Below are 143,604 nucleotides of genomic sequence, written 5' to 3' on the forward strand. Positions count from 1 at the left end.
CATAAAAACCATGCTCCAAGGTATTTGAGAAAAGTTAGGATTTTGCTTGTTACAGTAGAGGCTGTAGATTCTGATAAGATTCCATCTACAGTGGTACTTTGGTTCTCAAACTTAATCCATTCCAGAAGTCTGTTCCAAAACCAAAGTGTTCCAAAACCAAGGCCCGCTTTCCCATAGAAAGTAATGCAAAATGGATTAATCCATTCCAGACTTTTAAAAACAACCCCTAAAACAGCAATTTAACATGAATTTTACTATCTAAGGAGACCATTGATCCATAAAATGAAAGCAATAAACAATTTACTGCAGTCACACAATCAATCAATCAGTAGCTGAACTGGGTTCCACACAGTCACACAAAAAAAGAGCCGCAAAAACAAAAACGCAAAATAAATAGCAAAATCAGACAGACCTCAGTGTACCACTCAAAACAGAAGTGTGGCACTCAAATCGGAAGTGTAACACTCAAAACGGAGCACGTTCAGCTTCTGAAAAATGTTCACAAACTGGAACACTTTCGGGTTTGCAGTGTTTGAGTTCCAAGTTGTTTGAGTACCAAGACATTTGAGAACCAAGGTACCACTGTATAGAATAAGCCTAGTATTCAACCCTTTTTATTCCTCTTACCCACAAATATATGTGTGCAACTTAAAAGTTTTTGCATTGGTCATTTCCAATTGCACTCACCGTTTTTCTCCCTTATTTGGCAAATCCCCCATCAGGCGTAAAATGTTACGTGCAAAAGCTGCCAGCCAAGAAACCTCTGTGGTTGGAGAGTGATGGTACCATGTGACTGAGGTGTGAAAGTTGCTGTTTCTGAAATTGCACAGAGCGAGTCACTCATTTTTATTTTTATTTTTTCCAGACATCTTTATTGAAAGTTTAAAAGTACATAATTATATGTCCACTAAACACGGTGAGACGTAAAGAAAAGACAGAAAAAGAAAAAGGGAAACAGCACCCACATAGAAGGGAAAGTAAAGGGGGGAGGGGAAAAAAACCCAAAACCATACTAATCAAAGTTGTTACAGTGGTACCTCGGGTTAAGAACTTAATTCATTCTGGACGTCCATTCTTAACCTGAAACTGTTCTTAACCTGAAGCACCACTTTAGCTAATGGGACCTGCCGCTGCCGCCACGTGATTTCTGTTCTCATCCTGAAGCAAAGTTCTTAACCCAAGGTACTATTTCTGGGTTAGCTGAGTCTGTAACCTGAAGCGTGTGTAGCCCAAGGTACCACTGTAATGTACTTCACCAGATCTTAAACCTGTTACAGTATTTGTAAGAATGGATTCCAAATATCACTGAATTTGTCCATGGTGAGTCTGTGTTTATATGCATGTTGTTCATATGTTGCGAGTTTGTATAAGTCTTCAATCCAATCGTAGAAGAGAGCCACATTTTTATTTTTCCAATTAATCAGTAAGTATCAGTCTTTTTGCTGTGGTAAGGGCATGGAGAGTCCACTCATATTGTCCTTTTGTAAGATTTCATATGCTGGGTATATAATTCAAAAGGATATTTTGCTCTGTAAATGTAAACTTTGTTCCGTACAGTTCTGTTGATCGTTTCAGTTACCTTCTGCCAAAAATATTTCAATATAGAATAATAAAAAACATACTTTTTAAGAGAGGCACTACCCCTATTGCATCTCCAACAGTTAGATACCTTAAAGGTAAAGGGACCCCTGACCATCAGGTCCAGTCGCGGACAACTCTGGGGTTGCGGCGCTCATCTCGCTTTATTGGCCGAGGGAGCCGGCGTACAGCTTCCGGGTCATGTGGCCAGCATGACTAAGCCGCTTCTGGCAAACCAGAGCAGCACACGGAAACGCTGTTTACCTTCCTGCTGGAGTGGTACCTATTTATCTACTTGTACTTTGACATGCTTTCGAACTGCTAGGTTGGCAGGAGCAGGGACCGAGCAATGGGAGCTCATCCCGTCGCGGGGATTCAAACCGCCGACCTTCTGATCGGCAAGTCCTAGTCTCTGTGGTTTAACCCACAGCGCCACCCTTTTTTAAACAAACATAGTGGGGTCTAGTATATTCTAAATATTATTTTTTGTTGTATGAGCTTCAATTTAAGGTCCAGAAACACCATTGTTATGGCAGTTTCCCACTGTGTGGTCGAAACTGAGATATCTAATTCTTTATTCTATTCCTCTCTCATTACCTGTATATCAAATAGATTTGCTAGTAACATAAGTGTATATATATTGATGGCCAGTCTTTTTTGTTGTGTAAGAATTAATCAACTGCTTCAGTATCTCTGGGGCCTCTGAGGTTGTAAAAGCTGCTGATCTGTAGATGGTGGTTAGCAAGTATTTTATCTGGAGTCACCCATTTTTAAGCTTCTCGTGGAAATTCCCCACCAAATATTTACTCACTGGAAGCATATAGCAGCTTTCCCAAAATGGCAGCTACTTGTCTGTGGCTTCAGCCAATACCTTCTCAAGGCATTCAAATTAGTCACTAATGATTATTTGAACAGATGGCAGATGGGGACTCTATTGATTGCATGAAGAACCAAGTTGGACTATTAAATACAGTACAGTAAACTCACAGTGGATGCTATTCAAAATCGTGCCTTTAGATGGTGCTGTATGTTAAGAAGAATGTTTGATTTATATCATAGGACCACATAGGACCAGAAGGATCATCTAGTTCAGTGTTTCCCCAACTTGGGTCTCCAGCTGTTTTTGGACTACAATTCCCATCAGCTGTTGCTAGCAGGACCTGTATCATGGGATCATGGGAACTGTAGTGTGAGACAATAGATGAAAAGTTGTGTTGGTTATAATGTGTTTTGGGGTGGAATGGGAGAATCAAATTTGCCAAATCACAATGCATGCTTGGGTTTTGCTCGCCTTTTGCTGGATATAGCTGAACATTAACTGCAATGGAAAGAGAGGCAATCTGTGTGAAGCTCTGGCTTATACTACCGTTCCATATCCCAAAATGGTTCACACTGATATCTAATAATAGACGCCTAGCTCTTCCTCTGGCACAAAGCAGGCCTTCCCATTGTGTATTGTTCCACGCTGGGGAAACATTTGCTAGATAACATTTGCTCCAGAGGCTTTTTAATCCGCCTGCAGGAATTAATGCTTATTGTTTCTGTTCTTTGTGCTGCTTGTGGAAATGAAGCAGCAGAAGCAAATTCTGCATGAGAGAAAAGCAAAAGCAGAGTGCGACCCTGGGGTTCACCAGCAGCACATGAGAGATTTTAATCCAAATGTGAACTTTGCCTCTCATTTCCTCTAGAATGGTGCTTTTAAATATAGCTTGATTCACATCATAGAAAACCATCCTCTCCCCCCTTGTGTTTTCCAGTACACTCTGCTATACATAATACTGGTGGGGGGTTTTTTTTGGGGGGGGGTTGCAATAGCCATGAATCTCATTCGCTAACTAGCAGTTAATCATTCCCGTCTACTGAGTGGGAACAGCTTTTGTAGGACTGAGCTGCCTTGCAGTGGTAAATGGGTGGTTTCTTAATCATTTCCGAAAGCAGGGTCCTGTTAGCCTCCAAAAATCACAACACCAGATCACCATAGATTGTGAGTGTGTGTGTGTGTGTGTGTGTGTGTGCACGTGTTTGTATTTTTTCCAATTCCGGTTGATTCTCATAAAATCTTATACTTTTCTGAAATTTTACTCCTACCTCCCCCCTGGCTGTAGTTACTGCTACAGGTTGTTAACACGCACTTGGAAGAAATTCTGTTTGCACTTGAGGAATTAATACAAACAGGAAGCGATAATACAGAAACAAAAGACATCGTGCTGCTGAGAAGTCAAACTATTTTTCACAAGCTATCTCAGGTGTACAGACGATGGCTTGGATCCAGACTTCTTCCTGCGTGTGGTGGTAAGAGCTCCTTCCAACCACAGAAAAGTAAAGTATCTGATTGAGCAGGGGACTCTGTAGGTGGAAGGGAATTTTCAGAGATTTCACCCTGCAACATCACCTGCTGTTGGGTGATGTACATTTGCAGGGTGCTGCAATGGAGGGGGAAAATAGTAAATATAATCAGCCGTCTCAACAGCAGAGGCACTGCGTATGTGCCCTTCAGCTCACAAGATATCTGGACCCAAGTTTATGGTGATAAAACCAGGAAGCCCAAATCTTTTGAAACATTTGACGGGGAAGTTCAACACGCTTAGGAAGTTGTCCAGGTACATCATAAATACACGCTATTCTTAAGAGAACATCTGGTTTTGCTAGGATAACTCAGGCTGATGGGTCAAGGTAAAGGTAAAGGGACCCCTGACCGTTAGGTCCAGTCGCGGATTACTGGGGTTGCGGCTTTCATCTCGCTTTACTGGCCGAGGGAGCCGACGTACAACTTCTGGGTTATGTAGCCAGCATGACTAAGCCGCTTCTGGTGAACCAGAGCAGTGCATGGAAACACCATTTACCTTCCCACCAGAGCAGTACCTATTTATCTACTTGCACTTTGACATGCTTTTGAACTGCTATGTCGGCAGGAGCAGGGACCGAGCCACGGGAGCTCACCCCGTTGCGGGGATTCGAACTACTGACCTTCTGATCGGCAAGCCCTTGGCTCTGTGGTTTTACCCACAGCGCCGCCCACATCCCAATGGATCAATGTAGCCATTACCTTTTCATCACAGATGAAAAGATCTAGGATTCCATGTGGTTGTGTATATAAGGTCTGGAAATTGCCAGTGCTTGGCTAGTTACGTATGGCTTGGCAGGAACACAGTAATAAATAAATGCATTGAAACAGGTGACCTTTTATGGTAGGCTTTTGAAGGCAGCGTAAGTGGTATAAGAAGATTAGTGAAAATAAACAAGTTGATCCTCTGAAGTATGTCTATATCTGTTATAAAGGTACCATCAAGACCATTGGCAGTTTAATAAGGGACATTTAGATGTAGCATGAAAACATCTGATGCCTACTCTTCGAAGTAGGGAAAGATTGTTGTTTATTCATGCAAATATCACTTGCATTTAGCACAATCCTGGAGTTGTCGAGAGGGCCATCTCAATGGCAGTGTGATAATTACCATTCCCTATAAAGAAGCCTTGAGTTGGGAGAGAGTGAAAGATTCATTGCATTAGGCTGGAGGTCATGACATCATGCTGAAAAAGCTTTGGGATTTATACACTCTATTAACCAAAGGCGTAGGAAGCTATAAATACAACTCACAGCTACTGTGATTCATAGAGGCTACAAAGCCGGATGGGCTATTATGTAGTCTGGCTAATTTCCTGCTGAGCCACTGCTCAATATTTTCCTCCAAATGTAGGTTTTTCAAGAGCTTTTTCACAAATACAGCTTGTTTTAAGGAAGTGTTTAAATGAACTTGTAGTACCATCCAACATCATAAGTACTCTAGGTACATATTTTCAGTTTTCCCTTTGCACTTTATATAATAGATGAGCACTGCATTCCACAAGTGTGTTTTAACAAATATAAAAACAGAAACCAATATTGTTATGGACTAGTAAAAGGTAAAGGGGCCCCTGACCATTAGGTTCAGTCGTGGACGACTCTGGGGTTGCGGCGCTCATCTCGCTTTACTGGCCGAGGGACCCGGCTTTTGGTCAGCAGACATCTTCTGGGTCATGTGGCCAGCATGACTAAGCCGCTTCTGGCAAACCAGAGCAGCGCACGGGAACGCCATTTACCTTCCCGCTGGAGCAGTACCTATATATCTTCTTGCACTTTGACATGCTTTCGAACTGCTAGGTTGACAGGAGCAGGGACCCAACAACGGGAGCTCACCCGTCACAGGGATTCGAACCGCCGACCTTCTGATCGGCAAGCCCTAGGCTCTGTGGTTTAGTCCACAGCGCCACCCACGTCCTATGGACTAGTATCTCCAGGCAAATGTTCTGTGTTGGAAACCCAAGAAAATCAAATAATTGAGAATTTGCTTTGTTCTTTTTCTGGTATCTACTAGACGTTCTTACTAGTTTTGCTGCAGTCGATTAATGCAGCTACCCTCTAGAATCGGTGAGAAGAGTAACTAAAGATGGTTTTCTGCAGGCAGTATTCCCCAGTGATGGACATTTTGTGTTCTAGGATGATTCAGAGAGAGAACATGTATCCCTCTGCCCAAGAATTTGTGCTGCTAGAAAGTGAAAAATAGCTCTTCTCCCTTTCCTTTGACTAGCAGCTCAGATCTTATTTAATTAACTTTTTTTCTTATTGATTTGCTAGGGGGCCTGCCCATTTCTGCACTACATTGATAAAAATGTCGATTCACAATATGTAGCCCAAGGTCTCGCTAACTCCCAAGAGAATTCCAAAGGCTGGCAAGATGATCTGAGATCATTAGGTAAGTGCTGTATATGGCAAAGGACTAAGTGAGATCTGGGGTAGACGCTGCTTTCTCTTCCGCGGCAGCCTCCTCCAAATGTCAGAAAGAGGATTTCTACAGGGAAGAAAATGGTGCTGAAATAAGCTGAGCTAGCACTGCTGCATTCCTTAAATAACAGCTGCTATTTGGGGTTTGTATGATTTTCCCATCCATTGTTTCTGCTGATGCTGAGACCTTGAAGTGAGGTGGAGTTACAGGGTCATTGCAGAAGCTGGGTTTAATCTATGTCATTTCCTCAAACTCCATCCTTCCATGCCTCTCATTCAGATATTTAAAAACTGCTGTCACACTGATGTTTGAGGATAATTGGCCCTGCCAGATTTCCATGGAACTGACAAAGCTCAAGTTCTGGTAATGGGTAACACTACCCTTCCCATGTTGCTGCTGATCTGTCGCTTCCTGAAAGCATGGACATGGTCGTGAATGGAAAGCATGAAACAAAACAACTCTGCCACATGGCTGTCCCTATGCACTTTCTTCCCACTTCCTGAGTTAACCTAGTAAAGTCAAAAAGGCAGCATGCTTTGGCATGCCTGAGAGGGTCTGATGAACAGTCTGGGACACAAGGCTTGCTTCTCTACTGCCCTTAAATAAGTTATAAAAATAAGGTTTATTGATCCTTCTCTATAACACAGGATATCCCACCCACCACATGAAAGTGTGTAGACAACTAAGGCACTACAACTTCCATATAGACTTTAATGCATATATTGATGGTATTATAAAAGTAATACTGGCAATAATCCAGAGGCCAGTTAGGGTTGGGTTAATAAGAAGTGAGGGAGAGGTTTTTTTTATGAAAGTATGCATTAAATCGCACCCAAGTGTTTCAAGTCCTGCACAGAAGGCTAAAGGTGGGGATAACTGTCATGTAGACACTACCATTCAATGAATACATGAACGAAGAGTTGCATGTGGCTGGATTGGGGGGGGGGGGAGGTTGGTGTAGAGACAGGGATCAGAATGGCCATTAACATCTTGCACTGATTGGATCTCTGAACATAAATTATAAACACAGACTCACCATGGACAAAGTCAATGATATTTGGAATCCATTCTTACAAATACTGTAACAGGTTTAAGATCTGGTGAAGTACATTACAGTGGTACCTTGGGTTACAGACGCTTCAGGTTACAGACTCCGCTAACCCAGAAAAAGTACCTCGGGTTCAGGATGAGAACAGAAATCAGACTCCGGCGGTGCAGCAGCAGCGGGAGACCCCATTGGCTAAAGTGGTACCTCAGGTTAAGAACAGTTTCAGGTTAAGAACGGACCTCCAGAACAAATTAAATTCTTAACCCGAGGTACCACTGTATTTTTTAAAAAATGGGAAGAGAAACTGCAAATTAGCACTTTTGCGACATAGCAGGCAGTAGTATGTCAAAGTAGTGAATTTCTGTAAGTTAGGAAGCAGTTAGGCTCTGTAAGTTAAGCAATCCCTAGGCCAATTCAGAACTTCCTCATTACTAACTGAGAAACGACAGAGAATTCCTATTTGTGGTCATAAGACATAAGGCATGTTTCAAATGCAGGCATTGGGACCTTTAATGTCACTCTTCTTGGAACGGTTTCTACCAATGTTGCTGGTGACCAATGTTTTAGTTGGTTAGTTTTAGTCGTGGCTAGTAGCGTTTGATAGCCTCATCCTCCTATGAATTTGTCCCATCTTTAATTAAAACCACCCAGATTGGTGGCTGTCGCTACATTTAGTGAGGGCAAAATCCATGCTTTGTTGTGTGAAGAAGCCTCTTGTCTATCCTGAATCTTCCAGCTTCCCCTCACACATTTCTCCCTGCTGACATGCCTCTTCAGTTACTCTTTGAGGCAAGGTGTGTGCTGAACAAGTTGGATTGAGGGCAAAGGCTTTGTGGGAAAGGTGTGGGGATTTGTTTGTTTGTTTGTTTGTTTGTTTGTTTTTAAAGAGAGAACTATATTTAAAACATTTATGTGCTGCATTTTGCTAATGATTTCCAAGGAGGGTTATAAAAATAAAAAATAAACAGTACATGCAGGAAATACAAAGCACAATAGACAGTAGGAGAGTTTGAAATATTTAATATAGTAAACATGTTTTGAAATGTCTGAGTGACTGAGTGAAATGACTGTGTGAAAAATGAGTGAAGATAGATATAGATAGATAGATAGATAGATAGATAGATAGATAGATAGATAGATAGCTGGTGTTATGTACTGAAAGTTCTCACCCTGGGCCAGCAGGGGGATACTGTAGATAGTTTTCACTCAGGTCCACATATGCAAATAAGGGATTGAAAGTGATGTTCAGTGATTGGATAGTTTTAGAAAGTTGTTACAGTTGTGTGGTACTGGAGCTCTATATAAGTAGGCTGGTTGAACCCTTCAGTTCAGTTCTGGCCTGTGAATAAACAAGAGCTGTTTGAAGAATCGCTGTGTTGTCTGATATGTTCACCCACAACTTAACAGATAGAGAGATAGAGAGAGAGAGAGAGAGTTATGGCCCAGTGACTAAAAGACAATGAAGTTTATGCCAGGCGCATTTTCTTTGGAGAGGATATTCCGCAGTTGGGGCAGCCCCTCCCTTGTAGATGTTTCACTTCCCCCTCACTAGGAGATGACATTAAAAGCAAGAACACAGGATTATGTTTGCATGCGAGTCAGAGATGCACACCCCGCCCCACCATAGCCACGGGGACAGTTGCCCCCATCCAAAAAAATCAAGTAAATAAATAAAAATACTTTTTTTAAAAAAAAAAAAAAGGAGAAAGATTCGGACAGATTTTTCTCAGCACTTGAGGTCAAAAGAAATTCCTAATGTGCTAGACGGAGCCAGACAGAGGATGATGACAGGTGGGTGTCCTGCACCCCCCCCCAATATAGCATAAATCCTGCTGCGACCATGCGCCCCACATAAGGTTGACACCCCCCAAAATCTCTTGCCGGGAGGGAGAGAAGGAAGACGGAGTGCTGCTGGGAACTTCTTTGCAAGCATCGCCCCCGCCAGTCGGGCGGATCCCGCAGGGGGCGTCCGCTCCCTCCCAGAATGGCCCGGCTTGCGCCCCCCGCCCCGTCCCCGCCCTGCCCCGCCTCCCCATCGCGGAGAATAGAAGGGGCGGCGCTTGGCGAGCGCGCTCCGCGACGGCGAAGGAGGCCGGGCCGCGATCGGCGTGCGGAGAGCAGACGCGGCACAAGAAGCGGCAGCGGCAGGAGGAGCGGGCGCCTGTCCGGGGAGGCGGCGAGCAGCTGCAGCATCTGCAGCCGGCAGGCCCGGGGTCGCGATGTTGCCTGCGGCGCGGGCCGATTACCTGGCGCCCTGGTGGGCGTCGTGGCTGCACGGGCTGCCCCACTTGAGCCTCCGCCTGCAACCGGTCTCCAGCGCCTTCCGCCCGAGGGACGCCGACTACCAGCAGGTGCGTTGCCCGCCCGCCCGATGCATGCTCCTTTTCCCCCGTAGGGTAGAATGAATGGGGCGCTCTCCATGCAAAGTCCCACTGCGGCTCTTGGCTGGGCCTCCCGCGCTTCGCAGCGCGACCTTCAGCTCTGGGGCGGGAGCCCCCCCGGACTGGATCCCTCGGCCTATCGAAGAGGGAGGGAGAGAGATCCGGAGTGGCTCCCCCCCCCCCCGTCGGTTTCCCACAAAATGCCTGCCCTCGACAAAACGCCTCCTCTAATGGAAGGGGCTTGCAACTCCGTCAAGTGCCGTCCTCGCTGCCCCGCTTTGTTTCTACCCCAACTCCTAGCCCCCCCCCCAAGTTGATGGGCATTGTTCAGATAGTGTGGGTGCCCCACGTCTTGTGATGGATGGATTATGCGGGGCGGGGCTTGCCTCCCCCCTATTTTATTCAAGTTATCACCCCTGCGCTCATCCATCCGCACCCCCGATGGCTATTCTGAGCGTGGTGGTCTCGTGGGCAGTTGTTGCCTTGCGCACCTTCATATATGCTCCTGTGCGTATCCGATCAGGACGCAAATGACTCGTGGCCGCCGGTCCTGTACTCTTTTGGAGTAAAGCAGACCAGCACCCAGTCTCCCGCAGTGCCTCTTTTGACCCCTTTTTGCGGCATCCCAGCCAATCGCCTGGTAATTAAGATTCTATGGTGGGGGGGCAGCCCGGAAAAAAAACCCCAAACATGCCAGGTCCTGTGTCCTCTGCTGTGGGCAAGATCCAGTGGCTCTGATTTTAAATATTAAGCTGTGTAGCATTTTATCCCCTCCATCCGTCACCCACCCCACCCTTTTGGGGGGAATTGACCTGAATTGCAAATTAAAATAGACTCGCGCATTCGATGATGAGAGTTGTCATTTGAATTTTGCAAATCTTTTTAAAGAAGCAGGAGTCTCTGTGTTAATAAGGCATCTTTCTGAGTCCTGCCTGAAGGTTATGTTTCGCTCTGCTCTTGCACATGCAAAGGCAGTAACATTTTCCATTGGCTTCCCCAAAACTTGACTCCGCCCTCCTCTCCCCATCTCCCTCAGGCCCACAAAATATAACATTCTCCCCCCCCCCCCAAAAAAAACCCCTGCAAAACTAACCCTCTCTCTTATTTGCATGTGTGCTATGCTAGAAACCCTCCTTGTCTACTCTTCAGATAGCTGGATCCTTTATTTTCCCCCTCAGTTCCCTGTGCATCCTTGTTTGGGTGGAAATCTATTTGTAAGTAGTGATCCCATTAACTTCCGTTGATTAGCTGAACGCTTCAGATACGCTGCTATCCATTCTGGATGCACAGTGTTTGCTGTATTTTGTCATCTCTGTATTTGGAGCCAGTTCTGTTGTGTTTCTTTTACTCTCCATATACTGGTTTTTCTTGGTAATGGTGTGGCAGAGTTCTTCATTGCTCTGGGTCTTTATTGATTGCATTTCTGTTTTTTTCTCCCATCCCATCCCACTGCCAATCTCAAGATGGCATATGTGGTTCTTCATTTTATCCTCACACCAAGCCTGTTAGGTTAGGCTGAGAGATGGTGACTTGATCATCTGAGAACTTCTTAGGCTCTTCTTAGGCTGATAGTCTAGAACAGTGTTTGCTAACCTGTGGGTTTTGACCCACAAGTGGGTTGCGAAGCTTGTGCAGACGGGTTGTGGGCTTTGCAGTGGTACCTCAGGTTAAGTACTTAATTCGTTCCAGTGGTCCATACTTAACCTGAAACTGTTCTTAACCTGCAGTACCACTTTAGCTAATGGGGCCTCCTGCTGCCGCCGTGCCGCCAGAGCACGATATCTGTTCTCATCCTGAAGCAAAGTTCTTAACCTGAAGCACTATTTCTGGGTTAGCGGAGTCTGTAACCTGAAGCGTATGTAACCTGAAGTGTATGTAACCTGAGGTACCACTGTATAAGTAAATCCCAAATAATTATAGCTTGCAGCCTCTTACTGTAAGAGGAGTACCTCTTAAAGCTGTTTTATTGGCTTATTATAATTCTGTGTTGATGCTTGTAACCGCATGTCTGAAAGACTCTGGTAGAGCATGACACTGCTTAATCTCTGGGTCGTGAGTCCCACGCTGGGTGAAATATTCCTGCCTTGCAATGGGTTGGACTAGATGACCCTTGTGGTCCCTTCCAGCTCTGCAATTTTATTATTATGTGATTCTCATTGGGAACTCTCTGCTGGCTGGTGATGCTTCTGGGGACAGTTTGCCACAAAGTGCTAATAGAGTTTGCATCAGAGGCAAGCTGTAATGTTGTTGTTTAGTCATTTAGTCATGTCCGACTCTTCATGACCCCATAGACCAGAGCACTCCAGGCACTTCTGTCTTCCACTGCCTCCCGCAGTTTGGTCAGACTCATGCTGGTAGCTTCGAGAACACTATCCAACCATCTCGTCCTCTATCGTCCCCTTCTCCTTATGCCCTCCATCTTTCCCAATATCAGGGTCTTTTCCAGGGAGTCTTCTCTTCTCATGAGGTGGCCAAAGTATTGGAGCCTCAGTTTCAAGACCTGTCCTTCCAGTGAGCACTCAGGGCTGATTTCCTTAAGAATGGATACGTTTGATCTTCTTGTAGTCCATGGGACTCTCAAGAGTCTCCTCCAGCACCATAATTCAAAAGCATCAATTCTTTGGCGATCAGCCTTCTTTATGGTCCAGCTTTCACTTCCATACATCACTACTGGGAAAACCATAGCTTTTACTATACGGACCTTTGTTGGCAAGGTGAACCCGTTAATAGTCAAGGGTAATTTGTAGTTTGCTTAGAAACAAAGAAGTTTGAGTGTATGTGAAGCCCATTTGCAACCAGATCTCACCACTTGTGCAGAAAGAACAATGGCTCATTGAACTATGACGTGACAGGACCCTCAAAGACAACAGCATTTCCAAAAATTATCAGAATGTTGGTTTCATGTTGCCATTGAGTAGCCTGAACTTGTTGATGAAGAAGTATCTGCGCCGCTGTCATTTGGTAGCCCATACATTTCGGAGGCAGGATTTTCAGCAACGACTGCTATGAAGACTGAAATGCAGAAGTAAGCTATGTTTTGGGAAGGATCTGAGACTGTGTCTGACAACCAATAAACCCTGCACTCACCTGCTCTTTGGCAAAATGCAAGCTCTGTCATCCCATTGATACCTGCCAAAGTGGACTTCATCATGAAAAAATCATAAGATATAATGAACTACAAGTATTTTTAACAGGCCTTGTGTAACTGCGGTTGTGGAATGAATTTATAAAGTTGTTGTTGCAATCTGTCTGTCTCACGACAATGGAGTGCGCCTCCAGAGGTCAAGCACCAAATTTATATTACTTACCAATTAGGTGTTGGTTGTTTTTACACTCCATGAGCACAACAATGATTATCTTATAAATATTTCATCAAATTCTGTATGTTGCATATACGTCTCACATAATGGTTGTAAAATAGGCAGACTTGCATTTTAAATGCACAAAACCAATGGCCACCGAAGACCTGTGGTCCAAAATTCATGTGACAATATAGCGATGGGTTACTGCACAAAGTAAATTTGGACTTATGGGTTGCCGTACAAAAAAAGACTTGAAACCACTGATTTAGGAAACGAACATTTCTTTTGGGTGGCTGTGTGCTTGTTCCAAAAATGGAAAAGTGGGAAGGTAGGTACTTCAGGTTAAGAACAGTTTCAGGTTAAGAATGGACCTCCAGAACGAATGAAGTTCTTAACCTGAGGTACCACTGTGTGTGTTTGTCGGCAGGAAGTTGTGTACATGGGACTTGACCCTCACTGTGGGACTTGTCTCAAAGGTTCCCTGTGTGATTACTTAACCTATGATAACAATGTTTAGTGCTCACTTTGCCTTTTGATGTATTTGGAAGTCTCTTTCCCTGCTGGTAGTTCCTCAAAATTACTATTAATAACCAAAGGTCCTGCAGTTATGTAAATGTGCCCTTAATTAGTTCTGAAAGCCTCAAAGGTGAGAACCATTGCCTTTCCCTCTCTAATAGAGGCTGTCTGATTCTCGTCATTCTTTCAGAGCCTGGTGATATGTAGGCCAGCTCATTGCAATTGCTATGAAGATGTCAGTGACTTTTTTTACAACTACCTTATTGCTGTCAATTTGTTAGAATATGGGCCAGGAAAAGCAGAGTACTTAGGCTTTGTATGGAAGATGCTCCATTCATGAGTACTAGAGGAAAGGTCACTCAAGTTCATTCCCTGGAAACTGTGGGAACCTCAAGCTTGAAGTTCGCCTCTGGCTGAGATGCTTTTCAGCCTGAAGGCGCCTTCTGTGCAATTTAAAGCCTACCAAACCTTCTCTAACATAGTTGGCTCAATAAAAGTTATTTTCTTAAAAGATTCAAGTCAGGTTCGGCATAGTATTTACCTAGGTGTTTTTTTTATTGCTCTGGTAAAAAAATAGTTGGAAAGAATCTTAATTCACGAGTCTGTGTAGGTCAGGCAACAACACTTCCTTTTTTTATAGTCCTTTATGAATACATATATTCAGTTCAGATTACATAAAGCAATAGATTTATCTATGGATTGTACATAGCTGGCAGGAGTTTGAATACCGAGCACTTAACACCTGCTGGGCTCGATATACTTTCGTTTTCCTTTTGAAGGAAGCATACACTACTGCAAAGCCTTGTGAAAGATCTAAGGATTCATGCTGCTAGGCAACACAGTATTGCCTCTGCTGTCACTTTAAGAATTGTATTGGCAAACCCTTTAGTAGAGATCATCAGAAATTCTGTTTTCTATTCCTTCTGCTGCGTTTTGCACACGCACCCACACACATATGGCTTGCCTTATTCACTTTTTACTTCACAATTTCTGCATCTAATAATAGCAGTCTACATGCTGGTTAATAGCTAGAAATCTGATTGTGTGTGTGTGTGTGTGTGTGTGTGTGTAAAGGGTGAGCACATTTTCCCATTAAAAGAAACCCAAATCTTGCAGGCCAGGTCTCAGCACCCAATCCATTTCCACTCAGTGCACACATGTATTTTAATTGGAAACTAGACTTTTCTTGTGTCCAATACATGTATTTTGTACTACAGTGGTACCTCAGGTTACAAACGCTTCAGATTACAGATGCTTCGCTAACCTAGAAATAGTACCTCAGGTTAAGAACTTTACTTCAGGATGAGAACAGAAATTGTGTGGTGGCGGCGCGGTGGCAGCAGAAGGCCCCATTAGCTAAAGTGGTATCTCAGGTTAAGAACAGTTTCAGGTTAAGAACGGACCTCCGGAACGAATTAAGTACGTAACCAGAGGTACCACTGTATAGGACTGGCACCTTCAGTACAAAGAGTAGTTTAAGCAGTAGCTCTTTTCTTGTTTCCTAATTAATTACCTCAGCGTGGTGATTCTAATGTAGAGGAACTACTGTTTGTTCCTTTGGAAGTTGCTAACCCAAATTTAGAATGCCTACCTAGTTGGATGCCCACCTGAGTTCTTCTCGTATGCTACATTGGTCAGATGTTACCTTCCACCTTGGCAGGTGGTTGTGTTTCATTGCGGCACTGCCATAATTAATTTTTTATTCACGGTGTAGTGCAAGTCGTACTACCTCTGGTTGCACGTCTCAAAATATTCTGTACGCGGAAGGTTTGGCAGCTTGCGGGTGAAAGCTTTCCAATTCCATTGGCAGAAATGCTGAATCCAAACTGGGCTAATTGAATCCAGGACTTCAAGTCATTCCCCGTGTGGCTGAGGCATGTGATTGGCTGCGATTCTAGCTTGAGGCATAAGTGGGTAATGGCATTGGCAGATCCGTAGCAGGAAAAGGCAGAGAATGGCATTGAACTGGACAAGACGGCAGCCAGTCTTTAGGTGTTTACCTGGAAAAGAAATGAATGGGGCTTGGGTTCAGGAAGCAGAGCCCCAACATTGTTTACATAAATTAGACCGTGGGTATTCCATAGGAACAAGTACAGTGGTACCTTGGTTCCCGAACAGCTTGGCTCCCAAACGCCACAAAGTGAGTGTTTCGGTTTTTGAACGTTTTTTGGAAGCTGAATGTCTGCGGCTTCCGATTGAGTGCAGGAAGCTCCTGCAGCCAATCGGAAGCCACACCTTGGTTTTCGAACCGTTTCAAGAGTCGAACGGACTCCCGGGATGGGTTAAGTTTGAGAACCAAGGTACCACTGTATTCTTCGCTATATTTTATTCCACAGAGAAGAGTCAGTCTAAAGGGCAGTTGCAGGCTACAGTGGTATCTCGGGTTACAGACCCTTCAGGTTACAAATGCTTCAGGTTACAGACTCCGCTAACCCAGAAATAGTACCTCAGGTTAAGAACTTTGCTTCAGGATAAGAACAGAAGTTGTGCTCCGGCGGTGCGGCAGCAGCGGCAGGCCCCATTAGCTAAAGTGGTGCTTCAGGTTAAGAACAGTTTCAGGTTAAGAACGGACCTCTGGAACGAATTAAGTTCTTAACCCGAGGTACCACTGTAGTCCCTTCAAGGCAGGAATATGCAGCTGTCCCATACGGCAGCTAGACTGGCGACTGGGAGTGGCCGCCGAGACCATATAACACAGGTCCTGAAAGACTTACATTGGCTCCCAGTACTGAGGGTTTTCAGCCCCACTGCTTTCTCACTGCAGTCCCTCACATCCCCCGCAAAAAAAAGCTCCATGTGCTCCTGAAGGTTGGAAGGCCCTTGTGGAGTAGTATCAGAGGTGAAAGAGAGGGTCTGCAACTCGATTGGAGAACAGCTTGCAATGCATGATTCCAGCCCTAATATCTTGAACTGTGGGTTGGCACTCACAACAATGACAAGATACAGTTCAGTTGGTTGGAGCGTGGTGCTGATGGCGCCACAGTTGCAGCTTCATCAATCCCCATATGGGACAGCTGCATATTCCTGCACTGCAAGGAGTTGGACTCTAGATGATCCTCAGAGTCCCTTACAAGTCTATGATTCTATGATTTGGCTTTTATCTCTCCACATTAAGGACTGATGTAGATAAGCAATTGCCAGCTAAACATTACGGATGTGGTATGTTTTGTAGTGGTTTCTGCTGCCCTAAGATAGGGCGTGCTCAGCCTAAAAGAGAATGCAGCCTCCTAATGTGTGCCCTAGTTGTTAACAGATTCGCTGCAAGCTTGTTGTCACAAGACAGATAGCTGGTAAACATCTTTGGTGCAACCTGAAACAGGGTTTCAAGATACAGCTACAAGGCATTGCTGGTAATAGAGAATTCAGATCACAACATGTGTGGGTCAGGAATGGCACAATTAAACTAACACATTCTTTCGATTTTAACTAGAGTTAATCGACCCTTGGGTATTATATTTGACCTCTCCGAATCCCAATCTGTTTGAATTTGCAGAAAACCCCAATTAAGAATAAGCATAATTGCCTGTAGAAAATGAATGTACTTGGTCTAGAGGCTCCATCATTGGTCAAATATTAGGAACTGAAAAAAGAATCTGCTCTCTCATAAGTTAGTATTCAAGGAGGGTTGGATCTCTCTAAAAATAAGGCTTCCCTTAATTCACTTCAAAATTGTTTGAAACGGCAATGTGGTTGAGATCTGAGTTGGCCTTGGAGATGAAGATAGTCCTATGGCATCTGAAAAATTAAAAATTTATTGCGGTGTAAGGTTTTTTCTATTTCATCTGGTGCATGAAGTGTTCTGCTTGAGTGACAGATCACAGGAACACAGAAGCCCTGTACAGTGGTACCTCAGGTTAAGTACTTAATTTGTTCTGGAGGTCTGTTCTTAACCTGAAACTGTTCTTAACCTGAAGCACCACTTTAGCTAATGGGGCCTGCTGCTGCCGCCGCGCCGCCGGAGTACGATTTCTGTTCTCATCCTGAAGCAAAGTTCTTAACCCGAGGTACTATTTCTGGGTTAGCAGAGTCTGTAACCTGAAGTGTCTGTAACCTGAAGCGTCTGTAACCTGAAGCGTCTGTAACCCGAGGTACCACTGTACAGGCATTCAGAAGCTGGAGAAAGCAACATGGGATGGGGATGAGGTCTCTACCTCTGCCACCATCATCCCTGTCCCATGAGTTTGACTGTCTGAAGCAGTGAGCCTGCTTCTGCCAGTATGGGCTCCCCATGCAATAGAGAACCCTGATTTCCCAGGGTTCCTCTTCTTGCAGACACCTTCACATGTACTGGAGGCTTTCTTGCTTCAGATAATCATCCTGCAATTTACGAAGGAGGACAGGGGTTGAGCTGGTGTGTTTTCTCCAGCTGCTAAACACATGACGACCACTGGAAGGATGCTGCTACAGGAAAGCCAGCAAATGCAGTGCGAGGAAGATGTTGTATTAAAATGCTATGCAGAGAATGTGCAAAAGAGATCCAGTTGAGAGTAGAAGTGCCAAACAAGGTGGGAGTAGCCTGCGCCTGGCTGCTAATGAATTTGCAAAGTGAGATGAATAGCGTCTTCCCTGTATGCCTAAAGAGGGGCAGTTGCGTTCAGTAGTGAACCTGTCACTCCCAGTCCTTCTTGAGCCCAAGTCTGATAGGCTAGAATGAGCACATGAATTCCAGCTTGGCAGCTGAAGTCTCCCTTTGAAACCTTTTTGCTGAAGTCTGGCAAGTGTCTTGCTGAATGCCCAGGAAAACCTGAGTTGCTTCTGTGCTGATTTCTGAGTCTTCGCTGTTTTTAATGTCTGATTTGGCTACATCCATTCTCTTGTACAGGTAGCCCGGCAACCTACATGGCAGAAGGGCCTTGCTGGCACAACATCGTCTTAGGAACGTAGTGGTGGCATATATCATGTGAATGGGCCTTTGATGGGAAGGTTGAGGCCACATGATAAGTGGATCTTGAGTAGATATGAGGGCTAGACTTGGCATTGGGGTTGTTTTAGGGTGGGGGATGCTAGTTCCTGGGTTGTATTCCTGATGAATGATGTAGTTCTACTAGTGAGCCATTGCATGTGGAGTGTGTGTGTGTGTTTGGGGGGTGGGGTGGGGAGTCTGTAAACCAGGCATAGCACACTCGACCTGCCAGATGTTTTGGGACTACAACTCCCATCATCCCTAGCTAACAGGACCAGTAGTCAGGGATGATGGGAATTGTAGTCTCAAAACATCTGGAGGGCCAAGTTTGCCTTGTTGTAAACAGTCCCAGGCCCTTTCAGCCCTTTCATCTGTGTAGTGGAAGACTCCTCCCTCAGAGTTGGCTTGTAGATCCTTGATGATGCATTTGACAAAGTCTTATTTGGGAGCAGTAGCTGGTGATTTGTGATGGGACTGTGGGTTTGTTGTTGTTTTTTACTATTATTTATTAAATTTCTACATAACACAGACTTTTAAATTTACTGCATAATAACCTCTCTACCCCACCCATTCCGTCTCTGCATACGAGGGCTGGGCAATATCTGGTTTTCAACATTTATCACCAGCTAAAAACATCACAATATACCGAGCTATCATGATGTCCGAAATGAAGATGGAGCTATGTAGAGGCATTGGCTGACTTCACGTTTTTCTCCGCATCATGGTTTTTGAATAGCACGCACACACAGCATGATATGTGATATATTGCCAGGTCAAAAATTATGAAACCGGTATCACAATGTGGACTTGAAACCGGTTTTGGACAATATATAACCCAGCTCTGCTATACACTCAGATATACACAGACAGCAGACAGCAACATGGTATGTATCTGAAGTGGCGCCTGGCCCTGTAAAACTTCTGCTAAGATCCATTTGTTTAGTCTTTTAAGTTGCCACCAGACAGTTCAGCTTCTAGCTGCCCCAGATAAATACAAAGTTGTCTGTTGTTTAGAGGGGACGTTCCTGTTCTGATTCATTTCGCCACTCTGAAATGCTCTTCTTTGGGGCCATGCTGTCATTTACAGGGAGTGAAAGCCAGGCTGGTAGGATGTAGTTTGGGATTTCTCACAGTTTCAGGGTCAGTGTGCTCTGCCCAGAAGAAAATAAGTGGGAAGCTTGCTTTTGCTGGCTAAGGGAGAGAGAAGCTGGGCTTTCCCAGACTCAGTGCTGAAGGGGCATTTGGAATCATGACCTTTTGCAGATTGTGGCGTGAAACTTTTTTTGTGTGGGACAGAATTACTTACCAGCATCCCAGGAGAGAGATGCTCTGTGCTTCATCTAATTGCTGCTGAAGGTAATGTTGGTTGTTTATCAGCAGAAAGTGGGAGATACTTATGTCTCCATTAAGCGGCTAATGTGAAACCTCTGTGGGATAAGTACCAATGGCTCCTGCAGTTCTGCTGTCAGATGCACAGGCTGGTTTTATAAAAACAGGCTGTGAAATAATGCAAGGTAGTCAGCATTTAGCAGCCAGCAATGATGCCTTTCAGAGGTTGTTGGACTCCCATTGTCCTAATCCACATGATCAGGGGCTGATGGGAGTTGGAGTCCAGCAACATCTGCAAGGCACCAGGTCGGATACTTCTGATACTTGTAAGAATTGTTGCCTGCAAAACCACAACAAAACAAATGGAGGACAATGTCGCAAATCTTTCACTGAGCAAATGGGTAGAAGGTGAGAATGCAAACTCCCCATTTAACTCTACTTTGATGTTTGGTACTTTTTGTGTCGATTACAATTCTAGCAATGCCTCCTCTTTGCCTTCACATGTGCATACAGTACATGTGCAGAAGGAGGCAAGTTGTAATTTGGAAATGTCTGCAAGACCAAATCTTTTATGCATCAATTTGCAAGAATGCTTTCTATGCCACTGTTCACATCATAGATGGAATTCGACATACTGCTAAGTCTCTTGTTCTATCATTGAAAGGATTTCTCTCTGCACAAAAATGTTCCCCCTCCCCTAGTGTGCCCTCTAAATTTGTTTTAGGGGGTTTCCCAACCCTCTGGAGCAGATTTTAGGAGGATGCAGGCCATGCATGGGGAAAGGAGCAGGGAGTCCTGTTATGCGCTGACAGGTTGCAGTTGGTGAATGTCACTCAGTGTCTTTGAGCCTTCTCTTATTATTTTCATTAATTAAACTGTTTGGGGTACTGTGACTGTAGGGGAGACCATGGGACATTGTGCTCATTAATGACATTAGGCTTAGCAACCAACACCTTTGTTAAAGCTTGTTGTTCCTATAAAGTTCCATGTGCAACCAGGTTTCTGTGCCTGAAGAATGCTTTAAAAAGTCACTGATAGTGTCCTTATGTCCTTCTGATGGCAGGTGTCAGAGTGTTCCAGAGTGGGTGTTATATTTTATGAAGTCAACTGCATTGTCATAAATCAAAAGTGTATCACCCAGAATTGGGATTTAATCCTTCACAGTTATTGCTTCTTTCTCACTTTGGAGGGGAGAAGTTATCTGACAGATGCTGTTAAATAAATGACAGTTTTTTATGCCACATTTTGGACCAGTGTGATGGACAAAAGCCTACAAAAAACTGCATGCACACTGTGTGTGATGTGTGTTTGTACATGCAGATAACATCCAGGTTGCTGGGATTGCTGCAAAATATTGTATTGGAAGTTTAGCTGGTGATTGGTGTCCTGGTTTCAGCTGCATGTGTTAGGAGTGGGGGGGTGTGTGTGGAAGAGTAGTAGTATTGTACCAAACTGTGAGCTGCAACTATGGTTTGTCCTGTGATTTACTTTGGAGAATGAAACCACTGGCGTAGGTTGGGACAACAAGGTAAGCCAAATGGTGACTTAGCACAGCAGCAGAATGACCAGGCAAGATCAAAGCAGCTTCAGTCTCTCTTCCAGAATCCCATACAGAAGAATCATAGAATTGTAGAGTTGGAGGGGACCAATACAGGAATCTTAGCTAGAGTATCCACGCATGACTTAGCATTATATACGAATGACAACTGTATGTTCATGAAGGAACTTGAGTGAGTATCATTGTGAAATTAGCCCCCCTTTCAGTTTTCCTTTTTTTTATAATATTTTTATTAGTTTTATGAAATACAGAAAAAAGAATAAAGAGCATATTATAAAAGTGGAAAAGGAAAGTTACAAATTTTTCTTACTCTTTTTTCCAAATCTGTTGGACTTCCCCACGTCCTCCCAACCCTGCATTCTCTGTGATGCATAACGTCTGCAATTTGTTAACTTGTTTCAATACTTATTGTATCTTCCTTTTTATCATGTTACCCAATTTCAAATATATTGTGGCCCAAATCATGTACGTTTTCATTTTAACACAATAAAGTTGTTTCATTATTCTATCTCTGACTCCTTGTACCTTAATTTCCATTTCTTTAATTTAACATTACTGAAGCTAGAATTTCCTAAAAGGTGCGTTTTTTAACATTCATACAACTTATAATGTTTTTCCAAATAGTCTTTAAATTTTCTCCAATCCTCCTCGAATGTTTCTTCTCCCAAGTCTCGGATTCTGCCAGTCATTTCGGCCAGTTCCATGTAGTCCATCAACTGCGTGTGCCATTCCTCCAGTGTGGGTAAATCTTGTGTCTTCCAATGTTTTGCAATCAGGATCCTTGCTGCTGTAGTAGCATACATAAAAAAGGTTCTGTCCTTCTTAAGCACTCTCTGGTCCACCATGCCCAGGAGGAAGGCCTCTGGTTTCTTAGGTAAGGTAAATCTAAGTACCTTTTTTAGTTCATTATGAATCATTTCCCAAAAGGCCTTCACTTTCGGGCAGGTCCACCAGAGGTGAAAGAATGTCCCTTCCGCCTCTTTACATTTCCAACATTTATTATCAGACAGGTGATATATCTTAGCAAGCTTGACTGGGGTCATGTACCACCGGTATATCATTTTCATACTGTTTTCCTTCAAGGCACTACATGCCGTAAATTTCATTCCGGTGTTCCATAACCTTTCCCAGTCCTCACCCTTCACCCTTTCAGTTTTCCCGGTGACATTGTGGTTGACTTTTCGGGATAACTTTAGAGCTGTTCTGATTCTGCTCTCCTTCCCCTCCTTCTGCCATTCCTGCAGCAGACATGAGCTGCAGAAAACCTCAAGGCACGAGTTTGGCGGCGTTTGAAGAATAAGGTGACCATTGAGATTGGGAGTAGTAAGTAAGGGGGCAAAGAGAGGGAAAGGTGACGGTTCACGATGTCTGAGGATATCAAGTGAGCTCACCTCAGGGGTCAGCAAACTTTTTCAGCAGGGGGCCGGTCCACTGTCCCTCAGACCGTGTGGTGGACCGGACTATATATTTTTTTTTGGGGGGGGGGGGAATGAACGAATTCCTATGCCCCACAAATAACCCAGAGATGCATTTTAAATAAAAGCACACATTCTACTCATGTAAAAACACCAGGCAGGCCTCACAAATAACCCAGAGATGCATTTTAAATAAAAGCACACATTCTACTCATGTAAAAGCACACTGATTCCCGGACCGTGTGTGGGCCAGATTGAGAAGGCGACTGGGCCGCATCCAGCCCCCGTGCCTTAGGTTGCCTACCCATGGCTCAACTCATCCTTGCCTTGCTACGAAGGGGAGGTAACAAACTGGGGAAGGGCTGTGATAGAATATCTGCTTCACATGCAGAAGCTCCCAGGTTCAATCCCCAGCTTCTTTAGATAGGGCTGAGAGCAGCGTTTGAAATTCGCCAGGTGCATTTTGCACATGGCTATTGCCCACCTGGGACCAAGTGAAGATGCCTGGGTGCCAGGATAACGCCTGGCATCTCCACCATGTGGCGCTGCATGCCTGGGGACCCTTGGATCTTGCCTGTTTTCACATACTAATACCACATTTTTTAGAGTTCTATCAGTGATATTTTATCTGCACAATAAGAATGAATTTCAGGAATCAAAAAGTCGTATTGGGAAAATACGGCTTTCGAGCCGCCTGGCCCCAAAATGGCAAATAGACATCCCGTTTTGGCGGGTGGCGCTGTGGTCTAAAACCACAGAGCCTAGGGCTTGCTGATCAGAAGGTTGGCGGTTCAAATCCCCGTGACGGGGTGAGCTCCCGTTGCTTGGTTCCTGCTCCTGCCAACCTAGCAGTTCGAAAGGACGTCAAAGTGCAAGTAGATAAATAGGTACCACTCCGGCAGGAAGGTAAATGGTGTTTTCGTGCGCTGTTCTGGTTCGCCAGAAGTGGCTTAGTCATGCTGGCCACATGACCTGGAAGCTGTACGCTGGTTCCCTCGGCCAATAAAGCGAGATGAGCGCTGCAACCCCAGAGTCAGCCACGACTGGACCTATGGTCGGGGGTCCGTTTACCTTTACCTTTAACCCTGCTTTAAGGAACCACTGGGCTCCTGGCTTATACATTTGAATTTCTAACACCGGCTGAGAGAGACTCCTGCCTGAAAGCCTGAAGAGCTGCTGCCAGTCAGTGTAAACAATACTGAATGAGAACTAGCATGCGAAGGTTACTGTGATTTGGGATGTTTTAACAAAATCTGCCCTTCTTCCCTTCTGCGGTATCCAAGAGCCCATATAGAGTCCTTACATGGGTTCCCTATCGGTAGGAGAAAATAACAGAGGCCAACCAGAGAATATTGAGAAGCAAAGCAGCTAGTAAGCCTGATCTTTATTGATCTGTTGCAACTCACATACAGGAAAGGAGGAGGACCCAGAACAAAGGTGTGCCTGCCCTTATATAAAGGTAAAGGTACCCCTGACCATTAGGTCTAGTGACGACTCTGGGCTTGCGCGCTCATCTCACTCTATAGGCCTAGGGAGCCGGCATTTGTCCACAGACACCTTCCAGGTCATGTGGCCAGCATGACTAAGCTGCTTCTGGCAGACATTTTAAATTCCCTGCCCCGGAGGTCAAGACCACCCATACATACATCGCAGAAGGGGTGTAACCCAAGACCTCCCCCCACAAACACCATACCTACATCATAGAAAAGGTGATCTACAACAGAAATTTGAGTGTTGTTGTTTTTCCTGTCTGGCAGGTTTTCTGATAATGCCTTATCTGATTGCCTTTCCTGGTGGTTGCCCATTCCTTTGAAATGGTGATTACCCACTTCCTGAGACAATGGGAAAGTTCCCCCACCCCCTCCCTCCTTGCAGAGAAAACATTTGGTCACTTTGGGAGTCAAAATGGTTTCAGTTAGTCAAAATGGTTTCAGGAAAGTCTTCCAGACATTGATACATTTATGAGCATTTATTATATTTATATGACCTTATAACAGGGACTATGTGCGATGACCATTCTAAATACGAAGGTTTCTGCAGGGTCCCACGTGGACAGAGAGGTATGCCTTTTGCAAGACCACAGACCTTTCCCTGCTTGGTGATATTAGGCCACATTAGAGAGGACGTTTGAGGGCTGAGTGCGTGGGGCGCTGTGCCAGGATGAAACTGAGCGGCCATTTATCAGCCCTGTAGCTGGCGGTTGGGGAAAGTAAGCGGGCAGAATTATTTCTTCCTTCCCTTGTTTCTCCTCCCACACACCCACCCCTTTGTGAAACGCTGCTCTGAGCTCAGGATTGGAAGGGGCCCAAGTGGGAGCAGATACAGGCCAGGCTGCGGACCGTTGCCTCTTGCCATCTTGGCACAGCTTGGGATTATTGGTGCCAGCAGGGAAGCGGGCTTTGGAGCGTGGCACAGCAGCTGCCCACTCTGGGGGATCCCTGATGGTAATCCTTCCCTTCCCAAGGGCACTTGGTGGTGTGAGTGTTGGCGGTGAAACGTGCACTGAATGCTTCTCTTCGCAGGCAGAGAATAAACCGGCGGCTGGGGTCTGCTGCCAATCAAAGCTATGTGACTGCAGCATCTTTGGCGTGCTGTTTTGCCTGTGGCAGGTGACTGCATACTGTGTCTTGAGCTTTGTCCCCGAGTGCAGCATAACTCAGTATTCACCAACTGCTGCGCAGTCAAATACAGTACAGTGGTACCTCCGGTTAAAAACTTAATTTGTTCTTAACCTGAAACTGTTCTTAACCTGAGGTACCACTTTAACTAATGGGGCCTCCTGCTGCTGCTGTGCGATTTCTGTTCTCATCCTGAAGCAAAGTTCTTAACCCAAGGTACTATTTCTGGGTTAGCGGAGTCTGTAACCTGAAGCGTCTATAACCTGAGGTACCACTGTATTGGATCCTTCCTAAACACAGGTCTCTGTAATCGTAGAATTGCAGAGTTGGAAAGGGACCCTAAGGGTTCTCTAGTCCAACCCCCTGCAATGGAGGAATCTCCAGGACAGATGGCCATCCAACCTCTGCTTTAAAAATGCAACAGTCTTATCCCATGTGCATTCATCCATCAGGTCCACACCTCTGCCAGTGGCTGTTTCTCATTGAACTATACACAGAGGTCAAAATTGCCAATTAAGTTTCACAGGGCAGGAGGTATTTCTGTATCACTCTCTGTATCCAGACCTTCAATGCTGCGCCTTTTATTTCTTTTAGCAGTGCTGCTTCCAGAGGGCTGATGTGGAATGCGGCGCTCGTGGCATGCTTTTAATCTTTTCCTTCCTTGCCACCTCTGTGCTCCAAATTGGCTCCAGTTTTAAACACAGGCTTTCCTTCGTGAGCCTCATTCATTTCCTATTCTGATGTGAGTCTCTCCCATGGCCAGTAGGGAGAGGAATACGTTACGTGTGTTGCTGGTGGACAAAAAAAGTGGCCTGTGGTCTATGGTCTCTGTTTATAGCATGATGGTAGCCATCCTGAGCTTGACAGAATAAGAAGAGGAGTTTGGATTTGATATCCCGCTTTATCACTACCCGAAGGAGTCTCAAAGCGGCTAACATTCTCTCTCTTTTAAAAAAAGATATTTATTAGAGTTTTCAATGTTAATACAATAAAAATCAAAAAGAAAAAAGAAAAAGATAACAAAAATACAAAAAAATAAAAATAATTAAAAACACACAAATTTTCCATAACTTATTTTCCTTTAACTTATTTCCCAGACTTCCTCATACCTCCCTTTTTTGTATTCCAATTCAAATTGTTAGTTCAGCAAATCCTTATCAATAAGCTTTAACCTACTTCTAAACCTTTTTTCCATATTCTCTTAAACATTACAGCTGGAAACCACTTAATTTCTATCCGACATCGTTCTAACATTCATTGATTTTGCAATATTTCTGTAAATAGTCTTTGAATTTCTTCCAATCTTCTTCCGCCGACTCTTCTCCCTGGTCTCGGATTCTGCCAGTCATTTCTGCCAATCCCATATAGTCCATCACCTTCATCTGCCATTCTTCCAGAGTGGGTAGATCCTGTGTCTTCCAGTACTTTGCAATGAGTATTCTTGCTGCTGTTGTAGCATACATAAAGAAAGTTCTATCCTTCTTTGGCACCAATTGGCCGACCATGCCCAGGAGAAAGGCCTCTGGTTTCTTCAGGAAGCGGCTAACATTCTCCTTTCCCTTCCTCCCCCACAACAAACACTCTGTGAGGTGAGTGGAGCTGAGTGACTAACCCAAGGTCACCCAGCAGCTGCATATGGAGGAGCGGGGAATCGAACCCGGTTCCCCAGATTACAAGACTACCGCTCTTAACCACTACACCACATATTGCTATCATATTTTGACCACTGCTTCTGTATAGACTAAGCAACCTCTCCTGCACTGAAAAACGACAACCACAGCAACAGAGAGCATGGGTTAAAAGATGGCCCTGGTACATTTTATGTTTGGTTTATTACCAAATTTAAAGTGTGATCAAAAGGCTCTGTGTGTCTCTGCCCCCCCCAAAAAAAAACACCTTTCATCAAAACTTTTTCACAGTGCTGTATTAATCCATGTTTTTATTCTAAATTGCATAGTCTGGATTGTCTGTTACTAGGCTATGGAATAATCATTGTCTCCTTGAAATGCTTTTTACAGAAGCAGATAAACTCACCCCTTAATATATATATATTTAAAACCTACTACTGAGATTGGATCCTTTTCTCTTTTTTTAAGGGTATTCAAACTGGTGGAGGGGGAGGAAGTGAATGGTGCGATTTAGATCAGAGGAAGCTATGACAAGATTACAGGTTCTTGTGGTCTGCTGTAGATAGCTTGGAGGGTTGTTGGATTTTTTTGCTCCCGAAGCATGAAAATATCACACAGAGCAAGGCCTGCCTTTGTTCTTCTGTCCTTTCAAGTTAAAGGTCTCGCTTGCCACAGAAGGCTCTCTCTGTTAACAAACACTTGCTGTTTGTTTGCCACTGGTCTTGTGGGGGGGGGGAGCCCTTTTATTCCCCTGTGTGACCTTGCAAACCTTACAGCCTCTCATTTGACTTTCCACATAATCAGAGCTAGGCCTTTTTTTGCTGTCAAGTGACATTGTATGGCTGTGTGCTTTGACGGTCTGCGCCTCTCTTCACCCCTGTGTTCCAGCGCTGGTTTGAACCTGCTGATGGGAGCCTCTGATCTTAACCCAGTCTGACAAAGCATCCTTCTATCCTGTGGGTGGAAGAGAGGCCTCTTGACAGTAGCTAGGAACAGGCCTGAAAAAACTGCTCTGTGCCTGAAGCACTCCTTGCAACTCTTTAAAAAACAAAAATCCTCTCCCATTTTTTTGTGGGTGGGGGCGTGTTTCGTGTTTGGCCCCTCTCCTCCACAAGACCCTTACTGTTTCCAAGTTGGGTTGATGAAAAACAGCCACACACAGCCAGCCTCTGAAGTGAGTGGGCTCAATAATGCTTTATTGAGGGGAAACAGCGTGGGAGACTGCATTGATGTGTCAGTTCATACATTTCCCCTTCTCTGCCATCATAATTCCGTACAGCTTATATGTGTGTAGCCATTTGTGTATGTATAAAAGGTAAAGGACCCCTGACCATTATGTCCAGTCATGACCGACTCTGGAGTTGCGGTGCTCATCTCGCTTTATTGGCTGAGGGAGCCGGCGTACAGCTTCCGGGTCATGTGGCCAGCATGACTAAGCCACTTCTGGCGAACCAGAGCAGTATACGGAAACGCCGTTTACCTTCCCACTGGAGTGGTACCTATTTATCTACTTGCACTTTGACATGCTTTCAAACTGCTAGGTTGGCAAGAGCTGGGACCGAGCGATGGGAGCTCACCCCGTCGTGGGGATTCGAACCGCCGACCTTCCAATCGACAAGTCCTAGGCTCTGTGGTTTAACCCACAGCACCACCCGTGTTCCTTGTGTATGTATACGTATGCAAAATATTTCTTTCTGGGTTTACTGTTCTCTTATAACTGCCCAGAATTTCAATTAATTCCATACACCGTAGTCAGGGATTGAAATTAGCCAGGAGCCAGGCACATTTTGAGACCAAGTGAAGATGTCTGGGCGCTAGGATGGAGCCTGACATCTCCGCCACCTGGAGGTGCATGGGGATCATTGGATCTTGCCTGTTTCCACACACCAATACCGCATCCTGTACAATTCTATCAGTTATCTTTTATCTCTGCAAAATCAGAATTAATTCCTGGAACCAAAATGCTTTTTCTGTGCAGCCTGAGCAGGAGCAGTTATAACATCGTTATAATTAATGGTTGTAGCTTGTCTCCACTTACCCCACCCCAGAGCCCTGCTCATGGTTGTGAAGAATATTATTACATTATGAATGATCTGTGTCAACATTAAGAAAAAGAGCTTGGTATATGCCAATATCTGTGTGGACTGTCCCTGGGGATCATGTGACTTTTCTTCTTTTAAGTTCTCAAAGTTCTTAACCTAGCTCAAGGTTGTCATCTGAAGTAGCCAAGTGTTTAACTGATCAGTCACAGTCCATCATTTGAAAAATAAGGCTTGAGAGCCGTCTTGCCCCAAAATGGCAACTTGACATTCCATTTTGGCGACTGTGGCCTTGGTTTAAGGAGCCATTTGGCACCTAGCTTATAGATTTGAGTTTCTACCACTGAATGTAGTTAACCACTTCACAGGCTGTTACACTTATGAGTTGTGAATTGGGAAGTCTCAGTTCAAATCTCTGGTCAGCTTTCATGGTCTGAGGTGAACCATCATTTTCTCTGCCTCAGTCCCCTCCGCCTCCCATCTGAAGTAAGGAAGAAAATAATAATAATGGTGTACGTTAGAAAGTGGTGGTTATAAGAATTGCTGATAGCGAATGCAAGTGAGTTTCGGTGAGAGTGTTGGTTATGGGGTAGTCTAGAAGCACTGGGAATAAATATGTGAAGAGCTTTGTACATTTTGTGGAGGGGAGAGACTGCTTTGCAAATCAAATTGTTTTGTTAAAAGTATGTCAGGCAGCCCCTTGGGGGAGCATACTCCAGAAGTTCCCGGCATAAATATTAAACTGATGACGAGATGAGAAATACAAGGATTTCCTGCAAGCACCTGTAGGGAGAAGAAGCACTAGCCTAGAAATGGGAGAGATTAGTACCACCAGGAAGTGGCTAAAAAAGGTAAAGGACCCCTGACAGTTAAGTCCAGTTGCGAACGGCTCTGGGTTTGCGGTGCTCATCTCGCTTTACTGGCCGAGGGAGCCAGCGTTTGTCTGCAGGCAATTTTTCCAGGTCATGTGGCCAGCATGACTAAGCCGCTTCTGGCAAAACCAGAGCAGCACACGGAAACGCCGTTTGCCTTTCTGCCGGAGTGGTACCTATTTATCTACTTGTACTTTGACGTGCTTTCGAACTGCTAGGTTGGCAGGAGCAGGGACTGAGCAACAGGAACTCACTCCGTCACGGGGATTTGAACCACCAACCTTCTGATTGGCAAGCCCTAGGCTCAGTGGTTTAGACACCAGCTGCTTTACAAGGTGGCCTAGGGAAAAATGTTAAGCAATGGAAGAATCATATGAGCTATATAAATCTCACAATGATAAAAACCAAGGCTAAAAGGCCTTTTAAAAAAATCAGCATTCATTAATTCATAATTGTATTTGTATGCCACGTTTCCATGCCAAAATAAAAATAAAAATCATGCACAAAGTGGCTTACAACAGAGAACAGGGATGCAACTCCAAAAACAAAACAAAAAAATTATTAACAACATAGTGAAACAACAACACAATAGCAAGTATAAGATACAGAAAACAATGTTTCAGTACTATAAATAACAGCAAAGATTACTTTAACAACAAAATAGCAAAAAATAACAAAGGAGCGTGTTGGTTTCACCTTGGTCGTAGAAATGTTGCTTACGGTCCCTCTCCTGCAGCAACTTGCAAGCCTTCCAAAGACAGGGGGTGGGAGCTGGAAATCCCCTTCCCATGGTGTTATTATGCCAGCAAATGAAGATAAATAATAATCATCATCATCATCCAACTCAAAAGCATGTTCAAAGCATGCTTGAACATGCAGAGAGAAGTATTTGTTGAGTTTCTTCAGGGAGAGAGGTCTGTAGTCCAGGGGCCACTGCAAAGTAGGTCCTGTCTCTGGTGCTCTCCAAATCGGTTTCTACTGACATCCTACTTGGTAGCATTTGACCCTAGGATGGCTGTCTCGCTGTGTCATGTGCTGTGCTCCTGAGGTGTTTGTTGCCAGCTAGAAATAATCACACACGGGTGGCGCTGTGGGTTAAACCACAGAGCCTAGGACTTGCCGATCTGAAGGTCGGTGGTTCGAATCCCCGCGACGGGATGAGCTCCTGTTGCTCGGTCCCTTCTCCTGCCAACCTAGCAGTTTGAAAGCACTCAGTGCAAATAAATAAATAGGTACCGCTCTGGTGGGGAGGTAAACGGTGTTTCCGTGCACTGCTCTGGTACGCCAGAAGCGGCTTAGTCATGCTGGCCACATGACCCAGAAGCTGTACGCCGGCTCCCTTGGCCAGTAAAGCAAGATGAGCGCCGCAACCCCAGAGTCTGCCACGACTGGACCTAATGGTCAGGGGTCCCTTTACCTTTAGGGCAAAAATAATCAGACAGGACTTTGCCGCTTTCCCTAGGAAGCTTGTGGGAGAGGCAGGATGCTCCAAATGCCATCACTCACAGTCCTTGCAGAACTCTCCATTTTGGAATAGCCCTCAATGAGCTCCCCCACTTTCTCCAGACTCCCTCCTAGTTTCCCTACGGTTATCTCTGCACAATATTCAGCACAATAGGGCCGAATTTGCACCCGGCTCTGGAACGAGCTAGTACCACGTTTCCACCCTGTTGTGGTGTGTGGCAAGGAGGGGAGAAACAGAACTGGGCATCTGCCGTCTCGCTTTGTTTCAGAAGTTATCTGCATGGAAGGTTAAGGCTGTTCAGACCTAAACTTGGCCACTTGCAGGGAGCAGGGGTGAAATGAGAAGCAGCATTCATGGGTTTCTGAGTCATGGGCCATGAGACAGTTCTGACCCCTTTCTCCAGGAAATGGTTTGTTTGCTATTTAGGAGGCTATTGCTGGCCTGAACCGCTGCACAGCTGTGTTTTATCACGACCGAGAATCTTAAACAGAGAGCAGGGGCAGCATATTGGCAAAGTGCTCATCGAGCATATATCTCAGTCTTAGGCTGCCCACATTAAATCACATTACCCAAAATTTATGTTTCAGATGTGCATTTTTCTGCATGATGTGGGCACTGTGTCTAAGCTGCCCTGAGTATTTGTTCTGCTGAAGATCTTTTTGGGGCTGGGTGGCTATAGAACAGGGGTCAGCAAACTTTTTCAGCAGGTGGCCGGTCCACTGTCCCTCAGACCTTGGGGGGCCAGACTATTTTTTTTGGGGGGGGGACAAACGAATTCCAATGCCCCACAAATAACACAGAGATGCATTTTAAATAACAGGACACCTTCTACTCATGTAAAAACACCAGGCAGGCCCCACAAATAACCCACAGATACATTTTAAATAAAAGGACACATTCTACTCTTGTGAAAACACTCTGACTGTCCACGAGCTGGATTTAGAAGGCGATTGGGCCGGATCTGGCCCCCGGGCCTTAGTTTGCCTACCCATGCTATAGAAGCTGAGTGAATTAGCATGCTTGCTCAATTCAAGTGCAATCTTTGGGATTTTCACAGATTTTGGATGTGTTAAGCAATTATTGTAGCAATAGATAAGACTGTGCAAGCTTCAAACGAAGTAGGAAAAGTAGAGGCAAGAAGTGATTTTTTTTTTACCTGCTGAAATGTTTCTGTTTCAAAAAAAATGCATTGTTGCACAAAATTAATTTGTGGCATAACGGATGTATACAACACCAGTCAAGCTAGGAAATTTCAATGCTACAATTTAGTATATATATTTTTTCAGGTGACTCTTCCATGGAAGCATTCTTTCATATATCATCTGAATGCTCACTTTTGGGGGCATGCAGAAATTAATTTTCAGGGCCTCATTTTTCTCCTTGAAAATCCGAACAATTTAAAGGACGCATAAGCTGTTTGTTTGTTGTGTATTAAAAGGTTTTACATTGGGCGGGGATTCAATCCAGCTAAGTTGTTGCATGTGTGAAACGAGGTCCGCTTGCACAATAGGGGTTTCCCTCCCTCTCCTTCCCCTGTGCCCCCAAATCTACTCCGGAGGGTTGGGGGATAACAGATTAGAATAGATTTAGGGGATACGTCGGGAAAGAGAACATGAAAGGTCTCATTGTATGCCTGGACTTCATTCCCCATTCACATACCCCACTTAAAATTATGTCAAATTCCACCCGTTTCAGCAAAAAGCAGTTTGCATGACATGCTTTTAAAAGGTTATGTTTGTGAAATACAAGTTGGTTCAGTCTGCATAGCAGGAGACTCTTAATCTCAGGGTTGTGAGTTCAATCCCCATGTTGGGCAAAATATCCCTGCATTGCTAGATGGCCCTTGTGGTCCTATCGAATTCTTATGATTCTTAAGTCAAGTATGCTGAATCAGTTTACAGTCACTGGAAAATTTTCTGGAAAAGCTTCTGCTTTCAACATTTCCCAGAAAAATCAACATCACTGGCGAGAGGTATGAAGGTCCAGAGCAGGCATGGGGAGAACTTTGGCCCTCCAGATTTTGCTGGACTAAAACCCTTTTTTTAAAAAAAGTTATGGATGTGTTTGCTGCCCTGGGCTCCTCTGGGAGGAAGGGTGGGATATAACTTCAATAAATAAAACTCCCATTGTCCCTGGCCATTGGCCATGCTTGCTGGGGCCGATGGGAATTGTGGTTTAGCAATATCTGGAGGGCCAAAGGTTCCCCTCAAGTGGTCTACAGTTCATGCTGCAGATGCCATGGGATAATGCTTAATATCATGGGTAGGCAAACTAAGGCCCGGGGGCCGGATCTGGCCCAGTCGCCTTCTAAATCCGGCCCACAGACGGTCCGGGAATCAGCGTGTTTTTACATGAGTAGAATGTGTCCTTTTATTTAAAATGCATCTCTGGGTTATTTGTGGGGCCTGCCTGGTATTTTTACCTGAGTAGAATATGTCCTTTTATTTAAAATGCATCTCTGGGTTATTTGGGGGGGGGGCTGCCTGGTGTTTTTACCTGAGAAGAATGTGTGCTTTTATTTAAAATGCATCTCTGGGTTATTTGTGGGGCATAGGAATTCGTTCATTTCCCCACCCAAAAAATATAGTCTGGCCCCTCACAAGGTCTGAGGGACAGTGGACCGGCCCCCTGCTGAGAACGTTTGCTGACCCCTGCTTAATATGGTCCTAAGGCAAGTGTCAAAGTATTACTGAAGCTAAGCATTGAGCTACCTAGATGGAGAACTATAAGGTATGCTTTGGAGGAAGAATATTGGTGTAAATGCAATTATAATAATAGTTTTATTGGGGCAATTGGAAGAGAGCAAGGGAAGCAATGAGGGTCCCAACATATATGGAGAAGGGGGGGTTTTCCTTTCGCCTTTCCAAGCAGCTTGGCAGATGGGAGAAGGGGTGACGAGTGTATTAGCTTCCGCCTGCTAAGCAGCTGTGCCCTGGACAGCTGCAATCCATTTGACATGAACTATAGATCCACCTCTTAAAGCCAAAGCATAGGAGTGTTCCCTAGGGCCCAGCCAACTCTGGGGGTCTGCCTGTCAGGTTGTGTCCTTCCACAACAACCGTTTTGTATTGCAAATTGGCGTTTGTTGCACAAGTGGACTACTGAGCAATTAAAACGCACGCATAGAATTGCATCTGGAGTGTGTGCTGCTGCAGAATATGTACAAGAAGTTTGCAACTTGTATAGTAACCACTCCGAGTCAGTTCTGGCAAAACTCTATTCTAACTTCAGGGGGTCAGCTTTGAAATATAACCTGCACTGCATAGAGAAGAAAACACACAGGGTACATGAAGTGCTAAAGGGAGACTCCGAGTGGAATTCTGAGCAGCTTTCTCTTGAGTAATGTATTCTTCTGTGTCATTATACATGGTGGCTGCAGTTTGGTGCCATCTTTACAAGGTGGTCGGGAAAGAAAAACCTCTAGTAAATAAGGGTTATTGGCATCCTGATATAATGCAGTTATCCTGGATTTTTGGCCACAGCTATTTTGCAAACCACTAGGCTATAGCTCCCGTCCAGTCTTTCAATCTGCAGGTGTCCTCAGAGGCTAGCTACGCCATGCCAATTGTCGTACCCACCAATATTTCGTGGCAAAATGTGTCTGTTCTACACTTTTATGTTGTGCCAAACGCATCTTCTCTTTCATGCATGAGAAACTTCTAGGATGTATTTTATAGGCAAACTGCCTATAAATTGAAAACTGCCCTGAGGTTGCCCTGAGTGCGTGTTGCATTAGTCTTAACCTAGGAAATGGCAAATATGCCCAGGGGATTCATGTCTCTCACCTGTTGTCTCTGAAGTCACAATGCACTTCCTTTCACATGGATAAATCCCAGTTAAGTGGCAATCAATCATGACCCATCACAATAGATCTCATTATAATGCGCACAATGTGTGCATATAGTTTGGTTGTTATGTTCAGGTTCTAGATTGTGTCTATATTTTCTGAATGTAACCACCAAGTAAAAAATTATTATTAAAATAAACCAAACACCTGACATTCAATTCCTGATTGGCCAAGAGAGACCCAAAGGAAAATACAGTGGTACCTTGGGTTAAGTACTTAATCCGTTCCGGAGGCCTGTTCTTAACCTGAAACTGTTCTTAATCTGAAGCACCACTTTAGCTAATGGGGCCTCCTGCTGCTGCCGCACCGCTGGAGCACGATTTCTGTTTTCATCCTGAAGCAAAGTTCTTAACCCAAGGTAATATTTCTGGGTTAGTGGAGTCTGTATGTAACCTGAAGCATATGTAACCTGAGGTACCGCTGTATCACTTTTCATTGTCTCTTTTTGGAAAGGAGGAGGTTTTCTCCCCCCCCCCCTCTCTCTCTGAGTTAGAAATCACCCATCTGGGGGAAAATGCTGTCTATCATGGACCAATCCAGTTGTGGATATATGAATGCTGATTCATACATTCTAGAAACTTTACGGCTGGTTCAGCAAATGACCATCAATGTAGAGACAGAGCAGAAAATTAGAATTTATGTGCCTCGCTTGCTCTGCTTTCTTTCCTAAGCTGTGTTCATTGATGTCTGTTTGTCTGTCTCCGTCTCCATCTCCATGTTTACCAATACAAATATATCTTTCAGTTAAAAGCTTGAGACGAGTGTAATACTGCAAGTTCAACTCCTAACCCCACATGGTAAAATAATCTTACTGGCCTGGAAACCAAGGACCACAACAGTAGAGAGTGAAGTCTGTTGGTGTGGGAGCCCTTCTGAATTATTTCTTCCAAAGGAAATTCATACACTGGAAGCTACATTGTAGTAGCCATTTAGAGATCTAATTCTATTTGTGGCATATTACGGAGGATTAGATTAGTCAATACCTACCAACCACAGAAGCCTGAAACTTTCAGGTGAGGAGGTTTGTGATGGAAGAAGCTACATTTGTCCATATAAGTTCTCAGAAGTTGCCCGCCAGCCGACACGTCTTCAAAAAATAGTCATTTATAGCACATCAAAATCGCCTGCAAGGGACTAGAACAGCCAAGTCTCCTTTTTCTGCTTGGTTGCTTGGAAACAATTCTTATTTCCTACAGACAATTGGGGGATTGGCTGTTTATAAACATGGCGTAATGATTTTAATGCTTGACTGCTAAGACACAGAAAAGGCTGTAGTTCTCTGTGCTGTTTAGTTATTCCAAAAGCTGCTGGTGTATTTAGACGATTGTTTTAACCACTTCCACCAGATAATGGTAGGCTTCCAGTCAACACCCCCTCTCCACCCCCAACATACTCATTTTTAGAAGGGGTCAGATTCTGTGTTGGCGAGTGTGAGGGAGCTTTAGCTGGCTAGTACAGAAATAAAAAGCGCAAGTTAATTTGCATTGGTTATTTTCACTTCCACCCTTCCACTAAGGAATATTAAACATGAGGATGATCCTACTTTATCTTCACAACAGGTGAGGTGAGGTAGGCTAGGCTAGGCTATGCAATTGTGATTCGTGCCCACAAACACTCAGCAACCTTAATGGTAGAGTAGAAATGCAAAGCCAGGCTGCTGATGAAAAGTCAAGAGAAAGAAAGAGTGAGCTCATTGCTTGTTCTTAGGTACTGGAATGGAGTCACCCTTGACATACCATTTTCATTTTCATAATTTGCATTATTTACCCACCCGCCCCCATCCCAAATCCTGAGTATATTCCTGGCAGGGGGTGTCTAGAGATAATGAAGATTAATTCACTGGGCTTTGTAGCAAGCACCCTCAGTTTATACCAGGCTCCTGGGTGCATGATTTAAACATTCACAGTTCAGAAGAAAATGCTCTGCCTAATATACTTTTGTTCCAAGAATCTAGGAACCAAAGTATCAAAAGATGTTTGTTCAGACAGATATCCTAATATGTGGCAGGTTCAATGTGCAAAGCCCACTGTGTTCCTGGAAGGTTGGAAAACAAGAGGGCTTCAATGCTGCTGAGGAAGCAATGGAAACTAAAAGTTTCAAAGACCAGCCTTCCCCCCAGGTCTGTTGCTCACGCACATAGCCTGTCAATAGCTTTGCCGTTCCGAATTTTATTTAGTCAACCTTGAGCAGGTTGAAGTCTGTTCCAGGCAGTGCTGTGGATAATTTCTCAGAAAGTGCCTTTGGGGAGAAGAAGGAGGCATTGGCAGCTGTGTCCACATCCTCCTAACTGAGGGAACTTCCATTCATCCCTTGACCTCAGAGTGATCTTTGACCAAGTAACTTAATTAACTCTGTGCCTTAGTTGTTCCCCTTTCAAATGCACTGCCCTGCTTTATGAAGATAATGCACAAGGATATGCATGTTTTCAGATGCAGGGTGCAGAAAGTGTGGTCTGGAGAAGAAACTAAGGTGCTATAGACAAGATTGGCAGTGGGAACTACAGTTTTCAAAACACCACTTTGAAAACGTAAGCTGAGAGAGTTCTCTAACCTGCATAATTCCTCCTTGATTGGTTCACTGTGTGTAAATCGGAGAAGACAGAGCTGCTCACTTGCACAGAGCTTCTCTGTCATGGGAATCACTTGAAAAGTTGAGAGTATCTACTGTTTTGTTGATTGTATGAGTAATTCAGCTTGGTAATATCCTGTTCACACTTTTCCACCTGCCGAGCATTGATATGATGGGTGAATGGCATGCTACTCATTAAAGTGTGCTGGATTTAGATGTTGACTGAAAATAACAATCTGCCACCACATTTACCATTTGTTCCTTTGCTCATTGGTTAGCAGTCTTTTTGGAACATGATAGAATGATATGGCTTCACTGATCCTGTGAACTGCCTGATGTCACCCCTGGTGTTTTGCGATCCTTTTTATCAAATGGAAGCACACAACTGCCCAATTGTATCATTTCCTCTTTTAGGAACGACAGCTTATCTCTTTCAGAACTGATTTGAAGTAACAGTATAAAGGAGCAAGATGAGGTCAACAGGGTTTTGTGCCGAAATCTTAAACACCAGGAGATACCACCCCTCCACCCAAATTGTTCCTTAATCCTAAGGTGATTGTGGGTGTTGCACAACAACTGGGAATTTAGTTTATGTAGATCAATGCACACCTTTCTTATTTACTCTTATTTACTCTCGGAGGCCTTGTGAAACTGTTCCAAGCATCCCTTCCTGAAGTGCTGATTCAATAGAGTAGCGATTGCCAGCACCAGTATGGAATGCTCTGCAATAGCCAAAACCAGGCGCTGCAACCTTCAAACAGCTTGACTTCACCCCCAAAAGCACACTCTTCCATTGTCTCCCAAGACAGACGGATGCTCCAAGCCAGAGGATGCCCAGGTGATCTCCACCAGTGCCATACCTGGCTTAAGTTAATGCTTCATGTTTAGGAACCGGCTGAGTATCTCATTCCAGGTCTGCAGGCAGCGAATGTGTGGTAAGGGTCCGAGATATTGCCCCATCTGCATGATGTTGGGCCTTCAACTATTACAGCAACGCCATGGATTGTAACCACAGGAAAGCTACTCTCACACCATGGTTTTAAAAGGAATGTGGGTCTGGGAGGTGGGGAGGGCAAGATCCTGTTGGAGGGAGGAAATGAGAACAAAAGGGAGAACCAAACAGCTCTGTGGAGATGTAGAGAAGGCAGGGGGAAGCTTTGCTTCATGGTTCCCAGGCATTCGGTCATCCTAATGAAAAGGCCACTGTGTGCTCTGGGATGGGATAGGAGAGGCTAAATAACAAAGCGGCTCTCTGAGGAAAATATGGCTTGTGTTTTATTATTTGAGCTCTGTTAGCATGGAAGCCTTGCATATGCAACACATTAAGATGAGGCAAGCTCTGCACCATATTGAGAGCAGTCCATAGTTTGAATTGCCCGATAAAAAATACTTTCCCGTCGAGGATATTGATATATTTGCTATGGTTATATCAAATAAAACTGAGCTTGCAACGTGCCTTCTAACAGAGCGGCTGGACTTAGATTCCCATATCCATACTGTGCAGAGTGTTTTGCAGTCCTTGTTCCACATTCTAATTGATGTATATGGTTTCTCATAACTGGATTCTTATTTTATAGGTGTTCTGTCTTGTGAGTTAAATAAAGCTGTGGGGTAATTTGAATCTGTGTCTTAAGTACTTGTAGCTTTCTCCATAGCTCATATGTTCAACTCTTGCCTGTTAAAAGCTTTTATACACACGAGGCTTATCTCATAATGGAAATGTAAACCTACACTCACTGCCCCAAATGTACACCTGCTTTTTAACATGGTTCTCATGCTTTCTGCCCTTTCTGAATAATAGTTGCATTAGGCATCAAGGGCCCTGTCAGAAACTCAAACGTGCTTCTTAAATGTTGGTTGTGAAATATGGTTTGAAGGGATAGCTGAACGTTGGTTGTTTGAAGGAAAACATCATAGAATAGGTTTGTCCAGCTTCTCCTTCGAACAGTAATGCTGTGATATGTTGTGTAATGCTCCAAGGATTTCTGATATACAGATCTGAGAACGCACATTTGGAAAACCAAACCACTTCTGTTTGACAAGAAGTCATTGTGGAGGAGAGACGGGTGACAATTTTTTACATGTGCAATAGTTGTGCACGTGTAAAAACTACATGCACATGGTACACCAACAAGCTCATGATTCCTACATATCTTTGGCCACAGGACGTGGGCAGCATTTTCAGGGGAGTGTTATACCAACCCCCCAGGCCTGCCCACTGTGGTTGTGCACTGGGTGGGGGAACAGAGCTGGGGGGAGGGGGCTCCAGAAGAATAGTTAATTGTCCCTCTCATCCTACCCAATAATCATTCTCTGCAAATGTAGCTCCACCCCCCTTCTACTTAGAAAGCAGATAGTTGGGAACACCTATCTCTATCCTTACAAAGAAACCCCGGCCTAGCTAGATACCATATTTTTCGCTCTATAAGACACACTTTTGCCCTCCTAAAAAGTAAGGGGAAATGTGTGTGCGCCTTATGGAGCGAATGCAGGCTGCGCAGCTATCTCAGAAGCCAGAACAGCAAGAGGGATCGGTGTGCAGCGATCCCTCTTGCTCTTCTGGCTTTGGGGATAACCACACAAAGCCTCTTGAGCGTAGCGGGAACGCTCCTCCCTCTTCGCTCAAGAGGCTTTGCGTTTCTTTTGCTGAAGCCAGAAGAGCAAGAGGGATCGGTGTGCAGCGAACTAGGTGCGTCTTATGGTCGGGTGCGTCTTATAGAGCAAAAAATACAGTAGCTTCTTTCCTCTATTTCCTAACAAAAAGAGAGTAAAAATGTTAGACAGCTGTGAATCCTGGCAAGGAACCAGGAAATGAAATACAGTGGTACCTCAGGTTAAGTACTTAATTCGTTCTAGAGGTCCGTTCTTAACCTGAAACTGTTCTTAACCTGAAGCACCACTTTAGCTAATGGGGCCTCCCGCTGCTGCCATGTGATTTCTGTTCTCATCCTGAAGCAAACTTTTTAACCCAAGATACTATTTCTGGGTTAGCAGAGTCTGTAACCTGAAGCGTATGTAACCCGAGGTAACACTGTATGTCTCTTACAGTCCTTCATTCTGCAGCTCCACTTTCCTAGGCTTCCATGTAAAATCTCCCTTGCCTCTCCTCTCTTTCTCTGTTCCCTGCTGCCAGATGTTCTTCCAAGGCTGGTAGGGACTGTTTTTTACTTGGAGTAAAATAGGTTCACCAGTACGAGAACGCCTCGTGCTACATCCCATGCCCAGGACCTCACTTTGCTTGACTGGAAACGTAGCCTTGCCACAGGTCACGTGGCGAGCTGGAGGTCACGTGATTTGCAAGCCTGCCCTTAGCCAGGCGGGTGTTAAGCTTTTCTTCCTTGTTTCTGAATGTGTGTAATCAGAGCAACCCTGTGCTGCTTTTCTGCTTAATTCCTGACCTCCTTTGGATTTTAGCACTGGGCCTCCCCGGAACGCTTAAGCTGTTCAGATGTTTCAAACGCAGTGTGGCTGTGGCTACAAAAAAACAACAACTGTTTTGTATGTTGGAATGTTTGACTGGCTGCAGACGTTCCAAATTTGGTGTTCCTGCCGGGAGAAGCAGGTGCATGCTCTTGGGAATGACTGATAGAACAGTAAATAAAAAGCAGGTTTTTTTAGTGTTGTGTCAGAAGGGAGCTTTGAGAGAATCCACACCAGCAACTTCATTTCAGCAACTGTGGCAAAGTCTAGTGAATGGACTCTGTTTACATTATATTTGGCTTGTAAACAGCCGCTTAACTTGGTTGCCTGTGGCAAGTATGAATTCTTGGCAATCAAGCAGGGGTGTTTTCGCAAGATGAAAATCAGCATGTGGCACTTGGTTTTTCTTTGCTTTTGACCCTTTGTGGCAATAATATACTGTATCTAATACAGTGGTATCTCAGGTTACATACGCTTCAGGGTACAGACGCTTCAGGTCACAGACTCCGCTAACCCAGAAATATTACCTCGGGTTAAGAACTTTGCTTCAGGATGAGAACAGAAATCGTGCTCCGGCGGCGCAGTGGCAGCGGGAGGCTCCATTAGCTAAAGTGGTGCTTCAGGTTAAGAACAGTTTCAGGTTAAGAACGGACCTCCGGAACAAATTAAGTACTTACTGGGACTATGGATCTCCACGGTTTTTATCCTTCATGGATGAAATTGGCTAGTTTTTCACGCTTCGTGCGGAAGCTTCTTGTGCCCCCACGCAGTATGCATGTTTCAGACCCGCTTCCATATCTTCTCAGATTTATGACTTCCTCCATTTTACATAATTTGTGCGTATTCCATGTGGTGTATTTGCAAATCTAATGTGGCTTGTTGTCTGGCGCTGAGACTAGGCTGCAAAAATGCATTCTTGGAAAATGAACATCATTTGCATACTGTGATGCTTCCTCCCATAGGCTGATTTTTAACCCCCTGCCCTTTAAATAAAGAAACCTTTATTTACCTTGTTTGTTCAACAGCTCCCTGGATGATGCGACGCTTTGCACTGTAAATAAATAGCTGTGGAGATGCTGTGGCAGAACTAACAGCTTGCTTTGAGTTAGCGAGGTTTTTCTGTGCTGCTGTTATGATTCTGATTCTTTTCTGCAGCACTGGGCTGCCTTGATTAGCTTATCTGCAGAAGAAGAAGAAGGAGAAGGAGAAGGAGAAAGAATTGGGCACAGCTGTTGCTCGCAGATACAGATACAGATGAGGGATTTTGTTAAATTAGGATGCTAACTTTGATTAGAATTGAAGAGAAATAAAGCACCCATGGAAGTGGGATGATCTTGTGCTCCAACATGGAAAATATTTCCCAAGGCTATTGGAAGTGAGGAGCACACAATAGACTGCATGGCACACTTGCCTGATACATCTGTACATGCTAGCAGAATCCTTCCCTTGGTGACTGTCTAAGTAGGGCCGCTTCTGCCCGAAGATGCAGCTTGCGGCCAATGTAGCTGCTTTGCCTGTTCATGTCTCCTTGAATAGAAAGGGTACAGCAAGGAGTCCCTGTTGTGGGTGGCTGCCAATGGGTGCTGCCTAGTGACTCCTTGTTTATGAAATGTCCTCCCTTGTGTGGTGTGTCTTATCTCCCTCATTAAAATCTATGTGGAATTTTGGGACGTGGGTGGTGCTGTGGGTTAAACCACAGAGCCTAGGACTTGCCGATCAGAAGGTCGGCGGTTCGAATCCCCACAATGGGGTGAGCTCCCGTTGCTCGGTCCCTGCTCCTGCCAACCTAGCAGTTTGAAAGCACATCAAAGTGCAAGTAGATAAATAGGTACCGCTCCGGCGGGAAGGTAAACGGCGCTTCCGTGCGCTGCTCTAGTTCGCCAGAAGTAGCTTAGTCATGCTGGCCACATGACCCGGAAGCTGTACGCCGGCTCCCTCGGCCAGTAAAGCGAGATGAGCGCCGCAACCCCAGAGTCAGTCACAACTGGACCTAATGGTCAGGGGTCCCTTTACATTTACCTATGTGGAATTTTAAAACATTCCTGCCCACCCAGGTGTTAGATAACTGAAACAGCCTTTGAAACCCCCCAGGCGTATTCTGCACCTGGTTATCGGCCACTTGTGACCAAGCGAAGATGCCCGGGCGCCAGGATGGGGCCTGACGTCTCCGTCACCTGGAGGTGCATGCCTGGGGATCCTCGGATCTTGACTGTTTTCGCACAGTAGCAACACATCCTGTAGAATCATATCCATTATATTTTATCTACACAATCAGAGTGAATTTCAGGAACCAAAAAGTCTTATTGAAAAAATACAACTTTTGAGCCTTCTGGCCACCAAAATGGCAACTAGGCATTCTGTTTTGGTGACTGTTAAGCCTGGTTTAATTAGCCATTTGGCACCTAAATTACATATCTGAGTTTCTAACACTGAGCTGAACCTAAACCTTACTTAGCTGGGAGGATGTTTTTAAATGTTTGTGTTGTTTTGCATTTTTATTGTTTGTTGCCCTGGAGTTCTTTGGGAAGGAAGGGAGGGAGGGATTGTTATTTTGAAAAATAATATAGAGGTGTCCTACATTGTGGCTGTTGGACTATATAGGGAGACACCTCCTTTCCTGCGTCATACACTATACAGTGGTACCTCAGGTTACATACCCTTCAGGTTACAGACTCCGCTAACCCAGAAATAGTGCTTCAGGTTAAGAACTTTGCTTCAGGATGAGAACAGAAATCGGGCTCCGGCAGCGCAGTGGCAGTGGGAGGGCCCATTAGCTAAAGTGGTGCTGTGGTGCTTCAGATTAAGAACAGTTTCAGGTTAAGAACGGACCTCCGGAACGAATTAAGTACATAACCTGAGTACCACTGTACCTTGAAAGCACATTCAAAGAAAATCCTTTCCCTCAAAGAATTCTGGGCACTGTAGTTTTTCCCCTTGCAGACTTATGATTCCCCTCGGCCTTTAACAACCTGCACTGCCCTTTGAAGGGAAAAATTGTCCTTCACATGTGCTTTAAAGTTACAGTGTGTACACAACCGCAGAGCGGCACACATTACACGAAGCAGGCTCTTCAGGAGATAAAGTGTGTTTGCTTTGCAGAAAACAAGCCTTAGATACACAGAAGGCAAAAATCTCCTCCTCCAGAAGCTTCTCATTCCATTGGTGGTGGCCAGTCACTAGTTCCACTGCTTTGGGTTCTTTGAGTCTGTCCATGCTGCAATCTTTTTACAAAAGGGCCCTTTTCTAATGGGAGAAAGACAAACGACGGCCACTTTGCTTGCTAAGGGTTATTAATAGATGGAACTGGGGAAGAAATGGTGTTTAAAAAGCTTTCTGAAGCAATGGGCTTTTCATTGGTTAGCTTTCGTAGCCTCAAATGTATGTTTCTGAAAAGTGGAATGAAGGGATACGACTTGTTCTCTGTTGGCATAAGCAGATGCTCATCATCTCTCTCTCTTTTTCCTCCTTTCTTAGTCCCTGTTGCTCTTGGCTCTCGTGGGAGCTGTCTTTCTGGGCCTCAACCTGGTATTCCTTGGTATTTATCTGATCTGTCTGTGCTGCTGCAAGAGGGAGGAGGAGTCAGAGACGAAGAGGCCCAATTCATGCTGCATCACCTGGACTGCTGTGGTCGCCGGCCTCATCTGTTGGTGAGTTCATTTGGAGCCTAGAGAGCAGAAGGCCCATGGGTGATGGAGCGGCTGGGTGGTGTCTGAATGCTTGGGTTCACTGGTAGGGTTTCCACCTTTTTGGGGCCTCTCCCTGCCCCCCAATCTGGTACTGCAGTGACTTCAAAGTAACCCATTGCAATCTATTGCAGCCTAATAAGATGGCTCCTCTGGAATTTGTCACACACGCACGTGCCCACGAATGTGTAAATCTGTCTGTGCTTGGCTACCCAGAGCTTAAATATATGACCTTTTACACAAGCGAGGAGCCACTGCAGAAAAGGCCCCGTTCTCACGTTGCCACCCTTTGGATATCTCGTGGAGGAGGCACTTGAAGAAGGGCCTCAAATCATGGCTGCAGAGTCCAGGTTGGTTGACATGGAGAGAGGACGTCCTCGAGGCATTGTGGTCCCGAGCCATTCAAGGCTTTATAGGTAAACACCAGCTCTTTGAATTGGGCCCGGAACTTAATTGGCCACCAGGATCGGTGTACAGTGGTACCTCTGGTTACGAACTTAATTCGTTCTGGAGGTCTGTTCTTAACCTGAAACTGCCACCGTGCTGCCGGTGTGCAATTTATGTTCTCATCCTGAGGTAAAGTTCTTAACCCGAGGTACTACTTCCAGATTAGTGGAGTCTGTAACCTGAGGTGTTTGTAACCTGAGGTACCACTGTAATACGCTCAGAGGTCAAGTTCCACCTTGGAAAACTGCCTGTAGGCCATAATGCATGGCACATGCCTCTGTTTTATCGCATGCACACATGGCAGCTCACACTCCGTTTGTCCTATTGTATTTCTCTCACCCTTAAAGAAACAAAGGGTCCACAGTTCAGCTACTGTTTCAGTGCCTGTTTTGCTAAAGGGCATGGTTTGACAGCTTCCTATTCCTTGAGCCAAAGACTCATGTTTCATCTTCCACCACCAGTACCCTAGTTTGGACATTGCAATCCAATGCTCTTGAAGGCCCTTCCCTGTCTTGCTCAAGAGGAGCGAGCATGCTGTGTGCATTTGCAGATGCTCCTGGGTGCCTCACTTTAATCGCTGTTTCCTCGAGAGGGCTTCTTTGCTCCAGTATTCATTTCTCTTTTGGCTAATCCCAAGAGGCGGAGGGAGATGGGGGTGTGGAGGAGTCCTTTAGCTTTTAATCCCACCACTAAGCAGATGGCACAGCTGGCTGTCCGGGGTCACGTGAGGCTTGAGGTTAATTGTGTATGGAGTCTGACTCAAAGGAGGGAGAGCAGGGTTGGTGGTCCCTGGGTTCTGGTCTATTGCTTTCTCTCCATCGCCCGTACCTCTCCAGGATGAAGAATACTTTTCATCTAGAGCAGTGGTTCTCAACCTGTGGGTCCCCAGATCTTTTGTCGGACTACAACTCCCATCATCCCTGAGCTCTGGCCTTGCTAGCTAGGGGTGATGGGAGTTGTAGTTCAACAACATCTGGGGACCCACAGGTCGAGAAAGGCTGTCTAGAGGCTTCCTGTATGTCTAGGGTGTTATTTCATCTCTCGGTTGGTTGAGCAAGTCCAGAGGTAGATACTGCATGTGGCAAGGTATCGTAATGTCATCTTTTCATAGAAGAACAGAGGCCACTGGTGGACTATCTATCAAATTATAATTCTTGTATAAAATCACTTGCAGAATTTGATATAGGGGGAAGAATGTAGAGAACAGATTTGGGGGGCTTAGAAAATAAGCGTAGATGTGTTTTAAAGCAGCTATTAAGGGGAAATTTTTAAAAAAAATCAGGGAAGGAGGGAAGTCAAGAAGAGGGGGGGAACCCTAATAAATACGATTGGAGTTATGTAATAATTTGGAAGATTTAATAAAAACCATTATAGAAAGAAATCGTCACTTCACCCTAAGTTAAAGCAACTGATAATAAGCCCAGCCCACTTCTCACCCTACCTGACCCCAATGATGTAGGCAAGTGGTGTTAGCACAGGTCATAGCTACATCACAGAATTGCAAAGGTATATAGTCCAGGGGCAGGAACCTGCGACCCTGCGATGTCATAGATGGTGCCAGACTACAGCTCCCATCTTCCCTGACATTTGGCCATGCTAACTGGGGCTAATGGGAATTGGAGTCCCTCAACGTGTAGAGCGCCGCATCCTGCATCAAGTCTACCCACCGCAGAACCTTCCAAACACTCCTAAAAAAAAAATAATCTAATGGTTGAACGTGTATACAATATAAGGCATCATCCAAGGAGTTATGCGGCTGGTAGTGCCGCTGCTGCAAGTTGTTGGGGGCCATTGCGCTTCACTAGTGTTGCGTGTTGCATGCAGTCATTGGCAGGAGCATTGTTGGTTGTTCCCTGAATTGATGGAGCTCATCGGATGCAATAAGAAACTGAGCCTTTAGTTCAGGGGTTCTCAAAGGGTGCGGCAGGAGAGGATGGCAAGTGTGGCAGGAGGATCCAAGCACAACCAAATAAATATTTAAACATTTCAGTGTAGTGTTGCATAGAACAGTATCAAAATGAAATAAACAATAATTTGCAGAATATGGATAAAAAATCTTTTCAAAATGCAGCTCTGTCATGAGTTGTTTCTTTGTATTTCTTACCAATACAAAAATTGGTACAACCTGAGCAATTTTTTATTCTGAAAAGTGTGGCCCAGAGGGGAAAAAACCTGCTTTGGTGTCACCAGCCCAATACTCTGCCAAATACTCTGTGGAATACTCTGCCAAAAAAGATCAATCAGTTGCTTTCTGTTTCAATTTTTAAACGCCTGCTTGATTCCCCCCCCCCCCCCGCCGCCGCCTTTCTGTCAGGCTTATGCAGCCAATAAATAATGCATCTTTCCATTAATAGTTTGCTGTTTTCTGTTTTTAACTTTTTGTTTGTGTGGTGGTTTTTTTTTAATTGGATGGTTTCATATATAATTGTTGTAAACACTCTTGAATTTTTATGAATGTAAAATTCATAAATATGTAAATATGTATGTAAAATTTTTTTATATAAATACGTAAAACAGAAAGACAAGGAGTGCTTTGACTTGATCAAACCATACCAGCATCTCTTGTGGCGTATGTGTACACAGACACACACACACACAGCACAGCACAGCACAGTTGCCAGTTAATTTAGCTTTGGGGCGGGGGATTGTATCTTGGTAAAACAATCAGTGCAAGTGAAACTCATCAATTTCCCCTGAGATGGGGGAAATGTTTAGTTGCTGAGATGCCGCCTTGCCTTCAAAGGGGTCCCCTTTCTCTCTGCTCCCCCAATTTACGGCTGGGGTGCCCACCTGCCTTCCTAATGGCAGCTACAATTTGTTGTGTCCCTGTGCTGGCTGCTCCCTTCCCACCATTACACAAGTTACCCGACTGCACCACCTACAGAAAATGAATTCTCTTGCTCACAACTGCCAAGCCACCCCTTTGTGGAAATGGAATGCAGAATTTTGCTAGTGCGTTACGTGTGAGTTAAGTGCCACAGACGAAAGGGGGAAACATTTGCACCGCAAGTGGAGCAGTTTGTGAGTGCATGTTCTCATTTCGCTTCCTGTTCGTCTTTTTCCTTCAGTGTGGCTTGTGTGGGGAAGCTGCAGCTGTGAGGCGAGGAGAGCCGTCCATTTTGGGCACTGATGGGCACATTTTGGGCCTCTTTCGCGTCGCCATTGCGCAAATCGCTCGGGTTAGATAGAGGGGTTCATACGCAGGCTGGGAGGTGGTTGGGATGGCAATCCTGGGCGTACTGGAGAAAACAAAGCCTCTTCCCCCATTTTTTTACACTCTTAACCCTGGCCTCTGCCTGAGACACGTGGTTTCATCCCAGGTGGCAGATCTGCGCTCAATTCACCTTGCCTCTTATACAAGGCAGAGTGATCAGATGAGCTCAGTCGCCTGAGGCTTTCACGGTTGGATTACTTCTGGCTGTAAGGATGAAGTTGGGAGTGGGGGTTGCCCATCTTCAGGCCCCGATCTTCCTTCCACTTTCTCAGAGATTAGAAATAGTAGAACTAGGCAAATGGTTTCGACATCTGGCCACCCATAGCTGCAAACACAGAGGAAATAACACCACTGTACAATGGTACTTTGGGTTAAGAACTTAATTTGTTCTGGAAGTCCGTTCTTAACCTGAAACTGTTCTTAACCTGAGGTACCACTTTAGCTAATGGGGCCTCCCGCTGCCGCTGCGCCACCGAAGCACAATTTCTGTTCTCATCCTAAAGCAAAGTTCTCAACCCGAGGTACTATTTCTGGGTTAGTGGAGTCTGTAACCTGAAGGGTCTGTAACCTGAAACGTCTGTAACCCGAGGTACCACTGTATTATCAGCTTGGTATGTCTCCCCCAATTTGTACATCTGCTGAGGAACGCGGGTGGCGCTGTGGTCTAAACCAGCGAGCCTCTTGGGCTTGCCAATCAAAAGGTCGGTGGTTCGAATCCCTGCAATGGGGTGAGCTCCTGTTGCTCTGTCCCAGCTCCTGGCAACTTAGCAATTCAAAAGCAAGCTAGTGTGAGTAGATAAATAGGTACCGCTCTGGCGGGAAGGTTAGCGGTGTTTCCGTGCACTCTGGTTTCCTTCACGGCATCCCATTGCACCAGAAGCAGTTTAGTCATGCTGGCCACATGACCCGGAAAAGCTGTCTGTGGACAAATGCCAGCTCCCTTGGCCTGAAAGCAATAAGAGCGCCACACCCCATAGTTGCCTTTGACTGGACTTAACTGTCCAGGGGTCCTTTTACCTTTTACCTACATCTGCTGGGAGGTTTTCATGGCACTCTTTTGGCTTCAGCCATATACTGCGCAAACCCTTCTCAATCAGCTCATTTAATTCTACGTTCCAGGAACTTCCAAAGGGCTTTAGTGCTTAATAGTTTGAGGGTGATCTTTTATTCGCTGAATGGAAGTATCTGTATCTGGGAGTAAACATGCTGATTAAACCGGCGTGCTGTTCCCATGACTTGCCTTCTTCCCTAACCCAAACACATGATTCCCCCCACCCCCACCCCACCCCTGGGGCTTTAGGCTTGTTGAAATTCTGGCTATATTGTCTCCTATCCATAAGCTTTGGATGAGTGAGATGAGGGGTATGCAGAGTAATAAATATCCTAAGTGCTTTTCAGGTCCCCAGGGCGCTTTGATTGCGAGTGCAACAATATAGAGCAGCTCTTGCACTGACTGCTGGGCATCTGGTTCTTCGAATCTTAAATGCGTAGCAAGAGCATCGATCAGAGCGAAACTCCCCGCCTGTTACGCTACACCTAGCAGACTTCTATTTTCTGCTTGCTGTATGCTATAAAATGGATGATTTAGGGAAATCTGTGGGAATGGAGAATCCAGAGTTTCAGGTTTGTTCTTGCTCTTCAAACCTATTACTTTAGATCAGTCAAGCTTGGCTTTCCAGGCTGGAGCTCCTTCCTATATAAGCAGTCCCCTTTCTGCTTAAGATCATTTCACGCTGCATTCTCCCCTATCCCCACCCACCCAAAAGAATCTTCTTTAGTACTAAAGGCATCGATGGAGCCATAAAAAAATAAAAAAAACACCCACCTGCAGAAGAACAGAAGTATGTAGACAAATAGTCCTCTTCTGCCAGCGAAGCTTACAGGTTTCCTCAAATAGCCATTTGGTAGTTCTTTTGCTCCGATCCCAAAGGGCTGACATTATAATCAGAAGGGCTCCCCACCCACTTCTCTTTAAGGGAAAAGTACCGTATTTGTCGCTCTATGGGACGCACTTTTTCCCCTCCAAAAATGAAGGGGAAATGTGTGTGCGTCCTATGGGGTGAATGCAGGCTTTCACTGAAGCCTGGAGAGGCGAGAGGGGTCGGTGCGCACTGACGTCTCGCTCTCCAGGCTTCAGGAAGCTATCCGCAATCCTTGGGAGCCCGGCAGGAGTTCTCGCTGGGCTCCCAAGGCTTGCGGACAGCAGCCTGCAGCCCGAAACCCGGGGAGCGCAGCGGGGCACACCCCGGGCTTCGGGCAGCTCTCCGCAAGCCTTGGGAGCCTGGCGCGACTTCCCGCCGGGCTCCCAAGGCTTGCGGATAGCAGCCTGTTCTGGGGGCTGGGGTCGGGGGAAGCTCGGGCTTCCCCCGCCCCCAGCCCCGCAAGCAAGCTCTGGGAGCGATGGCAAAGTTGAGCGCAACCTCGCCATCGCTCCCGGACCCCCAGCCCCGAGGCTAAAAACGAAGCCAGGACAGGATGGATCCCGCTCGCTGTCATGGCTTCTTTGTTCTTTGGGGCTCGGGGGGGGGGATTTTTTGTTCTTTATTCCCCCCCCCCAAAAAAAAAATAAGTGCGCCCTATGGGCCGGTGCGGGCTATAGGGCGAAAAATACGGTAACTATTTTATTACATTACAATTTGCAAGCGTGCACACTTCATATCTGATGGGAGTGTGGCAGCATCTCACTTCTCTCCCCCCACCCCCAGCAACCGTGGAAGAAGTAGCCTTTAGATGCAGAAATGGCAAAGAAAAACTGAATGGGAAGGCAAGCCTAATTGGGGGGGTGGGATTTTTTTTTGCAAAACGCGCCATTATTAAAAAGAGCAGAACCTCTCAAGGCTTCTGCTAAGCATTTGCAAATGGAGTCCTAAAAGTGACGGCAGAGAGACCCGCTTACACTGCCCAGTAGTTTGAATTTTTAGATCTATCGCAAGCATTCCCAGCAGTGTAAACACACACAACTCAAACCCAGGTATTCAGGTGTATTCAGGCTGGCTTTCAGTTGTGTGTGTGTGTGTGTGCGCGCGCAACCCTGAGGTTTACGCAATTTGAAGTGTAGCTAAAGCTGGATTGTAACTCACAGTAATGTGACATGTGCGAATAAGAGTTATATTAAAATAGGAGCTGTTAGTGCCTCTCCAGGTGGGAGAACCTATTTTTTCCCTTGGTTAAAAATGGTGCCTTGATAAGAACCATGCCATCCCTGACCACTGGAAACAGTTCCCCTGCGTCAAGAGCTCTGCTTAGATACCATTACTTCTGAGATGCATCAACCACATGAATTTGAGCTACAGGGAATTTCCATGCCGGTGAAGCACATTCTTATCCACTAAAGCACGAGTTTTCATGGTGCAGTTATGCTGCAGCCTCCCCATGGAAGCAGCATCAGCACGCTTCCATACGGGGGCCATAATTTCGGAGCTAACCTTCAACGTTCAGTGAACAGCGGAGAGAAGCGTAGCCATAACCGAGCATCGCTTTTGTTGTTATTTACAGCCAGAGATATGCTGTAGCCAAACAGCAGGGGTCCATTTGAAATAGGGAGCTCATTCAAAGGCTAATAGGGGAGAACTGGCCAGGATGAATCATTTTTATTGCCAATGCAGCAAGGAGAGGCGTGAGCCGGAGTCAACCAGCCTTCCTTATTGGCTGCTTCGGCTGAGCAGTTAGGAATGGGTACATTTCACGAACCTACGTTTCCAGTGCCCATCTCAGGAATTCTAAAAACCTGGTTGTAAAACTAGAGTGTGTTAGCAGTTCTGAAATGAATGTGAATTGTGGTATTCTGCATGTGTTGGTGTTAAATTTATATACAGTGGTACCTCGGGTTAAGAACTTAATTCGTTCTGGAGGTCTGTTCTTAACCCGAAACTGTTCTTAACTTGAGGTACCGCTTTAACTAATGGGGCCTTCTGCTGCCACTGCACCGCCGCTGCGCGATTTCTGTTCTCAGCCTGAAGAAAAGTTCTTAACCCAAGGTACTATTTCTGGGTTAGCGGAGTCTGTAACCTGAAGCGTCTGTAACCTGAAGTGTCTGTAACCCAAGGTACCATTGTACTACCCTTCTGTGTGTGTTTGGTGTGTTGTTGTTTATTAAATTCATATACACTGGTACCTCGGGTTAAGTACTTAATTCGTTCCGGAGGTCCGTTCTTAACCTGAAACTGTTCTTAATCTGAAGCACCACTTTAGCTAATGGGGCCTGCTACTGCTGCTGCCACGCCGCCGGAGCATGATTTCTGTTCTCATCCTGAAGCAAAGTTCTTAACCCGAGGTACTATTTTTGGGTTAGCGGAGTCTGTAACATGAAGTGTCTGTAACCAGAAGTGTATGTAACCCGAGGTACCGCTGTACTGCTTTTCATCTAGGTGGTTCACAGAATAAAATACAAGTAAATAACTAACCAAAACAAGAAAACGGTAATTCCCCTGAGGCCCTTCCCGTAGATATAATGTGATTTACCTGGAAGAAGGGGGTTTGCCAAAGGCATCTTTTTTCTTCACACCCATCTCCCTTCCATAAATAAAAGAGCCATCAATTTACTGTCCTGATCTCTGACTCGGGTCCTTGGCATTTACCCTGGCATATAGGAATTGTTTCTGGCTGGAGTTTTCCAGAGACCCTAGAATTCTTTCTTGAAGGTTAAACCAAGGAGTGGCTATAATCCAGAGGAACATTTCTTTCAACAGATTCTGATAATCTGCTTAGGGGCGGGGGCGAGGTTGGAGGGGTTCCCCGCCACCGCCTTTTGGCCTAAATCTCTTGGGTGTTTGGGAGAGAACTCGCTTACAGCTCAGTGTGTCGCAGGCTTGTAGCATCCTTTTTAAGCCCCAGAGTTGGAGGGAGTGATTCTGGTTGGCAGTGCTCTGTTGTCAATTGGCAGGGGACCACTAATGTCTTAAAAGGCCAAGAGAGGAGACAGTTTCTACTGGCACCTTCGCAGCACTTCTGTTCTCCTCTCCCTCCAGAACTGGCGCATCTCTCCCCCCCCTCGCTAAATCATGGTCATCCTCTGGCCTCTCTCTGACCCAGTCCTGCTTATCTAATGTAAATTGTAAGCTCTCTCCGAAAAGAAGCTGTTTTAGCTGCAAACTGGCAAGGTTCTTACATTATTACAAACGTGAAACAATCATTTCCTATTTGGCCGCTATCGGTGGCTTAAAAACATCTCTCTGTTTGGGTTAAACACTGTGGGTTGTAACAAGACACCTGAAATATGTGAGCAAGTTCTCTCTGGCTTTCTTCCATTTCCAGTATTGACTGTCTTGCGGCAATTGGTCTTTTGCACCGATACATAAAGCACACTTCATAGTGGGACTCATCCAGACATCCTACGATCCTGCCAGCAGAACGTTTGGTTGTTTCTGGGGCAAGTTGAGCGAAAAGGACTTGGCTTAGCTCAGCATTTTTTAAAAAATGGAACCTCAAGACCCCCCAGCCACCTTCTCAAATTGTACACAGGAACCTGTTATAAGGGGGGGGGGGACTGCTCCTTTTCCCTTATGGGGTATCCAAGAGCCCATATAGAGTTCTTAAGTAGGTCCCCTGTCGGAAGGAGAAAATAACAGAGGCCAACCAGAGAATATTGAGAAGCAAAGCAGCTAATAAGCATGATCTTTATTAAACTGTTGCAACAGGGTCACCCACTCCCCCCACGCAGAGAGGGAGGAGAGGAACCCAGAACAATGGTGTGCAAGCTCGTACATAGACTTTTGAAAATGCCTACCCTGTAGCTCAAGGTAAAGGACCCCTGACAGTTAAGTCCAGTCGTGAATGACTCGGGTTGTGGCACTCATCTCGCTTTGCTGGCCGAAGGAGCCTGCGTTTGTCCGCAGACAGTTTTTCCAGGTCATGTGGCCAGCATGACTAAGCCGCTTCTGGCAAAACCAAAGCAGCGCACGGAAACGCCATTTACCTTCCCACCAGAGTGGTACCTATTTATCTATCTACTTGCACATCATACATACATCACAAAAAGAGGTGGACCCCAGCAGAAATACACCATGGGTGCGGTCTACAGTGGAAAACCTGTCTGTCAGGATACCTGATAATTGTCAATCATGGTTCTACCTGGGCAGCCTGGCCAATATTTGGGATTGTAAATACTTAGTTCCTGAGTCCAGATCACAGGCTCACCCTTACGACAGGATTTGTGAGCAAAGAGACAATGGGGAGAATATTTGAGGTTACTGGAAGAGTCAAAATGGCTTTAGGATTGTTCTCCTGTACTATTTCAGACACGTGGTTTATATACTTATGTGTGTGTTTGTCTTGTACATTTATGAATGTTTATTTTATATATATACACGAGACCTTAGAATTTCTATAACAAACCTACTCCAGCTGTTTCCTAGTTCTTACAAATCACACCCATGATACAGTTGCAGAGTGCTGAGTTTGGAGGGGTTTCTGCATTTCATCTTTGGGCAGATTGACTATCCTGGTGAATATCTTATGAAGCCCGTTTAAGTCTGGAGGGGGGAGAACTTTCACTCCCTCCCTTCCACTGCTGTCAGTCTAGGTAGGCCATTTCCCTTGACTCCTAGATGATAAGGCTTTCCAGGGGTGCAAAGCAAATAATTGCAAGGGGAATCAAAGAGAACATTTATCTTGCCTGCCTCACGGACTGCTTTACGATACGATACAATACAATAATTTTTATTGTCATTGTCTCATACAGAACAACAAAATTGAAAAAAATCTACTTCAGACATTCAAAAACCCTCAAGCCTGCTATCCCAGCCTGGTCAGCCCCTAAAAACTCTTATACCCCATAAGTGAATACAATATACAGTAGTACCTCAGGTTAAGTACTTAATTCGTTCCGGAGGTCCATTCTTAACCTGAAACTGTTCTTAACCTGAAGCACCACTTTAGCTAATGGGGCCGCCTGCTGCCGCGCTGCCGGAGCACGATTTCTGTTCTCATCCTGAAGCAAAGTTCTTAACCCAAGGTACTATTTCTGGGTTAGCGGAGTCTGTAACCTGAAGCATATGCAACCTGAAGCGTATGTAACCCGAGATACCACTGTACTCACATAAAGACTACCTTACACTGCATTTAAAACCAAAATCGCATTTGGATAGAAACTGTTTCTCAGGTGGCTAGTCCTAGTCTTTGTAACCCTGTACCTTCCTCCAGAAGGCAGAAGCTGAAAGAGATAATTTCTGGGGTGCGCACTATCCTGCACTATCTCTGCAGCTTTCTTATGGCACCTGGAAACATAAAAAAATTAAAAGAGGATTAGACAACTTCATGGAGGAGAGGACTATAGAGGACTGCTACTCTGCCTCCACAGCTGGAGACAGTAATGGTTCTGAATATACATTGATGGAAACCACAGCAGGGGAGGGTTCTCTTTTGCTCAAATCCTGTTTGTAGATTTCCTACAGACATCTGGCTGGCCACTGTGAGAACAGAATGCTGGACTAGATGGGCCATTGGTGTGATCCAGCAGACTCTTATATTCTTGTGTCTCTCCCCAGATACCAGCATAGTTTGATTTCTCTGTCACTACACACACACACACACCATGACTCAAGTTGATCTGGGCGCCTGAGGGGGAACTTTCCTTTGAGTCTGGCAGAAATGCACCCCAAACTCCAACATGAAGTTGATTCAGAATAAAAGGACCGGAGGACAAAGCTAAAAGCAGAATGGTGCTTCTAAAAGAAAGAAAATGTTTCAGTTCAAGCCTGTCCTATCACAGCTGCTTACAAAAATGCACCTGGTCTCCTCATGTGTAACAAAGCAATGTTGATAGTCCAGCTGAGGGGCTTAGAGGGACAAAGGACTGTTTGGCAAGGGCCATATTTTCAGTTTCATGATTGACAGGTGGCTCTGTCAGGGAAAGTGTTTTTGACAGCTTTTGGAAATGGGAGATGGGCTATCCTCCATCTCCCTGCCAGACAAAACCAATTATGTACTTTGTATATTCAAAGGAAGGTGTAACTTCTCTGTTTGTGGGGAATTGAGAATGGTATCTTAAAGTGACAGGTTGGCCTCAATGAGGCCTTTGTTTCAGCCCTTACCTTAAATAACACTGATTTTTATTCTCTCCTCTTCTAACCCATATTTCTGTGTTTCTTTCATTCCCAGTGCTGCTGTTGGCATTGGTTTCTATGGCAACAGCGAAACCAACGATGGGGTTTATCAACTGATCTACGCCCTAAATAATGCTAATCGCACTCTTTCGGAGATTGATTCGCTGGTAAGAAATCTGATGGGTTGAGCCGATATTATTATTCTTCCCCCCTCCCCCTTTTCATCTAATGCAAGCACTCTGGTCCTGATGAATTATCTGGAATGCCTGAGATTGAGAGCAGCTGTCTGAGAACAACAATGTCTCTTGCTAGGGAGAGCACAGAGGCTGGTGCAAACAAGCCAAACATTGTGTTAAAGCCTCCTTCGTCTCTCTCTGTTTTAATCCGGAGGAGAGCATGTGCTCTCTGCTGTCAGAATTCACAGCCTGACCCGACTTTCTGCGTTTCCCAGAGGCGAAAATGGAGACAATTTCGTTTCAGAAATTGGGATAGAGATAGGAAGGGATGGGAAGCACAAAGCGGTTCTACTCCCCTCTGTCAGTGTTGGCTGCAACTCTCTGTAGTTGCAGATCATAGCTTTTTCCTGATAACCTTTGAAAACCCAGTGCCTAGAAAAGGCAGAACTTGAGATCAGGGGAGATTGTTAGACCCCAGAATCACAGAAGACTGGAGAGTCCAGTGTTGAAAGCACAGGGTTGGTGGGTGGGGGGCTATAGTTAAAGCTGCTGGTGGTAGTAAATTAGAGTATTAAAACCTGGCACCTCCTTCCCAAAGCCCCGGAAGCTTCTGCCCAGCTTAAGGAAGCAGGCGTGATGCTCACAAGCATGGCGTCCCTCTCCCCTCCCAGTCGCCCTCAGAAGCTGGCCCCTCTGGCCCTAACTCTTCCCCTGCCAAAAATGTTGCCGCACACCTCTGATTCTGGTGCTGTTGAGAACACAGCTCTAGAGCAATTCAGATGGCACCGTGCCCACGGAGAACTAGTAGCGTATCACCTGGGAGTCTGTTGGGTCCATTCTTCTCATGACTTCTTCAGGAATTCCTGGCAGAAAGTCACAGCTGAAAAAGGGCAGCAGCAGTGCTTAAGACCTGAGATGGAAACCCCCCAACTGCAAAACAACAACAACAAACTACTACTAAAAGGTGACCAGTTTGGAAATGAAACCTCTCTCTCCATCTAGGGGACTAATGGTACTCCTAGCATCTTGGTTTAATTTGTGTTTCTCCTGGGTTTACTTCACATATACACAAACTGGGTTTTCTGTTTCTGAGTGGTGGTGGTGGTAATCCAAAAAGCCTAGCGATATTTAAGTACTAGGCAGGGAGCACAGTGTATTCAGATGATGCCCTCAGTTTCAGTATATATCCATTCCCTGTAGTTGGTTTGCTTTCACTGGTTCTTGGAGTGCCTGAGGCTTTTAGCATGCCAAGCTCCTGTTTATGCCTAATAATAATAGCAATATGGACCCACCTTTCACCCTAATGCCTCCAGGTGGGTTATTCACTTTAAAAAACTACTATAAAAATGTCAATTATGGATTTTCTGACTTTGCAGAATATTCTGAAGGGAGGAGGCTCTGCTGCATAGAGCTTTCTCCTTGCTTTCTTGATTCTTTGACTTCCGTGTGGCCAGAAGGAGGCCTATAGATAGATTCCATAGCAGCTTTTATATTGGAAAAGAGTTCCTTTTTGTGGGTACCAGTGCAACACCAATAAACAGGGAGATTACTTGGAGCAGCCTTTAGCCATCTTCATTCTTCACATAATGGAGGCCATTCAAGTGGTTAAACTGGGATATAAACTGGGATAGCTCAGTCGTTGGAGCATAATCTCAGGGTTCCCACATTGGGTAAAATATTCCTGCATTGCCGGGGGTTGGACTAGATCAGGAATAGGCAACCCAAGGCCCATGGGCCACAAGCGGCCCATGGGGTTGTTTAACCATCCCACAAGCCGCCCCCAAACCGAGCCGCCCTCTCTGCAAGCCCCCACACAGTGCACTAAACTGGCGCAGTGCGATGCAGGGACTCGCTTCTGCGGTGCCAGAAATCGCGTCTGTGCAGCTCAGACTCCGGAAATCGCGTTTGCACAGATGCAGACACCGGAAATTGCATCCGTGCACGCTCACAAACACACGATCCAGCCCATGGAGGGATCTCCACTGGAGTGAACCAGCCCAGGTGAAGTAAACCTTGCCAACTCCTGGACTAGATGACTCTCATGGTCGCTGCCAACTCTACAGTTCCATTATTAGGGTAGAGTTTATTTGGTCTGTTGTTCTAGTGCATGCATACGTAATTTCACCAATCTGCTTTTGGGATTTGGGCTATAGAAACTGAGGTGGTGGTGATTATTCTGGTTTCAGCGGATCTTTTCCTTGAGTGTATTTGAAGAGATTTGGTCAAAGCCCTGTTTGTGCACATGATGGAAGCCGAAGGAAACTTTGACTTTGAGCTGTTCTTGGCTGACCCTTCTACCCATAGAAAATATGACTGGTTCAGAAAGAAACCAGCTTGCTGGTTCTGAATGTTCTGTCTGCTGTCTTTTGCCAGGTCTCAAACACCTCTGTGCAGATGAAGGTGGCTCTGGAGCAGCACCTGGCGCGGCTGAACGAGATCTTTGCCACCCGAGGCGACTATGTGCAGACACTCAAGTTCCTGCAGCAGATGGCAGGCAATATTGTGCTGCAGCTCTCGGGGCTCCCTGTCTGGAACGACGTCACTGTAGACCTGTCTCAAGTCGCTGGTGAAGTTGGTTACGTGGAATATTACAGGTAAGTTGAGAGGGGATATTGCGGAGGGCGATGGGCATGGCCCATTGGGAGACTTCATGGAGTTTGCTATGCAGCCTTGCATTTCCCGTCAAAAGCAGAGCATCTCAAAGACAAAGGTAAAGGGACCCCTGACCGTTAGGTCCAGTCGCGGACGACTCTGGGGTTGCAGCGCTCATCTCGCTCTATAGGCCAAGGGAGCTGGCGTTTGTCCACAGACAGCTTCCGAGTCACTTGGCCAGCATGACTAAGCTGCTTCTGGTGAAACCAGAGCAGCGCACAAAAATGCTGTTTACCTTCCTGCCGGAGCGGTACCTATTTATCTACTTGCACTTTGACGTGCTTTCAAACTGCTAGGTGGGCAGGAGCAGGGACCGAGCAATGGGAGCTCACCCTGTTGTGGGGATTCAAACTGCCAACCTTCTGATCGGCAAGCCCTAGGCTCTGGTTTAGATCACAGCGCCACCCGCATCCCATAAGACAATGGAGGGGTGTTTAATCTAAGACTCATGGAAACTGTTACATCATCACGGAGTCAGGAGGTGGGAATCCCCTTGTTCATCTCTCTCCTCCGCTTTGGAATCCCTCCCCTAAGATGGGGTGGGAGCCTTCCAAAAATTGTTGGACTCCAATTCCCAGCAGCCCCAGTCAACGTGGCCGATGGCCATGGTGAGAGTTGCAATCCAGACATATTTGTAGGTTCCCCGTTCTTGGTGGTGCCTTGTAGGAAAGTGGTTGGAAAGATAACAGGAGGAACGTGGGGAAGAGAAAGGGGCTGCAATCCATGCAGGCGTTCTGTAATAGCAATGGCATGGGGCAGTAAATAAGGCCACTTTTTCAGGATCACTCACTTTGCACCACAAGAAGGTGATATGCTCAAAGCGCTATAACGTTTTCATCACATCAGTGCATCATAGCAGCAGTCTTAATCCGCACTGGTAATGGTGAGTACAGAATTGGAAGACTGGGATTAATTCAGCAGCAGAAGTAAGTCTCACAATAGGGAAAGAGCTGCAACGCTAGCTTTCCAGCTGCAGGATCATGGCTGAGGTCAGCATGGTGTGGGCACACAGGCAGAGCCAATCTGGCACCTCCCACTGTTGCAATCTCCCTGCCACCTCACCTCTCCCACTAAGTGTCAGCAGCGCCCCTGCTGTTGGGAAGCTAGCATTACATCTCCACTCCCACCAGGTGAACCACTTCTGTACAGCCATAAAAAGGGGGAAGGAAGAGTCGTGAGTTACTGTCCCCATCCTTCAATGGTCCTTTTGGGCTGAATAAATGGAAGCAGGATTGTGTCTGAATGGGATGCCCACATGTTAGTCGAAGGGTGAGGATGATGGCTCAACTCGAGGGCATCTTTCCTGTTGTGCGAACCCTCGGGGCATTTGTTAAGGCAGCAAGGGCACAAGGAGAATTATCTGTGGCGTCGAGCAACTGTGGGTCTTGCGAGGCACTGTCCTAACCTTGTTCTCAGTCAAACTCTGCCACTGCCCCCTCCTCTCACTGCCTCCAGGTTTTCGCCAAAGCAAATATGTTTTGAGTTATGTATCCTTCTCAGCGCTTAGCGGCACCCTTTAAAAGGAAGGTATTTCTTCTTAAGAGGCAAACCTAGCAGCCCATCACGCTGCAGGCACTTGTGACATTTCTGCTCAGGAGGAAATGTTAGCGTTGCATAAAGGCAGATGGCACCTCTTTGCATGGGCTCTGCATAAAGGAGCCTGTGGCACTTGGGGAAAATAAGCTCCCCTTTTTTTGGGGGGGGGGAATTCTACTGTACTCAGATGTAAGGGTAAGTTGTGTCAGTACGATTCCAAGGTAGAAACTGAGTGTGCCTCTACAGTTGAAGGAGAAGGCAGGCATCAGAAAGATTTCTGGATTCGAAAATGCTCACGCGGCTGTTGCACAAGTTTGAATGTCTCTATGCACTTGGGGTTTGGGTAGAGCTTGAATGCCTGGGTAGCTCAGTTGGTTGGAGCGTGGTGCTGATAATGGCAAGGTTGCAGGTTTGATCCCTGTATAAAGGTAAAGGTAAAGGGACCACTGACCGTTAGGTCCAGTCGTGAATGACTCTGGGCTTGCGGCCTCATCTTTCTTTATTGGCCGAGGAAGCCGGCGTCCAGCTTCCGGGTCATGTGGCCAGCATGACTAAGCCGCTTCTGGCGAACCAGAGCAGTGCACGGAAACACCGTTTACCTTCCCGCCGGAGCGGTACCTCTTTATCTACTTGCACTTTGATGTGCTTTCGAACTGCTAGGTTGACAGGAGCAGGGACCGAGCAACGGGAGCTCACCCCGTTGTGGGGATTCGAACCGCCGACCTTCTAATTGGCAAGTCCTAGGCTCTGTGGTTTAACCCACAGCACCACCCACGTCCCGATCCCTGTATAGGACAACTGCATATTCCTGCATTGCAGGGGGTTAGACCAGATGATCCTCAGGGTCCCTTCCATTTCTATGATTCTATGAATTGTTAGGGAGGGGAGGAGTCTGTTGAATGAGTGGTCTTCTGAGCCGGTCATGTGGCACAGCAGCAGGTTGTGGCCACCAAATCCAAGGTCTTTGATTGAGGCTTGAATGACTGGCAGTCGCGCAGCTTTGTTTATCTGAAAGGCCGTCAGAATGTCTAGAATGATGCTTGCTTAGTAAAAGACTGCCGTAGCTAAAAGGGCCTGCTAATTAAAAGAGGAATGGCTTAATGTGAAGGGGAAATACGAGCAGGCCTTTTAAGCTTCCTGTAAACTACATTTGTATAAAAGGTTTACTAGATGGCTGGGCTGTTGGTAGATACGTCTAGACGGCTTTCTCTTCCGGGGATCTGTTTAGGCAGTCCTGATGGTAGCCCAGGTGCTTAGGGGAGCTTTATTCTGCCCCGAGGTGCGCTACTACAGTGCTGCGCAGGTATCAGCAGAGAGCTTGCATGGGTTTGTGCAGTCCACATGAACGGTTTTCCATTCTCACGGGTCAGTTGTCCGCATGCCATTCGCCTAGGAGTTCATCCAAGTGCACAGCAACCTTAAATATTGAACAAAATACTGTGGGAACCTTGTGGCTGCTTATGTCGTCTGGCAATTGCAAACCTTCCTATTATTTTGTATGTTTAAAAGAAGAAGAAAAATGTACAGAGTATTCATGAACTGGGGAAAGCTCTCTTGCCTTAATAAACACAGAAAGCAACCTTCCTAAGGAGAATATCCATTCAAAGCTCAGAAGTGGCAAGGCTGTCTTGACCACGTGTGCTATTTCCGCCTGCATAAAGGCTGATAAATGCAAGTACCATACATGTCACACGTGGCGGCAGAGGGAAGCGGTCACTTGGTAGTTCTGCAATGCTGGCAGATGACTTTCCAAACACAGGAAGCTGCTTTTTACCAGGTCAGAATGTTTGTCTGTCTAGCACAGGGGTAAGCAAACTAAGGCCCAGGGGCCAGATGTGGCCCAATTACCTTCTAAATCCGGCCTGCGGACGGTCTGGGAATCAGATTGTTTTTACATGAGTAGAATGTGTCCTTTTATTTAAAATGCATCTCTGGGTTATTTGTGGGGGCTGCCTGGTGTTTTTACATGAGTAGAATGTGTGCTTTTATTTAAAATGCATCTCTAGGTTATTTGTGGGGCATAGGAATTCGTTCATTATTTTTCTCTCCAAAATATAGTCCGTCCCCCCACAAGGTCTGAGGGATGGTGGACCGGCCCACGGCTGAAAAAGGTTGCTGACCCCTGGTCTAGCACACCCTTGTCTGCTGGCAGCAGCTCTCTTATGGCAGGGGTAGAGAACTTCAGGACTCCTGTCCAGGTCACACATACCCTGCAATTATCTCCATCACATCTTCCTTGGGAGTTTTTGCCTAGCTGGAAAATGTCCTTGAACCCCATAATACTTTTTTGCTTGCCTGGATGGAAGAGAGCGGGCTCCTCCAAATAACTCCTTTATTCAGTGTTCACTCTCAGTTTGTTTATGGGGCGAGCTATATGACTATGAACGTTCATTCTGGTTTGCTTGCAGAGTGCTTGCGCTTCTCTTCCCGTTTAATCATTTCTTTCCCCCACATTTCTCACTGTATTGCCTCGTCACTTTGCAAACCACAAACTCTGTTGCCTTTTTAAAAAATATAAAGTGGATTTGATGTGCTAGGGTGACAGTGCTCTAGTCCAATTTAGCTGTGCAAACCTTATGTTCCAGTATGCAGTTGAATGCCTCACACGAATTGGTAGCAGCCTCTTAAGCACTAAGGAGGGTGAATGCATGTGCGTAGAAATTAGCTCACTGCACAGAGGTAACATTTGCATTAATTGCCCTCCTCACCTTTGCTCTAGCCCCTCCCACCACTGGCAATGTGGCTGCCCAGAAGGATAGCTCAGTTCGCTAGAGCATGGTGCTGATAACGCCAAGGTTGCAGGTTCGATGGCATTACGGGACAGATGCATATTTCTGCATTGCTTGGGGTTGGACCAGATGATCCTCAGGGTCTCTTCCAACTCTACAGTTCCATGACATGCAATCCTTTAGCTGGAAGAGGTTCCCCACTACCAGTCCACTGCACACTTTAGGATCTCAGATCTTCCCCATCACCTGCTCCTCTGATCCTTCTAATGGGCAACACCTGATTCCATTTGCATGTAAAACATGTGCTTCCCCACTTAGTCAAGGCCTCTCCCCTGCTAACTTCCCATCCTGTGTTGTCATAAGGATCTTATAATCAAACCGACTGTGCAGCAGAAATTCTAAACACCCGCTTTACTGTGTGGCCAGCTTTTAATGTACATTGAATTCAGCACGGAAGTTCTGTGTTTTCAGTGACTTAACCCCTCCGGTTTATAATTTGCGCCTTCTTATTGTAAGCTGGGACCCAGGTGGCGCTGTGGGTTAAACCACAGAGCCTAGAACTTGCCGATCAGAAGGTCGGCGGTTCCAATCCCTGCGATGGGGTGAGCTCCCATTGCTCGGTCCCTGCTCCTGCCAACCCATCAGTTCGAAAGCACCTCAAAAGTGCAAATAGATAAATAGGTACTGCTCAGGCGGGAAGGTAAATGGTGTTTCCGTGCTCTGTTTCGCTAGAAGCGGCTTAGTCATACTGGCCACATGGCCCGGAAGCTGTACGGCAGCTCCCTCGGCCAATAAAGCAAGATGAACCCCAGAATCGGTCACGACTGGACTTAATGATAAGGGGTCCCTTTACCTTTACCTTATTGTAAGCTACCTTCAGGAGGCAGCAAGTGTTAAACAGCATGGCAGCAGAGGCCACAAATGAGGCTGGAGCTCCCCGCCGACAGTTCCCGCTTTCCAAATTTAGCATCCGCCTTGAGAGCCGTGACAGTGGACCCCAAGCTACTAGCTTGTGCCCAGCTCCTGACCAAGGCAGAGGAATTTTAATTGGGTCTCTCCTGACTCCAGGCAGTGATTAAAACAGAGAAAGAACCCATTGATCTTGCTCCTCCTTCTCTCCTCTGTAGTGTTAATGAGGCAAAAAGCCACTGGCTGTGAATAAAGACAGAGCAGAGCGGCATAGGCAGGGTAGGAGAGATCAAAAGCCCATCTTTTGCCAGCAAGAAGAGAACGTATTTGTTTGCCCTGGAAGGCTGGGGGGAGAAGCTGCTGCATGGCACTGCTGCACGCGCACACATACACGTACGGCACTGTACAAGCTGCAGTGTGTTGCAGTGGAATCCCTCCCTTCAGAGCATCTTGCATTACGGAGCCAGAAATATCACCAAATCTAGCTAGTGGCAATAGCCAAACCTGTGTGTACAGTCATACATCAGGTTGGATGTGCTTCAGGTTGAGCACTTTTGGGTTGCGCTCCGTGGCAACCCGGAAGTAACAGAATGCATTACGTTCGGGTTTCGCCATTCACACATGCGCAGATGCTCAAAATGGCGTCATGTGCAAAAGCGGCAAAACACGACCTGCGCAGACACGCTGTTGTTCTGTTCAGGATGCGAACGGGGCTCCGGAACGGATCCCGTTCACATCCCAAGGTACCACTGTATATTCTGTGTGCATATATATATACAGTGGTACCTCGGGTTAAGAACTTAATTTGTTCCGGAGGTCCGTTCTTAACCTGAAGCTGTTCTTAACCTGAAGCACCACTTTAGCTAATGGAGCATCCAGCTGCCGCTGCACCGCCAGAGCACGATTTCTGTTCTCATCCTGAAGCAAAGTTCTTAACCCGAGGTACTATTTCTGGGTTAGAGTACCTGAAGCGTATGTAACCCGAGGTACCACTGTATATATACCGGGTAGTTAAACCTGCACCCTTGTGGGACATCTTTGGGAGAAGAAAGGGCTAAGGAGTAAACCCTACACAAATCTGGCGTGGAGTCCTTAAGACAGTTCGATGGTGCCTTGTTCGCCTCCTTGCGGCAACTCCTGCAGCCAAGCTGATGCCAAATGTATTGCTCTGATTTCCTTCGGACCACATCAGTGAGGCTGAGAAGGGGGTCATGTCTGGGCAGCCCAAGACCTCCATATACATTTGCCCAGGCTTCCACCCTGGAGAGGTCCCTATGCAGTTTGACTTCATCCCTGGAGGGACACTCTCTCTCAAGACAGACAGATGCCAACATTTTTTTTTAAAAGAAGAGAACTCCCTGCCAGAGAATAGTGAATTATGCAACCCGAATAAATTATTCGAACGAAGCAAGTCTTCATCCTTCCACTTTCCTTTTCGGAGAAGGGCAAAGAACCGTTGAAGGTGCTGAAGCCCTCTTGTCCCTTGAGTGCTCAGCACACCCTTCCCCACTCAACAGCTTTTGAGATTTCTCCATGCGTTTCCCCACGCACGCACAAGCACATCTTCACAACCGTGTAGGCTGGAAATTGCAACGATTCTCAGAACCGCCGAGGGGGCTGGGAACTGAAGCTGGAATATCACAAACAGCAATTCAGAAATGGCTTTGTCAGAAGACTAGAGTTTTTCAGGCCCTGCTTCTGGTTGTCCTAGAAGCATTTGTCTGGTCTCCAGGGATGTTTGCTAGATCCAGGGCATGGGGCCGTGATGCAAATTAGCATTATTTATTTATTTATTTATTTATACCCCGCCCATCTGGCTGAGTTACCCCAGCCACTCTGGGTGGCTCCCAATTGAGTGTTAAAAACAATACAGCATTAAATATTTAAAACTTCCCTAAACAGGGCTGCCTTCAGATGCCTTTTTAAAATAAGATAGGCTGCTTATTTCCTTGACATCTGATGGGAAGGTGTTCCATAGGGCGGGTGCCACTACCGAGAAGGCCCTCTGTCTGGTTCCCTGTAACCTCACTTCTTGCAATGAGGGAACCGCCAGAACGCCCTCAGAGCTGGATCTCAGGTAAAAAGCTGCATATGATATGCTCATTTTTATATGTAGTTGCAGATTTCATTTACCTCTTGAAAAGAAAACCACCTTGTAAGCAAAGGGTTAAAAAGAAACTTTAAAAAGGGAGAAAGGGCAGGAGATCCAACCTGTCCTTGTCAATCCCTGTAAGGAAATATGCTGCACTGAGCCCTGAGGCTGATAGAGTGAAGCTGCTGTCAACATCTCTCAGTCCTAGACTTCTTCTGCAGGGAAGCTGTCTTGGCCCATCTTCTGACTTGGACACTGAAAAGCCCTAGCCTCAAGAAGGAAATACGCTTTTCAAGTATGCGGAAAGGACAGTTGTCACCTTTATTTTCAGTAATTTGCAGGGCCGAGTTCACTCTTCAATTTCAGACATAGCCATGACAGTGTTCCTTCTGTGTTTTGATGCCTACCCACACATCCCAAAGTCAAAGTCCTGCTTCTCTGTGTGGAGAACATGGTTCTTCGTAACGATGCCAATAAAAATCAAAGGAGCTGTTGCACAACTGCATTATTTTATGTCCCTCACCCCCCTACTGCCACAATAACGAGGAATAGGGCCATATATTGTCCATAAATATATTTGTCAGGGGGCGGGGGTTCTACACAGAAAATTTTGGAAAGCCTATGCCATGAAATTTCACATTTGCTGTGTTAGCATCCCACAAAAATATAACTGTCCCCCAAGAAAACAGTGACGTAGCTGCCTGTGATTTCTCCTGCAAAATGTTGAGTAATACGTGAAAGGAGGAGAGGGGTTGGGAGAGAGGGGTTGGGCTGTTTCTCACCTCCATTCCATGCCACAGCCAGTCTTAACAGATGTCGAAAGTGTTTGGCTGGGCGTGGCTTGGTGCAAGCTGGCTGGGCCTGATGGAAGTTGTATTCCAAAATATGTGGGAGAGTTTCCAGCTTGGAGAAGCCTGGTTCTGAGGTACTGCAGTTCCTCACATTTAATATCTGTGGTCTTGCTTGCATTTCACGTTTTCTAGCCCTTCTGCAGGATTCCCCGAATCATAACTGAATAACTCAGTTGGTTAGAGCATGGTGCTGATAACGCCAAGGTTACAGGTTCGATCCCCGTATGGGGCAGCTGCCTATTACTGGGGGTTTGGACTCTATGATCTACGGGGTCCCTTCCAACTCTGCAATTCTGTGATTCTATATCCAGCCTCCCCTCTCTCCGCAGATGGCTCTCCTACCTGTTGCTCTTCATCCTGGACTTGGTGATCTGCCTTATTGCCTGCCTGGGCCTAGCAAAGCACTCCAAATGTCTGCTTATTGTGTGAGTACAGGACTCCTGCACTTGGGTTAGTTGACCGGAGCAGGCATTTTGTCGCTCTCACGCTTCCTTAATGCAATCTATAGTTTTCTTGTTTGTTAGGGTTCATATTTTGTTTCAGGTCGTTTTTATTTCATTATGTATTGCAATGTTTCATGTTGGGGCCCTGCTCTGGGATAGATTTTACTGGAGAGTTGGGCTATAAATCACTGGAATGAATATATAAACCATCACACGGCACGTTAAGTCTGCATAGTTGTCCCTAGGCTCATTTTGGGCGCTGCTTCCACAGTCCTTCCCTGCTGTGCCTCCATTCTGCGTCTGTAAAATAGGTGCAGTCGCAACCTGCTTTACAGGTACGTTGTAAGGCTGTGGGCAGCAAGGACCAGAAGCCGCTCATTGCGCTATGTGCTGTGTACATAAGTGGTGGGGGGGTTCCTGTCTCGACACCCTCTCAGCGAGCCCCGCTTCTGTCCACTGACTGTTTTGCCTTTTGTCCACAGGATTCTGTGCTGTGGGCTTTTCACACTCATTCTCAGCTGGTCTTCCTTTGCGGCAGATGTTTCGGGAGCGGTGGTAAGCACAAAATCTGGGACGTAGCATCCTGCTTCTTCTCTCCTCCCTTGTGTTATATATCTGAGGTTGCTTTAAGAGCTGGAACGATATCTGTGTTCCTTGCGATGGCTTGTGTTTTGTTTTTGTGCTCCCTTCCTCGCTCACCTGGTAGCTCTGGCTGGTGAAAGCCTGCCTAACCCAACTTCCCAGCATGTGAGCTGCTGAAGCCTTCTGATTTTTGGATGCATATACTGTATTTTTCGCTCTATAGGACGCACCCGACCATAGGATGCACCTTGTTTTAGAGGGGGAGAACAAGAAAAAAAATTCTCCCCCTCTCTGCGCAGCGCCCCTTCAGCGAAGCGGCAGGAGAAATGGAGCCCCTTCCATTTCTCCTCCCTTCAGCGAAAGGAACCCGAAGCCTCCAGAGGGGCTCCGGAGGTTTCAGGTGGTTATCCTTGAAGCCTGGAGAGCGAAAGCAACCCGAAGCCTCCGGAGCGTGGTGGGAGCACTCCCACTGCGCTTCGGAGGCTTCGCGTTGCTATCGCTGAAGCCAAGGAGCCTGAATTCACTCCATAAGACACACACACATCTCCCCTTAATTTTTGGAGGAGAAAATGTGCATCTTATAGAGTGAAAAATACGGTAAGCCAGGGCAAACTTTTTGATCTTCTTGCTATGCCTACCGCTGTCCTTTTTGTAGTTTTGTTTTGTTTTGTTTGCAGAGGAACGACACCTCTTAACAGCAACAACATCCTTTTATTTGTATCCCACTTTTCCATACTTAAAAATGACACTCGAGGCGGCTGACAGCATAAAAAGATTCACATCATTAAAAACATAAGAGTAGCCATAAACAATAAATAAAACACATCGAAAAGTACGCTAGCTACCAAATAGAAATTTCCATGTAAAACGTAAGATTTAAATATAAAGATTCATACCCACAACAGCAACAAAAACCCCTAAACAAAGACCCCAACCCAAGAGTCTGTTCAGCAGCCTCAGATTTTTTGTAGCTGGAGTCAGTCAGGGTCCCGCCCCTCCCAGGCCAGGAGGGGAAAAGCCTGCAAGTCTCATGGATTTGCCAGCCCCCTTTCAAAAGCTCTCATTATGTGTTGTTCAGGTAGGACTTGGGTTTAGCATGTCTTCTGCTGGTGGTTCAGGGGAGGCTGGTTCCCAGTTCCTTTTCTGTTATTTACAAACTGGTATTTGGTTTTAAATTTTTGTGTGTGTGTGATTTACTGCTACTGCTGGCTCCCCCCCCCCTTTTTTTTTTTTGGTGTTTCAAATTTGCTTTGTGAGTGCAATATGAACGAAAGGCAATGTGGAAATGCCTTAAATTTAAAAAGTCAAAAATAGTTCCATTTTTCTCCAGCACTGGAGGCAGGAGGTGTTTTACAAGCCTCTTTGTTGATCTGCTCTTGTTAACACCCCAAAAGGTTGGTTTTGTGGCTGAGAGGCCACCAGAAGCATCTCACACTTGCGTGCGGACGCACATACACACACATATATTTGCACATTTGTATGAATGCTGTAGATAACAGGAGAGGAATTGGAAGTGTAAGATAGAAATCAAATGTACCTTCATAGAAAATGCTAAAGTCTTAAAAGCAGTTGCCTGTTCTATGGGGAGGGTGGATTAAAAAAAATCAATGATTTTTAAAAATTAAATTTAAAAAAATTGATTTTTTTTATTTAAATTGGATTTTTTTATTATTTAAATCGGATTTTTAAAATACAATGCTTTTGGAGCAAAAATCTTTCTAAAGATAGTTTTCTATTTAAGTTGCATTTTAGTCCAAAGGCTATTCATCAGGAAATAAGGATTTAAGTTTTTCATGTGTGCTAAAACTCAAAGTTTTTTTAAAAAAATAAAATCTTTAACCACATCAGTTAACAAACATGTATACATATGCTGTAATGTTACTGTTTTAGTTAAATAAATTGTTCAAATTGTTATTAGGGAAATGATTATTTATTTTTCTCCTTCCTGTAAGTTGTCCAAATATAAACAGTGAACTTATTAAACCTGCACAATAATTTCATAATTATCTGTCTATGTATTTCCAATAGTATAACCATATCAGTAATTTTTGATTATAACTGTAAAACCTACTCTGAAAATTTATTATTCCGAAATTGAAACCTTCACCTGGTTGTAAATATTAAGATTATACCACCAAGAATGAGCCTTTTTGTAAAAATAAAAATGATTTAAATCAAGTCTTACTGACTAGTGATTTAAATCGTGATTTTAATTAAATCCACCCTGTCTATGGGTGTGGTTTTTAGACACACATACCTGTAATGAAAATTGCATTCTGTACACCAGGATGTACTTGGTTGATTGCGGAATGTCCCTTGTCGATTCTGGTCGATCGTGGGATCCTGATTCTTCCCCACCCCCAAAAAAAGCAAAGGGGAAAAAGCTCAACAACTTTGATGAAGCTTTCAAAAAAAAACAAATCTGGTCAATCCAATGGGTAGATCACTGCCAGTTTTTTTTATAGTGGGAGTAGATCGCAATCTCTTGGAAGTTGGACGTGCCTTCTCTACACTAACTGACAGCAGCCCTGCAGGGTTTCAGACAGGGAGTCTTGGCCTTACCTGCAGATTCCAAGGACTGGACCATGTAGATCAGCGGTTCTCAACCTGTGGGTCTCAAGATATTGTTGGACTACAACTCCCATCATCCCTGAGCTCTGGCCTTGCTAGCTAGAGGTGATGGGAGTTGTAGTTCAGCAACATCTGAGGACCCAAGAAAGGCTGTTGTAGATGTTCTTCCACTGAGCTACAACCCTTCCTCCCCACCCAACCAGGTGTATGACCTCCTCAAGTCATCCTTCTAGCCATCACAGTGCCTCCCTTTTTAAAACTCTCTCATAGGGTACCAGTGACTTCTGCATGGCTCCAGATAAGTTCATCATGAACATGACACAAAGCGACCTCAGTGCAGGTGAGATTCTTATGCTGTTTGGGTGGTGTGGGCGATGCCTCAGTTGGGACAGAAGTTGGGTAAAGCGCAACAGACATTGCCGTTTGTCTCGCCTGACCCTGTTCCTGCTCTCAGATAGGCATTGCTGTCCACAGGGTATCCTTAGGGTGTACAGCTGCAGACTCGGATTGAGGGAGGCTGCCAAACCTGTTCGAACAAAGGGCACCCGAGGTCACACTTGTACTTGCATTGGAACAGACTTTTGGCTTTTAAAATATTCATAATAATAATAATTTATTATTTATACCCCGCCCATCCGGCTGGGTTTCCCCAGCCACTCTGGGCGGCTTCCAAAAGAATATTAAAATACTATGATACATCAAACATTAAAAGCTTCCCTAAACAGGGCTGCCTTCAGATGTCTTCTAAAAGTCTGGTAGTTGTTGTTCTCTTTGACATCTGGTGGGAGGGCGTTCCACAGGGCAGGCGCCACTACCGAGAAGGCCCTCTGCCTGGTTCCCTGTAACTTGGCTTCTCGCAACGAGGGAACCGCCAGAAGACCCTCAGCGCTGGACCTCAGTGTCAGGGCAGAATGATGGGGGTGGAGACACTCCTTCAGGTATACAGGACCGAGGCCGTTTAGGGCTTTAAAGGTCAGCACCAACACTTTGAATTGTGCTCGGAAACGTACTGGGACCAGTGTAGGTCTTTCAAGACCGGTGTTATATGGTCTCGGCAGCCGCTCCCAGTCACCAGTCTAGCTTTTAAAATATTCAGCTTAGTTCAGAAAGGAAGCTCCAATCCACGGACCTCCAGGGACATAGTAGCTTTATTTTCGTAGCTGATAAAACATGCCAGAGCTGTCAAAACCTCCCCACTTGCCTCTGGCCCACAATAAATGCAGAATCTGTCTCTTTGCAACCAGAAGTGGACATGAAACGAGAACCAGGGAGCACGTTGTGGCCTGTCAACACTTCTTCTAAGACTCTCAATGCATCCGTCTCTCTCCTTGGTGGTTGGGATATTTTGCAACAAGTTCCTTTCATGTAAAATCCAAATAATAAATTACACAGTTTTGGGGCAGTTTTGAATAAACCTGAGCTTTGATTGCAGTGTTTGGAAGTTTTGTTGGGATTTTGCTTAAATGCTTTGCATAAATTTGGAGTGATGAAGAAGAGGTGGAATGATGGTCTGTTATGTAGTGGTACAAAAACGTTTTATAGACCATTTATTGCTCTTGGACACAGCTCTCATGTGTTGTTAAGTATTTGCTGAAGACTTGTTGTTTTTCAGAAATTGTGGGCACAACTTCACTCCAACTCCCCCACCTTTTTTAGGACAAAATTGCACATGGGGAGCATTTACATGGGGAAGTCAGTGCAAGGGGCATTAACACCCCACCCCTTTGCCAATTATGCTCTGCAAATGACACAGTCATGCTAATGGGTAGACAGGCATTCAGGGAACTACATTTGTCAGCGTAACGTTCAGTATAACTGTTTTTTAACTGTTACACTTTTTAATTTGCTTGTTTTATTACATATTTTAATTAAGGGCGTTTTAATGCCCCAGTGGATTTGTTACTTTGTGTTTTAATTATGCATTGATTTTTATAGTTGTAAACTGCTTAGAAGCCGTTTTGGCATATTAAGCAGTATACAAACTAATAAACAGTAAGAAAAAATAGTCACCCGTAATTAAAGCTGGAATTCTTACAGAATCATGCCTCCATAGCAGATTCTGTGCTGTGGGGCACCAGGAATATGCACATCCTGGCCTTGTTTTCCTTTGTATCCTGGGCTTGGCAGCTGTTTGGTCAGACCCAAGGCTTTCCTGCAGCACCGCCCTTCAAAACAGTATTATGCAGAGTCAGTGTTGTGAAAGGGAGACAATTCTTTATGGCTCTATCTGAGCCACAAGAGGGTTTGTTGCGTTCCAAGCAAGCAGATTCCCAGATAGGAGATGTGCTCAAGTTGGGTTGGGCTAATAGGAGTGCCACTGTCCCATTGACCTATGACCCTCTTCCTTGCAGAGATTGTACGGTACTACCTGTATTGCAGCCAGAGTCTGACCAACCCCTTCCAGCAGGTAAGAAATGTGGGTACCCTGATGATAGGAACTCCCCGATAGTATGTCTTCAGTCTACCTGTAGTGGAAAGATCTAACGGGCTTAAATTACAGGAGGGTGGACTATATTTGAACATTAGAAGGAAACTTCCTTGGCAGTAAGAGCAGTTTGGCAATGGAACCAATTATCTAGAGGGGTAACTATGCTGATGGTTTCAATGCAGAGGCTGTTTGAGGCTGCTCTTATCTCTAGATTCCCTGCATTGAGCTAGATACCCCACAGGGCTTCCATCCAACTTTGCAAGAGATAGCCGCACCCTCATTCTATGCATGAACTCCCCATTGCATCGGAAGCTAAGTTTTGTGAAGTGGGGAGTTAGATTCATGGGTGCCACACCTCTCCAATAAAAGGAGTTTTCCTTGCCTGAACTTGGGAATTGCCTCACAAGTTCAATCCCTGTTGTGGAAGCCATCCCTAGGGCTTCTCTAAATCTGGTAATCTTCATGGAGAAGAGGAAAAGGAGAAGCCATAAAATGTAGGTCTTCGCAGCGGGTTGGGGGGTGGAAGAGAGAGGCTAAAGTTTTGCCATGTAAGGAGGGGGGCTGACTGGCTCCAAGGATTTGGAAGAAGCCGGTCGTGTCGACTTGTAAAGCGGTGAAGACTTAGAACTTGTGGCCCTCTGTGTGAAAGCTTGGCTCATGCATTTTGTACTACATTCCCTCTTTGCAGGCTTTGACCATTTACCAGCGCTCTCTCACGACCATGCAGATCCAGATCCAAGGCCTCATGCAGTTTGCTCTCCCTCTTTTCCCTACAGCCGAGGTAAACAGCACAGTGCTGGGTTGTCTTAACGAATCAGGGCTGCGCTAAGCCATTTTGCAGAGCCTTCCATGTCAACGTATATTGCGTAGAACCAGGCTGAAAGCAGATTTGTACTTTCCGTTTGCGAGATTAGTTCTTGGCAAGGCAATGTGGGAAGGGGAGGGGGGAACAACACAAATTTAACATGGAGGTTCTTAGGTTCTCTCCTGGAGAGGCTCAAAGGCATGACAAGCGACAGAAAATATGTTGAATATAGGGTAAAGAGGTTGAGGCAAGAGACGAGCGGTTTGGGCAGCAACTGGAAGCCATTTTCAGAACACAGAGGAACTGCAGAGCAGCAAGAATCAGCCAAGCTAGGAGCAACCTGATCACTGCTCAGCACCTCTTGAACAAGTCATAACCAGGGGGATACATTTAGGAACTAATGGTTGCAGTTTTGTTCCTGAACCAGGTAAACTTCCTAGTTGCCTTCCAGACCAGGGCTCCAGCCTGATGGTTTTTGACCCAAGACACAAGCCCTATTCCCTCACACAAATAAGTTGTGTGAAAAGGAGAGCGGGGGCTGTTCCTACTGGCCCCATTCACCCAACCACAGTCCATCTGTTACGGAGCTGTGTGTGTGTGTGTGTGTGTGTGTGTGTGTGTGTGTGTAGAAAGGAGCCAGCTGTTTGCACACAGTTAGAAGGGACCAGTTTGGGGCTCCCCCTTCCGGTCTTGCGTTTTGGGAAGTGTATCCAGCTTCATAGGGCTGCTAGGCCATGTTGCAGCTTCATGGTACCTATGCTCCTTTTCCTGCCGCAAATATGTCTTCCTCCTCCTCCTCCTCACCAACCCCCCCCCCTCCTTGCTGCAGAGAGATCTGCTAGGCATACAGCAGCTACTGAACAAATCAGAGGGCAGCCTCCACCAGCTGACCGCCATGTTGGACTGCCGGGGCTTACACAAGGTGAGCAGCACAAGGCACGGCGTGCTGGAAGGTGTGGTGGAGGCAGTGTTGTGTGGATTGGGGCCTGTTGGCACACAAGGAATTGAGACGTTTCCCTCCCTTCTTCCCCTCCTCAAATTAAAGGACTACCTGGATGCCTTGATTGGGATCTGCTACGATGGGGTGGAAGGCTTGCTGTACCTCATTCTTTTCTCCCTCTTGGCTGCCGTATCCTTCTCCACCGTCATCTGTGCCGTGCCACGTGCCTGGAAGCATTTAGCCAGCAGGTAAAATGGAAGAGGGTCTGCCAGGAGCACACATGGGTATGCTGGAGACAGAATTGCTCGTTGCAGATGGTGATTTTAAATGGGGATGAATGCAGTGGCAACAATGGGTGCTGTCGCTCTGTATGCTTGCTGCCTCTAAGCCAGGAACTGTATAACCAGGATCATGGACGTCATTCTCTCCCTCACCACAAGTTGGAGCTGTGCAGATTTGATGGTTTCTGTCAAAGAGCCTGCAGAGGCGTCCCAAATACCACCTGATGAAGCAGGAGTAGAGAACCTGTGGGGATTTCCAGATGTTGCTAGACTGCAACCTATGTCTTCTTGACGATTGGCCATTCTGAATGGGTCTGGTGTGAGCCCAGCAATATCTGAAGGTCCACAGGTGTCTACAACTCATGTCTTCTTGACCATTGGCCATTCTGAATGGGTCTGGTGTGAGCCCAGCAACATCTGAAGGTCCACAGGTGTCTACAACTCATGTCTTCTTGACCATTAGCCAGTAGAAGTTGAGTTGGTGCCTCAGTCCGGTGTTAATTTATTCCCTTTTCTTTCTGATTAGGGACCGGGATTATGACGACATAGATGAAGAAGACCCCTTCAATCCGCAGGCCCGACGAATTGCTGCCCACAACCCAAGCCGGGGGCAGCTCCGTAGTTTCTGCAGCTACAGTAGCAGCCTGGGTAGCCAGACCAGCCTGCAGCCTCCAGCACAGACCATCTCCAACGCGCCAGTATCAGAGTACATGTGAGTACAAGATGCCTGGGGTACCAAACATCAGCACTGAGGCTCCTGTCTGGGTCTGTAGAATTCTCAAGGTCACTGCAGGGATTGGCTCACCTTTTTGGGTGGCTCAGTATGCTCAGGAGTGCCTTCCATCCTCTGTTCTCCATCCTTCGATACCATCTGTCCCTGCTGGGATTCATGCTGACTTTTCATATTTGCTTCCATCTTTCCATCCCTCTTTTGAGAGCCGCTGTGTTTCTCCATCCCACCCCCTCGACAGCTGGCAACCCTTCTAGACTTGATCCCTTGGACAGATGTTCCCAACCGCCCAATGGGTGAGCCGTCTCTGGCTCACTGAAAGATACAGAGAAACAAAAGCCTTGCTTTATGGAAGAAGTGTTTTTAAAGAGAAGCCTATAGACACAGACCCTGAAATGGTAATGCAGTCATACCTTGGATCATAAATGCCTTGGTACTTGGATGTTTTGGCTCCCAAACTCCGCAAACCTGGAATTGATTGTTCTGGTTTGCGAACGTTTTTTGGAACCCGAACATCTGACGGGGCTTCCGCAGCTTCCGATTGGCTGCAGGAACTTCCTGCAGCCTATCAGAAGCCGCGCTTTGGTTTCCAAATGTTTAGGACAGGCATCCCCAAACTCGGCCCTCCAGATGTTTTGGGACTACAACTCCCATCATCTCTAGCTAACAGGACCAATGGTCAGAGATGATGGGAGTTGTAGACCCAAAACATCTGGAGGGCCAAGTTTGGGGATGCCTGGCTTAGGAAGTCAAATGGACTTCTGGAACGGATTCCATTCTACTTCCAAGGTACGACTGTATCTAGAGAAGGTTTGATTTAACACAGTCTCTTTTCTTCTGTACTGTGTTAGCGCCTAAATTTGCATCCTCTTTTACGATGATGTGGTCTTTTTCCCCACTTTTATTTTTGGAAGTTAGTCATCCAGCAAGCGAGAAACATGTGGCTTCTCTGTTTCAAAACAGCTCGATTTGATGTGAGGAGCCTTGCTCACTTACCTCCTCCTTGCTTCTTCTGCCTGAATCATTTGTTTTCCTCAGTTTTCATTCCTGGTAGATTGGAAGGAGATGATGAAGGAATGGCAATAGACGAGGTTCAGGTTCATACTTTGCAAAAGAAGGCACGCATGACTACTCCCAGCCTTTACATGCACCTCTGGTAATGTTTAGTTAAAACAACATGTATCCTGGTACCATTTTTCTGTCCTCAGAGGGCAGTAGCCAGCAAAGTGTTGTTTGGGTGGAGGAACTCTGAGGACATCTTTAGCTAAACATTACAAAGAGGGAAGGTCATTTGGACCTCCAGTCAACTGTTGAAGCTTTATTATTAGAGTTGTATGCTGGCAATCTTTTCCCATTATTAGACAGATCTAACACTGGATTGCCTTAACCTGAGTTGCTCTTGATTGATTGTTTTGGAGGAGGGGGGAAACAGTCCTGCTAGAATGGCTATTTGAAAAGTTTTAGAAGAGTGTCTGTTTTCCTAGATGGAAGAGTATGTGTTACCTGCATTTTCCACCATGTCTCAAAACACGCATTGCATCCAGTATATATATTCTTTTCTAAATAATGAATGATGTCACGTGACTGAAGAAGCCTCTGTCGCTCTTTCTTACAGGAAAGGGAAGCAGGGAGCTCAGCTGTTTGGCCACTTCCTTGGTCTTGGCACTCAAAAGTGCCTGAGCCAGGAGTGTTGCTACAGCGGGGAGCAAAGGCCCAGAATGATTTTGGGAGAGAATGAATTGGTAGGGTGATCTGGGTTTACTAGGCAGGATAATAATTTAAGTAACCTTAAATTATTTTAGGAGGCAATGAATTATTTTAGGAGGGAGCAGTCGATGTGTAATTGAGCTGATACAGAGCATGATCTGTTGCAAAGTTAATTGAGGGTAAATGAATTGAAGAGGAACTAATTTGGGGTGATCTGGGGTGGGGTGAAAATTAATTGGAAAGATTTGCCTGGAAGGGGAAATTTGCTTGCCTTCTGTGACATTTAAATTCTACATTTGCATCTGTGCATATAAATTAGCTCATGCAAGTTTGTAGCTTTGGGCCCGTGCCCTGAATCTTTTAAGTGCCTAGCAATGCCCCAAATGAGCCACAACTTTCCAGCCAACATTGGAGCCTGGCAGGGAAGGTCATTGTACAACCCCTGGAAAGACCCCCGCACATTTTCATAGCTCCAAGGTTAGGAGGAAGGCTGAGGCTTTTCTCTGCTCACCGGATGACGGCAGCACGCTTGTCACGATGAGTGCAGTGAGTGAAAATGTGGAAAGATCATTAAAGTCCAGTTGAAGTTGCAGGATTTGAATCTTTAATTTAAAATAAAGTACACGTTTCGGAACAACGTTTTAAGTGTTTGCTAGTTTTGAAACAATTGTGCCAAAACACTTCCTTGTTGCATGTGCCCAGTGCTTCTTGAGTGGGGGTGGGGAGTAAGAGATTTTTATTTCCTGCATGTGTTTCCCAAATAATAACCCCAATAAGCAATCCTTAGCCAGCTGTTCCACATCTGGGACAAGTGTGGGAGCTGATTCACGTGCCCTGTTTCTAGCATGCAACAACACTAAGTCCTTGCACGGAACATTCCCTCCTAAGGCTTACCTTACCTCTTGTAAGTCTCCATGTGCAAGGAGATAGGAACCTGGGGACAAGGTTTTCAAACAAGTAGTTTCCCAATGGGCCTTCAGAGATCGGTACAGTCTCGTGAATGGACTGTGGCACAATAGTGCATGCATAGCTGCATGTGGTAGAATCGCTCGTGTACTGCCTCCTGAGCTGCTGGCTTGTTTTGAGTAAATCTTCATCAGGTTAGCACAGAGTTACCATTCCCTCTCTTTGCTTGGATAAGACTTGAGAATTGCTAGGCCCAGAGGTGGGCAGGAAGTGGATTGCATCCCATTTTTATCTATCGCTGGCTGACTTCGAGTAGACCAACGGAAGTGTGTTTCCTCCTGTCATGTGGAGAGAAAAACACACCCACCCGTTAATTCATTGCTCTAGTCTCGAAGCTCTTTCTAGCCTGCCCCTCACTTCTGCCAGCATCCCTCACTGAGGTAAACAGGTACCTCTAGAAAATGGAGGAGCTGCTTACCAGCATGACTCCTTCCTACTTCGTAAGTTCCACCTATGAAGGGCAGAGCTGTGGAAAGATCCAGGTATTATGTCGGCTGGTCCATTCCTATATTCCTCACTCCTTGTTGTGGTGTGAGGTAAAGTAAAAGGGAAGATATTAGTCTTTCAGAAATCATAGAGGTCAACCGACTAAAATTCCCAGGTGTCAAAAAGGGTTATTTATGTATGCCATGACTGCAGCCCGTGTTTTGGTAGGCCAAAAATGGAAAACAAGCGAGGTTCCAAACAAAGAAGAGTGGCAACTTCAGTTGATAGAATATGTGGAGCTTGCAGACTTAACATATAGAATAAGAGAACACAGAAGAACATACGTTTAGAGAAGATTGGAAAATGCTTATTGAGTATATGGGAAATAACTGTGTGCCACTGAAAACTCAGGCAGCATTAAGATAAAGTCAACAGTGCAAATAAGTTATGGTGGATGCAATAATGGAATACTGAATGGTATAGTTTCTGTAAAATATGCAGGGATTTATGATATGTAAAATGAACTGTGGAAAGAGAAGATGGGAAGTCATTGATATTTTAAGGATGTAAAAATGAGTAGTTTAAACTGTAAAACAGAAAATTTAATAAAAATTTATGTACAAAAAAGAAAGAAAGAAATCATAGCGGTCAACCCAACGGACTGTGGCTGACGTTCTGCCACCTCTGCACCAGGCCAGCAACATTTTTTGAGTTGAATAGATTGTCTCTGCTTCAAAGAACAGGATTGGCATTATTAAAACTAGCATTATTAAATTGGCGTCTCTTCTTTCCCTTCTTCCTCCTCTGTCCCCTACCCACAACTCGAGTTGGTTGCTTGTGTAGGAATGTAATGGGGATTGTTTCCTAGCCGCAGGCTCAGAACGGAGTTCCTTTCGACAGACTGCCCTCCTGATCTTAACTCCTCTCTACCTGCAGGAACCAAGCTGTGCTCTTTGGTGGGAACCCACGCTATGAAAACGTCCCACTGATTGGAAGAGGATCGCCTCCCCCCACGGTACGGTGGGCGTCGGAGGCCAAATCATTTTTATAACAGACCCTCTTTTTTATTATCATTTCCTCTGCTTTTACTAACCTCTCTATATTAAAATGCATTTTTGAAAAATATTTTTTTTAATAAAAAAAAACCCGGGACGAGAAAGCCTCCTGCTTTTTGTCAAATGCCAAAATAGTTTTGTTTCTGATGCTAGAGATGAGGAAAAGAAGCCCAGGGGGGAAACCTCCCCTGAATGCACACCTTTCAGGGAAAAAAGACAGTCCTTAACCCAGAGATTCATACCTGCTGGAAGGTGAAAACTGATGCAAGAAGTCCTGCTTTTTTGAGTCCGGCATTTCTTGTTCCCACAGCCGTTTTAGTGCTCTCACCTTTTGGCAACACAGGGTGCAGTCCATTGAGACTCCATCCTTGCAGGCTAAGCTATGGGCAGCTTTGTAGCAATAGAGCAGAGAGCAATTCTGTGTTATAGTACTGGTACTTCGCAGCCCATGGTGTGAGGTTATATCCTGCAAACGTTCGCCGGTTTTGCCAATAGATGTCTATGACTTTGCATTACCTTTTCTATGTGTTGTATATATTAGCATGTGACACAGTGCCATAAAAAAAATAATCCCTGTGTGCATTTAAAATTGTGTTCAACTGCTCAAGTTCTAACTATCTAGAACAGGCATCCCCAACCTGCGGCCCTCCAGATGTTTTGGCCTACAACTCCCATGATCCCTAGCTAACAGGACCGGTGGTCAGGGATGGTGGGAATTGTAGTCCAAAATATCTGGAGGGCCAAAGGTTGGGGATGCCTGATCTAGAAGATGAGTATATACTCTTTGCTTGCTTTTTTCCTCCTTTTTTGTTTTTTAATAATCCTTCCATGTTTTTCTGCAAACTTGCTTCACTCTTAAGCAAAAGCTCTTAATTAAGTTTGGCATAACGTTCCTTTGAAACACATCTTGCCTGCTAACTTTTGCTTTGTTTTTGCATCTCCTGTTTTGGAGCTATGTTGCCCTTCAAGAGTAAGTTGCTTATCTGTTTTCTGTTTGTATCTTTTCTTGGTTTTGGGGCTGGAGATGGCTTATTTTCCCTCCCTGGTGATTTCCCGTCACTTCCCTGTGTGCTGTACGTTTCCCCTGACCCTCATAAACATGGGAACCTCCAGAATTCAAAGTGTTCCTGTAGTCTTTTGATTTGCAGTAGGTGTGTTTAGTTTAGTGGATTCCATTGGATGAAACTGGAGGTTTTCCCCAGAATGGGATAATGCAAAAAGCAAAGCTTGGTAGGCACCCAGAATTTCAGGCTGCTAGGGTTGAGATTTCGCATTACTGAGGCCTGCCGCATACCAAACATTTCCATCTATATGGTGCCCCCATGTATAAGACGTGCCCCTATTTTGGGGGACTCAGATTTAAGAAAATGGGGGGAGATGGCACAGAGTTGTTGAGCTTTTTGGGTGGGGATTTTTAAGGGAGGATTGCTGAAAATCGTTCAACTGCACGCATCGCGATATCCACCTCCTGTCTGTCCCTTCGCCGGCAGAAGCTGCCAATCACCCGCCCAACTGCCGGAGCATCAGCCAATCAACACCACCCATTGATGCAGCAACCAGTAACATGCACAATAGCCACTGACAGCCGCGGCATCAGCCAATCAAACGTCCACCCTATGCACTATCCATGTATAAGATGACCCTCACTTTTTAGCATTATTTTTTAAGAAAAAAACATAGTCTTATACATGGAAAAGTACAGTACATTTTGGGAATGGTGTAGTAATTAGAGCAGGCATAGGCAAACTCGGTCCTCCAAATGTTTTTTGGACTACAACTCCCATCATCCCTAGCTAACAGGACCAGTGGTCAGGGATGATGGGAGTTGTAGTCCCAAAACATCTGGAGGGCCGAGTTTGCCTAGGCCTGAATTAGAGCAATTAAAAAACAACAACCCTTTGATTAGTTTACAGGCCAAATGATCCCCAACCCTCAGCATGCTGAGAACCTGTGAAGTGAATACGGTTGGTTGTTGTTGTTTTGGAATAAACATTTGCCCAAGCAAATGCTGCTTTGAATAGACAATTAGTAGAAGCTCTTCAAATATAAAACAATGAAACATCAGTGCTGCAGTTTCATTCTGCTTTACCCAGCTAGGAATTTTCCCTTGTGCTTCGTAATTCCCATGGAATTTACTCATGCTAATCTATTGCACACAAAAAAGGGGGGGGGAGTCGTGACACCTTAGAAGACCAAAAGATTTATCATGGCTTAAGTTTTTTGCAGACAAAAGTGGGGTAGAAGGGATGAAAAATGTTAAAAGGCAGGTTCCTGCATGAAGCTGCCATGTTGGAGTTCATTGGCAGGTTTGATGGCAGCAGAACGGGGCTCAATGGGGATTGGGAATGGCTTGCTCACTTACAGAAAGCAATAATCTTTCCTTACGTGTTTTATGTGCATTATTCACCATCACTTAAGAGTCGATCCCCCTTACTCCGCATCTTGGACTCCTTTGACTGAATTTCCTTTGCAACTCATGCTCATAATGTGGCACTCGCAATGCATGCATGCCTTGGGCCTCTCTGACTTCACTTTGCAATAACAACTTTCCACCATCACCACCCTCCACCTGCCAAATGAGGACAGAACTTTGTGCATGTGATGAAGCGGGCTCTGTCCCACGAGGGCTTTTGTCCCTGGGAATCTGTTGGCCTTGAAGGTGCTGCAACACACACTCTTTTTTTCCTTGTGCAAACGGTGCCCTGCCTCTTTCTGAATTAAAGAGCTCAATTTAGAACAGAAAGGGAGGGGGAAATTGGGAAGTCCCGTTTTCAAGCAAAGCAAAAGGCACCTGAGGGCACCCAACACCTGCTCTTATGCTATCTAGACCAGTGTTCCCCAACCTTGGGCCTCCAGCTGTTTTTGGACTACAATTCCCATCATCCTTGACCACTGGTCTTGCTAGCGAGGGATGATGGGAGTTGTAGTCTAAAAACAGCTAGAGACCCAACGTGGGAAACTGAATTAGATGTACATATTGGCCAATTAGAGAAGGAATTGCATTCTAACTATAAAATCGCCACTGGAATAACTCCAAAGTAACAAAACAAAAAAAAATCATGCATCAGTAAAACAGTGTGCCTTCATTTAACAAAATTACACAATTGCCCTTTGGGCTTATTTTGCATCATCCAGTAACTCAATTTACAGCATTGCTGCAAATTATATTTTTGTTGCAAGCAGGACACTGAGCCTCTTTGATAAGAGGTGTTCAACCAGCCACTCCAGAACGTCATTATTTCATTCACCCCAAATGTGAATAAGTCAGTGATGGGGGACCGGCGGCTCTCCCATTTCATTTCATTTTTTCATTTCACTTTTAATCTGTATATCACCTTTCTATATTACTATACACCAGGTGGTTTACAAGTTGAAGAAACAACAAAGATCACATGCACCTTATAACAATCTGATCAAATATGAAATTGTCATAATAGAAACATGACTTTCAAATAAACAACTTGTATCAAATAAAGTAATATTCAACCATCCATCAGAATATAACAGTGCAAAATAAAATATCAGGAAGTAATAATTAAACAAACTCACTCTTAACAATTGCAATAAATAATTTCTAAACCGTAATCAGTAAAAAATAACAGCAAGTCACAGTGCATAAAATAACACCGTTCAAATTGAGAAGCAAAGACACAAAACTTATTGAAAAAATATCCCTGAACTCCTTTCTTCACAACTGCTTCTGCTGTTCCTAAAGTCTTGGTCTGGGAAAGCTCTATGTGTAGCTTAAACAGTAGGTGGGAACCAAGACCCTGGGCTATGCATCAGGACTGGCACCCTGATGGTAATTCAAAAAGAGCAGAAGAGCTGCACTTAGAATAAAAGCGTCCGCAACATCCATTTTTTTAATCCTAAGTGACAATTCTTCCTTCTTTTTACGGGAACTATTTTTAAATCGGGTGTTTAAACATTGGTCTGTTGCAGAGGCTGGAGTTGCAAAGCTCAAGGGTGATGATGAAACTATAAGTGCAGTCAGATTAATTCAAACCCCTCCCCCCCACACTCTGAACAGCCCAATTTAAATGGAATTTAAATCCCCCAAGGAAAGGCTTTTGAGCTTTTTTGAGCTGCAGAAAAATAAGACTGTGAATCGTTTTCCTTAATGCTGTGATTTGGAAGACGCTCTTTTCCCTCAACACACATTTTTCAGACCTGACACATAAAACGAAAAACAAAAAAAACCCACCTAGCTGTTTTCCTTAGTCTTATACTTCCAATAATACCAGAAGTGCAGGAACCCTGTCCCACAAAATAGATGGGTGAGATGCCCATATTGGTTTATCCTGTTTATTAAACAAAACTTAACTCGAGCTGGCTTTACAAAGTTCTTGAGAGGGGTTTTTTTTTCATAGGAAAGCTCAAAATGTGGCTTTATACACTGAAGACTGGTGAGATGTCACGAGTTTTCTGCTTTTCAAGCTTTAAAAACCAAAATATTTAAATGAAGGCCCAACCTCCCTAAACAACCACTAGCGCATTAAGAATAAATGCACGAGTGGTTGTATTGGGTTATAAAAATCAGCTACAAAGCTGGGAAAGCACTAGTGGCAAGCCCAAAAAAAGAAAAAAATGGTGGGTAAAAGTGGGACTCTAGAAACAAAAAGCTTTCGGAAAATAATCCTTAGGTTCCTCAGTAAAATTAAACTGGATCTCATTGTATTTTCCTGTCCATTGGGTGAGAATGGCTGCTTCAAGAACCTGGAGTTTTTGTCCTCCTTTTTTTGCCACCATAAATTTCCCTCAAACATTCTCTTCAGGAATATTTAGAAATAGACGTTTTTTAAAAAAATGAGAGGAGTGTGGGAAGAGGGAGAAGTTATGGATGATGCTTGCCTAACCAATGGCAATTTGCCTCTTAACTTTTCACCACATTCCATAAGCTAATGGTAGTGGATACTGTAGATAAGAGAAGAAATCCGCTGCAGGCCCTTGTGGTTTACTTGCATTTGTGTATCCTCCACTCCTTCGAGCAGCTGAGGGGTCCTCTGATCATGGTTCTCTCTCCTCACCACCACCCGATCTGCTCCAGAGGGTTGGAAGAACTTGTAGAAAAGATTTTAGAGTAGGGGGCATCATTTTCACCTGTAGTTGGAGGAAGGAATTCACCGTGACGATAAAAAAAAAAGTGTCAGTAGCAGGAATTTACCCAAACAAAATAAAACCGGTATAGTGAGCAGATGAATTTTGTTCCATGTCTCCCAAAACTTTCAGAACAGATGGTGGTCCTCTCTGCCCCCTGTTTTGCCTGTAACTCTTTGGTGGAGAAAACATAGGTCCTTATTTTCAGCGGAGTGTTTCGTGTGCTTCCACTTCCTCCAACTATCCTGCTTTCTTTTCCAAATAACACCAGGTCCATTCCCCCTTGCCAGCATTTTGCTCTTTTTTTCTGGGTGCCTTTCTGTTGCCGCCTCATTTCACTCCACCTGCTGCCAATGGTCAGGATGTTGTTTTCTAGCCACATGAGACCTCGGGTGAAGCCCAACGTAGCTTCCAAGAGCCAAGTCCTGGACCGTTTTTGCAGCATCCCATGTTCTTTCTGCAGGACTTCTTATTAAAATAAAAAACATTTAATGGTGGGGTTGGGGAGGATGTCTTTGTCCGTTAGAGAACTGCAAGATGCATAATTCCTGTCCCCCTTCTCTCTCTTCTCCCTAGTATTCTCCAAGTATGCGAGCCACCTATCTATCGGTTAATGATGATCACAGGCGACAGCACGGCCCCCAATTTCCAGCCTAGCACTCACCTTGTAGACAAAAGCCCACAACATACGATGTTGCTATAGTGGAAAACCCAGTGACAACTTGAAGGCGCACGGACTGCAGGGAAATAGAATTGCCTCCGCAGGGATGCAGAAGGGCTCTCTGAGAGGGAGTCGGCTGAAGAAGACACCCGCTGGCACTACGGATATAACCTCCCAGGTGCTTGACCGACGGCCTTTTCTCTCTCACAACGTTTAGTCTTCCTCTCTCGCACACGCAGGATGGTACCCGGTGCTTACATCCTTCGAGCGAACTCCTCGACTCGCCATTTCCTCCCGATCCCTTCCTGCCACCAGTGCATTGCCCTCCCCAAACCTTTTTTTAGGGGGGGCGGGGGAGAGACGGGGTGAAATTAGGGTTTGGACTGTCAGAAGTTTATGCACAGGCTTTCTCTCTGCACTGACTTGAGGGCTGGGTTCCCCCCCCATCATTGATGGTGTGGTTTGGGCTTCCTTTTTGATTTTGTTTGTTTTATTAGGAGCAAATAACAAAGACCAGTACACTGTACAAGTAAAACAGAACACTGATTCGCGGTGTACAGTGACTTAAGGGAGGTGGGCTGCTTTCCACGAAAGAAAAACGCACCCCACTTTTTGGAGTCAAATGCAATATCAACCGCTAGAGCGAATTTTCTTTTTTCCTCTAGAGAGGTCTCTGCACAAAAAAAAGCCTATTTCTGGCTGCTACTTCATCATCTTCATCATTGCCCTTTTCATAGCACCTGTTTGGTGTAGAATGGTACGAGATCCACACTCAGTATTCTCCCTTTGTCATCGGTTATTAGAATTAACATGCAGTTCAGCCAACATTGTTTCAATGGCCTCAGGTATTATTTAGAACAAACTGGGTTTGTTTTGTTCTTTTATGCATTTTGTTTGTTCTTCGTATTACAATAATTATTGTTATTCTTTCCAGTGTTTTTATATCGGCTATCCAAAGAGCATAACCTCTTTTTATCTCTCTCTCTCTTTTTTTGTCTTTTAAAATATTTTTTTATCAATTACACGTGAGGTGAGTTATTTTTTAATATGTTGAATAATTTACAAATTTCTGTTTTTAGCACTGATTTTTCTTAATCAAATGCCATTGCCCGTGCAGGGGGAAACTTTGACATATTCAAGCATTATTTTCTCTCAGTATGCTGGGGCGGGGCAGGATGGATAAAAATAACAATGAAAATTGGGTTGATATGTAATAGGGAGAAATTGCTCTAACCATTGCCATGAAGGTGCTGCTGACAGACAATGTCTTAGTACAATTTCCCTTGAGAGTAATGTCTCATCTATTTTTCTCCAGTTGTGGATTGTGGTACACCTACTGTATTTAGAGACTCTTGAAAGCTATCGATGCTAATCGAGGGAGTCCTTTTAAACTAGAACTGGTGCTCATCACTGCAGCGATTGTAGCACAACTTTGGCTGCCAATAGAAATGGAATATGGTTTTCCATTTCCACCCAGTACTGAAGAGAAGAATTCTCTTCTACCCTTCTTCTGTGTCTGTGGGTGTGTCTCTGAGTTAAGTCCAGCTCATATGCGTAGCCAGGATTTATGTTGGGGCAGGCAAGACACCCACCTGTCTAGCAGATTTCAGAATGAAATGTCTCAACAACAGCTGTTTTAAATTGCTTTCTTTTTGACCTCAAGTGCTCAGAAAAATCTGTCAAAAATCTTTTTGTCATTTGAAAACTAGGAATTTAAATGAAAAATTATCGTCAGGGAGTGCTTTTCATGCGGTATATTTTGCAAAATTACAAAGGGCCCATCTTTTTTCATCCTTTTAAAAAAATAAAACAAGTTTTCTTGGACTGGCTGAAAACCTTTTCAGCACTTCCTTCTCAAATTTCTTCTCCCCCCCCCCACCCACACAGTTTTTCTGTGCACGCTCAGTAAGCGCAGCCCATTGAGATACTCGCCTGTCCATCGTTGACCTTAACCAGGTCTTTACTCTCCACAGGGTACTGGATGAATGGCTGAGCAAGAGCCTGTTTCATGGTAAAAAAGATTTCCCCCTCTTTTACTAGGTCCGCTGTGTTCAGCTCTTTTAACTGCTCTTTGCTGAGTTTCTTCTCCTTCCGCATGGTGTACCACAGCTCAGCTTCAGAGTCGAAATCTTGCAACTTATAAAAACTAAAACTTACTGTACTTTTCCGTGTATAAGACGCCCCCATGTATAAGATGCCCCCTATTTTGGGGGACTCAAATTTAAGAAAATAGGGGGGGAGATGGGGAAAAGTTGTTGAGCTTTTTTGGAGGGGATTTTGGAGCATGGGTGGTGCTGTGGGTTAAACCACAGAGCCTAGGACTTGCCGATCAGAAGGTCGGCGGTTCGAATCCCTGCGACGGGGTGAGCTCCTGTTGCTCAGTCCCTGCTCCTGCCAACCTAGCAGTTCAAAAGCACATCAGAGTGCAAGTAGATAAATAGGTACCGCTCCAACGGGAAGGTAAACAGCTTTTCCAAGTGCTGCTATGGTTCGCCAGAAGTGGCTTAGTCATGCTGGCCATGACCCGGAAGCTATACGCCGGCTCTCTCGGCCAATAAAGAGAGATAAGCACTGCAATCCCAGAGTCGGCCACGACTGAACTTAATGGTCAGGGGTCCCTTTACCTTTACCCAAGATTGTTGAGCTTTTTTTAGGAGGCAATGCCAGAAATCGCTCATGTGCAGCAAAATCCACCTCTTGGCTGTCCACCCCTATGTACTACCCATGTACAAGATGACCCCCACTTTTTAGCATGATTTTTAAAGAAAAAACCTAGTCTTATACACGGAAAAGTACAGTACTTTTAGCTAAGTATTTTTATTTACTTACTTGATTCGGGGCTGGCACACACCCACACACCGCCCCCCCCCCCCGGCTATGCCCATGGTCCAGCTGGCAATGGAGGAATTTCTGGGGGGTGGGAAGAGAATCTCAAGTAAGTGTAAACAAATGAGTGGAATGTCATTTCATTTCCAGGGCATCCTTTTACTCAAGGGTAGTCAGTGTGTTGCCCTCTTGATGCTGTTGGAATTCCATCTCCCACCACCCTTGTGGATTCTCCTTCCTTGAAAGTTTTTTAGCAGAGGTTGGATGGCCATCTTCCATAGATGCTTTAGCTGATATTCCTGCATTGCAGGGGGTTGGGCTAGAGGACCCTCGGGCATCGCTTCCAACTCTTACACTTCTATGATTCTATCCCGGACCCATGGGCCAATCTCACTGGGGCTGGTGGGAGCTGATTTCAACAACGTCTGGGAGATACTACGTTGGCCACTCCTGCCTTACAGGTCTGGTTTCAGCTTTTCCCAAAATCCCTTTTAACTCTCCCCTCCCTCCTTCCATTGGCGAGGTCAGATTTGCTTAGGCAGATTTCCCAACAAACTGCTCTGCGTTTTGTACCTTGGTGTCGCAGGGACAGAAAGCAATACATAAACCCTTCTCGTGGGAAAACACAAATGTGCAACAGTTAACCCACCAAAGCACAACAACTACAAATGAAAAGGTCAGAAAGCATTTGTCAAACTTGGACACTTTACATGATTTCCCTTGAGTAATGCCTCGTCCACTTCTCTTCAGCAATGGGCAGGATTGCAAGGGAGACTTTTCAAGCAACATCAGCCTGGCTGAGTAGCATTTGGGCCGCACATCCTTCAGAAATGCTTCTGCCCAATCACTGCCCACGATCTAAGAGTGCTAAAAACTGCAGAGGTACAAAAAGTTGCCCTCCCAAGCATACACGGAGGTTTTAATTACTTGACAGCAACGACTCACTGTGTCTTTTATCAAGGATAACTTGTACATATCATGTATGGCAACATAATTTATACATTCATCTTATATGTGGCTGTGTACAACTTAAGGCATGTGGGGCGGGGAGAACCCTGGTTTTACGCTGTTAATCGTCTCATTGTAACGATGCCGTTCAGTACTTTTTTAAATAAAAAAGAACGCATGCGAGCTAACCTCATCTCGGGCTCCTTTTGGAGCTATGCCTGATTTGTATGTACTGACTGGGAAACGAATAATAAACACTTGTACTAAAATAAAAATAAAAAAGACCTTCAGCTGCCTGTGTTCTCAACAGAGTCCTTTGCCCCTCCGATACAGAGCCATGTGCCTGCAATTAGCTGTTATTAGATTTGTCTCTGGCAGGGACAATTTCATGGGTTCAAAGGCCTGAGTAAATTGGGTACCATTTGGCTTCATGAAACTCGCCCATGTTCTCAAACTTGACAAGCTCCGGGGGGGGGAGATTCCGTTCAAGGTCACGGGGAAATAGAATGAGAGCCTGTGGTTGTGCAGATTACCGGAGATTGCGGGTTGAATTCTACAGCAAACAACAGAATACAGCTCTTTCTTTCGCACAATCTAGTGGTGTTTGCACACCCTCCGACATTTCTCCGATGGAAATAGAGGCATCTCCTCCAACATTTCTCCAGTGAAAATAGGCTCATCCTAAGGAAAAGCAGGACATTCTGGGATCAAATCAGAAACCAGGACAGCTTCTGTAAATCTGGGACTGTCCCTGGAAAATAGGGGCACTTATAAGGTCTGGATTTGGTGACTTTCATCCATGCCTTCGTAATAGTGAGGCTTTGCAGTTTTGCTTCACATAGGATGAGTTGCTGCAGAACGCAGCCAGTGGCACAGCTAGGTAATTTAAGACCCTGGATTTAATGGTCTTACGGGGGAGGCAGAGGATTTAGACAGTATTATTTCAGTTGTGGAGCACACAATTTACATACCTCTCCCCCGTTCCACATTCCATGCTTTACGCATCTTTTTTTAAACTGCTTTTTGTTGAGTTTTAAATTGGTTATTCATATACATATTCCATTCACTCTTTAACATGTATTGTACACATATAAAAGCCAAACAATAACAATATTTTTGCACAAGTGACTTCCCACCACCTTCTGTCTTCTTTCTCTTTTCAAATGTGTTGTTTTTAATTATTGCCTTTCTAATACATAATAATATATCTTCTCTATCTGATCTTTACTTTGCAAAATTTAGTCAAAACATATCAAGGGTTTTATTTGAGAACAATGTTTTCCCAGATAATCTTCTGCACATTCCCAATCCTTTTCAAGTTTTTTGTTTGTTTGGTTCCTCATTGCCTCTGTCATTCTTGCTAATTCCAAATACTCATACAATTTGGTTCCAATTTCTAGCGATTAACATTCATGCTGCTGTTGCAGCATATAGGAACACTCTTTATTTATCATTTGAAGTATCAATTGCCATAATGCCTAGAAGAAAAGCTTCAGGTTTCTCCTCAAAAGTTTGTCTGAACACTTTTTAAATTCATCATAGACAGTGTTCCAGAATTTTTTCATTTTGCCACAACCCCACCACATGTCATACATCATTCCTTCCCCTTGATTACACCTCCAGCATAGATTTGACTTTGATTTATATATTTTGGCAAATTTGCTGGGGGTCATGTACCACCTATATAGCATTTTCATGAAGTTTTTTATTATTATTGTGTAACAGGCCGTGAATTTTAAATCTTTTTGCCGTGGTCTTTCCCAATCCTCCATCTGTATGGAGTTCCATGCTTTACATCTGTGTCTGCCTTCATGATATATGAGAGCAAAAAAGCAAATAGAACAATTTCCCGCCCCTGACTTCAAAAAAATGAAATAAATGTGTTGAGCATGTGCAGCTTGGCATTTTAAATTCATAGCTCGAACCGTTATGAATACAGAAATGGAAGGAAATGTGCTTCTGCTGCCCCAATGCTAAAAAACATTTACTTGGAGTAAGTACCATTTTGCCACAGAAAAGGGTAATGCATTTTTATAGTAAAAAATAATAAAATGAGCTGTGGTAACAAGCTTGAGCTCCAGTGTGTCTATTCCAGTTGGAGTCCTGGGCCAGTATCCCTCTGACCCCATCACCTGCCAATGTCTTACAGATAGATTGAGCCAAGAGATAGTGGCTAGTCCAAGCTTTACCCAGTGACCTTCATGAATGAGGACAGATTATGAACCTGGGTCTCACTAACCCTAATCCTACATAGCACTGGCTTTGACCTTCCAAACTCTGAAAATACTTGATGACGTTCTCCTTCCCTCGGCAACAAGACAGCTCATGGAGATGCCATCTTTGTATTACATGGCTGTAAGAAGCATTCTTTGGGGCTGCCCCAGGCAAGTCTTCCTCTTGAGAACTTGCCTAAATACATTTCAGAAGCATTTCTAGTTTGGTTGGCTTTTGGAAGCAAAAGTTAAACCAGCAGGCTTTAGTATTTTTTTTAACTGGGTTTTAAATGTTAGTGGGATATTTTATATTTGCATTTTGAATGTACAGTGGTACCTCGGGTTACAGACACTTTGGGTTACAGGCGCTTCAGGTTACAGACTCTGCTAACCCAGAAATAGTACCTCGGGTTAAGAACTTTGCTTCAGGATGAGAACAGAAATTGCAGCAGCGGGAGGCCCCATTAGCTAAAGTGGTACCTCGGGTTAAGAACAGTTTCAGGTTAGGAACGGAGCTCTAGAACGAATTAAGTTCTTAATCTGAGGTACCGCTGTATTGTTCTCCACTCCCCAGCCCTTCCAAACGGGGAGGCATTTATTTACATTTTGCAGTTCAGAGTTGGGCAACTTCCGAGACGTTCGAGAACCGAGGTACCACTGTAGTTAATTTGGGGCTGTGGAAAGGCCCCATGAATATCTGCTTCCTTTGTCTCTTTCATGAGCTTGGTGTGTTATACAGCTGGCAGCGTCCCGTGAATTTTTATTTTTATTTTCTGGATTATTCCATTTCAGGCTGTGAGGAAGCATGCATCTTTTGAATGCTTCTCCAAGAGAAAAAAATAAATGTGCATCAGTTAGAATTTGGAGAAAAATCATTCTACCTAAGGAATGAGGGACAGCAGCAGGAAGGTATTGTAGGAGTCAGGCAAGTGTTCAATTTAAATCCATTGTGCAATAACTGTGGCAGTCACAGTGCCTAGCTGCTGTCTTCAGAACTACTGGGAAATGTTATGGGAAACACTTGGACGCATTCCAAGGTTTGCCTCTGAGATTTAGAGAAGAATGCCACCTCATGGCCAGAGCTTCCCTTGCAACAAACAAGTACCATATTTTTTGCTCTATAAGACTCACTTTTTCCCTCCTAAAAAGTAAGGGGAAATGTGTGTGCGTCTTATTGAGCGAATGCAGGCTGCGCAGCTATCCCAGAAGCCAGAACAGCAAGAGGGATTGCTGCTTTCACTGCACAGCGATCCCTCTTGCTGTTCTGGCTTCTGAGATGCAGAATATTTTTTTTTCTTGTTTTCCTCCTCCAAAAACTAGGTGCGTCTTGTGGTCTGGTGCATCTTATAGAGCGAAAAATACAGTAAATCACAGTGCATGTATCCTATAAGACAGCATCCATGATGGTACAGTGTAATAATAATAATAATAATATTTCTACCACGCCCATCTGGCTGGGTTTCCCCAGCCACTCTGGGCGGCTTCCAACAGAACATTAAAAACAGAATAAAACTTCAAACATTAAAAACTTCCCTAAACAGGGCTGCCTCAGATGTCTTCTAAATGTCAGATGGTTGTTTATTTCTTTGACATCTGATGGGAGGGCATTCCACAGGATGGGCGCCAGTACCGAGAAGGCCCTCTGCCTGGTTCCCTGTAACTTTGCTTCTCATAGTGAGGGAACCACCAGAAGGCCCTCGGAGCTGGATCTCGGTGTCCGGGCTGAATGATGGGGATGGAGATGCTCCTTCAGGTATACTGGACCAAGGCCGTTTAGGGCTTTAAAGGTCAACACCAACACTTTGAATTGTGCCCGCAAACGTACTGGGAGCCGATGAAGATCCTTTAGGACTGGTGTTATATTTTATCAGCAGCCACTCCCAGTTACCACTCTAGGTGCTGCAGTTCATCTGCTCTTTCAGTGGCTCTTGGATCTTAGCTCACAGCTGGAGCATGTTGAAGCATTACAAATGTTAATCACAAGAGGTTTAAAGGGCATTAAACATCAACAAATCTAAAGCCACCAACTGGTGATGCATATTTCAGACTGCTGGTGAAGCCAAATTATTATAATTTCTTTGGGGAGGCGGCGTCTGATAAATGCTGCTTCCCAGGACCTGGTAGCAAAACCAGGAGCCAAAAAAACAACTACAAGCTACCTCTGTCACCTATTGATATCCTTTCAACTGTTCAATGCTTTGCTTGCTGTTTTCTATGATTTTTCCTACATTATTGCTGCATGGAATATAGGCCTCTTCATTCAAGTCTACTTTTAAGGTTACTGCACTTCCCCAGCACTCAAATCTCAAATTGTTTTTGTTGAGCACACATCTCTCTCTCCTTCTCTCTCCAGGGCCCATTGTGACTTGAAAGCATTTTCTAGAATGTGATTCTGCCTGTGTCATAGACATGAATTTGGTCATACAGTGACATCACCAATGAGCGACCCAGCTCTACTCCATCAGGCTTCTGCCATGCTGTGACCCTTAACGCCAGCACATAGCACCAAACTAGACACTATGAGTTGTATCCAATGCTAGTCCTATGCAGAGTAGACCCACTGAAATTAATGGAGCTGAATAGTTTAGGTTTCAATGTGTCTACTCTTGAGTAGGATGAGCATTGGCTACAACCCTATGGTGCTCATGCTTTTTAAAAAGCTTGCTTAAACTGAAAAATTATTTTGAAGAAAAAGCTGATGCATGGCCCCCATAGGGAATACAGTACTGTAGCCTTATGCGGCTGTGCCCTCGGGTGGGAAAAATATTGCACCTGGGAAAGGGAAGTGGGAGTCAACAGACACTCAAGGAATAGTTTCGGAGAAAAGGCTTTTATTTCTACCATCCATGAACTGGTAGAAGGAGCAAGTGTGATAATTCACAAAAAGCATGCACCGGGTTCACAGTCATGTGCACAAGCATATATACCCCTTTTTAGTTCCCTCCTCCTTTCTCCTCCCTCAGGAGTCCTGCCCATGAGTTCCTCTGAGCATGAACAGAAAGCTGTCTTGGGACTCTTTTGGGACTCTTGGCACTCTTCCCAGGAAAGGGGAATGAAAGCATTTCAGCACGTCCAAAGGTGTTGTAACTAGAATGAGATAAGATTCATTTCCCAGGCCTGCTATGAACAGAGCCCATTCATTAGCCTTTAAAAGTAACATTTTGCCTTCTGCCACAGCATCTTGTGAGAAAAGCAGAGACAAGCAGAGAAAAGCTGTTTTGGATTTTTAGAAGACAAAAGGAGTTTTGGACAGTTTTGAGGCCTGGGGTGATTATTGAAGCCTGGGGTGATTTCAGACAGGATTTGGGTATCCTGTCCCTTCATTCCCCCCTGTTTGTTTTTGGACAGCTGCCAGGCCTGTCCCAAATGGACCACTATCCTTTCTTGAGGCCACTGATGCTTGCCCCAAGTTTGGAAGCTGGGAGCTGCCTGCAATTGTTGCTAGTTCAGCTGAATGCCTCCTTCGATGGGGTGCAGTGGCTATCTGCTCAGGAATCCACATGGTAGGAATTAGGTAGGCTGGGAAGCACACTCCATACCATCCCTGTGGGTGGATATGAGAAGCTTGCCTTCCATAAGCCTGCCTGACACAGGTCTGTGAGCAGAGACACTACCTTCCCCTTCTGAAGGCCACACCAAGCCAGAAAGAGTTCCTGGCGTGGACTCAGGTGTAACGATTTGGGCTGGGAAGGTATGATTGCAGATTGTCCCTGGCGCTCTTTGATTTATTGACACAAAGCCAGCCAGTAATTCGGTGAACCTAGCCTTATCTGTGCCATTTGTGTCTGGAACACACTGAAAGCCCTGGGAAGGGTGCCAAGAGTCCACAATAGTCCCAAGACAGCTTTCTGTACATGCTCAGGAACCTCAACATGGGGCAGGACTCCTGAGGGAGGAGAAAAGGGGAGGGAACTAGAAAGGGGTATATATGCTTGTGCACATGACTGTGAACTTCGTGCATGCTTTTTGTGAACTATCACACTTGCTCCTTCTACCAGTTCATGGATGGTAGAAATAAAAAGCCTTTTCTCCGAAACTATTCCTTGAGTGTCTGTTGACTCCCACTTCCCTTTCCCAGGCGCAATATTTTTCCCACCTGAGGGCAAAGCCTCATAAGGCTACAGTACTGTATTCATGGATTGCGGCTGAGCACCAGTTTCCTGCTGAAAATCCGCCTCCTGATATCTCCTGAGGTGGTTTTTAGTGCAAAACATGTTTTGGAGCAAATAAGAGCAATTTTTGGCACAACATCCCATTCTGGGCCAGGAACAGGTCTATTGAGGCTTCACATCTGCTCTCTTCACAATAAATATGGCCATCCAAGGAATGTTGGAGGGCATCATAGATTTGTAGAGTTGGAAGGGACCCAAGGGTCATCTAGTCCAACCCCCTGCAATGTAGGAATCTCAACTAAGCATCCATGGCAAATGGACACCTAACCACTGTGAAGGAGAGTCTGCAACCTCCCAAGGGAATCAGTTCCACTATCAAACTGCTCTTACTGTCAGAAAGTTCTTCCTGGTGTTTAGTCGGAATCTCCTTTCTTGAATTTCCTCAACTTGAAACCATTAGTATGAATCCTACCCACCCCACCCTCCACCAAAAGTAGGAGAAAACAAACTTGCTCCATCTTCCATGTGACGGTCCTTTAGATCAGTGTTTCCCAACCTTGGGCCTCCAGCTGTTTTTGAACTACAATTCCCATCATCCCTGACCACTGGTCTTGCTAGCTAGGGATGATGGGAGTTGTAGGCCAAAAACATCTGGAGGCCCAAGGTTGGGAAACACTGCTTTAGATATTTGAAGATGGCTGTCATGTCTCCTCTCGGTCTCTTCTTTTCCAGGCTAAACATACTCAGCTCTCTCAACCGTTCCTCATAAGACTTGGTTTCCAGACCCCTGATCATCCTGGTTGCCCTCCTCTGCACATGTTCCAGCTTGTCAATATCTTTCTTAAATTGTGGCACCCAGAACTGGTCACAGTGTTCCAGGTGTGGTCTGACCAAGGCAGGATAGAGTGGTACTATTACTTCCCTTGATCTGGACACTATACCTCTGTTGATGAAGCCTTGTATAGCATGAGCGTTTTTGCTTGCTGCATCACACTGTTGACTCACGCTAAGCTTGTGGCCTACTAAGACCCTCACATGTACTATTGGTAAGCCATTTTATGTTTATGCAGCTGGTTATTCCTGCCTAACACTTAAGGTTCTAATCTAACCATATCTCTGAATATGGAAAGTTGTTCCTTTTTTAGTCGTCTTTTTCCCCTTCAGTGACTCACCCTTTTTTTTCTGAATAGCTTTCAGAAGCGGCACACTTTCACAAGGAGCCTTTATTATGCATTCTGTTCTGTTCTCCTAGGGTGTTTGCAGCAGTGTCTGGAAATAGGCCACTTGTAGATAACTGTTTTGATACTGAGTGACACTGCTTATGAATGTTGGCAGCAGTGCACAGCTGTTGGGTCATTCAGCGCTGTAATAAATCATTAAGGTAATACAAAAAAGCATCCTTTTTTGTCTGATTTTCTATTTTTAAAAGTGTGTCCTCACGTGCTTGTGTGAAGCAGCTGGGCTAAGATGAGAGCTGTTCCCTTTTGAGGCCTGCTCTTAAAAGCTGTTCTCTTCAATCAAAATGCTCTTCTTTCACAAAGAGAAGGGTTTTGTTTTGTGTGGAGCTTTTCCCAGCTCTCCAGAAGATCTTTGAATTTCTGGCTGGTGAAGCTGTTAGAAAAAGCAGTGGCACTTATTACAAGGATAGAAATACAATGAGAAATTCTATGGGTGAATGGGATGGCAGCTCATTGAAAACCCTGCATATAATAAAACAAAAATACAGTCCTAACCATATCTATGAAGAAGCAAGTCATTATCTGAGAGAGAAATGTGCTTCAAATATACTTTATGGTGTGTACACATTTGTTGCAGTGTAATTGGACAGCAACTTGCATTTAAAGGATTTACAATATACATTTCTTACACTCCACTGAAGGGGGGAGGGAGCTTGGAGTGGTATCCAGGAATAATCTATTATGAGGCAAACCCAGAATCAGAAGGCAATGCAGTTAAATTTCAGAATATTCTACCACAAGATGTGGTAAAAGTCACCAACTCAGATGGCCCTGAAATGGGGTTGCAGACACCAGTTGGAGAACATTTTGGTTCATCAACATCCTCAACACAGCCTGCTGCTGACCTGATGGTTGCTGTTTCCCAGAAAGGGAATTTGAAAGGAAGGCTCCCAGCGAGAGGCAAGACAGGCTTTGGGATTAGCTGTGTTTATTTTGTCTTTAATCGAAACAATGGTTTTCTGTCCCCGCACAGCTGTTAATTAACATTGCAAAGCTCAGGTGTTTGTTTTACTGCTATCTGAAGCTTAACTGGAATTGCACCTTTGTTCCCCTTTCATTGTCATTTGGCCCTCTGAATTTCTTTGTGTGCAACACACACACACCTGCCAGGTGAGTGGGATAAAACTTAATTGTTATAGCATCTGATGAAGTGGGGTGGACTCTAGTTCACGAAAGTTCATGCTGCAATCAGACCAGCAGATTTGAACTGGCTTGGAAATCATAGACTACAGTGGTACCTAGGGGATAAGAACTTAATTCGTTCTGGAGGTCCATTCTTAACCTGAAACTGTTCTTAACCCAAGGTACCACTTTAGCTAATGGGGCCTCCCGCTGCCACCACACAATTTCTGTTCTCATCCTGAAGCAAAGTTCTTAACCTAAGGTACTGTTTCCAGGTCAGCGGAGTCTGTAACCTGAAGCGTCTGTAACTGGAGGTACCACTGTATATTATAGAGTTGGAAGGGACTCTGAGGGTCATCTATACTCCAATCCCCTGCAGTGTTGGACTATGCAGCTGTCCCATACGGGGATCAAACCTGCTACCTTCGCGTTATGAGTGCCACACACTAACCAACTGAGCTATCTAGCCTAAATCCTCCCTATAATCCTGAGGTGGGGCTCTAGATCAGGCATCCCCAACCTGCAGCCTTCCAGATGTTTTGGCCTACAACTCCCATGATCCCTAGCTAACAGAACCAGGGGCCAGGGATGATGGGAGTTGTAGTCCAAAACATCTGGAGGGTCGAAGGTTGGGGATGCCTGCTCTAGAAAGATGATATGGCGTTATGCACTCTGCACATGCCCAGAGGCACGCTTTCTACACCCTGAGGTCCGTACTCAACCCCACACCACACCCCCTCCACGCTGGCTCAGATTAAACCCTGGAAGGAGACAACCACCTTATCCTACATGAACCTTTCTCCATCCTCCTCCTTCCCCTTTAAACGGGAGGCGCCATATTCGCGGACGGCGGGGGACTTCTCGGCTTCCCCCCTCTGAGCATCCGCACATGGTCTCGTCTCACCTCCGCCCTTTAATTGGCAAAGCGAATTCCTCTCCGCGGCTGTCTCCTTTAGCCCCGCCCCGCCCGGGGCGCAACACTCGCAAGCGGTTGCTAGGAGACGGGTAAACGCTACTCCAATCGGCGGGATCCGCTTGGCGGGGAGAAGAGAAGGGTAAGGAGGAGGCGCGGGGAAACGAGGGGGGGGGGGGTCCAGGGGTGCTTTTTATTATCTAGGCGTATGGAACACGCGCGCTCTTCCCCCAGCGCCGCACTTCCCACCCTCCCACCGTGGAATGGTACAGACCACCCTTCCTCGGGCTCGAGGCCGCCGGTGGAAGCTCCCATTGGTTAGCGGCACGACCTGCTATCCGGCCCCGGATGCGGGTGATGCTGACTATGGTTACCTAAGCATGGTTCAGGGAAAGGACCGTCGGGGATTCTGCACATGCTCAGAGGCCCTCTTGTTTTTTTTATTTTCTCTTTCTTTTTGCATGCCGTGGGGGTTAAGTTCTTCTGACAGTGGAAGGAAAAGCCCCCAGAAGTCAGCCCAGGTGAGCCCGGGCTTGCCACCTTTGGGCAAAATACGGGACAGGTCAGGCAAAATAAAGGGCAGGTGGGGGTTGCTGCCGTGATAAGGGGGCTAAACATTGCTTTGCCTGGCGCAGCAGTGACTTCAAAGCAACCCATTACAATGATCAAATGGAAGCTATCCGTCCCTGCAAACATTCCAGCAACAATATCGAAAGGAGATCCTCCCAAAACCAGCCAAAAAAGAAAAAGAGAGAGGGGTGGGGAAGAGATAGCAATTCTGCTTCTCTTTCTCACAGAGATTTGCCTCCAACATCCTAACATGGTTTGCGTAACCCCTCCACCCCTCCAACGACTACTTCATGAATCCCTGTTTACCCACACACACACAAAAGCACCTTTCGAGTTTAATACCAGCGTCCCTGCTACATGTGGGTTTCCAGATCGAGGGTGGGCAAGTAGTTTCTTGGACTCCAACCCCCATCAGCACTAGCTGCGTGGCTGATAGTCATTGATGATGGGATTTGTAGTGCAGCAGCGTTGAAAGAGCCAGAGGTTCATTTCCCATTTAGATTTTTGATGCAAATAATACAGGGACAGCCAACATGGTGCCCAAAGCCGAGGTGGTTGGACGACTCTTCTTCTTTGGACTACAAAGCCCCTCATCCCAGATCATTGGCCATGCTGGCTGGGGCAGATGGGAATTGGAGTCCAATGATACCTAGAGGGCATTACCTTGAGGTAATGCATTATGCCTAAAAGCTATGATAGCTAGCTAAGTTGGTGACCCTCTCTGACATTTGCTGCCTGAAGAAAATTTGCTGCCTGATGACCAGCCTTCCCCAAAGGCCTTCTTTTCTGGGGCTTACGTTGCCTTCAACTGCTTCCCTCCATTATTGGGGAGCTTTACTCCTGTTCAACTGATTTCCTTCATGATTGTTTGACTAGTAAATAAGGCCTACATTGTCAAGTATATGACACACTTAAGGTTGCTTTGGTTACTGCTGCTCTGCTTGTTTTGTTTCATATTGGACTCTGTCAGGCTCAATAATAATTATTATTATTAGTTTATTTAGATTTATATACCACCATTCATCAAAAGATCTCAGGGCGGTTCACAATATAAATGCACAATACAGATGCTTTAATAAATCCATAATTTCCCACTACTAAATATGTAGGCTTACAACATGGAGCCGACATGGGAATATTGCATCACTCTTCATCGGTGATGTCATAGTCTCTAACCAATTAGTGCCCTGTGACACTCATGTAAACGCAATCCCCATGGAAATTGCAAAGTTAATTGATACCCTAGCCAGTTTCCCAGTGACAAAATATTGCGGTTTGTATTCTGGAAAGAGGTAATATCCCCATAATAGAATTCCTATCTTGAAAAATTATGTCTGGAGTGCTGTGACAATTTCACTTCCTTAGCCTTACAAAAAAATCAATATAAGGTGATCAGTTCGGCTTTATTGATCTCCCCTTGTTACCTGACCTTTAGTTAGTTAGAGTCTTCTTGCTCCAGTCTTTTCAAGGTCCTTAAGGCCTTGCAACAGACTCGTGTTTCCCCAGTAAGAGTCAGGTGTGAATTATGCACTAAAATAGCAACAGTTAAAAAGTGGTTCTGAAGGAATAACAGGATCTTTTTCTCTCCCATTTGCAGTGAGCATCATGGAGATTGTCTACGTTTATGTAAAGACGCGCAGTGAGTTCGGTCGACAATGCACCTTTTCCGACCGGATGGCAGAGGTCAATGTGGACATTCAGCCAGATCCACTGCAAGCTACAAATTTTATTGAAAGAGACCCCATTGATACTGGAGTACAGTGTGCCAGTGATATGTCAGAGCATGAGGTAGAGTGTCTGATCTTGAAATACTACTTTCTACTTTTCTGCCTTTAGGCAGAATGCTGAAAGAGAAATGTATGGCTGATTATGCAGGATTTCCAAACTGCATATAATTCAGCTGGACAAGAAAAAGAGAGTTCTGCTTACAGAACCTTGGCATTATAAAAAGAACATAAATAAGGGATCTAGATTTCTGTACTGTTCAGAAACCATTCTAAAATCTTCATCCAGTGCAATGTGGCTTTATGGTGGTTATTGTTTTGGTGGCAGAGGGATGCAGGTGGTGCTGTGGTCTAAACCACTGAGCCTCTTGGGCTTGCCGATCAGAAGGTCAGCGGTTCAAATCCACACTATGGGGTGAGCTCCTGTTGCTCTATCCCAGCTTCTGCCAATCTAGCAGTTCTAAAACATACCAGTGCAAGTAGTTAAATAGATACCGCTGCGGCGGGAAGTTAAACAGCACTTCCATGAGCTCTGGCTTCTGTCACGGTGTTCTGTTGCACCAGAAGCAGTTTAGTCATGTTGGCCACATGACCCAGAAAGCTGTCTGTGGGCAAACGCTGGATCCCTCAGCTGGAAGCGAGATGAGCACTGCAGCCCCATAGTGACTGGACTTAACCATCCAGGGGTCCTTTACCTTTACGTACCTGTTTTGGTGGCTGTTTTAAAACAAAGTGCTTTTTTTTTTGTTTTCCAAACTGAAGCTGGAAAACCCAAGCCCTTAAAAAAGAAACAAATCCATGAATGGCAACTTCTGGATTTTGTTTGATATGATTGCAGGTATGCAGATTTTCTTGACATCTACTATATGAAAACGTAAGTCTGTCTATGGAGGTATAAGAATGATGCATAGCCTGCAATTGGACATTGCAGGGGAGGCATGGCTTTTACCAAAATCAGCAACCTGTCCCTGCAGTACAAAATGCATGTAGCCACACCCCCATGTTGTGAGTTTCCCCATTGCTACAAGCAGCAGCCTGTGAAGTTACATAGGGACAGGGAACTTGCAATGCAGTGATATTGCATCACATACTTAGTATTTGTAGGCATTACAGATGGTGAAGGCATGGGGCTGTTGCTTCTGTTAGAAAGGCACATATCCTGTGTCAGGGTAGGGAAGAGCTCTCCACCGGGTGAACTTTTGCCTGCCTGCCAATTCAGCTGCAGAAGGCACAGAAGCCATGAAATGGCAAACAAAATCAACGAGTCCGGTGTGTTTTGAGTGTTGATGGGTTGTTGTTTTTTGGCAAAATATACAGTCCACTCCTCTTCATGCCTAGGACTGTGGGAGCTAGAATAATGTAGCAGAACACATACTTGGCATATGAACACAGGCCCCAGGCTCCATCCCTGCCATTTCCAGTTGAAGGATCTCAGGGAGCAGAAGAAATATGAATTACCTTTGCTTGGGGCCCTGTACAGCTGCTGCCAGCTCAAGTAGAAAATGCTGAGTTAGTGGCCAGTATAAGGAAGTGTCATTTATGCAGGAGGTATCTTTGTACAAGGGACGCGGGTGGCGCTGTGGGTTAAACCACAGAGCCTAGGACTTGCTGATCAGAAGGTCGGCAGTTCGAATCCCCGCAACGGGGTGAGCTCCCATTGCTTGGTCCCTGCTCCTGCCAACCTAGCAGTTTGAAAGCACATCAAAGTGCAAGTAGATAAATAGGTACCACTCCGGCGGAAGGTAAACGGCGTTTTTGTACGCTGCTCTGGTTCCCCAGAAGCGGCTTAGTCATTCTGGCCACACGACCCGGAAGCTGTATGCCGGCTCCCTCGGCCAGTAAAGCGAGATGAGCGCTGCAACCCCAGAGTCGGTCATGACTGGACCTAATGGTCAGGGGTCCCTTTACCTTTATCTTTGTACAGCATGGTTCTTATTGGAATTTCTGTGCACAATTTCTGTATATGGGAAGAAAATAAACAACTGTTTCTCATGTGCAAACCAGCCTGCGGGTAGTAAGACTGTCAATGCTGGTAATCAGAAGTTTTTGATGGACTCTGTAATGTGGATTAACGTCATCCGTGGTATTATGTGCTTGGCAATTGGTTGTGTTCTTCGTGTTATCCCTTTACATGCAACCCAATTGGTCGCCAAAACGTTCTCCTCTATGGCCTCCTCCATTTCTTACATATGACCCTTGAGAATCATGGTCTTGTATCTGAGGCCACTGCTGCTGCTGTTTAAAAAGAAAGGGGGGGAAAGACTGAAGGCAGCTGTGGTTTTCCTTTACACCAGGTCAACACAGAAAGGTTTGAAATGGAAACCCGGGGCATCAACCACGTGGAAGGCGGCTGGCCTAAAGATGTCAACCCCTTGGAAATGGAACAGACCATTCGCTTCCGCAAGAAAGTTGAGAAGGATGAGAACTACATCAACGTCATTACTCAGCTGGGCAGTGTAAGTCCCTTTGGCCTCACCCTTTCAGCAGCCTATGTCGGAGCTTCGCAACCTGCTTTCCTTATTCCTTTTTCTTTGTTTTCTGCATGACCTTCCCAGGTTTGTTCTGTGGCCATCCACTGACTGATTCCATTACTTCTTTTGTAGCAAATGGATCACTGCATCAAGCAGAACAATGCCATCAATATCTACGAGGAGTACTTTGAGGAAGAGGAATTGGCTGGAGTTACGGATGAGGCTCCATCAGCAAAAACTATCAATGTCTTCAGGTAGCTCTTGAGCAGCCAGAAACCTCTCTCCTCTCTTCGAATCTGGCTTGAGATGATCTTTGGTTTTGTGTAATGACTGAAATATTGCTGATGCTGCTGTCCTACAAGGTGTATTGATCGTTAGGTAAAGGTAAAGGGACCCCTGACCATTAGGTCCAGTCGTGACCGATTCTGGGGTTGCGGCGCTCATCTCACTTTATTGGCTGAGGGAGCCGGCGTACAGCTTCCGGGTCATGCGGCCAGCATGACTAAGCCACTTCTGGCAAACCAGAGCAGCACACGGAAACGCCGTTTACCTTCCTGCCAGAGCGGTACCTATTGATCTAGTTGCACTTTGACATGCTTCCGAACTGCTAGGTGGGCAGGAACTGGGACCGAGCGACGGGAGCTCACCTTATCGCGGGGATTCGAACCGCCGACCTTCTGATTGGCAAGTCCTAGGCTCTGTGGTTTAACCCACAGCGCCACCCGTATTGATTGTTATTAACCCTAAATTATTCAGGCAGTCTGTATTTGAAGAATTGGATGGTCTTTCTTATCTATTATTTCCCTATCTGTCTGCAAGATGCTCCCAGCTGCCATTCACTGACTGTCCCTGAAACCAAGCATTGTCTATGAACATATCCCTGCTGTTTTCAGTTAACTTCACAGGGCGGGGTAGGATATATTATTATGGCACTTTTTCCTTCCATCTCCCCCTAAATGTAGGACTAAATGTAGTGGCAGACATCATGTCCATACAGTTAAAAAAAACCCCTAGAGTGATGAACAACTGTCTCTTTTGACTCCTTCTGATGATCTGTTTATTGAGCACTCTTCCTGATTTGCTTGCACAAAGTTTATGCAGAGGTTAGATTGTGCTTGGTATTTATTGAGCATTTGCTCTGATTCGTTTATGGGGCACTTGCAGGGCTTGAAAGCTCAGCACCAACACTTTGAATTGTGCCCGGAAATGTACTGGAAGCCAATGTAGGTCTTTCAGGATTGTCTTATAACTACCCCATAAACAAATCAGGACAAATGCTCAATGAAGACCAGACTTTAGCCTAAGCTCTGTGCAAACTTTGCGCAAGTGAATTAGGATGGATGCTGGAGAAGCAGGTCATCTGGTGGAAATCATGGTAGGCTAAATGAAGAAGAAACAGAGAAACCATATATTATTCAGGCAGTAGTTATAACATCTGGAACAACTGAACTGGGGGCGTTTGGGACTGGAAATAGACTCCCACCCCAGTGACGGCTTTCTACAGCACCTTCTTCAAAATGCTCAGTGCTATAACAGACGCACATAAGACTCCCTTGTCTGTGAGATATATATTTTTATTTTTAGTTCTTTGTGAGATTTGATGGCACAACCTGTTGCTTATGAGCAAATGAAATGCTGTTGTCGTCTTCTTTATTATCAAAAAGGGACCCAAACCCAATCAAAAGAACAGCCACACATCTCTCCTGGCACCCCGACAGAAGCCGGAAGCTGGCAGTCTCTTATGCCAGCCTAGAATTCCAGCGGAGTTCAAAAGACATGAGCTATGATTCATACATATGGGATCTTGGTAAGAATTGAAACACTTTAACGTCACTTGTACAACTTGTATACAGTGAGATTACACGAGCACACCCCCCCCCACTCAGCTCTCTTAGTCTTAATTCCCCTCGTTTACTGATGCACACCCATCAAATCCGAAAGTCAGTTGCCCTGTTGTTATCTTTTCATTCAGCAGCCTAACAGCCCATGGATAGAAGCTGTTCTTTACCCTGTTGGTGCGACTAATCATGCTTCTATATCTTCTGCCTGAGGGCAGGAGATCAAGAAAGTGCCGGCCAGGGTGTGAATCATCCCTGAGAATTTTCCTCATTCTCCTGAGGCAACGTTCTTCCGCTATTTCATTCAGCGGATTCATGGAACAGCCCATAATATCTTGTGCTGTATTCACCACCCTCTGTAGGCACTTCCTATCAGATGATGTCAAACCAGAGTACCACACCGTGATGCAGTATGAAAGGACACTTTCTATTGCTGACCAGTAGAAGGAGATCATCAAATGTTGATTGACATGGTTTTCCGCAGTATTCTGAGGAGATGGAGTCTCTATTGGGCTTTCTTAACCACCTGCGTTGTATTTATTTTCCAAGTAAGGTCTTCACTGAGATAAACTCCTAGGAATTTAAAGGAAGAGACTCTCTCCACACAACCCTCCCCGATGTACAGCGGGGCTAGTTCTCCTCTCTTCCTCCGAAAGTCCTTTGTCTTGCTGATATTAAGGTGGAAGCTGTTCCCTAGGCACCATGTAGATATTTTTGGGACCTCCCCTCTATATGCTGATTTGTCTCTACCTGTTATTAAACCCATTATGGTGGTGTCATCTGCAAACTTAATAATTGCAGTAGACGGGTCAGAAGGGGGGAAGGCGGCGATTATGGTTTCTGCATAATTTCCCCTGGGCCTGAGCACTGGCAGATCCATCTCCTGGCTGGGATCTATGGGAGACGCCTCCTGCCATATGCACCCTCCGCAGAATGGAGGAAGCAGAAAGGGTCTCTGACCTGGATTTTGCCCAACTCTAAAGGGTAGTCCCACTATTAGTTCTGCCTCCCATTTCCTTGTTCTGCTCCTCACTTCAGTTTTTCTACTGCCTGCACCTTCAGGTGACTTTGCGCCCAGTTCATTCATATTCAGGAGCAGAAATGTTGCTTATGGCAGCCATGGGGTGCAGTGGGAAGAGAGATAAGGGAATAAAACGGATAGTTTTTTTACCGTTCACTTTAGAATTATGAAGTCTGACAGCTATTTTCTTCTGTATGGTAATTCTGCCTCCTACCTTCTTCTTTTTTTAAGAAACCCCCAACAAACCAGAACTTGTTATCCGGCCATCCTCACCTTTGGTGTGCTTAGAGTACAACCCAAAAGACTCACATATCCTGATCGGAGGATGCTACAACGGGCAGATAGGTAAGGGAAATGGTTAGCACACGGTAAAAAGTCGTGGGGAAATCGGGGCCCTCATTGTGTACCTTGAAGTCTATTCTTGTTTGGCTTTACAGTGGTACCTCATGTTAAGTACTTAATTCATTCCGGAGGTCCGTACTTAACCTGAAACTGTTCTTAACCTGAAGCACCACTTTAGCTAATGGGGCTTCCTGCTGCCACTGCGCCGCCGGAGCACAATTTCTGTTCTCATCCTGAAGCAAAATTCTTAACCCGAGGTACTATTTCTGGTTTAGCGGAGTCTGTAACCTGAAGCGTATGTAACCCGAGGTACCAATGTATCTGTAATTGTCACTTGCAAGCCTTCACTCCAATAGTGCCGGAAAAGGAAATGGAGGAAGGGAGCTGGCAAACCACGTGTTTTCAAATAATATTTATCTTTTTGTTGCACCGACTCCAGTTTTTGAAAATATTTTCTGCTTTCAAAGTGTACATGAACTTTTTATTTTTTCAAAAATCTGACAGCTACAGGCATCTAAAGCCAAAAATAAAAATAATTGGAGGCCAGGTTCAGGGCCCAGGGTTAGTGGAAACTGATAACTGGTCTTAAGAGCAAAGGAAATCCATAGCGGAGGTTTCAAATTCCGCTTGCTCGGTCAGATCCACTTTTGCACCCACTGCTTTGAATGAAAACACAATTATGAACTATGGTGGGAGTGCTTGTGTTCGATTTGCGTAACTCAGAGTTTGGCATTTCTTGGAACAGAATTTGAATTGTGGAAAGCGGAATGCACGCAGCTGTTTTTATTCATGTATTTAATCAGCTTCTATCCTGCCCTCCAAACTTACACATCTCTGAATAAAAATAACATGGCAAAAACAACATTACAATAAGAAAAACGGAACAGCGAAGAAAAATTCATTTGTCCTTTAAAAGCCTGGAAAAATAAAAAAGCATTTTCCTCGTGCTGACAGTATAGCAGCAAAGATCCCAGGTGAGCCTTCTAGGGAACAGCATTCCTTAGGCAGGGTGCCACCACGAGAAGGCTCTGGGGGATCCAATGTATTATCTTGGGTTACCAGTTACCTGTTCTGTTCCCTTCCCCATGCCTTAGGTTCTTATTACCATATGTTTTGTCTGGTCCTGATTGCTGTCCTCAGGCTGCTGCTTGGTTTTATACCTCTTTGAACGTGGGCTTTGAACGTAGAGAGGCATACCTGAACGCCCCGCCACAGTTCGCCTTCCATCACTGCTCTATACAGTGGTACCTCGGGTTAAGTACTTAATTCGTTCTGGAGGTCCGTTCTTAACCTGAAACTGTTCTTAACCTGAAGCACCACTTTAGCTAATGGGGCCTCCTGCTGCCGCCGTGCCACCGGAGCACGATTTCTGTTCTCATCTTGAAGCAAAGTTCTTAACCTGAAAGCACTATTTCTGGGTTAGTGGAGTCTGTAACCTGAAGCGTATGTAACCCAAGGTACCACTGTAGTTTAAAAAGAGAGCCTTGGGTTTGCCCTATATGCTCTGTCTCTTCCTAACTGCTGTGCAGATGGACCAGGATGAGTTTTTCACATGGTGTATTGTTTTCAGAGAAGAGTCTGTGAACTCTCATGCTTGAAAGAACAGGCTGTGCGCAGCTGGAATTTCGCCTCCCTACTTCCTTTGCAGAAGTTCTCATGCCAAAGACGTCACCCGTCACATTCCTCTTTTTCTTTTTTAATACGTGAACAGCAGCATGTCTTTCTAGTAGTAGTAGGAACCTTTCCAAAGAAAACAGGAAGCAAAGCTCTTACTGCACACGGTTTTCTCCCATGCCCTTCCATGTACCATCAGGTACCACCACTGTTGGACACAGGAAACTGGGGGAGAAGACTCAGAGCATTCTTTATTTTCCTATGTTTCCCACAAATACCATTTGGGGCTCTTGCTCCCCACTATGGCTGGGTAATATATCGATATATCGCCTAAAACTGGTTTCAACTCCATATTGTGATAGTGGTTTCATAATTGTTGACTGAGCAATATGTTGCAAATCATGATGCTTGTTAGGGCTAGGTGATATATTATCCAAAACTGGTTTCAAGTCCATATCATGATAGTGGTTTCATAATTTTTGACTGGGCAGTATATTGTGTGTGTTATGCAAAAATCACAATGTGGGGGAAACCGTGAAGCCAGCCAGTTCCTCTACATAGCTCCATCCTTATTTCAGATGTCATGATAGATCAGTATATCCAGGGCCGGATTTAGATTTGATGAGGCCCTAAGCTACTGAAGGTAATGGGGCCCTTTATATGTCCAGCTGTCCTTTGTCAACAACAAACTGTCACTGTTTTTGTGTTGAATATATGCTATATGGTAATTTATGGACCTAATAGGTATCTAAAGCCATTTGAACATAACAAAATATGTATTTTATCCAAGTAATTGCTGAACTGAAATACAATTAAGAAGAAGTATATTAATAGTGAAATACAGTTAAGAAGAAGTATATTAATAGTGAAGTAATTATTAAGCTCTAACTTAAAATGATTTTTTATTCATAACAAACTTAGTAATGCAAATACTTCGGCATTTGGCAATAACACAATTTACAACAACTCATAATCTATTCCTCTTTGCGGCCCCCCAAGAGAGTAGGGCCCTAAGCTATAGCTTGTTTAGCTTATACGTAAATCCGGCACTGCGTACAGTGGACGCTCAGGTTGTGAATGTGATCCGTGCAGGATGCACGTTCGCAACCCGCGTCTGCGCACATGCATGTTGCGATTTGGTGCCTCTGTGCATGTGCAAAGTGAAATTTTGCGCTTCTGCACATGCATGACCGCCGAAACCCAGAAGTAACCTGTTCCAGTACTTCCAAGTTATAGCGATCCACAACCCGAAAAAACGCAACCTGAAGCGGTTGGAACCTGAGGTATGACTGTATATCGCAATGTTCAGCTGGTGATATATCACAAAGTTGAAAACCAGCTCTGTTCTTATTCCAGACATTGTGATATATCACGATGTTGTAAACCAGATATCGCCCAGCCCTCCTCCCCCCAGGAAATAGTCTTACCATTTTCTGCTAAGGCTAACCCTTACCAAATAGGGTGTTTTCCGGCTTTGCACACCCCAGCCTGTCTTTTGGCTGGCTTCACCAGGGTGCTGTGTGGATGTGTGTCACATTTCCATCAACAAGGCTGCCCTGGGGATCCTGTTCAGATTGGTACACGACATAGCTGCTGCCGTGAAGTGTTACCCAAGGAGCTCACGACCCCGTTATTCCTAATTGTCGCTGTTTGATTAACAAGAACGATTGTCTGCCATGGTTTCAGAGTTCCACCACGCACAGGTTTGCCAGGTCCATTTATGATCGTATTGCCTTTTTCATTCACATGTGCCCTTTGAGTTAATTATACTCCCTTTTATGTTTCTTTTGCCATTTTCATCAGCAATCAGATCTGACAGGGTCTCTATTACAGGGACGTTATTAAGCACTTCATAGGTGATGGAAGAGGGAGTTGTTTTCACTTTGTCCTTCACAGGCCTCCTGAGGCAGGCAGTAATGGCCCCGTGAAACACACTCTGTCACCTCCAATGGCTTAATTATAACTGAACCATAGACAGCAAAAGCAATTCCCTGCTGCGTCTGCAAAAATCCAGCCCATCTGTGTGCTTTGAAAAGGAGAAGCTTTAAAAGAAGCCTCTGATAATGAAGCAGTTTTGAATTAGGTCTAAGGGTTAAAGCACACGCCAGAGACATCTGGTGAATTTTTGCTTCTGCCACAGACCACATACGATTTATTTGCGGGGGGGGGGGGTTCCAGTCCAAATAACAATCGCCTCCTGTATCATTTTGGGGTACATTTGGATGAAGACATAGGGCACTTTGTGGCAATCATTAATTTTCTGTGTTAGTCCAGTATAGTGATGTAAATTCTCGAGAATAATCTTTTGGAGAATATTCTTGAGAATATTCTCGATTAATGAGAATATTAGAGAATTTTCATTTAAAATAGGAGAATATTCATTTTAATGCGTTGAAAATGATATAAAACACAGCCTGATAAACAAAACCATATGCAAAGAAGCCATTAACATTAAATGATAATATATTTCAGTATGGCAATCTCTGGTAAATGGCACCTTGTACCATTGAATGGCACTGCAAAAACCAGCTACTGGCACTAAATAAAAATAAAGAAATGTCAACTGTTTAAATGAAGGCCACCTCACGTGCTGTTACACATAATTGTATAGGCCTAGGTACTTTAAATGAATAGAGCATTAAAGCTACTTTCTGTAATAAAAAAAAATCACACTGTGTGGCCAAGGGTATAGAATTGCTAAGAATAAGGTCACACCAAAATAGAAAAAAGGCTATTACATATAGTAGAAATACATACGAATTCAAATTTTCATCAAATTAAATGAATAGCATTTATAAAACTAAAAAAAAAAAAAAAAAAAGTTTTCTGTAGCTCACATTTCAGAACTGCCAGTGGTGAATGATACAATGCCCAGTAATGTAACTGGATTTTTAAAAAAAATCATTATTCATTACTTACACTGGCAATATCAGAGCTTGACTTATTCTTTACTGGATTTTTTAAATGTGCATTGTAAAACTGGTTCTTACATTAGAATTTACAGTTTGTGGAGAATATTCACCACAGAATTTTCTAGCAGAGAATATTCTCACCTCACATCACTAGAGTATGGCATTTACATTGGCGCTTCCATTTCTGGATCTGAAAATGACTGTATTTTTTGCTCTATAAGATGCACCAGACCATAAAACGCACCTAGTTTTTGAAAGAGGAAAATAAGGGGAAAAAATTCTGAATCCCAGAAGCCAGGACAGCAAGCGGGATCGTTGCACAGCGATCCCGGTTGCTGTCCTGGTTTATGGGATAGCCGCACGCAGCCTCTCCTGGGCAACGGGAGCCTTCACCCCCTGCCCGGGAGAGGCTGTGCGCGGCTAAGGCTCCCCCAACAGCCGTGCTCCCTTTAAAGAGCGTGCAGAGTGTGTGCGCGGCTCTTGGGGGCTTTTCCCCAAGGAGGGAGAAGGGCAGCCCTTCTCCTTCCTCGGAGAACCCCCCCCCCCCAAGAGCCGTACACATGCTCCACACGGTTCTTTAAAGGGAGCACTGAGCAGAGCCTCCCGTCTGCATTTGCTCCATAAGACGCATACACATTTCACCCTACTTTTTAGGAGGGGAAAAGTGCGTCTTATAGAGTGAAAGATACAGTAAATGTAAATGCTGCAAAGCTATGATGTATACTTGATTTTTAAAGAATTGCTCAATATATATTCCTGAAATCTAATTAATTGGGGAGATTTATTAAAAATAAAAGCAGTTTATGTTAACATTTTGAGGACGAGCTGTAGACTGGAACAGTGTGGGTGGCGAAAAGAAGCTGGATTAACTTTTTGGAGCGGTTTCCCGATTACCATAGAATTGTAGAGTTGGAAGGGACCACGAGGACCATCTAGTCCAACCCCCTGCAATGCAGGAATCTTTTGCCCGACGTGGGACTCAAACCCACCAACCTGAGAGTAAGAGACTCATATTCTACCAACTGAGCTAACCATAACCAAGGACCTTGATGCATGTTGAACAACTTCAAGCTAGGACCCTCAAGTAATCCTATAGCCAAAAGATGCTATTAACCTTGTTTGTGGAAGGAGGACCTGAGCATCTTTCAAGCGACCCACAATTCCTGTTTTCACTGCCCCTCAGCTTACTGGGACACTCGAAAAGGAGGCCTGCCAGTGGAACTGACCACAGTCGAGCTTAGCCACCGGGATCCTGTGTATAATGCTATCTGGCTGCAGTCAAAGACTGGGACGGATTGCTTCTCTGGATCCACCGATGGGCAGGTAAAAGACAGATACTGCAGTTTGCTATCTATAGGAATAGATAGATACTCAGGAAAAGGGGTGCAGTAGCTGCACCAGACCTACGGAGGAACTGGAGATGTCTTCGTGCTCCTGCAGCTTTGCTCCAGGCTCTGTTGTTTTTTAAAAAATGACTTGAGCTTCTCGCTGCTTCTGTACCCTTGGCTAGTTCAAACGATCAACTGCATTTATCAGCTAAGCCACAGCACTGAATGCGGGCGGTACTTGTATCCTAGATGGTGCATCTAGCCGATGGTGTGTATCTCTGAAGAGCAGCCAATAAGGCTTCTGGGTCAGTGCCCGTCAAATAATCATTCAGCCATAGAGCAATGGACGCTCATGGAAAGATCTGTAGCTGGGAGCGCTATAGCAGAATTCAGAAGTAGACAGAAAAAAGTAAGAAGGGCTTGTGAGAAGAGTAAGAAGAGAGCCAGTGTGGTGTAGTGGTTAAGAGCGGTGGACTCGCAATCTGGTGAACTGGGTTCGCTTCCCCGCTCCTCCACATGCAGCGGCTGGGTGACCTTGGGCCAGTCACACTTCTTTGAAGTCTCTCAGCCCCACTCACCTCACAGAGTGTTTGTTGTGGGGAAGGAAGGGAAAGGAGAATGTTAGCCGCTTTGAGACTCCTTCGGATAGTGAAAAAGTGGGATATCAAATCCAAACTCCTCCTTCTCCTCTTCTTCTTCTTCTTCTTCTTCTTCTTCTTCTTCTTCTTCTTGGTGCTATGAGAATTCTACACTGTTCAGGAAGGAGAAGAAAGGGGAGAGGAGTCATTGGGTTGTTTCTAAGCAGGGGTCAGCAAACTTTTTCAGCAGGGGGCCGGTCCACTGTCCCTCAGACCTTGTGGGGGGCCGGACTATATGGGGGGTGGATGAACAAATTCCTATGCCCCACAAATAACCCAGAGATGCATTTTAAATAAAAGGACACGTCCTACTCATGTAAAAATACAATGATACCCGGACCATCCGCTGGCTGGATTTAGAAGGGGATTGGGCTGGATTCAGCCCCTGGGCCTTAGTTTGCCTACCCATGAACTAATGAAAGTCTAAAACTCTCAGATGCCATAGAACGAAGGAAGCCAACTTGAGTAAAATATTGGGGAGGGGGCAGGTAAGTCCTGCCCCACATAATCACATGACACGGCACACACACACACCGTTTGAATGGCAATGCCCATCAACTTGGGAAGGGGCGGCCCCCTCAAATATTTTAGGGGGGGCAAAGGCCCCTCTGCCCCTGGGAGTTGGCTCCTGTGGATAGAACATAGAGTTGGACCTTTGAAGCGGGGTGGGGGGGTTGTAGAATAATTTCAACTAAATTTCACAGGGAGCTTCAGCTAGTATACCGTATTTTTTGCTCTATAAGACTCACTTTTTCCCTCCTAAAATGTAAGGGGAAATGTGTGTGCGTCTTATGGAGCGAATGCAGGCTGCGCAGCTATCACAGAAGCCAGAACAGCAAGAGGGATTGCTGCTTTCACTGCTCAGCGATCCCTCTTGCTGTTCTGGCTTCTGAGATTCAGAATTTTTTTTCTGGTTTTCCTCCTCCAAAAAGTACGTGCATCTTGTGGACTGGTGCGTCTTATAGAGCGAAAAATACAGTAATTAAAAAAGATTCTTGTCCTCTAAATTGGAGGGGGGGGGGGTTGCCTTTATGAACCACTGCTGATTACCACCAATGGAGGAGGCCATATGGTGGGGGGGGGGGGATGTGCTGTCCAGCTGATAAAAACTTTTATCTTGGAGAGGCTCTGGGAATAGAATCCATCTCATCCTGATGACAATCTTCTAGGTTGGCAGGTGAATTCCTTGCAGACCTGATGGTCCACAAACTTTGAGTTCCTTTTTCTCTTCTTCCTTCCCTCCTAAGTATCCAACACAGCTTGCTTCCTGGAGTCATCTGGATGACTTCTGTCTGTGATGCCCCTTGGGCGCCTTTCTTTGCTCTTGTTCTCTGCTTTCACAGCACAGAATAATCTGAATGATTTGAACTAATCTGATAGGAATGTTTCGGGTACAGCAAGTCCTGGGCTCTGCACAAAGGATTCAATTAAGGGATTAGTGTGCCACTTCCAGCCCTCCAGACCGAAGATTCGGTGAACAAGTTGACAAGCAGCAACGCTGAAGGCCAAGGGTGTGGATATTGGGGGTGAAAGGCTGGTGCCTAGGAAAGAGCATACATACTTGGTTACATTCTGCTTTGCTTGGAAACAGTGCCTAGTGGGGAAACAGAGCCTGTAGATGGAATGAGCATAGAAGGTTCTTCAGTACTATGCTGTTGATCAGAGATTAGACATTTTGATGTTAGATCTTGCAGTTCATGATGGGAGCCGATTCAGATGACTATGTTGGCCATATGATAGTTAAAATTAAAAATAGCCTGCTCATCTGAAGCTGTCGTTAGATGGTTTCTCATCTCTTAAAATCAGCTAGTAAGATGTGCAAAACAGTGTTGCAGCATGGAGAGTTCCTTAACAAGGTGCCAGCCATGTTTTTTCAGATACCCCATTCCATTCCCCATGGTTTTCCATTGTTTTCCCCAACTCATTCCATGGGCAGTGATCATTTGCAGTCTTCACTGTGTTGTGTGTATATATTTTGGGGGAGGGTCACTTCCTTAGCCCCCCCCCCCAGTCTTTGAGGTTCTCCCAGGCATGCTGATACAACCCCTCTTGTGTGTGGATGGTGCTGTTTGGGTTGTATAAGGATCAGCAAACAGACCATCAAGTTTACTAATAGTGTGGCAGAAACCTTTCATCCAATGAAATTGCCACCATTTCAGCGAGTTGTAAATTAGCCATCTGAACCCACCCATAATGTGGGCCCCCCTCAAAAAGCATCAGTAATGGCATTTCTTTTTTCCAGGTCCTGTGGTGGGACATTCGTAAACTAGCTGAACCAACTGAAACACTAGTGATGGACATCAGTAGGAAAGGGATCTTGGAAAATGCTTTAGGAGCCATTGCCCTGGAATTTGAGCCAACCATGGTGAGTCTGCTCTGAATTCTCTCCTGTGTATCTGAGTTCTAGAGAAGGCTTTCGTCTTCTTTTCCCACCTTTTAGTTTTTGGGTGCCACTAAAACCCTATCTTCAGTTCCTAAGTGATACTATGTGGGGAGGGGACTAAAGGAGAGAAAACACATGAGAATTTTTTTTAAAAAAAGTATCCGGGAAAAAGCTTAAGAGTGAAATGGCAATAGAGACGTGCCTAGAGAAACACATTTTAAAACCAGGACATTCTGAGTGCACCAGGAGCACAGGAGAGGGCATCATTTATATATATATTTTAGAGTACACAGTCTGCACACCGGCATTTTCTTTTGCAGAAATTTGACTAGGCATTGGAGAGGTAAAAAGGTAAAGGACCCCTGACAGTTAAGTCCAGTTGCAGATGACTCTGGGGTTGCAGCACTCATCTTGCTTTACAGACCGAGGGAGCCGGTGTTTGTCCGCAGTTTTTCCGGGTCATGTGGCCAGCATGACTAAGCTGCTTCGGGTGCGGAACACCGAAACCAGAGCAGTGCACGGAAACACCGTTTACCTTCCCACCAGAGTGATACCTATTTATCTACTTGCACTTTTTGGCGTGCTTTTAAATTGCTAGGTTGGCAGGAGCTGGGACTGAGCAACGGGCTCATCCGGTCATGGGGATTCGAACTGCCGACCTTCTGATCGACAAGCCCAAGAGGCTCAGTGGTTTAGACCACAGCGCCACCCACATCCCTTATTGGAGAGGTACAAGGGAACAAACTGGACTTTTGAGGATATAACATGTAAACTGCAAGAGAGCTGAGTAAGGGGAGCAGCGATGGAAGGCGAGCTAGATGGACCGGCCAGTGGTCTGACTTGGTGTATGGCATCTATGTTCCTAAAACACCCGACTTCCTTCTTTTCAGTCTTGGTATAAAGTCTGAGGTATCCATTGTTATTTCTGGATAAGCTAGCAAGTGGGTAAGAACAACCAGCATTTTCTGAGGAACTGTGCAACTTTTAAAATATGGCTCACCTCCATGTTGGGGGTGGGGGGTGAGGAACACATTGACTAACATTGTTGTTAAATCTTCTCGCTCTGAAATGGCCGCTTCTGAGATTGGGGGTGTGGGAATCGGCTGCTGCTTGCGAAGGGAACTAATCTCTGCAGCCAGCAGGAGCTGAATCTCAATAAGCATCTTTATCTCTTTGTTAGGTGGCCAAGCAAGCCCCTAATCACTGAGGCTGCAGGTTTTCTGAGAACCAGCGGGGAAGCTAAATTGTGCATCACACATCCCAAAAAGCCTACAAGCCTAACTTTGAAAGTTGTGCGGGGGGCGGGGAGAGAGACACACACAAGTCCACATAGTCTAAAGAACATAATATTTAATGTTGTCATTGCGAAGGTATTCTTCTCCCCCGCCAGCTAGTGAATCGTACTCTACACTCTGAAGGTGGAGGGACTGCCTTTTTCTGTGGTTTTCTGTGGTGTGTGGTCTTATCTTTTAATTTGTCAGAAGCAGTGCAGAGTGGCTGGGGCAACCCAGTCAGACGTATAGATAATAATTTGTTGTTGTTGTTGTTGTCAAGTTATGAGGCCAAGACATGGGACATCCTCAGGCCAGGTGTGGTGATAACACCCCTTTAAGACTGGTTTATACGAATGGGTTAAAGGTAAAGGGACCCCTGACCATTAGGTCCAGTCGTGGCCAACTCTAGGGTTGCGGCACTCACCTCACTTTATTGGCTGAGGGAGCCAGTGTACAGCTTCCGGGTCATGTGGCCAGCATGACTAAGCCGCTTCTGGCGAACCAGAGCAACGCACGGAAATGCCGTTTACCTTCCCGCCGGAGCGATACCTATTTATCTACTTGCATTTTGACGTGCTTTGAAACTGCTAGGTTGGCAGGAGCAGGGACCGAACAATGGGAGCTCTCCCCGTTGCGGGGATTCGAACCGCTGACCTTCTGATCGGCAAGTCCTAGGCTCTGTGGTTTAACCCACAGCGCCACCCGCATCCCTAGGAATGGGTTAGAACCTCAGAAAGAATGTGCTTACATATAGCTGTCTCCCATTAAGGCTTCAAGGCCAGGGTCACAAGGTAATTGGGTGGAAGAGGTCCCATGGTCTAAGTTCCCATAAAACCTGGGTTTTTGAGAGCTCTCAGCAGCCAGCTAAGCTGAGGTCAGCGTCTGTTTGGGCTTTTGACAGCAGGTTCTTCCGTTGCTCAGCCCAACGGCTACCCCAAACTCACCGTCAGATCACATGTCTGAACCACAAAAATCATACATCCACTGTTTCATTTAGAATATTTTTTTGTTGTTGTTTTCCTCCTCTAAAAACTATGTGTGTTTTATGGTCGGGTGCGTGTTATAGAGCGAAAAATACGGTATCTACAAATTCCACTTGTCCATCCTTTGGCGGCCAACCTCTCTCTGTCTCTCCTTCCAGTGAATATTGTACGTGCTGAGTTCCATCTTTGGGCTTCGTTGCTCTTGTCTCCTCAAACTTTGCAGCAATATTTATAAAAAAATAACCAATCCACCATCACTTGCCTTTCTACTCCACGTGAGTCCTTTCGTGAGCTCTGCTCTTTGGTCCAGGAAAAGAGAACCCACCAGGCTGATGCGTAACAAACGCGTTCCATTGTGTTTCCATAGCCAACCAAGTTCATGGTGGGAACAGAGCAAGGGATTGTGATTTCCTGTAACCGCAAAGCCAAGACTGCTGCTGAGAAGATTGTCTGCACGTTCAGTGGGCACCACGGCCCAATCTATGCCCTGTCGAGGAATCCTTTCTACCCCAAGAACTTTTTGACCGTTGGGGATTGGACTGCACGCATTTGGTCAGAAGAGAGCAGAGAATCATCCATCATGTGGACTAAGTAGGTAACACATTGTGTTGCCCATATCGTGTTGTTTTCAAAATTGCATACATGTCAGCTGGCCATAACAGTGGGTGCCTTGGTGCTGTCAGGGGTTACAATGTGGCCGCAACTTTTTCACCTTGAGGGTGCTCCAAGGTCAATTTCTGGCATGCCTACCAACAAAGTCTTAGCTCAGTTGGTTGGAGCGTGGTGCTGATAATGCCAAGGTTGCAGGTTCGATCCCCGTATAGGACAGCTGCATATTCCTTTTCATTGCAGGGGGTTGGACTAGATCAGTGTTTTGCAGACTTGGGGCTCCAGCTGTTTTGGACTACAACTCCCATCATCCTTAGCTAGCAGGACCAGTGGTCAGGGATGATGGGAACTGTAGTCCCCCCAAAAAGCTGGAGACCCCTAGTTTGGGAAGCACTGGACTGGATTGTCATCATTTTATTATTTGTACCTTGCCCATCTGATTGGGTTGCCCCAGCCACATAATAAAACATTACACATTAAAAAGCTTCCCTAAACAGGGCTGCCTGAAGATGTCTTTTAAAGGTTGTATAGTTGCTCATCTCCTTGACTTCTGACGGGAGAGTGCTCCACAGGGTAAGTGCCACTACCAAAAAGGCCCTCTCTAGATGATCCTCTGGGTTCCTTCCATCTCTACAGTTCTATGATTCTATGAAGTCCATGTCAACGTAGCAATCTAAACAACCCTTTGTGTTTGCCTTCATCCTTTCCACCTTGGATAGCTGTTACACCTTATGCTTGTTTTGTGGTTTGGGGAGGCAGCATGCTTTAAGCAATTAATTGGTTGAAAGCACACTGAAACAGAATGTCACGTCAGTGCTCCTCTGTGTGCAACTTACAGCACGATTCTCGCCAATGGAGAAAAGCAGTAAACTAGGAGATCCCTTCTGCTCTTAAACCAGCTGCCTCTCCCAAGTGTCTCAGAGCATAGCCAAGGCAATTGTGAAGGGTCAATGCAGCATGTTGGATTTCTTGAACTCGGAAGGGTTGTAGGAAGGGTGCTAAGGAATCTTGTGGAAATATGGAACCTTGAGGTTTATACAAATTCCAGCCCTCAAGTGGACTGTGAAAGTGGTATTGACTAACCGTGTACATTCCAGTGCCCAAGATATTTACATCACAAACACAGGGAATTAATAGCAGACCCTCCATTTTCCAGGGACAGTCTCCGATTTATAGAAGCTGTCCCAGTTTCTGATTTGATCCTGGAATAGCCCGCTTTTCCTTAGGATGGCACTAGTTTCATTGGATAAATGTCGGAGGGTATGGAGTTATGCGACCCCCGGGCCAAGGAGATAAGTCACTATACAACCTTTAGAAGACATCTGAAGGTAGCCCTGTATAGGGAAGTTTTTAAATGTTTTAAGTTTTGTCATGTTTTTATATATGTTGGAAGACACCCAGAGTGGCTGAAGCCCAGTCAGATGGACAGGGTATTATTATTTTTATTATTATTTGGATGTCCCTATTTTCATCAGACAAATATTGGAGGGTATGAAATAGGTTCCTGTTTCCTCTGTGGTACAGTAGATACACTTTTCCCTCCTTTGAAATACACCGTTTCATGCAAAGCTTCACTGTTAATAAGCAGCAGTACTAGGAAGCCTTTTAAATGGATCCTTTGAAACACAAGAAATGCTGCGTTCTTTGGCAGATACCATATGGCATACCTCACAGATGGCTGCTGGAGCACCACTCGGCCAGCTGTCTTCTTCACCACCAAGATGGATGGCACCCTTGATGTCTGGGACTTCCTCTTCAAACAGAATGACCCTACACTCAACTTGAAGGTGATTCCAGAGGGAACAAACATATCCACGTTTCAGATTCTTCTGTTGCAGTCTTCCTGTTCTGAGACTTCCACTCTCTAGAGGCAGAATGTTAACTTGGAAGATCTCTAGCTTGGTGCCCATTTGAAATTAAGTAGTGGTTTTTGTCACTTCTGCCGGACTTTGCAGTAGCTCTGGGTGACTCTGGTGCTGCAACGGTAGCCAAATAGTTAAGTCTGGGCTCTGGCAGGTAGCCACTTTTTTGGAAGGGGAAAGTTTGTACATCTGTGAGCCTTGTCCTGTTTGAAAATGGCTGCATTTTTGCCGCAGTTACATTTGTTGGAAAGCCTCTGCATGAAACAGTTTTCAAACATGCATAATTTCTGCAGGCTAAATGCCGATTTGCACACGTATGGTTCCCCTTCCCCACTTTTGTTATATGGAGAAAACCTTCTGTGCAAAGAAAATGTGGGGAGCATCCCACAAAAGGTGGCAAAATGGGGCAACAGAATGGCATTTGAATAAAACCCTGAAAAATCTGTTCTGCTGTTGATCCTTTTAATCTGAGCTAAGCACTCAGTCCTTGAAAATGTACTGGCATTGAACTCCTGAATGGGTCTTTCTTCAACAGGTCTGTGATGACCCTCTCTTCAGCCTGCGTTTACAGGACAACGGGCGTTTTATTGGCTGTGGCTCCAAACTGGGTACAGTGACACTGCTGGAATTTTCCTCTGGCCTGTGTACCTTGCAACGGAATGAGAAGAACCTGGCTTCCGCAGTGAGTGTCTCTTGCTTCCTAGGGGGCAGATTGGGGGGCAAGGCAAACATACCTCCTTGCAGGAATGTGTGCACGTGTTTTGTTCCTCTAGTTCAGGGGTAGGAGACCTCCAGCCCAGGTGCTGCGAATGTGGGCTGTGGACCTCTCCTTCTAGCCCTCAGACTTCTGCCAAGGCCATGGTCCTGTTACACACCCTCCTCAAGTGTTTTGGCTTGCTCAGCCTGGATAGCTCAGTTGGTTAGAACATGGTACTGATAACTCCAAGGTTGCAGGTTCGATTCCAATATGAGACAGCTGCATATTCCTACATTGTACTAGAAGATCCTCAGGGTCCCTTCGAACTCTATGATTCTATGACTCGAATGTGTCCTTGAATTGTGTGAATGCCTCTTGATAGCCTGATTAATATGGGTTAATACCTTAGTTTATTGTAAACGTTTTTTAAAAAATAAACTTGTAGAAAACTGATGGGATCTGCCATATAACTTTAAAATGAGACAGGTCTGCATCTCTCTAATAGGAAGGTTAATGAACTATCACAGGACCCCATCACAGGGCCCAGAAACCCCATATAATGGTACCTCGGGTAACAGACGTTTCAGGTTACAGACTCCGCTAACCCAGAAATAGTACCTCAGGTTAAGAACTTTGCCTCAGGACGAGAACAGAAATTGCGTGGCAGTGGGAGGCCCCATTAGCTAAAGTGGTACCTCAGTTTAAGAACAGTTTCAGGTTAAGAACAGACCTCCAGAACGAATTAAGTTCTTAACCCGAGGTACCACTGTAGTCCAAAGTTAGTGGCATGACTGATTTAGCCTCCGTGAAGTAGGCCACTTCAGTTCCGCCTACGGGGCTCCCTTGAGTCCTTTTCAGCCTGTAATCCTTCTGTTCACTTCAGATGTTTGAGCGGGAGACGAAACGAGAGAAGATTCTGGAGGCCCGTCACCGCGAAATGCGCCTTAAGGAGAGGACCAAGACAGAGAGCAAGGAGGACAGGGGCAAAGAGGATGTGGAAGAGGAGAAGCCGGAGGAGATCCTGGCACGGGTGCAGAAGGAGTTCTTTGACATCATCGAGGGAGAGCTCAAGCGCAGGGAGCGAGCGAAAACCAAGCTCAAAACTGGCGAAGACCAGGTAACAGGGCCGCTGAAAAGGATGCAAGCACAGCACAAAGTCCAGGGAGGTTGATGAGTCTTAAAATAGCTGCCAGGTATCATTTACGGAAATGTATGTAACCCTGGGATTGTCTGGCGATGAACGGCAGGATAGGAATTATATGCAGGAGGGGACAGATAAATAAATAAAGTAGAAGAAATAGCCTCCAAGAATGTGACATCATGGTACAGGGGCACTTAATGCATAGCAAGAGAAGGAATGTTCCAGGAAGATGTTTCAGATGGCCACATATCTTATAACGTCCTTCCATATTTCAGGAGCGGACATTTGACGAAGAAGATGATGAACCAATCCTTCCTAAGGTCAGTATTTCTGATCCCACTCCCAAATGTCATTTGATGCATGGGTAGGCAAACTAAGGCCCATGGGCTGGATCCGGCCCAATCGCTTTCTAAAACCAGCCCACGGATGGTCCAGGAATCAGTGTAGAATGAATTACATGTATTCCAGGAATGACATGAGTAGAATGTGTGCTTTTATTTAAAATGCATCTCTGAGTTATTTGTCGGGCATAGGAATTCGTTCACCAGGGAAAACATTTAAGTTGAAAACCCTTTCCCCTGAATTTCTCATTTTCTATGTGCAGTGGGTTGGCTTTTTGGTTTTGGTTTTTACTGTGGGATTAAAAAAAAAATGCAATTCCTCACCTGTCTGAAGTGGTTTCCAATTCATTATGGTAACTTTTAATCCAGAAGAGATAAGGATATACCTCTCCCAGAGACTGATTTTGAGGGGAGATCACTTGTTAGTGCAAACTTGCAAATACATATTCCTGGTTTTTGTTTTTTGCAGGAAGAGGAGGAGGAAGAAGAAGAAGAAGAAGAAGAAGAAGAAGAAGAAGAAGAAGAAGAAGAAGAGTGAATGGGGAACCCTGAAATTCCTGCATGGAATTTATATGCCTTCCTGTTTGCTCTTCCTGTCATTTTTTTTACACAACAGACTCTATCAATAAATGTAGCAACAATTTTTTGCACTTTTCTCCCCCTGCTCTATCCTAACTGAAACGAGTGTCCAGCTGAGTCCTGAGTGCCTTTGCCATGGAAACTTGCAATAACTCTCAGTGCCAGAGGGACAGAAATAAAATTTGAGATCGCCATGATGAATTGATAGCAATACAGGGCTGAAAATAAGAAAAGGAACTTCCGCATAGAGGACGCTTTAATATTCTGCACAGGAGAGAGAAATCCATAAGTGCCAACAAGGGGAAATTAGTCCTTTTGCAGCGTCTCTGCCAAGCGGGAGGGAGCAAGTTGCTTCTGCTGCTGCCATCTGAAGGTGTGGTTCAGTACTGTGACAGTTTATAATGTTGAGTGGCATTAATAAAGCACTCTAGGCAAGGCAGCCAAGCGACATAGGAGATAACAGAGTGATTTCAGATGGGGGCTTCATTTGCAAAAAGGTCATCAAGATATTATAAGCAGGTCATTATTAGCCATATGGGGTTCCCTGCCCCAATTTCTCCCAGAAACACATCTAGATTAAATAGGGGGGAAATAAAGACGGATATATATGTGGAGCCCCGATCCCATAATAAATACCTGTGTGGAAGCATTCAGAGACATCTAATAAGGGCTCATCCACACTTCTGCTTGTTCTGTACTTAGAAAGTATGGGTCTGAGTGGCTGTCTGCTTTTCCAAGTGGTTTTATCTTTCCTGCTGCTTTCTCCAGGAAGCACTCCAGGAAAACCCACTCTTCGGCAATAAATCAGTCTGGGGGAAAACCCAATAGTGGGGTAGGAGAGCTGAAGAAAATTTCATACCTGGCAACCTTTGCGCCCCTTTGGTTTCAGATAGTACATGGGTAGAAGGAGTTTGGACTTGATATCCCACTTTATCACTACCCTAAGGAGTCTCAAAGCGGCTAACATTCTCCTTTCCCTTCCTCCCCCACACCAAACACTGTGTGAGGTGAGTGAGGCTGAGAGACTTCAGAGAAGTGTGACTAGCCCAAGGTCACCCAGCAGCTACATGTGGAGGAGCAGGGAATCGAACCCGGTTCACCAGATTATGAATCTGCCGCTCTTAACCACTACACCACACTGGCTCTCCATATCCAAGAGGGTAGACGACTCTTAAAAGCCTGGGACACACATTTTCACTGTGGCCCAATAAATGTAGTTGGACTCCAACTCCGATCATCCCCAGTGGTCAGGGATGATGGGAGCTGTAGTCCAACAATACTTAGAGGGCCACAGGTCCCGTCCCCGCTGCGCTGTGTATTTTTCCTTTGGAGTGACTAGTTCTGAAGGTCAAATTGTGAATAATAATACTTTATCTAGAAATATTGAACCCTTTGAGCCTTCGCACCTAAATATATTTCCACAAAGGGTGGGTTTTCTTTCCAATGTCACCCACTCACTTTTCCGAGAGTGAGGTGTAAGATTTCCTCTTCATCAGGCCAGCACAGTTACAAAGTAGTATCCATCTCCTCCTCTCAAAGCCCTCCTTAATGAGATGTCAGATCCTGGAATTGGCCATCGCTGCCCTATAATCACTTTGTGTATGTCAGAGTTGCCTCTAGGTCCCAGCTCACAGAGGACCAACACTAGTCAGTAATAACGTATAAAAGTCTTTATTGAAGATTAGTTTCCATTTCCAAACCGCAGCGTGCAACGCTACGTCTTAGAACCTAGACCGGCGAAGCTCCATCTGAGTCTCCGCCTCCTAGACACCAGTTTAAGACTCTAGCCTTACTCCACCTCTTCCGTTGTTCTTTCCTCCTCTGGGTCCTTCTGCCCCCTGGGGTTTCCTCCTTTCTGGACTCTTCTGACGCTGACCCCCCTGAGTCTTGCCCCTCCTTCCGGCGGGCTTTAGGACCTGGCTCCCTATCCGGGCTACCTGCTGTGCCGCTCGCCTGTACATTTGAACTTGGCGCGCGCGCTCAGCCGGTAACTTTCCTCTTGACCGTTTCCCCGCTCTCCGATGGAGGCGTGGTCAATCCTGACTCATCTCCTCTCGCTGGTGGTGAGAACACTGGTCCCGATGCCTGGGACTCCTCCCCCCCACTGCGCTCTGGTGGGGAAGCTGGTCCTGATTTCCAACTGCTGCTCTGGGAGTCCCCGCTGGCCCCTTCCTTCTGGGGTTTCCCCCTTGGCACCCCCCTTGCCCTGGCCATCGGCGCTCCTTTCTGTGAATCTTCCGATTCGCTGGAGAGGCTCATGGAATCCCTCTGACCACTGTCACCGCCTACGCTCCCCTCGGATTCCTCCCCCTCGCTCTCCATTTCCTCCCTCTCCTGTGCCTCTGCTCCTGAGCCCCTGACAGTGTAATACAATGGAAAAATGGTATCTGTCAGAGCCACCCGAGGTCCCAGCTCACAAGAGACCATAGTCCAGTCCAAGTTATATACAAAAGGTTTTATTGAAGAACATTGTTGTCGTTACATCCAAGCTCCGTGGCTCAGCATCTGTTACCCTTAGATGTTAGAAGTCCCCTCTGAGTCAGTCCCGCCCCTGCACCAGCTTAAGAGGCTTGTACTGCTCCACCTTTTCCTCTCCTTCCTTTTCCGCAGGGTCTTCCTGCCCCCCTGTGCTCCCTCCCTCCGGGACTCCCCCGAGGCTGAGTCTTCTGACGCCTGCTCCCCCCTCCTTCGTGCTTTGGGACCAGGCTCCTCCTCAGGGCTCTCCTCATTTCCGCGCGCCTCCACATTTGAACTTGGCGCGCGTACGTTGCTTCTGACCTTCCTTTCGACCGTTACGCTACTCTCGGTACTACACTCCTCCCCTTCCGGCAGGACGTTCTGCTCCGAATTCCTTCCCCTCTCTGCTTCCTGTTCTGCTCTTTCTGACACACTGGCAACTCCACCCCCTTCACTCCGTTCCGACGGAGAGGCCGGTCCCGATCTCCAACCCCCACTGGGGATTCCCTCTTCGTTCCCCTGCTTCTGACTGCTTCCCTCTCTACTGCCCCTTGGCCTGACCAGGGGGGCTCCCTTTTGGGAATCCTCGGATTCACTTGACGGACTCACTGACAACCTCGGGTCGTCGTCGTCCTCTTCCTCGTCGCCCTGGGACCCCTCCCCCTCGCTCTCTGTCCCTGAAACCCTGACAGTATCTGATCTTTTTTTTCCAAATTTTTTAATTGATTTCCCCCCAAAAAATTAAACAAACATAAATCTCAACCGTATTTAAACCAAACTTAGTAACATTCTTAAGTGACTTCCTCATATCCCCCTGGTTGAATTTCAGTGGATATCATTCTAATGGTTTTCCAAAACCAATATTCTAATAAAATTAATCACTTAACATCTTTCTTTCTTTCACATTCCGCATTAAACATATTAATTCATCACATTACCTATTTCAATCCTAAGCCTATCTGTTTTTTTGCAAGCATCTCCAATTAATTTAACTTAACATATTTAACTAAATAGTCTTTAAATTTTGCCCATTCTTCCTGATACTACTACTCCTTCTGGTCGCGGACTCTTCTGGTCAGATCGGCCAGCTCTGAAAAATCCATCATTTTCATCTGCCAGTCTTCCCCTGTTGGTACTTCTAATAAAATTTGAGCAGCAGTTGTGGCATACAAAAATAATTTAACATCTTTCTTGGGCAATTCCCAACCTGTTATTCCAGGTATCTGATCTTAAAGCTGTTGCCTTCCTGCTCCTTTTAATGTCTGAGCCAAAGGAATCTTTGCATTTGCTGCCTCCAACGCGACAAGAGAAAACTCCCACTGTCGCTTCTCAAATCCACGGTGCTTCAAATGGCAAAGGACACAGAGAGAGACACAGACACAAAGACAGTTGAGCTACAATAACCAGAAGCATTGGCGCCAGGGACCACGCAACAGAGAGCGAAGGCCAGTTATCGCAGCAAAGTCAACATATCCAGGCCTTACTACTGTAGGGCAGCAGCTCCACCAATCCCTGTGGGTTAAATTATTAATAGGATGCTCATCTTGCAGCTTGTGCAAAACACTTTCTCCTCGAGGTAGTAGCAGAGGGTGAGAGTAATGGAGAAGAGCGGCCTCCAATGGAGTCTTGTTACAGTCTTTATTATTATTTTTTCCTTCCTGATGTGCACACAGCATCTGGCCTATGCACAAAATGCACTTGAAAATGCACAGTCCCTGCTGTTAGCTACTTAGCGAGTTACTACTTAAAGGTTGAGCTCTCCCTTTGGTAAACTTGTTTGAAAGCATGCACAATTTCGCATGCCAAGAGCAGTTCCAAACATATTGAAATCCTAAATTTCTAGCTCTCAGGGTTTTTCTTTTGCACCCTGTGCAATCCCACCACACTTCGTATCATTGCTGCTGCATAAACTGGATGCCTTTCCCATGGAGCATTGTGTCTGTCTCATGAAGGTCCCCATGATATATAAAGGTAAAGGGACCCCTGACCATTAGGTCCAGCCGTGGCCGACTCTGGGGTTGCGGCGCTCATCTTGCTTTATTGGCCAAGGGAGCTGGCGTACAGCTTCCGGGTCATGTGGCCAGCATGACTAAGCCGCTTCTGGCAAACCAGAGCAGCGCACAGAGACGCCGTTTACCTTCCCGCCGGAGCGGTACCTATTTATCTACTTGCACTTTGATGTGCTTTCGAACTGCTAGATTGGCAGGAGCAGGGACTGAGCAACAGGAGCTCACCCCGTCGCGGAAGTTCGAACCACCGACCTTGTGATTGGCGAGTCCTAGGCTCTGTGGTTGAACGCACAGCGCCACCCACGTCCCTCATGATATATAGGGGCTTTATATATATGAGGGTTTAAAAAACAGCACACTCCTTGCAGCTAATAAATAGACAGCTGGGGGGGAGGGAAAAAGAGAACGGGGAAGCAAACAAACCCAGGCACTATTTCTTCATAAATGATCTGCTTTTGCTGTGACTCACGGCAATATGGTCCTTAGTTTAGCTCAGGGGTCAGCAAACTTTTTCAGCAGGGGGGCAGGTCCACTGTCCCTCAGACCTTGTGGGGGGCCAGACTATATTTTTTTGGTGGGGAATGAATGAATTCCTATGCCCCACAAATAACCCAGAGATGCATTTTAAATAAAAGGACACATTCTACTTATGTAAAAACATGCTGATTCCCGGACTGTCCGTGGGCCGGATTTAGAAGGTGATTGGGCTGGATCTGGCCCCCCGGGCCTTAGTTTGCCTACCCATGGTTTAGCTCTTCAGCGGTAGCTGGAGGAGAGGGAGAGGCCAAGTGTAGCATTCGTGACATTGTCCTTGAATAGTATTATGAGTTTGTGGTGTTCAGCTGAGTGCCAGACCTCCCTAATCCCTGCATCCAGCACATGTTAAAATCTAATCAAGGCTTCTTGGAATAGCCAGGTGAGCCACCAAGTGACGTGTAAAGAGAGCAAAGGAAGGGGCTCTGTGGGAAAAACCTCAAAGAGAACAGGTAAGTTACAAGAGGTGCTACGGATAACCCCGCAATTGCTTATTCCTTCTTTGTCCCATGCAAAGTGGTACAGATCAATGGATATTGTGGCTACTTTGAACACTATAATTGTCCCGCTAATATCTTCTTTTTGAAGCCTGGTGCTGGTGCTGCACCCTCCTCAACAAAAATCCCTTCCACCTCGGCCCCAGATCATGCAGTGGGGGAAATGGCCTGAGAGTGTTTGGTGCCAGGGGTGCCAATTTGAATAAAATATTGAGGGGCCCCAGGTAAACCCAGCCCTGCATTAATGATCACAAGATGCGCCCCCCCCCCGTTTGAATGGCAATGCCCATCAATTTTGAGGGAGAAACCCCCCTCAAATATTTTATTAGGGGGATGCGAAGAGACCACGGCCCCTAGGAGTTGGCTCCTATGTTTGGTGATGAATAAAAAGGCACTCTGCACATGTTCTGGGGCGAAGCTGTTTGATGGGTTACTTCGGGACATCCTCCAGGGCGAATGCCAGAATCTCTGGAAACGGGCTGAGTTCTCTGGCTGCAGCCATCTCAGGTCCTTCTCTATCTGGCCATCTGCCATGGATGCTTCTCAGCAGAGATTCCTGCATTGCAGGGGGGGGGGTGGACTAGATGAAATTGGGGGGGAGGGTCCGTTCCAACTCTACGATCCCATGATTCTATCCTTCCGTGGCACCCGCCCCCCACTCCCTCTTCGGTACTAAGCGCCAGAGGGCGACGCGGAGCAGGACAAAACCGCGCAGCCCAGCCAATCGCGCGCCTCTGTGTCACCAGGAGGAAGCCTCCCGCGCGCCCGGTTGTTGTGTACACTTTGGAAAGATCTCCAGGGGACCCGAAACACCAGGAGGCAGCGAGAGGAAGGAAGAAAGAGAGAGAGGCGCGAGACGGCGGGGGCAGAGAAAAGGCTGAGCCTCTGCAGATCCCAGAAGGCGAGGCGCAGGCGGAGCTGCAGCTTGCGGCAGCTCTCCAAAAAGGGAAGGCGCGCGCGTAATTTGGCAAGGTGCGGGGCGCCCGTTGAATGGCGACGCCTCCCAAGTCTTGCCTCGGATTGAGAAGCGCCCGCTTGGCTTTTTCCGGTCGGAATGAACTGAGCTTGAAACGGACCAGAAGGGAGAAAGAGGTGAAATCGACAAGTCAAAAGGGAGGGACCCGCACGTGGCTGACGCCTGTTTGTTAGTTCCCACCCAGCAGCCCCCGGCTTTCCACCCACCCTCCTCGCCTTCTGGGTGCGCACCTGTCATGATCATGAAGGAGACGGGCGACTCCAAGGACCAGCAGCTCACGGTGAGTGAAAGGGGCTCCTTGTTTCTAAGTCCTCTCCAGGGGTGAAAAGGAAGGGAAGCGGGCGGTCAAGTCCGTCAGCTGGACGAGAGAGAAAGTTGGCAAGCGCTTTTTGAAATGGTATACGCGCACGGACACGCGCACGCAATTGGCAAAGGAACCCGAATACAACGGCATGGGGATCGAGTTGATTAAGAGCTGAGTTGGTTGTGTTAGACGGTAAGTATATGAAAGGTCAAAGTAGGTGTCCTAAGGGTGCCCTTTGGTCTTAGATGATCAGCTTTCTCCCTTTATCAAAATGGGATCCAGAGAGAGCTTCGATGACTCTATCAGCGCAGCCCGTCTGGCAGGTTAGAATAGCTGTAGTTATGCAGGGAACTAAATCCTCTTATCTTATGCCCCAGACCTAAGAGGTCAAGCCCTGTAAACATACTTAGCTGCAAACAATGACCTGGGATAGCGAAGTATGTGTCAGTTCTCCTGTCCACTAGTTTTATTCCCTAGGTGCAGATAAAACTTCAGGCTGCTTAAGCATTGTCTTTATAGTATAAGTTATTTTAAATATTGTTTTTAATGATGTAACCCACCCTGGGAGCTTAGGGTGAACAAACAAAAGTGTTGCTAAATAAAATGTTATCCAATGATGGTTAGGCAGGCTGCATCTTGGTGGAGAATCTTGTCTACCTGTTTCTTAAGGAGCCAGGGGTGCATTGTGGCTGTTGCCTCTGGTGCACACATAGAGAAAAGCTCCTGTGTATTTTGCTGTGTGCATTGCATCACACCGGACCTGTGTAGCCTTGTGCATCTGAATCAATATTTGGATAAGGAGTGGATAGGGGCTACCCTGGGATGAAAATAAAGAAAACTGACATGATGATAACCAGGAGTCAATTGTTGTGTGTTCATGGCACAGAGTGGCAATTGTCGTGCACAATGGGATCGTCTTGGCAATCAACATTCAGATAATTCAATTCCTGTTGCAATGTATGTGCAGCCTGCTGTGTTTTCCTGCACAATTAATCTAATTCAGGCATTGGCAGACTCGGCCCTCCAGGTGTTTTGGGACTACAACTCCCATCATCCCTAGCTAACAGGAGCAGTGGTCAGGGATGATGGGAGTTGTAGTCCCAAAACATCCGGAGGGCCGGGTTTGCCTAGGCTTGTGCTAATTGGAGCATCCTCAGCACAAAGGCATGGGCCACATTTATGAAGTGAAAACAGGCTCCTGCCTCAATGGATCTTGCAATGTAAAAGGAAATGATGGAGAGAAAAAGCACAGAGAAGGATGGGGCCAGAGGGGGAGAGAGTAATAGGGGAAGGGGCTGTGGCTTAGTGGTAGAGCACATGATGTCTCAGGCATCTGTCTCAGTATAAGGCAGATTTCTATATTCCTATATAGGAGCCTGGGGACGCGGGGGACGCTGTGGGTTAAACCACAGAGCCTAGGACTTGCCAATAAGAAGGTCGTCGGTTCGAATCCCCGCGACGGGGTGAGCTCCCGTTGCTCGGTCGCTGCTCCTGCCAACCTAGCAGTTCGAAAGCATGTCAAAGTGCAAGTAGATAAATAAGTACCGCTCCGGCGGGAAGGTAAACGGTGTTTCTATGCGCTGCTCTGGTTTGCCAGAAGCAGCTTAGTCATGCTGGGCACATGACCTGGAAGCTGTACGCCGGCTCCCTCGGCCAATAAAGCAAGATGAGTGCCGCAACCCCAGAGTCGGCCACGACTGGACCTAACGGTCAGGGGTCCCTTTACCTTTACCTATATAGGAGCCTAGACCAGAAGGCATATATGTGGAGCCACCCCTACTGAGAATGTAACCAACTTTATTCAAGAATGTTTGTAAGCCAACATTGTACTGTGTAAAGTGCTTTGATCACTTTTATTGAAAAGCAGTACAGTATATCCATATTCTAAGTAACCAGCTAATTAAATAAGGCGTTATACCTGTTGCACAAGAGAGTGTGCTTTATCTAAACTCTGGCAATATAAAATTCTAATTCCTAGGTATACAGTCATTTGTAAATTGTATCTCAGTTATGCAGACTTTAAAAAAAACCACATTTTTTTAAATCTAGATTTTCAAGATAGCCTACAAAAGAAAACCATAAAACAGATCAGAAACAAAAGCAGTTGTCGTAGCAACAGTAAAAATGCAAAAAGCAGTAGATACAGAATTGCATTTCAGTTATGCAGACTTCGATTTCCTCTCTGCTTTTTTGAATGATGCTCCAGCTTCAGATAGGTGAAGTTCTACTGTGTGCGTACGACAAAATGACATTAAACAGATGGGCAGGTATAAATAAATTATTATTATTATTATTATTATTATTATTATTACTTAGGGTTTAGAGGGGTGGTTTAGAAACTGCAATGAGTTTCTTAACAGCAGCCCATGTGATGCTGTATAAAATGGTGTGGGGGGTTTTGAGGGGAAAAACCTTTTAAGGGCATTTCTGTTGGAGGAAGAATAAGAAACAAGCAGATCTTTCAGGCTGAACCCAACATAAGAATAAGGCCTGTTTTTTTCAGGAGCTGCTGTGTTTGATTTAAAACCAGATGTGTTTTAACTTCTCAGACGCCAAGGTACAGTCTTGCCTAGAAAGTATACCCTCTAGATTGTGTCCTGAAAGCCTTTCTTCCAAATTCTGGACATCATGTGATGAGAAAGTGGGCATTTTGGTAAACAAACAGCTCCAGTGACGGAACATCTTGCAGCTCTGGACTGTTGTCTTTAGAGGGCGAGTGGAGAAAAGAAATGAACCTTGCTGGCTCACGTGGCTGCAGCAGCTTCTGTAGACCCGTGGCTCAGCGGTGTCTGAAGCCAGAGATGCTGCTTTCTGGACAGTGTTTCCTTTCATCCAGGGGAAAAGACTGTAATTGTCTGTGTGTGGCTGCCTGCCAAGGCCTCTGAGAGACGCAGGTTCTCTCTCTAAACAGGCGATGCTCAGGTGAAGCGCACTGGGCAGGGCGGTGGTGGAAGAAATTGACTGAAGAAAGTTCGGAAGTGGAAGGAACTTTCTTCATGCTTTTTGTCTCTGGACAGCCATGACTCCCATGAAGGTGCTAAGCGTCTCTCTCTCTCTCCCCATCCCACCCGCTTCTCCTCCTCATCTTCCTTGAATCAGTAGGGGTGGAATGCCTCTGTAGCTCATAATCCATCTCCTCTTTGTATTCTAGGTGGCTCTCCGCATACGGCCGGTCAGCTTGGCAGAGCTGGAAGAAGGAGCCACGCTCATAGCTCACAAAGTGGATGATCAGGTACCATGGGGCCCTCCTTCCTGATGCCTTGCAAAGTGGTAGGAAGGGGACTGGGGATGGTGCCGGATGAGTTCTTGAGATGGGGCTTTGAAATCCAGCATCAAGGACAAGCTATGCGGATGGGTTTCAATAATTTAAACACAAACACACACATAATGCAGCGCAGGTCACTGAAATATAACAACAACAATTTATTATTTGTACCCCGCGCATCTGGCTGGGTCTCCCCATCCACTCTGGGCGGCTTCCAACAAAGATTAAAAATACATTAAAATGTCACACATTAAAAACTTCCCTGAATGCCTTCTAAATGTCAGATAGTTGTTTATCTCTTTGACATCTGATGGGAGGGCGTTCCACAGGGTGGGTGCCACTACCAAGAAGGCCCTCTGCCTGGTTCCCTGTAGCTTTGCTTCTCGCAGTGAGGGAACCGCCAGAAGGCCCTTGGTGCTGGACCTCAGCGTCCAGGCAGAACGATGGGGTGGAGATGCTCCTTCAGGTATACTAGACCAAAGCTGTTTAGGGCTTTAAAGGTCAACACCAACACTTTGGTGGTGCAATATCCACCAAGAGTTCAGGGCTGCTGAAGGGAGTAATCTGTTGCATAAAGAGGGTCCCTGAGGCTCCAAACTGCCTGGGCAATGCGACCTCTGATCCAGAAGGTCTGGTGCATCATCTCGAAGGCTGGAAGATGCACCCCACATAGGAAGTAGAGGAAGCTGCTTTGCCTGTTGGTTATCCTATTGGTTCATTTAGCATGGTAGTAGTCAATACAATGCCCTCCAGACTACACTTGGACTACAGTTCCCACCATCCCTGGTCATTGTCCATGTTGGCCGAGATTCTTGGGAATTGTAGTCCAGCAACATCTGAAGGGCACCATGCTTGCTACCATTGATCTAGTCCAGCCTTTCTCAACCTGTGGGTCCCCAGATGTTGTTGAACTACAAGTCGCATCACCCCTAGCCAGCCAGGCCAGAGCTCAGGGATGATGGGAGTTGTAGTCCAACATCATCTGGGGACCCACAGGTTGAGAACCCCTGATCTAGTCCATTATTGGATACTAGGAAGTCTCCAATGAATCAGGCAGCGGCCGTCCTCCATCCCCTCCTATCTAGTCCTCTTAACTCAATTGCCTGAGACTGATCGTGGGATCTCTCAAATGCAGGCACGTGTTCTGAGCTACTTCCTGGAGGGATAGCTCAGTTGGTAGAGTGTGAGACTCTTAATCTCAGGGTAGTGGGTTCAAGACCCATGATGGGCAAAAGATTCCTGCATTGTGGGGGGTTGGACTAGACGGTCCTCGTGGTCCCGTCAAGCTCTACATTTCTATGATTCCTGCTAAGCAGGTGCCACGGACTTCAGCCCCTCCAATGATGATGGGGCCATGAACTTGCATTCCTCATGGTGAGCCTTGGACTCACTTTCTTGTTTCCTGACCTGCCTTGTCAGCTACTGAAGGTTACAAATGAATTCTCCTCTTTATTCTTAAGGTTAGGCCTTCCTTCAAATGAAGCCCTGAAAGTGTGGGAACACTGGCAAATGTTAAAGTGAATGAGAAAGGGGGATCATAGTGACTTTTCACTGAAGATTATCATTGCAGGGGAAGGAGAGTGCTGAGAAATCAAGTAATAGTGGGCTTTGGACTAATGATATTATTTTTAAAAGCTGTGTATATGCTTGAGCCCAGGAAGCAGGGATGACATAGACCAGACTTTATATCTGCAGAGATCCCTTTCCCAATCGGCTTGCTTGCTGAGGAATTGCTGCATCTTGCAGTGGATTTGGGGGTACAATAAGGCACACTCTGGGTTCACCCTGGGCTTGGCTGCTGCCCCTCTCTTGAGCTGATGAACTGAGCGTCTTTGCTTTTTTCAGGGATGATTGTTCGCGGTAGCTGGTTTCCAAATGAGGAATCCAAAAGTTCCCATGAGCACAGTTGTGGAAACTGTCACTAAGCATTTGGGGATTAAACTGTTTTCTGTGCAAAGCCAACTCTGCCATGTGGCACAAATAATAATAATAATATTATGTTGGGCGGCTTCCAACAGAGCACTAAAATCAGAATAAAACTTCAAACATTAAAAACTTCCCTAAACAGGACTGCCTTCAGATGTTTTCTAAAAGTCAGATAGTTGTTTATTTCCTTGACATCTGATGGGAGGGTGTTCCACAGGGTGGGTGCCACTGCCAAGAAGGCCCTCTACCTGGTTCCCTGTGTCCTCACTTCTTGCACTGGACCTCAGTTGAACGATGGGGGTGGAGACGCTCCTTCAGGTATACTGGGCCGAGGCTGTTTAGGACTTTAAAGGTCAGCACCAGCACTTTGAATTGTGCTCGGAAACGTACTGGGAGCCAATGTAGGTCTTTCAAAACTGGTCTTATGTGGTCTTGGTGGCTGCTTCTAGTCACCAGTCTAGCTGCCGCATTCTGGATTAGTTGTAGTTTCTGGGTCACTTCAAAGGTAGCCCCACGTAGAGCGCATTGCAGTAGTCCAAGCGGGAGATAACCAGAGAATGCACCACTCTGGTGAGACAGTCTACAGGCAGGTAGGGTCTCAGCCTGCGTACCAGATGGAAGCAATTGCCTGAGGCCCCAGATGCTGAACTATTGGTTGGCTACTTCAGTTGCACACCAATGTTCACATTGCGCCAGCAGCTCCTTCACTGACTTCTGCAGGGTCTCCTCTTTCCTAGATTTCCTATGAGCTGCCCCTCTTTTTCTACCTGCTCTCTCTGTTTCGTCTGCTTCTTCCATCTTCACTTCCTAATAGTTGCCATTTGGAGCTGCACTGTGCTGGGCTTAAGAGCGACACCTTGTCATCCACAAGTGTGTGGGGGCCTTTTCTGTTCCTCCTGAGATGAATGTTTTCCGTAGCGTTTCTCATGGGTGTGCTGGTGTCTTTCATCATAACTCTTTGTCATCCTACGGTTCCTCAGAGCGCAGAAGGTAAGCTGAGATTCCCAGTTCTCTGCAACACCGTCTCTGGACTTGGTCTATGCCATTGAACATTCTCATTAGCAGCTGCTAAGGAGCCCAGCTTGTCTCCCTGTTTGTGGGAGTCAGGAGAGAAATTAGGTCTGCTGATTAGAAGGATATTCTTGGACTCCCCTTGAGAGTTGCTGGGAAATGCTGGCTGCAATTGACTCTGCAAGCTTGGCTCCTGAGACTCAAGACAGTCCCCGGGGGCAGCCAAGCTGTTGCGTCCGTGTGCTACATTTGCTTTGGTTTGAGGAATTGCATCATGTCTGGGCGATGCAGGGCCTTCCTGGATCTTCTTGGAACTGTAGGCAGATGTGTGTGTGTGTGTGTGTGTGTGTGTTCCAAAACAGATAAAGGCAGCTTTAAAGAGGGATTAATGCTCATTATACTGTTACACTCAGCCCACTTTTCTGGGTTATAAGATGCTGCAGAAGGGCTGGACTTGGATATGTTAGGTTCCCTCTGAAAGATGGTCACTCAAGGCTTCTTGACATTTTGTAATATTTGAGTTCATTTGCATAGAATACATAGAAATTGAGAATACAGTCGTACCTTGGTTTTTGAGCAGAATGTGTCCCGGAAGTCCATTCAACTTCTGAAACGTTCGGAAACCAAGGCTCGGCTTCTGATTGCACAGGCGCGCCGGAAACAACAGCGGAAGCTGCATTGGACATTCGGCTTCCAAAAAAAGTTCAAAAACCGGAACACTCACTTCCAGGTTTCGATCATTCAGGAGCCGAAACATATGAATACCAAGGTATTTGACAACCAATGTACGACTGTAGGTGAAAGCGCAGCTCATTCACTTCAATGGACAGCCGAAGTCTACAGCTCCCACACCAAACTTTTAAGATGATGTTTTGATGACGTTTTGATTGCTGGAAAATTCCAATCTCTGTGCTTCACGCAATCCTTGTGTAGACGTGCAGTGCAGTCTGTTCCTTTCCTTCACAGACAGAGTTTTCTGCACCTAGTACGGTACATGTGGCAGGAACTCTGGCATATTAAGATGGCAAGAAATTGAGGTTAGACTGGCACAGTGCTTTGCTCAGCTGCTTTGTAAGGATTATTGTTTAAAAACCGGTTGTTTTTAAAGGGGGTCTGGGGAAGGAGATCTGGGTCCTATCCAAGAGACCTGGAGCTCATGTCCCCTAGGCTAGCCCAGAAAATTGCCCCTGATTGCAGCTGTATGCTTCTGTCTGATCCCTTTGAGTTTTGGCTCCAATAATATAATTTTAATGCTACCCAAATGAAAAGGAAAAGTCATAATCAGAATGTTGCTGGGGCATCAGGAAAACAGAAGGAAAGGAAAGGAAAGGAGAAAGGAGAAAGGAGAAAGGAGAAAGGAGAAAGGAGAAAGGAGAGGTATAGCTTGGGGAATTTATAAATCGGTTGGTTTTTCACCTTTCCTACATTCTTGTGAAACAAGCAGGGGTCTGCAACCCGCGGCTCCGGAGCCGCATGTGGCTCTTTTACACCTTTGCTGCGGCTCTGGGGCGGATACTAGCGAGGAGGCGCATTGTGCGCCCTGACACTCCCCACTGTGACGGGCGCTGTACTGGCTGTGATGTCGCATGGCGGCGGTGCGTGCGTTAGTCACGCACTGTCCCGACGTCACCTTCCCACCCGCTGACAGATCGCGGCTCTGGAGATATATTTGTTTTAAATGTCGCAATGGTTTTGTGGCTCCCAGTTTTTTTTCTTCTTCGGAAATGGGTCCAAGTGGCTCTTTTTGTCTTAAAGGTTGCAGACCCCTGGAAACAAGCTAAGGATGGAAGGGGGCAGTAGGCAATTTGAGAGTACAGTGGTACCTCGGTTTATGAACTTAATCTGTGGTACCTGACCCAGGTCAGACTGGCAAAAATGTATAAAAACTGTAGTGATATCTGTTGGAGATGCAACAACGGGGCAGGAACCTTTCTAAACCAAAACCATTCTTAAACCGAGGTGCGCTTTCCCTAATGAGGCTTCCCGTCACCTGTGCCCTTCCACCATTTGGATTCTGTTCTTAGACCAAGTTAAAGTTCGCTAACTGGAACTCTAGTTCCTGTTTTGCGGAGTTTGTAAACCAAATCGTTCTTAAACTGGACTGTTCTTAAACCGAGGTACCACTGTAGTGAGATTGTAGGTTAGATAGAATCAAGTAGGACAGGCAATGAAGAAGGAAGGACATGAGAGTTGTCTTGAAAGGATAGCAAACCTGGGAAGGAGGAGATGGAAATCCAAAATTTGCTGAGCTGAATATTACAGGTTGTATATAAGAGGGCGTATTTAGTTCAACAGGTTCAGGATAGGATAAAGGCAGGCAAATGTCTACACCCAGAATATTGAGTCTGGGATAATGGGGCTGTTTACAGCCAAACTATTATTTCTGCCTGCCTGTGGGGAATCCATGTTTGTTTTAAAACAACAAAGAGTCCCGTGACCCACCGGACTATAAACTAAAAACTAGAGGCTAGTAAGCTTTGAAGATGTCGCAGGACCCTGCCTCGCCTTTGCTGCTGCAGACAAACACCGCTACCCCTGTCGGAATCAAGTGTACATAGTTATCTGTCTGTTTCACTGCATGTATACATGGCAGAAAGTCCACAGTAGCTGTGGCAAAAGCAGACCTGGTGATAATATACAGTAGAGCAGCATGCAGCAGCTGTAGATTTCCTCCACGGAAGGGACATGCATCCAAGAAATCACTGCATGTGAGCGTGTTATACATGGATACGAGTCTCGTGTGGCCAGGGTTAGGATGCTGATGATCATAAATGGCCAAAGGGCTCAATAATAATAATAATAATAATAATAATAATAATAATAATAATAATAATTTTTATTTATACCCCACCCTCCCCAGAGTGGCTAAAAACCAATAATAAAAAAGTTGATTGAAATACAACTTAAAAAACAAGATTAAAATACAGCATTAAAATATTAAAACATTAAAACGCAGCCTTGCAATTCCTCTAATCCTTGTGCCTCAATGTTTCCTTTGCTTTGACCTACAGCTGCTTCTCCTGCCTCCCCCCCCCCCCCACATTTTGGCAACAGTAAGAGCTGAAAAGGTTCAAATGAAGAAGGTTCCTTTGGAGAACAGGAACTGGCTGCCCGCTTGTGAGGAGATGCAAGTTTCTGTTGATCCCTATCTTGATTATTCCTGCTCCCCCAGTGATACGGAATGGAGGGCTCCCTCCTCCCCTTCTCCTATAAAGGGGGTTGCCTTGGAGACAGCCTCCCTTGTGGATGCCTTATCGGCCATGCCAGCCCATTGTTTATGGGAGTGACTTGTCGTCATGGCAACAATTCTCTGGAGTCAAAAAGTGGGGGTTAAGCAGGGAGGAGGAACCGCTCCAGAACTGTTTCCGGGGACTAATGCAGGGGTTACTAGAGACCCCTTTGAGAAATATAAGCCCCACTCCTTCCTCAAGCCTGTGACCGGCAATAGCTTCGTCATAAGCCCCTCGCTGTGGCCAGGGCTTAATTAGTACGTTTTAAATTTTAGTCAGAGCTGGGAGCGGCTGCCGAGACCATATAACACCGGTCTTGAAAGACCTACACTTGCTCCCAGTACGTTTCCAAGCACATTTTAAGGTGGTGCTGACCTTTAAAGCCCTAAACGGCATCGGTCCAGTATACCTGAAGGAGCGTCTCCACCCCCATCATTCTACCTGGATACTGAGGTCCAGCGCTGAGGGCCTTCTGGCGGTTCCCTCACTGCGAGAGGCCAAGTTACAGGGAACCAGGCAGAGGGCCTTCTCGGTAGTGGCACCTGCCCTGTGGAATGCCCTCCCACCAGATGTCAAAGAGAAAAATAACTACCAAACTTTTAGAAGACATCTGAAGGCAGCCCTGTTTAGGGAAGCTTCTAATGTTTAATAGGTTATTGTATTTTAGTGTTCTGTTGGAAACCGCCCAGAGTGGCTGGGGAAACCCAGCAAGATGGGCGGGGTATAAATAAATAAATAAATAAATAAATAAATAAATTATTATTATTATTATTATTATTATTATTATTATTATTAGTTTATGATTGCCCAACTTTCCTCTAAGGAGCTCAAGGGGGCATACATTGCTCCCCTACCTCTACATGTCACACAACAACTGTGTGAGGTAGGTTTAGCTGAGAGAGGGTAACTGGCCCAAGGAAGGTCACCCCATAGGCTTCGTGGCTGGGTCAGGATTTGCACCCTGGTCTCCTAGGCCCAGCTCTCTAACCACTTCACAGGGCCTTCAAGAGAAAAAGAAAGAGAGCTTTCATTCTTTCAGCCTGCCCAATCCCTGGCGGTCCAGGTCTCAGAATGTTTGTTATTTCTCATATCTGTCTATCCCTGTTCACCGAAAAGCATTTTATTTTCAAAAAAAAAACCAGAAACAAAACATGTTCCACTTCTGTCCCAGAAGAGAGTTTTCGCCAGGAAGGTGTCTAGGTTAAGAATGTACACACCCCCCCCACACACACACCAACACCTGATACCCTCCATTTTCAAGACACTGCCATGACTGTGGTGCTGGTGCTTCCTGGATCCCATTTCTAAATTTTAATTTATTTAATCATTTTTTCGATACAAGCAACAACCGCAAAAGACACATACAACAAAAACCATAATAACAATAATAACACAATTTGACAATTCAGATTCGAATTCACTGATATACCTATGACTACACCTTTTTTAACAATATTTCCCCACCTCTCTCTCCTCCCCCTACTTCCCACCACTATCCGCCTTATTGCTTAAATATTCGTCCTGGATCCCATTTCTCTCTTCCGTCACCCAAGAGGAACCCTTTTGTTTCCAGAGGCCACTTCTCCTCCCGAGGTTTTCCATCCAAAAGGGGTGGCAAAGTATGTTATTCCTTTGTGTTTGCTTATTAATTTAAATATACACACATTTTGATTTGCTTGTCGACCAGCAGTGAGATAAAACCTGTAGGTGGAAAAACAAAAACAAAAAACCGAGTAAACAACACACCCACCCGCAAGCTGAGCTGCTTTCTAAAAGCGTCACATGTGGAAAGCAAGTCTCGCATCCCCACCCACTCACCAGGACTGTCTGTTTTCATCAGAGAAATGTTGGAAGGGGATGCCCTGCCTCAAAGGAGAGATTCTTTTAGATTATTCCGTATCTCGGCTATGTACAGTCTTGAGAAGATGCTTCCTTCGACTGAAGGTCCTGCGTTCTCCATCCCTGCAGCAAAATTTGTAGAAGTCACTTGTAGTGTTCTGTAATTTCTGATGTGTCTGTCCAGAAGCAGCCAGGAGAGATTTGACAGCAACACAAACAAACCATTTCCTAGCTTTCCCCCTCAAAACTCCTGATAGCTGAGCAGAATTCAATTGGTAGGAACGCTTCTTTCTGGTTGATGCCCAAAGGTTTGCTTTCAGAGATGTAAAAGAGTCAGAATTACACACTGTAAGAGGAGTCCATACCCTGCAGTTATTGATCTGTGTTAGTCCTTGTCTTTCTTCTTCCTTGTAACCTTATGGCTGCAATTATTTTCTGCTCGGATATTTCAGCTCGGTTTAATTTCTCTTGATTTGGCCTTCTGTGTGAGACAATGCTGCCGGCATGGCAGCCTATAGAGGACAAAACTAATAAACACGGTTGTTGTTGTTTATATTTAAAAGATCTCGCATTTTAGCAAGACTTGCTGTTCTGAGAGTGCCTCCCCAAAAGAAAGGTGACAAGATTAGAGAAATGGGTCATGCAGAGATGCAGCCTCCTCTGAGGCTGAATAATACATACAATCACAGAATTGTAGAGTTGGAGGATACCCTGAGGATCATCTAGTCCAGCCCACCTGCAATGCAGCTGTCCGATACGGGGATTGAACCTGCCACCTTGGTGTTATCAGCACCAGGGCTGTCTTAAGCATATGAGATGCTGGGGTGCAAACATCCGCCCGACGCCCCCCCGCCCCGGTTGCCCAGTCCCAGGCGTGCAGGAGGGCAGAGCGGACCAGCCACCTCAGCGTCTCGCTGGCTCGGTCGCCCCCGAATTCGTGGCGCAGAGCCACCCGCAGCAGAAGAGCCCGCCATGGCACTCTGACCGACGGGTGGGCTCTTCCCCGGACTCAACTGTCGGGCCCCAGAATCTCGGCCTGGCGCCCCTGAGAGCCTGGCGCCTGGGTGCCCCGCACCCCTAGCACCTATGGGTAAGACGGCCCTGATCAGCACCACGCTCTAACCAACTGAGGCTGACATGTTATGTCCTTGCATTGGGAGTGCTTGGGTGACCCAACTGCACCGAAAGCAAAGATGTAGCAGAATTAGCTGCCCCTGGAGAAAGCTGACTGGGAGGAAACTTAGCAAATAATCATGCAGAGATGCACAGTTTCCTCTCAATCAGCTTTTCCTGTCTCTCATTACTCTGCCTTTAACAACTCCCATTATACAGCATAGGCAGAAATCAACTGGCAAGGTTTTTTCCTAGCATGGATATGCGTTAATGGGAGTAAAGATTTTCTTGTTGAATTGTTACCAGTTGTTAAAGATAGGGGATCTAACCTCTGATGCAGTAGTGGTGGTGGAGTTTTGTCTGTTGGTTTTAAAGGGGAGGAGGAAGAGGCGTTGGAGACTATCCTCTTTGTCAGTGTCCCTCTCCCTAGAAGGTCACCTTCCCTCTCTCTTCCTTCAGATCCTCTGCACA

At 45.6% G+C, this 143,604-nt stretch overlaps 2 protein-coding genes across 9 annotated transcripts in view; both read left to right on the forward strand.

The window, feature by feature from the left end:
- The first annotated feature begins 9,438 nt into the window (after positions 1 to 9,438).
- Positions 9,439 to 90,337, forward strand: TTYH2 (tweety family member 2). 3 transcript variants are annotated; one of them, XM_083727605.1, is made up of 14 exons: positions 9,439 to 9,740; positions 44,725 to 44,897; positions 56,692 to 56,803; positions 59,186 to 59,406; positions 67,911 to 68,006; positions 68,507 to 68,579; positions 71,448 to 71,517; positions 73,529 to 73,584; positions 74,294 to 74,386; positions 75,240 to 75,332; positions 75,456 to 75,598; positions 76,158 to 76,343; positions 80,397 to 80,475; positions 86,189 to 90,337. In XM_083727605.1, exons 1-14 carry the CDS (start codon positions 9,609 to 9,611, stop codon positions 86,267 to 86,269), a joined length of 1,608 nt encoding a protein of 535 aa, XP_083583731.1. In that variant the 5' UTR covers positions 9,439 to 9,608; the 3' UTR covers positions 86,270 to 90,337. The 3 variants fall into 3 exon arrangements, with proteins under 3 accessions (XP_083583731.1, XP_083583733.1, XP_083583732.1); XM_083727606.1 differs by lacking the exon at positions 9,439 to 9,740 and adding an exon at positions 10,870 to 10,984; XM_083727607.1 differs by lacking the exon at positions 80,397 to 80,475 and having other exon boundaries at positions 9,463 to 9,740.
- Positions 90,338 to 99,932: 9,595 nt separating this feature from the next.
- Positions 99,933 to 143,604, forward strand: part of LOC310839139 (dynein axonemal intermediate chain 2-like) — a 77,982-nt gene continuing 34,310 nt past the window's right edge. Inside the window, exons 1-14 of one of the 6 annotated variants that reach the window (XM_083727552.1) lie at positions 99,933 to 100,166; positions 101,813 to 102,003; positions 104,234 to 104,395; positions 104,543 to 104,664; positions 106,075 to 106,217; positions 107,501 to 107,614; positions 113,321 to 113,460; positions 116,346 to 116,468; positions 119,111 to 119,334; positions 121,004 to 121,139; positions 121,750 to 121,896; positions 122,795 to 123,028; positions 123,328 to 123,376; positions 123,888 to 124,043. In XM_083727552.1, coding sequence (XP_083583678.1) covers positions 101,821 to 102,003; positions 104,234 to 104,395; positions 104,543 to 104,664; positions 106,075 to 106,217; positions 107,501 to 107,614; positions 113,321 to 113,460; positions 116,346 to 116,468; positions 119,111 to 119,334; positions 121,004 to 121,139; positions 121,750 to 121,896; positions 122,795 to 123,028; positions 123,328 to 123,376; positions 123,888 to 123,931 — 1,821 coding nt within the window. In that variant the 5' untranslated portion in view covers positions 99,933 to 100,166; positions 101,813 to 101,820 and the 3' untranslated portion in view covers positions 123,932 to 124,043. Of the gene's footprint in view, positions 100,167 to 101,812; positions 102,004 to 104,233; positions 104,396 to 104,542; positions 104,665 to 106,074; positions 106,218 to 107,500; positions 107,615 to 113,320; positions 113,461 to 116,345; positions 116,469 to 119,110; positions 119,335 to 121,003; positions 121,140 to 121,749; positions 121,897 to 122,794; positions 123,029 to 123,327; positions 123,377 to 123,868; positions 124,044 to 129,350; positions 129,393 to 133,900; positions 133,982 to 143,604 lie in introns of those variants that run through there. The other 5 variants (XM_083727553.1, XM_083727551.1, XM_083727550.1 and 2 more) reach the window with 5 other exon arrangements.

Source organism: Podarcis gaigeae (assembly GCF_964106915.1).
Source record: "Podarcis gaigeae genome assembly, chromosome: 2".
Lineage (NCBI taxonomy): Eukaryota > Metazoa > Chordata > Lepidosauria > Squamata > Lacertidae > Podarcis > Podarcis gaigeae.

What these genes read in the sequence shown, in the direction of transcription:
- TTYH2 (XM_083727605.1), top strand. Translation starts at nt 9,609, where the DNA reads ATGTTGCCTGCGGCGCGGGCCGATTACCTGGCGCCCTGGTGGGCGTCG. An exon ending in GGGACGCCGACTACCAGCAG is followed by an intron (nt 9,741 to 44,724) that starts GTGCGTTGCCCG and finishes CTCCTTTCTTAG; the next exon opens with TCCCTGTTGCTCTTGGCTCT. An exon ending in GTCGCCGGCCTCATCTGTTG is followed by an intron (nt 44,898 to 56,691) that starts GTGAGTTCATTT and finishes TTTCATTCCCAG; the next exon opens with TGCTGCTGTTGGCATTGGTT.